General features: G+C 36.9%; 11 protein-coding genes, 1 non-coding gene and 1 pseudogene across 15 annotated transcripts; 8 read left to right on the top strand and 5 right to left on the bottom strand.

Moving 5' to 3' along the window:
* Nucleotides 1-2246: 2246 nt before the first annotated feature.
* LOC143610518 (uncharacterized) lies at nt 2247-6123 on the bottom strand. The gene is made up of 7 exons (XM_077084977.1): nt 5505-6123; nt 3944-4084; nt 3729-3842; nt 3480-3653; nt 3281-3396; nt 3123-3204; nt 2247-2512 (listed from the first exon to the last, which is right to left on the bottom strand). The coding sequence occupies exons 1-7, from the start codon at nt 5934-5936 to the stop codon at nt 2507-2509; spliced, it is 1065 nt and encodes a 354-aa protein (XP_076941092.1). The 5' UTR covers nt 5937-6123; the 3' UTR covers nt 2247-2506.
* Nucleotides 6124-26157: 20034 nt separating this feature from the next.
* Nucleotides 26158-31637, bottom strand: LOC143610525 (uncharacterized). Its single transcript, XM_077084985.1, has 2 exons — nt 28609-31637; nt 26158-26663 (listed from the first exon to the last, which is right to left on the bottom strand). Exon 1 carries the CDS (start codon nt 30184-30186, stop codon nt 29272-29274), a length of 915 nt encoding a protein of 304 aa, XP_076941100.1. The 5' UTR covers nt 30187-31637; the 3' UTR covers nt 26158-26663; nt 28609-29271.
* A 20458-nt stretch (nt 31638-52095) lies between these two features.
* LOC143610530 (putative protein phosphatase 2C 60) lies at nt 52096-61250 on the top strand (annotated as a pseudogene). Its single transcript, XR_013149609.1, has 10 exons — nt 52096-52221; nt 52678-52741; nt 53676-53784; nt 54009-54161; nt 58916-59041; nt 59148-59271; nt 59341-59417; nt 59871-59923; nt 60420-60474; nt 60757-61250. The product of XR_013149609.1 is annotated as a putative protein phosphatase 2C 60 (transcript).
* Nucleotides 61251-62922: 1672 nt separating this feature from the next.
* On the top strand, nt 62923-73755 carry LOC143610532 (magnesium transporter MRS2-1-like). Its single transcript, XM_077084991.1, has 4 exons — nt 62923-63219; nt 72579-72779; nt 72851-72859; nt 73618-73755. Exons 1-4 carry the CDS (start codon nt 62923-62925, stop codon nt 73753-73755), a joined length of 645 nt encoding a protein of 214 aa, XP_076941106.1.
* A 170-nt stretch (nt 73756-73925) lies between these two features.
* On the top strand, nt 73926-75842 carry LOC143610534 (magnesium transporter MRS2-1-like). Its single transcript, XM_077084993.1, has 3 exons — nt 73926-74352; nt 74429-74476; nt 75229-75842. The coding sequence occupies exons 1-3, from the start codon at nt 74032-74034 to the stop codon at nt 75457-75459; spliced, it is 600 nt and encodes a 199-aa protein (XP_076941108.1). The 5' UTR covers nt 73926-74031; the 3' UTR covers nt 75460-75842.
* Nucleotides 75843-76593: 751 nt separating this feature from the next.
* On the bottom strand, nt 76594-80255 carry LOC143610533 (photosynthetic NDH subunit of subcomplex B 1, chloroplastic-like). The gene is made up of 6 exons (XM_077084992.1): nt 79494-80255; nt 78293-78483; nt 77689-77946; nt 77352-77457; nt 77149-77234; nt 76594-76871 (listed from the first exon to the last, which is right to left on the bottom strand). Exons 1-6 carry the CDS (start codon nt 80073-80075, stop codon nt 76706-76708), a joined length of 1389 nt encoding a protein of 462 aa, XP_076941107.1. The 5' UTR covers nt 80076-80255; the 3' UTR covers nt 76594-76705.
* Nucleotides 80256-82286: 2031 nt separating this feature from the next.
* LOC143610528 (uncharacterized) lies at nt 82287-86532 on the top strand. The gene is made up of 5 exons (XM_077084987.1): nt 82287-83063; nt 84744-84801; nt 84894-84977; nt 85077-85218; nt 85872-86532. Exons 1-5 carry the CDS (start codon nt 82568-82570, stop codon nt 86238-86240), a joined length of 1149 nt encoding a protein of 382 aa, XP_076941102.1. The 5' UTR covers nt 82287-82567; the 3' UTR covers nt 86241-86532.
* A 12826-nt stretch (nt 86533-99358) lies between these two features.
* Nucleotides 99359-103456, top strand: LOC143610524 (stromal cell-derived factor 2-like protein). The gene is made up of 6 exons (XM_077084984.1): nt 99359-99806; nt 101544-101684; nt 102148-102288; nt 102515-102564; nt 102660-102789; nt 103251-103456. Exons 1-6 carry the CDS (start codon nt 99705-99707, stop codon nt 103341-103343), a joined length of 657 nt encoding a protein of 218 aa, XP_076941099.1. The 5' UTR covers nt 99359-99704; the 3' UTR covers nt 103344-103456.
* A 1623-nt stretch (nt 103457-105079) lies between these two features.
* On the bottom strand, nt 105080-107011 carry LOC143610521 (small ribosomal subunit protein eS12-like). Its single transcript, XM_077084980.1, has 5 exons — nt 106956-107011; nt 105988-106024; nt 105604-105892; nt 105384-105449; nt 105080-105309 (listed from the first exon to the last, which is right to left on the bottom strand). The coding sequence occupies exons 2-5, from the start codon at nt 105993-105995 to the stop codon at nt 105250-105252; spliced, it is 423 nt and encodes a 140-aa protein (XP_076941095.1). The 5' UTR covers nt 105996-106024; nt 106956-107011; the 3' UTR covers nt 105080-105249.
* A 3600-nt stretch (nt 107012-110611) lies between these two features.
* LOC143610535 (small nucleolar RNA Z122) lies at nt 110612-110707 on the top strand. Its single transcript, XR_013149610.1, has one exon. It is a non-coding gene; the product is annotated as a small nucleolar RNA Z122 (small nucleolar RNA).
* Nucleotides 110708-120806: 10099 nt separating this feature from the next.
* Nucleotides 120807-124919, top strand: LOC143610522 (zinc finger CCCH domain-containing protein 18-like). The gene is made up of 8 exons (XM_077084981.1): nt 120807-120872; nt 121552-122329; nt 122425-122598; nt 123798-123977; nt 124063-124139; nt 124225-124368; nt 124461-124518; nt 124587-124919. Exons 2-8 carry the CDS (start codon nt 121560-121562, stop codon nt 124660-124662), a joined length of 1479 nt encoding a protein of 492 aa, XP_076941096.1. The 5' UTR covers nt 120807-120872; nt 121552-121559; the 3' UTR covers nt 124663-124919.
* Nucleotides 124920-128749: 3830 nt separating this feature from the next.
* LOC143610523 (transcription termination factor MTERF9, chloroplastic-like) lies at nt 128750-132261 on the bottom strand. 3 transcript variants are annotated; one of them, XR_013149606.1, is made up of 7 exons: nt 131974-132261; nt 131636-131720; nt 131486-131553; nt 130709-131398; nt 129503-129902; nt 129321-129418; nt 128750-128845 (listed from the first exon to the last, which is right to left on the bottom strand). XR_013149606.1 is itself a non-coding variant. In XM_077084982.1 (5 exons), exons 1-5 carry the CDS (start codon nt 132205-132207, stop codon nt 129588-129590), a joined length of 1392 nt encoding a protein of 463 aa, XP_076941097.1. In that variant the 5' UTR covers nt 132208-132261; the 3' UTR covers nt 128896-129587. The 3 variants fall into 3 exon arrangements, 1 of the variants encoding a protein (XP_076941097.1); XR_013149605.1 differs by having other exon boundaries at nt 129321-129902; XM_077084982.1 differs by lacking the exon at nt 128750-128845 and having other exon boundaries at nt 128896-129902.
* Nucleotides 132262-137231: 4970 nt separating this feature from the next.
* LOC143610526 (NADH-ubiquinone oxidoreductase 20.9 kDa subunit-like) lies at nt 137232-137860 on the top strand. Its single transcript, XM_077084986.1, has 2 exons — nt 137232-137461; nt 137547-137860. The coding sequence occupies exons 1-2, from the start codon at nt 137308-137310 to the stop codon at nt 137693-137695; spliced, it is 303 nt and encodes a 100-aa protein (XP_076941101.1). The 5' UTR covers nt 137232-137307; the 3' UTR covers nt 137696-137860.
* Nucleotides 137861-143786: the final 5926 nt, after the last annotated feature.

Genomic DNA, 143786 nt, shown 5'->3' with positions numbered 1-143786 from the left:
GAATCATTGGGCTGGTGTGAAACGCATACTACGTTATCTGAAGGGCACCGTTAATCTTGGCTTATTATTTCGTCACGACACAGGGTCTAGGCTACACGCCTTTTCTGACTCTCATTGGGGTACTAATCTCAGAGCATTCTCAGATTCTGATTGGGCTGGTTGCCCTGTCGATCTTCGATCAACGGGGGGATTTGCTATCTATTTGGGTTCCAATCTTATTTCATGGTCCGCTCGTAAACAACGAACTGTCTCTCGGTCTTCAACAGAATCTGAATATAAGGCTATTGCTGATACTGCAGCAGAACTGATTTGGTTAAAATCTCTCCTTCATGAGCTCGGTTTAGTTAGCAAGGCACCAACGCTTTGGTGTGATAATCTTGGTGCAATCTATCTCTCTGCTAATCCACTATTTCATGCACGCACGAAACACGTTGAAGTATATTACCACTTTGTTCGCGAACAGGTTATTCAAGGAAAGCTGAATGTCAAGTTTATCTCCACCGATGATCAAGTCGCTGATGTATTTACAAAGCCCTTGTCTTCACAAAGATTTGAGTTTCTACGGTCCAAGTTGCAGGTCGTTCCCTGCCCTCAACTTGCGGGGGAATGTTAGACTAAGTTATTTTAGATAGACAAGTTTATTATTATTGAGGGTATCAAATTGTAATTAGTTTATCTATATATAGGGCCTTGTATTCACTCTATAATCATCAATAATAAACGTATTCTATTCCCAGATTTAATTATTAATAATCATGCTTTATATCTATCTGCCTCACCTAAAGACTTATACAAACATTAAAAATTCATTTGCAACATAAGGGTTTTCAACCTACTGCTTCTATGTGACTCTTATATTTTACTTACACGGTTATCTTTGTAATTCTTATACTTTACTTGCATGTTTATCAGGCATATATATAAAATAGAATTACCTCACTTAGCAAAGAATAGTTGGCCACCCTCTCAATCCAATATTGATCCTTGCCGTCAACCAAACTATTTAAGTTTCGGGGAGTTTGGACAGGGTTATAAAGTTTGCTTGTGTATGGTATGATGATCGAAACAAATCCGTATCAAAATTGGGTTTATGCAGTCAGGTAGTTTGGGTTTGGTTTGGACATATTTGTTAACTTAAAAAAAGTTTTTGCATGCTACACTTTCGGTCTGAAAGATTCCAATCCTCATCTTGTTTGAAAAGTTAATATAATCCAGGACAAGAATAAAACTCTCATACTATTTGGAAAATTAATGTGTACCTACAAACTCTTGATAACAGGCCGGATATGAAGTTGAACCAGTGTATGTAGTATGGGTTAATCGTGTTATGCTTTTTGATGTTTAAGGGTCTAACCACATCCAGACCCTAAAAGTTCATAAGTTTAATTGGTTTCCACCCGGTACCAAGTTTGTTCAGATCGAGCTAATCAAGTAGACGTGAAAAATTTGGTTAAGACGGTTAATCCATGCGACTAAAATCGACGGGCCTAAAGCACCCCTAGATGCACAAAGCACCCATATGCATGATCATTCCTAGACGCACAAACTTAAAAGATAACAGAACCGCGGTTTAGACGGGGCTTATATGGAAAGTTTTCTAATGACCCATTAATTATAGCTTTCTTTATTACCATAGCTAGAAACTAGATAACATCATAATAATTAATAAGCTATTGATTATTGGAGATGTTATTGTTTCAAAGTCAAAATTTCAACGACTTAGTCAAAGTCAAAATTCAAAAGAAAACCAACCAAGAACAAGTCTTGGCTAACCAAGAATATACCGCTCACCCATCTCTTCCCATTGAAAAATCAAAGCTTTTAAACTTTTAATCAAACCCATAGTTTTCATCACCAAAGCTTAGTAATAACACACATATACCTTTCTTCCTCAACTAATAATCACATATATGATCATCAAGAAAGAGACCACCACCAACGCCAGCAGGCGGCACCACCCTTCTCCACCAAAAGGGTCACCGCTTTCCCTCAAAAACTATCAAGATTTGTTCAACAACTCCGCCCCATCACCGCAAGCAAAGATGATCACCCTTACCCACAAGACGGCGGCTTACAAGCGCCACCATGCCAGCAAAGAGATGGTGAGGAGGGCGTTGACTCCACCCGCTCGTAGACTTACCTGGCGGTGGTTTGACTTCCGGCCAACACCAAGTCGGCTCTCCGTCATGTCCATGGATATTTAGATCATATCTTTTGTGTATGCACTTCCATTACAAGATTTTCAGTTTATCATAACTATACAAATTGCTAAAAATGTAAGCTTTTACAGTCTTTTCTTGAATTTTCAATACCCTCACTACATATAGTTAAATTCTACCAGAAACGGGAAAAAAATGAACAAGGGAGAGTGCTATATATACATATAATGATATAAACAGATAATAATCTGCTCAAACCATTTTGCCTTCTCTTGCAATGTTTCTAGATCATACACGACCTAAGACTTCGGACACCAATAACGGAGAAATTGTGCGGTTTTGGGTATCTATTCCTGATAATATAAAAAGATCAAGAAAATTGGTTAATGAAATGATTGGTGATATGATTATATGCAGCAATCAAAAAACAGTAAAAGTCATATAAAGAACCAGAAGTGATGATCTAGATCCGTTACTCATGAACGGACCAGTTAGCTAAAAAGAGAACAGGTCAAATGGGTTGAAAAGGTTAAAGTAATCCAAAATGTGATTTAAATGCATACAAACTCTGAATCGTTTAATTAAGTGATTTAGATTATTATTGTGACAATATTATTTGTCTAATCATTTTTAACACATTAGTCATTAATACGTGTTAACAAAAAGTATTCAAAAAGCTTTTCCGAGTGAAGCCCAACCGGCCCATTTCTAGATGTGCACAAAAGAAACCAATTTCTTCAAGAACCGGGTTGGAACCGACCACAACCTATAGGGTTGAAAATGGGTTGTAACACTACAGATTAAAACCGATTTGACCAGGTCAAATCCAGTCCTTCAACCCCCCCCCCCCCCTCCTCTCCTCAAAACCGGTTCCAACCTGACCCAGTTTTGCCAGAACCCGATTTTATTGACCCAACCCGACCTGTTTTAACTTTTATGTGCTTCGTTTTTGTGATGGCATACCTCTGAAGATTCAAAAGTTGAAATTACATTCGGTTCCGTGGGTGCATCTGATATCCTTGCTTCTGATTTCTCATTCGATAAACTGTCAAAAAAACAAGAACATTCACTATCAACACATTAATTATTAATAAAATTTAAAAATTCCACAAGATCCTTACGTTGAAAGTATTGTGACCCAAATCAGCTCAACACAATCGACCCACAGGAGTCTTTGTTCAACAGGTACGACACCATACGTTATAATATGAGCAAATGGCCAAAGCTTCCACCCCGCCTAATAAAAGGTTTTCAAAAATGTTATGCACGATCATATTTGATGTTTCTATGACAAATTATAGGAATTTAATGTCTACTTACAGTTAACATGGGAAAAAATGTCGCCTTTAACTCATTAAAAATAGTCAATGGTGAGTCGAACCGTAAAAGTCCCAGAACAACAAAATAAATGCTGTTCCATACGGCCGACCATGCGGTTTGATCAAAGGCTACTTTAACAGGTACAACCCACCAATCTTGAAAGGGGAAAAGTGCCTGAATAAATAAGAAATTTATTTATTATTTGATTCCAAAATAATCAGATAATAAGCTGAAAATTAAATTATTTACCTCACAGAAATAATAATAGTAATGAGAGAGTGACCCGTGTAGAGTGAAGCCCACAAGACCGGACCTGAACATGCGAGTGCGATCAAACTCCAATAGTGGTTTTCCTTCACAACACTGCAAGTTTGATAATAATTAAATCATTTGTTACTTGAGCTGGTTATCATCATTTATGACAAAATTGAAATAAAAAAGTGGTTTTAAAGAAAAAAACGAACCTGTGCAATCCAATCCCCTATTGAATACACAACTCCACTTATCATCATTTTTGCCAAAAGTGGATTTTGTTTAAGAGCTTCTTCGTATGCACTCCAATTGTGTTGAGGCGCATATCTCAATATTTCATATATGGTCCAACCCTGTGAAATGAAGTATACAATGAATGAGATATATAAATCAAATTATCTAACTTTTCAAATCCATCAACTCTGATCACCGCTCAAACAACATTTAATCTGATCTTCGTGTTACATCACTAATAATGGGGCCTAAAAGTGACTCCAAACTATGTGATAAAGCCTACACATGGTACCCTAGAGTGTATAGATGCACCGTGTGCGTTTGAAATAGACTTTGTAACTAAAACCAACTTGTATAATTAGGTTGTTAAAGCTAGATATCATTACTTAAGTTGACATTTATATCATTAGTTTGTCCATTTTCGTATTATTTGACCCTAAATAATTAAAAAGATTATAATTCTAGAGCCAAAGCAAAGCAGTTTATGATTTAAAAAATCAAACTCACATCAGCCCAAGTAACACAAGTTAACTGGACAATCAACAAAAGCTAATGTAGATGCATCCTCTATGGGGCTCAATATTTGGGCTTAGTTCCGAACCAACCCGACCCATTGAGCTTTGACCCAATACACACAAACAACCAGGTTCATGTGTTCAGGGTCAATTGTCAAGAGTGATAAGAGACACAGATTGTGATGTAGCATAGTGTGTTCAAGCAGGTTGGTGTAAGTGAAGAGCACCTGCTAGAGTAATGACAAGAGATTCCCGACAAGATTAAAGGGGAAATTCTATATGTTGTAGTCCGACCTGCTATGTTATATGAAACCAATTGCTAGGCCATCAAGAAGACACAAACGCGAAAGACGAAAGTAGCAGATATGAGGACGCTGAGGTGGATGTGTGGACACACAAGGTTAGAGCGGATAAAAACAACGTTTTTCAATAAAAGTTGGGGCACCATGTATCTCTAATAAATAAAGAAAAAGGAGGTTGACATGGTTTGCGGTTTGATGTTTGATAGCCTCTTAATGGTTCATAGCCTCTTAATGGTTGAGAAGTAGCCTTAAGTCTGAATGGTTGAGAGGTAGCCTTAAGTCTAGTGCCGAGAAGACAAACGACGGCTCCAATAAGAACCATGAAAACACAATCAATGGATGAGAGGAGGGACAGGGGCAGACCCAAACTCACATAGGATGAACCAATTATAGCTCTGAGCTACAAGAACAGACCCGGTTCCCGTTTCCAAGACTTAAATCACTCTATCATTGTTGCAACAACACCTACAAGCACCTAACTAATAAAAAAAATCCAGACTGTTAACATGAAAAAACAATAAAGCCCCAATTTTTTTTACCACCAAAGCTGAACTTTCTTTCACAAGATTCAACAACCCGAATTCCGGAACCCGAACCCAAATTGTTTCTAAAAATCACTTCTTTCATGTTCAAAACATTAAACAACTAAACCACCTCTACCACAGTCCACATATTTGCATAACTATAAATTAATAAAATCAAGGATTAAAAAACAAACTCACATGCCAATAATCATAATCAATAGTAAGCAACTTGGTAATCCCAAAAGTCCCAGCAGCCAACACAATCGTCGCATTAATACCTCTATCCAACAACTTACTCTCACCTTCCACAGCCTCACTCCCACTACTCGCCGCCGACGAAAACCCACCTTCAAACGACAATCTTCCTTCACTCCCACCAAACCCACCAATCAATTGAACCTCCGTATCACCCCCTTCAATCTCCCTCTCAATCTCACTCACCACCTGATCCGTAATATCATCACTCTTCACCGGTATCACGTCTTGCTCCTTCGCCGCCGCCTTTACAACTCCGCCACCGGAAACAAGCTTCGATTTTAATGAGAGTTTCGGGTTTGGTGCAACGGAAACGGGTGATCGGAGTTTGTGAAGTGGGAGGAAGGCGGTGTTAATGGAAGCAGAAGCAGCCATTAATATTAATTTTTTAAACTGTTCGCCGGAAATTATTAAATTAATGAGTCTGCTTTCTCCGGTTCCGATTTGGGTAGTTGGTGTGGTTTTATAGTAAGGTAGTGGGTGTGATCGTGTGTTTCGCGGGACACGTAGGTTGCTGTACGGACGAGGTGTAAATGTTGACTTTTGGTCAATGGTCGGAATTTGATGAGTGGATATGGATGATGAGTAGATATATCGTGGAATATGCACCTCTAGAGTTTTCGAGTATGGGTTTTATCGGTTAAAGTGTTTAACTAATTAATATTTCGGTTCATTAAGTTATCATAAATAGTTTCATATGTTGAGACTTGTTAAGATAAATATATGTATGATGGTTTAATTAAGTTGATTGAATAATATGTAAGGAGTGGATTGATAACTGATATCAAAAAGCAATGTTTTGAATATCAAATTGGATTAGGTTAGTTTGACAAAAACCTACTAATGATGTGGGTTTGATTATGAGGTGACGGATCGGGAAATGATGTATAGGTCGGGTTTAGGTAAACTGGTCAAAATTTTTAACTTTTGCTTTCTTCATTTGTTGATCAATTGGACTTTGAGATTGGTTAATAATCAAACAAATTTGCATCACTTGCAAAATACTACAGTAATTGGCATGAATAAATTTTAGCAAACTACGTTTAATAACTTGTAAATAATAATAATATAATATTGACATGTCGTCTCTTTGTCATTGACAAGTTGTGTGGCAGGCCAATTGGACGAAACCATGAATCTTTGTTTTACTGGGCCCACAGTATGAGATTGAAATAATTCAGCCAGAAATATCTAGCATCTACAACTATTTTTGTGGTAAAGAAATGATCCACCACAACTTGAAATTAACGAAATAATTGTATGGTTGTGGGACTTGCCTCCGTTAGATAATACACTAATAGTTATATTTATTAAAAAAATTAAAACAACTATATCCAATCATCTATAGACGCACATTGGTCTCGAAGGTTTATTTTTGTACTCATGCTTCAATTTGTCTCCACCACATTAAACAATATATTATCGCAAGTTTAAAGCGATATATTTATTTGAAAATCGTGGAATAAATTTAATAACACGTTGAAAAGATATATGTAATACACGAGCTAAAACTCGTTCATAGTTAGAACTATATCTATTAAGGTTATTAAGGCAAGCAAGTATTACCTTGGTGCAATTTGTGATATATTGATACATGTACAATATTCAACTATCCAGAAACTGAGCTCGTAATCGACTTGACTTCAACTTGAGTTGAGTCGTTTTTCTCTAGTTTGATGATTTTATATGTTTCTTTTTGTAAAGGTCTTGAATAAAAGTTTAATTTTGATGTGTATTTCTTTGATCAAGCGAGCTAAGAGCCACAAGCTAACAAATGTTGGTGATATTAATGTCATGGAGCTATTTTGGTTAATTAGAATTTACTTGTAGACTAAATTAAAAATCATAATATTAGGATGTGTAAGTAGACATGTGTCCAATATTATTGTGGCTTTGGCATCAAGAAACCTTTATGTCTTGGCTATCATAATAATATTTGATTTATCCGGTGGTTTCAGCACAACGTCTAGTAGGATCAAGAGGCAAAGTTCATGGATGGCATATAGTTGTTTGGAAAATTGAAAGTTATCAAAATTAAGTAGCAAGCAACTTGGTTACTTTGGAGTACATGCTAATGACTTAGACAAAAGATCTGTAGCATTTCAGAATGCGATAGCAAGTTAGTTCCGTATGCCATATTTTAAACAACTATCTGTTATGTTTTAAATTGATGACACCTTTTTTTAGAGTTTTCTCTTCCGGCTAATATAGTGTGGGCAAATATCTTATAGATACCGTAACGAATCAAATGAATACCAACATAATTCCAACATTTCTTCCCACATTGTGTAGGTTTGGATTAATGGTTCAAATTAAATATTTCTTATTTGGAAGTTCAAAAATGATTCTATTTATATAAATATTGGTATTTGCATAATTGCAGGCCTACAAGAGAGCATGCTTGGGCTAGGAAATTAAAACTCTGACCAAAAATTGGCAAGGCAACATATCGAATACCTTTAAAATGGAAAAAATAGAGGTACTACCGAGATTTGAACTCAGGTTACTAGATTCAAAGTCCAATGTCCTAACTACTAGACCATAGGACATTTTTGTCTACTTGGCATAGCTAATTATATTTGACCAATATTTATTAAAATAGTATACTCCATAAACTTCTAGCATTTCTATGGTGATAACTGACAAGCCAGCTCACTCTGACATTCTTTATTTCATTTGGGTCAATGGGCTTTTAACTTTTAAGACATTGCTTTTATGAATATAGACTGGTATCAATTTATCATCTCAGTTTTGATGTTCAAGTAACATTTTTATTTTTATTGTTTGGTTATTTTAACTTCAAGACAATTGCACAAGTGACCAATTGCAAAATTGTGTTATTATGTTGTCTACATTTGAAAATTAAAAATTTTGATCATTGACGTAGGTGCTTCCTCTAGAGTTAATTATTTAAAATAGTAATTAAACATTTATACACATATACTATGAAGACTAAAGAATACAAAATCTATAATATATATAAACGGAACATTTAAAAACTCTCTGGTTACTTTCTATATTTTCTCAAGCCACAAAATTGCATTATTTATAAATGAAGGTTTCTCATGCATTTGACCCGAATTCATGGGTATGGGTCTCACCAAATCCATATATTCCTTAAACGGGTTATAACATCGCATTAAATTAAAATTTATTCTCACCAAATATTTGATATGAAAGTCCTATAAAATCGAGATATAGTAAAAATTAATATATGATTACTTTAAAAACAAGATATATATTATTTATAATTAAAAAACAATTTTATAGTAAAAAAATAAGCGGGTCATGGGTCTCACCAAACCCAAATAGCTTTTAAATCGGGTTATAACATGTCGTTTATTTATGAAACTTTTTCATCATCAAACACTAAGTATATTATTAACTTTTGTACAATAAATAAAATTAAAATCCAAAAAATATATAAACATTATAAACGAAGAATGTAAAACAAACTCTGTAATATGGGAGAATAAAAGCTAGTATGTATATAAATTACTCAAACCCTCTTCTATCTGTATTAAAGGGGCATCAAAGGATGCCACCTGACACGTTTTTGTGGTGAACACCAAATACTCGGCACCAGAGAGCACAAAAGAAGAGGCCACCAATCGCCATAGTATTTAAGGTACTTTTAGTTGATGGTTGAATGCAGTGGCGGATCTAAAACATAATTTCAGGGTTAGCGTAATTTTTTTTACCATGCAGACGATAATACATAAAGTTAAACATACCAAGTATGTAGAGCCATGATGTCGTCTTCTGTTACTTTATAAAATATTTCTCTTTTGACCGCACAAACCAAGTATATAACAACCGATAAACAATTAATCATCACATCAGCCATTGTATCCAATTAAAGTTGAGGTAAATAAAAAGTAACATTTGTATCGTAGAAACCGACAATGCTTTAGTCTTTAAAAAGAATTATATATATATATATATACAAAATTTTAGAAAAAATTAAATGAATTTAGTGAAACCAAATGAAAATAAATTAGTATAATTTAATTAAATAAAGTAAAAGTTAAGTTGAATCACTACCAATCAACTTTCTTAAAAAGACATAAAATAAAATTCTTGTTTCTATAAAAGTGAACATAAAATAAAATCATACAAAATAAATTTCCTAGATAATAGATATGTCAAAAACAGGTACAATCCCTTGTAGTTGTAGGTATTGAGCGTCTTACATCAATTCAATCTAAATAAATATTAAAACAAAACTTTACTTTTTATCTTCTTCTTCACCAAACTTCAATGACTAGCATTTCAACGTAAAATTCACCTTCGATCACTGGAAAATGTTGCAAATGTTATTTTGTTTTTCTTTTCTTGTTTGAGTTGCTTTCTTTGATCTCAGAGGTACTAATATAATCTTAGAGGTAACGAAACACATAAAACAGAAGAAAAATTAAAAAAAATCCACTACGCTAGAAAAGTTGAGGGGTAGCGGGTGCTCCCCCTGCCTTTGCCTTCCATCCGCCCCTGGTTGAATGAGCATCATTTTTTATATTATTTTCAAATTTATTAATAGTAATATTCATTTAGGATATAATAATTAGCAAATTAACAACACAAAAACCCTACTTGTCCAAAACATTCATGAAAAAAAAAGGCTTCAAATGATCTTTGACCATTATAAAGAAAAACACCCCTTTGAACTCAAGAAACATATTCAGACTCATAATGGATGCATAACATTTACATAATAACCAGGGCCGGCTCCGAAGATTCAAGTACCCTATACGAGCAAAAAAAAAAGGCCCTTAAGCTCTATAAATGAACTATATAAAGTAATGTTTTTTAACCGGCGATTAATGGAATAGCACTAAACATAACTAAGTCATATTATTAACTTTGAGGTTTCAAAGTTTTATATGTAGGGTCTAATAAACTTCCGGTTATATATATATATATATATATATATATATATATATATAGGGCTGTCACTTTTACCCGAAACCCAACCCGAAAAAACAAGTACCCGAACCAGAACTAACCCGACCCGAAAATTCCGAACCCGAGAAAAGACTAACACGAACCCGAACCGAAGTAATTCGGGTTGGTTCTCGGGTTCAATTTATAAGTTTCGGGTAAACCCGAATAAACCTTTAGTTTTAAATTAAATATATATTTATGTATAATAGGCTTAGTCTATGCCACTAAAGTTATCAAAATCTAGTCATAATCGATTGTTGTCATTACAACTATTATAGATCGATTGTTTATTGTTTATTTATGTTTTCCGTTTATTACTAATAGCAACTATAATCGAACAACCAAATCACGCCCGATTGAAAGCGATTATGTTTCGAGTTAGTTTTACTCTATTTTTGGATTGTTTTATCAAGTTATGTTGATTTATTATTTGATTATTTGTTTACGAGCAAAGAATAATATGTTATTTTAACTTTAGCATTGTAGTTTTTAAAAATTTTTTGTTTTTTGTTTTGTTTTCTAGGATACTCAAAACCCGATTAACCAAACCCGAAAAAACCCGAACCCGAAAAACACGTGAGAGATTCGGGTTGGGTTTCGGGTCAAGATTTAAAACTTTGAAACCCGAAGAATCCAACCCGGAAAACCCGAAACCTGAAAAGCGAACCCGAAGAACACCCCTAGTTTCTAATCTCTTAAATTAGTTTAATAACAACTTGCAATTTTAGGATTAAAGTAAAACAGTCTGAATTAAGCAGTGTGCATGTTTCGGTTAGGAAAAAAAATTCGGAAAATTGAGGTTCAAGGTCGGAACGGGTCAAAGCGGGTTTCGGATCAGTTTTATTTTTTTTGAACCAACGAATCAGCGCGTTTTCAACACGTTGCAACTCGTTTTAACAGCAAAAGCTCGTTTAAGCGATTTTTTTAGTTTATTTCAGCACCTAACAGCCCGTTTAAGCAATTTTTCAGTTCGTTTCAGCACCTAACAGCTCGTTTAAGTGATTTTTCAGTTCATTTCAGCACCTAACAACTCGTTTCAGCACATAATCGCATAAACGAGCTGTTAGGTGCTGAAACGAACGGAAAAATCTTTTAAACGAGCTGTTAAGTGCTTAAACGAACTTAAAAATCGCTTAAACGAGCTGTTAGGTGCTGAAACGAACTGCAAAATCGCTTAAACGAGCTGTTAGTTGCTGAAACAAACTTAAAAATCGCTTAAACGAGCTGTTATGTGCTGAAACGAATCGAATAATCGCTTAAACAAGCTGTTAGGTGCTGAAACGAACTGAAAAATCAATTAAACGAGCTGTTAAGTGCTGAAACGAACTTAAAAATCGCTTAAACGAGCTGTTAGGTGCTGAAACGAACTAAAAATCGCTTAAACGAGCTGTTAGGTACTGAAAAGAACTTAAACCCGATTTGTGCACATGTACCTTAACTCCGTTAAATTAAACCAAAGGTTTTAATTTATAACTACAGTAATAAGTATCATTTATATATTTACGCAGCCCACATTTTACAACCCAATATGATTTTTGAATGATAAGCCCAGCCTCAAAAGACCCTCCCTCACAACGAGACATCGATCAATCACAAACAATTTCTCTCCAATCGGTGACTCATCGCTGACTCGTCGTAATCCTCTTGCGGGACTTTCACCTCCGACAGCAAATTTCCGATATCTCACCGGTTAGTTCCGTTTTTCGTTTTCTGAATTTCACTCTCACCTGAAATTTAGGTCATTTTATTTTAATTTCAGATAATTTTAGGCGCTAAATATTGAATGTATGATGTATTAGTTTCTAATCTCTTAAATTAGTTTAATAACAACTTGCAATTTTATGATTAAAGTAAAACAGTCTGAATTTAGTAGTGTGCAGGGTTTCGGTTAGGGATTACTCCATAGAATAGTAACCAACTTTAAAATTTGTTCCAATCAGGTCACTGATAAAACTTTTGTTCCAATCAGGTCATTGAACTTTATTTATGTTACAATCCTAGATATTTTACCTGAATAACAAGAAATCTAGGTTTTTTTTTAATTTTTCAATGTTTTTACTTTGTATAATAACTTTTAAAGGTTGCGAAAATTAGAAAAAATGCGAAATATAATTTTAAAATTCCGAAAATTAATAAAAAAAATTCGGAAAATTGAGGTTCGGGTTAGAACGGGTCAAGGTCGGAACGGGTCAAAACGGGTTTCGGATCAGTTTTATTTTTTTTGAACCAACGAATCAGCGCGTTTTCAACACGTTACAACTCGTTTTAAAAGAAAAAGCTCGTTTAAGCGATTTTTTTAGTTTGTTTAAGCACCTAACAGCCCTTCAGTTAATTTCAGCACCTAACAGCTCGTTTAAGCGATTTTTCATTTCGTTTAAGCACCTAACAACTCGTTTCAGCACCTAATCGCATAAACGAGCTGTTAGGTGCTGAAACGAACTGAAAAATCATTTAAACGAGCTGTTAAGTGCTGAAACGAACTTAAAAATCGCTTAAACGAGCTGTTAGGTGCTGAAATGAACTGAAAAATCGCTTAAATGAGCTGTTAGTTGCTGAAACAAACTTAAAAATCGCTTACACGAGCTGTTAGGTGCTGAAACGAACCGAAAAATCGCTTAAACGAGCTGTTAGGTGCTGAAACGAACTGAAAAATCAATTAAACGAGCTGTTAAGTGCTTAAACGAACTTAAAAATCGCTTAAACGAGCTGTTAGGTGCTGAAACGAACTAAAAATCGCTTAAACGAGCCTTTTAACTAACTGAGGAAGAATTTGCAAATTAATAAACCCCGGCGGTCGAATTTTGTTAGGTGCTGAAACGAACTAAAAATCGCTTAAACGAGCTGTTAGGTACTGAAACGAACTTAAATCCGATTTGTGCACATGTACCTTAACTCCGTTAAATTAAACCAAAAGTTTAATTTATAACTATAGTAATAAGTATCATTTATATATTTACGTAGCTCACATTTTACAACCAAATATGATTTTTGAATGATAAGCCCAGCCCCAAAAGACCCTCCCTCACAACGAGACATCGATCAATCACAAACAATTTCTCTCCAATCGGTGACTCATCGCTGACTCGTCGTAATCCTTTTGCGGGACTTTCACCTCCGATAACAAATTTCTGATATCTCACCGGTTAGTTCCGTTTTTCGTTTTCTCAATTTCACTCTCACCTGAAATTTAGGTCTTTTTATTTTAATTTCAGATAATTTTAGGCGCTAAATATTGAATGTATGATGTATTAGTTTCTAATCTCTTATATTAGTTTAATAACAACTTGCAATTTTAGGATTAAAGTAAAACAGTCTGAATTTAGCAGTGTGTAGGTTTCGGTTAAGGATTACTCCATAGAATAGTAACCAACTTTAAAATTTGTTCCAATCAGGTCACTGATAAAACTTTTGTTCCAATCAGGTCATTGAACTTTATTTATGTTACAATCCTAGATATTTTACCTGAATAACAAGAAATCTAGTTTTTTTTTTTAATTTTTCAATGTTTTTACTTTGTATAATAACTTTTAAAGGTTGCGAAAATTAGAAAAAATGCGAAATATAATTTTAAAATTCCGAAAATTAATAAAAAAATTCAGAAAGTTGAGGTTCGGGTTAGAACGGGTCAAGGTCGGAACGGGTCAAAACGGGTTTCGGATCAGTTTTATTTTTTTTGAACCAACGAATCAGCGCGTTTTCAACACGTTACAACTCGTTTTAAAAGAAAAAGCTCGTTTAAGCGATTTTTTTAGTTTGTTTAAGCACCTAACAGCCCGTTTAAGCAATTTTTCAGGTCATTTCAGCACCTAACAGCTCGTTTAAGCGATTTTTCATTTCGTTTAAGCACCTAACAACTCGTTTCAGCACCTAATCGCATAAACGAGCTGTTAGGTGCTGAAACGAACTGAAAAATCATTTAAATGAGCTGTTAAGTGCTGAAACGAACTTAAAAATCACTTAAACGAGCTGTTAGGTGCTGAAATGAACTGAAAAATCGCTTAAATGAGCTGTTAGTTGCTGAAACAAACTTAAAAATCGCTTACACGAGCTGTTAGGTGCTGAAACGAACCAAAAAATCGCTTAAACGAGCTGTTAGGTGCTGAAACGAACTGAAAAATCAATTAAACGAGCTGTTAAGTGCTGAAACGAACTTAAACAGCGCTTAAACGAGCTGTTAGGTGCTGAAATGAACTAAAAATCACTTAAATGAGCTGTTAGGTACTGAAACGAACTTAAACCCGATTTGTGCACATGTACCTTAACTCCGTTAATTTAAACCAAAAGTTTTAATTTATAACTACAGATATAAGTATCATTTTTATATTTACGTAGCCCACATTTTACAACCCAATATGATTTTTGAATGATAAGCCCAACCCTAAAAGACCCTCCCTCACAACGAGACATCGATCAATCAAAAACGATTTTTCTCCAATCGGTGACTCATCGCTGACTCGTCGCAATCCTCTTGCCGGACTTTCACCTCCGACAGAAAATTTTCGATATCTCACCGGTTAGTTCCGTTCTTCGGTTTCTCAATTTCAATCTCACCTGAAATTTAGGGCCTTTTATTTTAATTTCAGTTAATTTTAAGCTCTAAATATTGAATGTATGATGTATTAGTTTCTAATTTCTTAAATTAGTTTAATAATAACTTGCAATTGTCAGGTCCCCGATTTTAGCTTGATCTTTACTCAAATAATGCCATAACTCACACAAATAGATGTGTCGACAAGGGAGTTAATAACGGGTTGCTATATTTAGAAAGACTACCGTTTGTTAAAAGCGAAATCAATAACAAACATACGGTTGCTTAATCAATATTCAAGGGTAACCAACACAAACAAGATTCACTCAAAAGATTTCCATTGGTATATATCAAACATACAAACGGGTAATCGATTTAGGATTTCTTGAAAGAAGGTTTCTAAGAACGGCTGTCGCTCAATAAAATATTCTCACTAAGTATCGTATTTAGCCGCTGTCCTTGGTGTGCCCTAATTATTCCTTTTATAGGCCTGACACCTTTGGACAGCTGTCATTCCTTCTAGAAACCCCAAACGTAAATACATATTCAAATTACATAATCAGAAATAGTCTAAGCGTAAAAACAAGTCTTCCGGGTATGCTCTGTAGCATTAAACTTCTCCGGGTAGGCTTGGTAACATTCAAGTGTGCTTGGGAACAGTTCTCCGGGTATGCTTTACTTAGTAAGTTATTTCACAAAGGAAATAACTCACCGGGTAGACTTCAATCTTCTTGATATAATCAGACTTTGCCCGACTATATCCAACGAGCAACCTTGTTCTTCAATGGTCCCTTCAACTCTTTACTAGAGAATAGCTTATTAGCAAAGTGTGCTCGGTTGCACCGTTCCTTGCTTGAGTTGAACCTTGCCCGATGATACTTAAGATATATCATTATTCATCAAGCATGCCTGGACCAATATTATTATTAATACCTTGCCCGGTCTTCCAATTACTTGGCTTCATGAGCTTGGTTAGCCAAAGGTTACTCGGAGATAAACCTTACTTGGCTATGAAGAACTAACTTGCTAGACAAAGTGATCCTTGCCCGAGTATATACTAACTAGTAAACCTTACTCGGTAATACACTGATTAGTGAACCCTGCTCGGATAAACACGTAAGAAGAATTCTAAAAGATAACCTTGCCCGATAGGCAAAATATCGTACCCAGATAAGTAAAAGCTTGCTCGGATGTCTTAAGTGTGCCCGGTTCCATACTTAGCGAATTCTGAAGGAGGTTGAGAAGATTCCAATCTTCCATATGTCTTCCTTAGGTCAAATCTTGACTCAACAATCTCCCCCTAGATTGGAACACCTCAGCTGTCCCAAAACATCTCTAAGGTTACATACACTTAGCCAAAATACACATCAAATCAAAATCAAAGTTACATATTCATAACATAAACAAATTACATAATCAAAATTCTGTCCGAAGACATTACAAAACAAAGCCTAATCAAGAAATCTTCATTTTAGCCAGAGGTGCTTGTTTAGGCATGGAAAGTTCAACTTTTCTTGTTCTTCCAAGAATCTTAACAATTCAGATTGCTTAGCACTTGTAGGTTTTTGCCTTTCTTAATCAGAGTAATGCAGTGCTGCAATCACTGTCAATTGCCATAGATTGAATTTTCTAAAGTCATTTTTAGAAAAGATTTTCACAATCTTTCCATTTTCCATCATAACATTTAGATGTTCAGTCCTGGAGTCATAAAATACTCCACTTGGTAGTATCTTGTAGTTGACAGAAGGGTTTTTGGCTTTTACTGCAGCCTTGACAAAAGGTTTATCCATCTTCAAGTGCATCTGCTTTGGTTTCTCATGAGAAGTTTCAGACATTTTCCTTTTCTTTGAGATGTTCTGTTCTGAGACCAAGGATGTTGTCTTTTTGCAGAATTCATTTACTTTGGATTTTCCTTTGCTCTTATCAACTAGAGACTGAGCATCTTTTCTTTTCTTGTTCAACTGTTGTCCCTTCAGTACTTGAAATTGCTCAAAATCTCCTTCCTTGTCATGATTTTTACAGATTCAATGGGAATTCCATTATTTATAAAAAATTTTGGTTTTCCACCATACTTGCACAAGAACTTTTGAAATTTCATTTCTTCCTCCAATTCATCTTTCCTTTTCAAAAGTTCATTGTTTTTGACAATATTTTCTTCACATAATACTGTAGAGATTTTGTCAATTACAGTGTCTAGCTTTTCCTTTACCTCTGTCTCTGGTTCTTCCTTTTTAATTAGCTTGAGAAGAGATACTAGCACTCTTGTTGGAATTTCTTCATCATTTAAGCATTTTTGAGTCACTTCTTGTAGGGCTTCCTTCTGATCTTCATTTTTTGAGTCATCCCTTGTTTTCTTCACCTTTTCAAATAGTTTCATAAAGAATTTTTGTTCTTCAAACTCTTTATCAGACATCATTTGATTAAGAAATTCTCTGTCATTAATTTCTGTCATTCTTTGCACATAGACTCTTTCTGCTTCTAATTCAGATTCATTTATATCTGAGTCCATTGCATTTTCTTGAAGATTGAGAGTCTGAACTTTATCATCCTCCAGAGCAATTTCTTTCCCTTTTTGTTTCCTTATCTTCTCGAGTTCTTTCTTTTCAACTTCAGTTTCATCATCTGAACTGTTCTCTTCATAAGTTGAAAGAAGGTTCAGCGAATTCTCCCCCTGAATCAGTAATTTGTCCCCCTGTTTTGGGGCAGCTGAGATCTTCTCAACCTCAGACATTAGGGTTTGAACTCTCTGTAGAGCCTTTTTCAGTTCTTCCGAAAGATGATGTTTGTAGGAATTGGAATCACTTGGAGTTGGATCCGTTGCTGATTATCTGTTAAATAATGAACACACAAATGTCAGTTAGATCTATAAGAAAGAGTAAACAAGAGAAGAATAAAGATTAAAGCAGAATGAATATTTCGATTCAAACCGTCGCCTTGAATGATATTGAAATCTGCACAAAACAGAAATGTGAGTTACTCTTGAAGAGTGAAGTTTCAATTTTGAATAACATATACAGGTCTCCTTTTAATGAGAGTTAAGACAAATGTTAAGTACATTTTGCAAATTTTGGCAGAAAAGTTGTAGATAAAGTTCTTTTGATTCTACCTTTTTCTTTTGCATGCCAGGTAAAGTGAGAAACTTAAAAAGTATTTTGTCTTTTAGCTCATAAATTCCTTATCTATTTAAGGAATGGTTACTTTGGAATATGTCCAGAAATGGTAAAGTATTTAAAGATAAGGAAAAGTATATATATATATATATATATATATATATATATATATATATATTTTGGAATTAGACTTAGTTACAATGAAGGAAGCTTACCTGATATACATGATTGCTTAAGAACTAAATCACAAGTTTAAAATAATCACATATAAAGCATCAAATAAGTAACTTTACTGGGAATCAACTAAGATGCCCATAAAGATTTTATCTAATTATCATACCAGATAACTCATTCAATCACTAACTTTACCCATAAATATAAATATTCACAATAATCAGTCAAGTATACTTTGGAACAAAGTATACCCGACAAACTTTCAAGGTACAAGGTGTACTTGGAAAGTATATTTGAAATTACCAAGTAGACTTGGGAAACATTTGAGAAACTCAAGTGTACCCGAAATCTATAGTGTGCCCGGAGACAAAGTCTGCCCGGAGACACTTGTAATTTCACACATATTCAACAAAATTTATCAAGTATACTCAGAAAGAAGAGTGTACTCGAAAGTACAAAGTGTACCCGGAAAACAAGGTTTGCCCGGAAACACTTGCAACTTTTAAAGAGAACATATTCACATAAATCACAAAGCTTACTCGGTGTACTATCCTAAGTTCACAAAGTTTTCTTGGTATAACAATCAGCATATAAAATGCAAAGCTTGTTCGAAACAAGAAATATTAGACACAAGTGTGCCCCAAAGTATTTACTTGTTCAAACTTGCTCGAAAAACATATTCACATGTATAGACATGAAGTCTGCTCGGAAAACTAAGATGTGAGTGTACTATACCCGGAGAGTTCAAAAACTTCAAAGCTTACCCGATAGACATGAACTTAGTGCAAAATGACTAAGTTTGCTCGAAAAGGTAATAAAACACTAAACCTTACCCGAAAATACGTATTCAAATGATTTGTACTCGGAAAGGTTTGAGAATATCAAACCTTGCCCGAAAATCATAAACTTTGTATAAAATGACTAAGTCTACTCGGATAAGTTGTAAAACATCAAACCTTACCCGAATTACTTATTCAACCCATTTTAGGCAAAATGCAACTCTTTTTGACTTAAACTACTTGACAAACACTTGTCAAAGTATATTTTTCATTAAAGAACTTAGTTTAAGAGCAAATGGTGCATTTAGAGATCAAATTTCAGTTGTATTTCCTTTCAAAACACTTTCTTTCTTTTAACTGAAAAGATCTCAAGAATGAGATCATATTGACTAAATTGCTTCTCAATACTTCATTCTTAGCTTTATTATGTCATGATAGACAGGTTAACAGCAGGTGTAAACTTTCCATGAATTTCATTGTTTAGGTGATATTCTTAAGGTTCATTTAGTAGCATAATGCATTAATGGTCAACACTGTTCTATGATGCCTCATATCTCTTCTCAAAGCTTATTTGGTTTTCCCCTGATCACCCCAATTTGACTCCAACCTCCTGTATTTGGTCAAAAATTGTTTTTGTATGACAGAACTTATTGGATCTTTTTGGAATTTTTAATTTCAAACATATATAGAGGTTGAACGTTGGACTTACTGTTAAATAACAAGCCTTTCATTCGAGACATGACATGACTTATTTGAGTGCCCCCATCTCTGTAGTTCTTGTTTAAACCCTCTTGTTTGATATAATATTTAAAAAATACTTATCAACTTTTGGTTGATTTATTCATTCTTCCCATTGTTTTTGATATTTTCTCAAATTTTCTTAAAGCATGTTCTTTGTCATATTTAAAAATGTATCTTTTTTGATTGACCAAATAACAACAGGCTTGTGTATGACTGGGTAGTCACTTTTCTGCCTATCATTTGAAAAGATTTATCTTGAGACATGCAAAGACAACTATGTATCTCCACATAAAGATTAGCATATTCATTATGTTTATATCACCTTTACTTTTACATCATCATGAAGAGCAACCATACATGCTAATGACTGTACTAAAAGTCCTTTTAGCTTTATAAATCCATATGATTAGCATAATCAGTCAATGTACTATCATTTCCCAATAAAATTCAGTTTGATATTCAATCACCCCAATTTCTCTTCATTGGCAGGTAAATGGCTATCCTGTTTGACCACAAGTGGTCAACAGGACCAAACATACATGTGAATATATGTCCTTTAAATTCAGAGTTATTGACATAGTTTTAAGTGAAGGAATAAGAAACAAGTCATAATTTCCCTAAATGCATTCAGTTTTCAGGTCAATGGCTATCCTTTGAATCTGTAGAGATTTAAGGACCAAACATACACAAGTGCATGTCCTTCCAACTGGGCAAATGACATAATTTTCAACAAAAACAACTACTTGAGACTTTTCATTAAAAGTCCTTCTTTTAAGCTTCTTTAAAGCTTGAACTGAATAATCTTATCATATCTCCACACCATCAATAACATGATCATGTTTTGACCAAAATAATGTAATTATGCAAAATTCATTAGAAAATTCATTTGATCACTTAATTTTGACATAAGTCTCATTTTGACGTAAGCAGTTGTCACACATAATCAAATCTCAATCAAACATAATATTATCAAGATAAGTAGACATTACTAACATTCAAGATCTATCCTATCTTAACAACATCAGAAGATCAGATAAAACACATATTCAAGCAATTAAGCAGTTATGTCAGATAAGTTTACGTTAACAAGTAATTCATAGCAAGAATACTTATCCTAACATCACAAATACACATTCACATATAAACATGCAAAAACATCAATCATGTCACAACTTTGCACATAGTATCAGTTAACTCACATAATCAAGTAGCATAATCAAGCATATTCACTCAACATTCATCATGTGTGACCTCTTAAAATTTAATCAGTTAGCACATAGAGGGACACAACTAGGCACACATCCTTAATCAGATTTCATCAGAGTTGATCATTCCCAGGGCTTTCAAAAGAAAGTTAAACCTGGTTCTATCAAGTGGTTTGGTGAATAGGTCTGCCAAATTGTCACTTGTATCAACTCTTTGCATTTCAATCAAAACTTTTTCACTACAATCTCTTATGAAGTGATGTCTGATTTCAATGTGCTTAGTCTTAGAATGTTGAACTGGATTCTTAACAGTAAAATATGCAGCAGTGTTATCAATAAGAATAGGGGTTTTCAGAAAATTCAAACCATAGTCCAGCATCTGGTTTTGAATCCAAAGAACTTGTGTACAGCAGGCAGATGTAGCAATGTATTCAGCTTCTGCAGTTGACATTGAGACAGTAGTCTGCTTCTTGCATTGCCATGACACCAGTCTGCCACCCAAAAATTGACATCCACCTGAGGTTGACTTTCTGCTCATGTTGCAGCCATCATAATCACTGTCTGTGTAAGAAATCAGATCAAAAGACTGATTATTTGGATACCAAATTCCTAAGTCTGGTTTTCCCATCAAATATCTGAAAATTCTTTTCACAGCATTCATATGTGAGACTTTGGGATTAGATTGGAATCTTGCACACACACATACAACAAACATAATATCTGGTCTTGTTGCAGTAAGGTACATCAGAGATCCAATTTTGGCTCTATATTCATGCTCATCCACAGACTCCCCCTTTTCATCAGCAATCATCTTTTCTTTTGTGTCCATTGGAGTTAAAGCAGTTTTGAACTCATGACAATTGAACTTTGTCAAGATGTCCTGCACATATTTGGTCTGTTAAATGAAAATCCCTTCAGCTTTCTGTTGAACTTGCAGTCCAAGAAATAAGTTCATTTCTCTCATAGAGCTCATGCTGTATTTGGATTTCATTACCCCCTCAAACTCCATACACATTTTCTCATTTGTAGAACCAAAGATGATATCATCTATATAAACTTGTACTAGAAGCAAGTCTGACCCTTTTCTTTTGTAGAAGAGTGTCTTGTCAATGGCTCCTTTTTGAAAACCATTTTCAAGAAGATGATTTGACAGCTCATCATACCAAGCTCTAGGAGCTTGATGCAATCCATATAGGGCTTTATTTAACTTATACACCCTGTTTGGATACATTGGATCCTCAAAACCTGGAGGTTGAGCAACATACACCTCTTCATAAATCTTTCCATTTAGGAATGCAGACTTAACATTAAGCTGGTAAATCTTAATGTTCTTTGAGGCAGCATATGCAAGAAAAATCCTGATAGACTCAAGTCTTGCAACAGGTGAAAAGACTTCCTCAAAGTCTATTCCTTCTTCTTGAAGGCATCCCAGTGCTACAAGCCTTGCTTTGTTCTTAATCACCAAACCCCTCTCATCCCTTTTGTTCCTAAAAACCCATTTTGTGCCTATTGCATATCTATTGTTTGGCCTGTCAACAAGATCCCATACATGTAAATCTCTGAACTGTGCCAATTCCTCCTGCATTGCTTCTACCCAACTATTGTCTTTCAGTGCTTGAGCAATGTTCTTAGGTTCTATTTGGGATAGAAAGCAGGAGTACAAACAGATATTTGCAATCTCAGAGTGGCTTCTAGTGACTCTTTCATGTATGTTTCCAATGATGTTTTCAGAGGGATGATTTTTCTCAACATAAGGAGTTTGTATTATCATATTTGAAGACATATTTGTGTCAAGATTTGATTCATTGAGATCTGGTTCTTCAATGATCAAATATTTCTGCATCATGAAATTCTGGTGCTTCTTCATCATTCTGTCTTGAAGTGGATGCACCATTGTTTTCTAGATTTAGTCTTTCAAACAGATCTTGAAATCTTGCAGTAGATATCGTTTCTTTTTCATTTGCTTGGTTGCTTATGTTTCCCTCATTCTGATTTTGATCATTCTGCACTTCTTGGTTATCTTGATTGATATCAGAATGATCTTGTTCAGGATTGTGATTGTTTTCTTGATTATCTTCTTGAGCTTGTTAAACAATATCACTTGACGAATTCTTCACAAAAGTATATTCCTTTTCTTTTTCTAGCAACCTTTTTCCACAACTCTTCCAAGTCCAATGATTTCTTCTTTTTCTCTTCAAATACACTGGTCTTATAGAGTGAGTCATCAAAATCTTCAGGGTAAATCTTGAAAGTCTTTATCAACTTTTCATGATCAAACAGCCATGCTGCACCATCAACTGTGTTGAACTGATTTTCATTAAAGATAATGTCAGATGATTCTATAACACTCAAATGGTCTTTTACATATACTCTGTATGCTTTTGAATGTGTAGAATATCCAACAAAGAAGCAGTCTAGAGATTTTGTTTGAAACTTGTTCAAATAATCTCTAGTGTTTAGAAGAAAGCATTGGCATCCAAAGGGTTTGAAAAACTTGATATAAGGCTTTATATTGTGAAATATTTCATATGGTGTCTTGTTATGTCTTTTGTTGACAAGTACTCTATTCTGAACATAGCAGGCTGTGTTGATGGCTTCTGCCCAAAATGTAATTGATAAATTAGCATCTGCTAACATGGTTCTTGCAGCTTCAATTAATGTTCTGTTCCTTCTTTCTGCAACACCATTTTGTTCAGGAGTTCTAGGAGCTTAGAATTGTTGAATAATTCCTTTACTTACACAGAATTCTTCCATGACTCCATTTTTGAACTCAGTACCATTGTCACTTCTCATCATTTTAACCTTCTTACTCAACTTATTCTCAATCATTGTAACACAGCCCTTACTCAACTCTGCAGTCTCATCTTTGGTACTTAGGAAATAAACCCAAGTATATCTTGAATAGTCATCAATGATCACAAGACAATATCTTTTCTTTCCTATACTTGGTACACTCACAGGACCAAAGAGATCCATGTGAAGTAATTCAAGTACTTGATCAATTGAATTTATGAGCTTTGTCTTATAAGAGGATTTGTGTTGTTTGCCTTTTTGGCATGAGCTACAATGATCTTCCAATTTGAACTCTCTTGTAGGTAAGCTGTAACAACTCGGACTCTTAAACCCGACCCACTCTTACGTTCGGGCTATTTATATCGCGTTTATCAAAAAGATTTAATTATTATTATATATTTAATTAATTATATAAAACATATTTATAACTTTCATAATTTGGCAAATATTAACCTTAACTTATACTTTTACCCAATTATGTTTCCAGTTTAAATCCTCAGGGTCCAAAATGAAAATATTGTATATATTATTATTTTAACTTAATAACCCATTAACCCAATTCGAAAAACCGTTTATAAATCAATAACTTGGACCTTAATTGTCGGAATTGATTTTGGAAATCACTTATTATCATTGAAATCGGCCTAACCGACCTCACCAATATGTTAATCGAATCCAATGAAATCTGCAATTCGTATTAAGGCTAGCCGAACCTAACCCTAACCTAATATGCGTATAAACGATTGTCTAAATTCAATTAAACTGGCAGAAACTATCAATCAACCCTAACCATTATTTACCCTCTACTTAATTAAACTATAGTGGCCGTTTGGTAGCCCGTTCGTCATCAACTCAGCCGTCCCCTGTCGTGCACAATTAACCATTCGTATATCATCGTTTGAGGTAATTAATACTATTGTTATGGTCGTCGTTTATTCCTCATTAATAACCCTAACGTAAATCGAATCCTAGATTGACGAATTGATCGATTTGAATTATTAGGGTTCTGTGGGTTCTGGCTAGTTTGTTCGTCTATTTATATATTTTCGTTCACGAGTTATAACCAACTGTCTTGGTAGATCAGATGGTTTAGATTTGTGTTTCTTGGAAACAGGCTGCCGGTGGCGCGGGTTCGAGTCCCGGCAGCCCGTTTTTTGGTGTATTTTCTTTTGTATTTTAGTTTTAAACTATTCTTTTAATCACTTAGATTATATTATAAATATTATAACACTTATAGTTAATTTGTATTTTCATAAAAACCGTCATGATTACTAGTCACGTTTCCAAACTTTTGTAAAAAAATCACACACACACACACACACACACACACACACATATATATATATATATGAATACATTTAACGTTTTTTTAGATTGGAATCCCATTATATAAACTATAAAGTTTTATAAGTATTTGGTTAAATATTTCCATGTATTTTATATAAGTAAAATCGTATTAGTTATGATAAAGCTTTAATAAATAAAGTGATATTAAAATAATAAAGTTAATTATAAATTAAAGCAATAAATGTTTTCGTCAAGAACACCCGATCATCATCGTCGAATCCCGAACACCTATCTAGTTTTAGCTTCGTTACTCTATCCATATTTATTTCCTCAATTATTGTAATTAGGATTTTCGTTGGTAAATCCCGAAGACTTGACTTACCGCTTTCTTATCTATTCGTTTATCTCTTGCTTATTGTTAAGGTGAGTACCACATTCCCATATTTTACTTGTTTTCCACGTTTTGGGGACATATGCGTAAATTTACTTTTCATATATACTTATACACAAAACTGCAACTTTGTCTTATGTGTTAACAACTTATACCTTACTTGTTTATGTGCTTATTTGCTTTGTATGCTTCCGCATTCGGAGAGGTCCAACATAATCTCAGTCTAGTATGATCATACGCCAGTCGTTATAGACTTTGTGCTTCTCAACATCTTAGTTATACTTGCTCATTTGGTTATTTTGTTATTTTCATATGACTTGTTGCAGCTACATATTTTTGTTATATATACTATATGTACAACAAAACTGGTGTGTTGCTCACTCAACATGTGTTGTTGACAAAACTTTATTTTATACGCATATGCAGGTTTGTGAAGACTTAGTGAAGAATTAAGCTAGAAGAATATTTTAATCAAGAAATATAAAATTTGTATTGTTGATGTACTTGTTTGTATTTGATTTATTTAATAATAGAATTTAATTAATAGATATTGTCATTCAAATATTGTGCATGATAGTAACTTGAGAGCTGTGACAATCAGTTCGCGGCCCGGCATTTCCGCCGTAGGTTGGGGTGTGACATAAGCCTATTACATGCTCACATTTGACAAGTCTATTCATGTTCTTCAAATTCACATGACACAATTTCCTATGCCACAATTTTGACTTATTTTCAGTGGCTTTGGAAACAAAACATGCACCTCCCCTTGAAACCGCTTCTTTCATATTCAATTCATATAGGTTTCCATTTCTTGGTGCCATCATCATAATCATTTCAGGTGGGATTACAAACTCAGGTTTTAGAATGAAATAGTGTGAATCATCAAACTGACTTTGTACCCCTTATCACACATTTGTGATATACTCAACATATTATACTATAGACCTTCAACATGAAACACATTATAAAATGAGACTTTTTCATTTGTTAAAATTCCATTCCCAACAATCTTTCCACCATTCTCATCACTTCCAAATGCTACAGGACCTTCAAATTTTTCTTCATAATTGACAAGTGATCTTTTGTCACAAGTCATGTGCCTAGAACAACCACTATCCATACACCATATTTCATTCAGAGAAGTGGATTGTTCCTGCACAAAAGAAAGAATTTGATCAGTTGAGTGATGAAGTGCAAGCTTGATCAACTTGCAGCTCATCAGATTCAGTTTCAGTGGCAGCTTGGGAAGTGAGTATTGTGGGTTCAAGATCTTCATGAGTGACTTCAATATTGTCTGAATTGTCAGTTTCATATCCAAACTCTCTTGGGGTTTTAACAAATGAGATTGAGCTTAGTCCTTCTTCTGATGCAGTTTCACACTCTTTCACCACATAATCTTTCTTTTCTGAGTAGTCTCTTACATCAGCAACTGTGTCAACCTTAGTTTCAGCCTTAGGTTTCCAAAGGAATCCTTCAGGTTCATAACCATGTTTCATCAGAAACTTCTCATCACCAGTAAGTTCAGTTTGTTTCTTTATAGAAAAGACCCCTTTGATTCTTGTCTTTTCACTGCTTGGTGATCCTTGAGAGCTATCAGATTTGACTGATTGTGTTATCCTTCTTAGGAATGATTCTCAAGGGTTGAGAATTCTTCTTAACAGTTTTCTCATTCTTTTTTGGTGATTTACTTCTCCTAGCTTGTTCAGTTAAATGTTTCTTGGCTTTCATTGATGGTTTCAGGCTATCTTCTTTCATTGCTTCTTTCTCAAACACTTTTGCTACTCCCAAATATTCTTCATACTTCTGCTTGTAAGCCACAAAGTCTTGTCCAAACTTTGTTTCATTTGGGACATGAAAAGGTTTGAAGCTGAGTCTATCACCACAAGAATCAGTGTGATGTCCATATTCATCACATTTTTTACACCAAACTTTTCCTTTGAATTTCTCATGATTAGCACATTTCTTGAATCTCTCACTTGGTCTTGGGGGATCAACTCCAAGTGTCTTTTGGGTCTTTAGACTATCATAATTAATTGAAAAAGGTACAAATTCAGCTATTCTTATATCACTTCTCTCCACCTTTCCTTTCACAAAAACAATCTTCTTTATAATCAGAGGTTCCTCATCTGCACCTTCTCTATGTCTTGATTTTTTCCTTTCATATTCTTCCATAGTTTCCACTTCTCCAACATCAAAGTCTTCAACACTTGAGAAAACTGGATAAACTGGAATGAAGTTTTCACTTTCCACAGTTTCAGACACCTTCATCTTGTTGTTTTCTTTAATTCTTTTCAATAGTGCCTTGCTTGGAGGTCTCACTGCATTATAACTTTGTATTGATATTTCGCAAATGTCAAACCTCACATGCTCTCGTTTCATTATTTCATTATGTTTCTTCATTCTTGGTGTGACAGGTGGATATAGTGGAAGTTTGTCAATGGATTCTGGTTTCTTGTATTTTCTTCCTTTCTCAATAGTCTTAATCTCTTCATCAGTGATCTGATCACTCAAATCATCCATATTCGGATCTTCAGAATCAAAGTCATCTTCAGAGACTTGAACTCCAATTGACTTGTCTTCTTTCTTTTCTTCTTTTACCACAAATTCACCTTCTTCACTCACTTCAACATTTTTATACAAATATACAAGCTCATTCTTGTCTTGAAAAACATCTTTGAATTGTTGTAGATATGCATTTCTTTTCTCTTTATCAACTTTTGGCATAAAGTTGTTGTTGAAAGGTGGTGGTACTGCTTTGTATTTATCTTCTTCCTTTACTTGGTTTAGAATTCCACAGATGTTTCCAGTGGAGACCAAGTTCTTCAAGAATTCATTCTCAACTTGCAGCTTTGTGGTTTGTATCTTCTCTTCTATGATCATTTTCTTCAACCCTTCAATTTCAGTTGTGAACCTTTTCTGAGCTCTGTAACTACTCACACAATCATCTTCTAGAATTTTCATTCTTTCTTCACTAATCATCTCACTTGCCTCATACCCATTGATAATACTTTGTTTCTTGAAACACTCACTTTCCAGCTTGCCTACTTTTGTTCTCAATTCATTCATAATTTTATTTTGACAGTAGGAGCAGAGTGTACCTTAGATGATGATCCAGTTTCTTTCTCAATTATGGCCATGAATGCCACATTTGCTTTCTTGATATCATCTGCTATGTCTTCTTCATGATTGCTCCAATCAAAACTACCCTCATGTTGTGTTGTTACAGCAACATTTCCTTGATTTCTGATCTGATTTTGGTTGTTTGGAACAGGATTGTTTGGAACATTCTGAAGGTTTTGGTTGTGATTTCTTTGAAACCCTTGATTATGTGGCAAAGCTTGATGATTGTTTAAGTTGGGATTGTAGTTGTTGAAGTTGTTGTTGTTGGGATTGTAGTTTCTTTGCTGGTTTTGTTGATATTGGTTCTGTTGACCTCTTGATTGGTTTTGGAATTGGTTTGTCTGAAAATTTCTTGGCATGTTGCATTCTCTGGCAAAGTGACCAGGCTGTTGGCAGTTATAGAAAATGGCTTTTGACTTGTCAAAACCAATTCTTTCATTAGGTCCTGATAAAAGTGATCTACCAGTCCTGTTGTATAACATCTTGCTTCTAAGAGCCAACATGGCTGCTTGCCATTTCAAGTCCATGTCCTCCAAGTCATCAGCATCTATCTGTTCAAGATCATCCTGGATTACACTTGTATGAATTAGATTCTTTGCAACAAATTCATTATATGACTCTGTGAACATTGAGAACAAAGCCTATGTTTCACTTCCTTGACCATTTCCACTACCAGTGTGAGGTATCTGCCCACTTGCCATTGAGGCAGTATCAGTATCATCAATCAACTGCACATTGAACCTTTGTTGGTTTCCATGACTACTAGTGCTACCACCAACAAAAGATTTGGGTGTATCATTACTATGCTCAACTGGTTCTTCAATAATGGGAATCTGCTGTTGATTCTTGGTGGTCAGATTTCCCATTGGTGCAATTAGAGCATTAGACAGATTAAAACAGGGCTTCTCTTCTTTAATCATTTCATTTTCAATCATCTCAATCTCTGCAGCTTGAAGAAAGCATACTACATCATCCAATTTCAAGTCATTGAAATTTGGCTTCTGTAGGATAAATTTGCATGTTGTGTACCACTCTTTTGGCATAGAATTTAGCAATTTAGTGTTCAAGTCAAAGTCTGTCATTACATAATCAGTGGTTCGAAGATCATTCACAATAGCAAGAAATCTTTCAAGGATCGATTTCAGTCTTTCTCCATCCTTATACTTGAATCTTTCAAGTTGTTGCTTGAGTCGTTGTTTCTTGATATTCTTGAGCTCTGTGTTCCCTTCAAACATCTCAAGTATTGCATCATACATTTTCTTTGCAGTTGTATGATGAGCAACCTTAGTGAGAATCTCCCAAGACAGAGCTAACTTTAACATTGCTAAAGCCTTGTCATCAACTTTTCTCATTCTTTCTCTCACAGCAGCAGTTGCAGTTGGATTTGCACCATCTTCCTCAATCCCTTGTGGACCTTCCTTAATTGATTTCCACATGTCTACATCATTATAGCAAACGGCTGCTTCAAACAAGACTTTCCATTTTGTGAAATTTTCCTGTCCATACAATCTAGGAATATTGTTAGTAGACACTTCTTGTTCTTCGTAACCAGACATTTTAAAAGAAAAATCAAAGACAGTTTCTTTGTGAAAACAGGGTTTTAATTAAAATTATCATATCTGAAAACCGGTTGTTCAGATCTGACTTATCTGATGCCGTTAGAACAAGATTTAGAAATAAAGATTAAAACTTTAAAGATAATAAGGAAGAGAAAACACCAAATGATTGTAGATCTAGAAGAAAAATGAAGAACAGAGCTGCTGACGTCACTTTTCAATGTAACAGTGGTCTGCTTACGTCATCTTTCTTCAAATCTTCAATCAGCAACAAGAATCTTTCTAAAATAGCAGCAACAAGCTCTGATACCACTTGTCAGGTCCTCGATTTTAGCTGGATCTTTACTCAAATTATGCCAAAAATCACACAAATAGATGTGTCGATAAGGAAGTTAATGACGGGTTGCTATATTTAGAAAGACTACCGTTTGTTAAAGGCGGAATCAATAACAAACATACGGTTGCTTAATCAATATTCAAGGGTAACCAACACAAACAAGATTCACTCAAAAGATTTCCATTGGTATATGGGTAATCGATTTAGGGTTTCTTGAAGGAAGGTTTCTAAGAACGGTTGTCGCTCAATAAAATATTTTCACTAAGTATCGTATTCAGCCGCTGTCCTAGGTGTGTCCTAATTATTCCTTTTATAGGCCTGACACCTTTGGACAACTGTCATTCCTTCTAGAAACCCCAAACGTAAATACATATTCAAATTACATAATCAGAAATACTCTAAGTGTAAAAACAAGTCTTCTGGGTATGCTCTGTAGCATTAAACTTCTCCGGGTAGGCTTGGTAACATTCAAGTGTGCTTGGGAACAGTTCTCCGGGTATGCTTTACTTAGTAAGTTATTTCACAAAGGAAATAACTCACCGGGTATACTTCAATCTTCTTGATATAATCAGAATTTGACCGACTATATCCAACGAGCAACCTTGTTCTTCAATGGTCCCTTCAACTCTTTACTAGAGAATAGCTTATTAGCAAAGTGTGCTCGGTTGCACTGTTCCTTGCTTGAGTTGAACCTTGCCCGATGATACTTAAGATATATCATTATTCATCAAGCATGCCTGGACCAATATTATTATTAATACCTTGCCCGGTCTTCCAATTACTCAGCTTCATGAGCTTGTTTAGCCAAAGGTTACTCGGAGATAAACCTTACTTGGCTATGAAGAACTAACTTGCTAGACAAAGTGATCCTTGCCCGGGTATATATTAACTAGTAAACCTTACTCGGTAATACACTGATTAGTGAAACCTGCTCGGATAAACACTTAAGAAGAATTCTAAAAGATAACCTTGCCCGATAGGCAAAATATCGTACCCGGCTAAGTAAAAGCTTGCTCGGATGTCTTAAGTGTGCCCGGTTCCATACTTAGCGAATTCTGAAGGAGGTTGAGAAGATTCCAATCTTCCATATGTCTTCCTTAGGCCAAATCTTGACTCAACAGCAATTTTAGGATTAAAGTAAAACAGTCTGAATTAAGCAGTGTGCAGGTTTCGGTTAGGGATTACTCCATAGAATAGTAACCAACTTTAAAATTTGTTCCAATCAGGTCACTGATAAAAACTTTTGTTCCAACTAGGTCATTAAACTTTCATTTTTGTTCCAATTCTAGATATTTTACCTGGATAGCAGGAAATCTAGGTTTTTTTTAACTTTTCAATGTTTTTACTTTGCATAATAATTTTTAAAGATTGCGAAAATTAGAAAAAATGTGAAATATAATTTTAATTTTTGAAAATTTTTAAAAAAAATTCAGAAAATTGAGGTTCGGGTTAAAACGGGTCAAGGTCGGAACGGGTCAAAACGTGTTTCGGATCAGTTTTATTGTTTTTTAAACCAACGAATCAGCGTGTTTTCAACACGTTACATCTCGTTTTAACAACAAAAGCTCGTTTAGGCGATTTTTCAGTTCGTTTCTGCACCTAACAACTCGTTTCAGCACCTAATCACTTAAACGAGTTGTTAGGTGCTGAAACGAATGGAAAAATAATTTAAACGAGCTGTTAAGTGCTTAAACGAACTTAAAAAATCACTTAAACGAGCTATTAGGTGCTGAAAGGAACTGAAAAATCGCTTAGCCGAGCTTTTAGGTGCTGAAACGAACTGCAAAATTGCTTAAACGAGCTGTTAGGTGCTGAAACGAACTGAAAAATCTCTTAAGCAAGTTGTTAGGTGCTGAAACGAACTGAAAAATCTCTTAAACGAGTTGTTAGGTGCTGCAACAAACTAAAAAATCGCTTAAATGAGCTGTAACGTGCTGAAATGAACAGAAAAATCCCTTAAACGAGTTGTTAGGTGCTGAAACAAACAGAAAAATTTCTTAAACGAGCTGTATGGTGCTGAAACGAACTGAAAAATTGCTTAAACGAGCTGTTAAGTGCTGAAACGAACTACAAAATCGCTTAAATGTGCTGTTAGGTGCTGAAAAGATCTGAAAAATCGCTTAAACGAGTTGTTATGTGCTGAAACGAACTTAAAATTCGTTTAAACGAGCTGTTAGGTGCTGATGAAACAAACTTAGAAATTGCTTAAACGAGCTGTTAGGTGCTGAAACGAACCAAAAAATAATCTAAACGAGCTGTTATGTGTTGAAACGAACTGAAATATCGTTTAAACGAGCTGTTAAGTGTTGAAACGAACTTAAAAATCGCTTAAACGAGCTGTTAGGTGCTGAAATGAACTAAAAATCGCTTAAACGAGCTGTTAGGTGCTGAAACGAACTTAAACCCGATTTGTGCACATGTACCTTAACTCCGTTAAATTAAACCAAAAGTTTTAATTTATAACTAAAGTAATAAGTATCTTTTGGGCCAAGGTTTTGTGGTTTGTACTTAATATAGTGACGTTGGGCTTGGGGTGCGGGTTACATGTAAACCGAGAACACAAGTGTGTTCTCAGTGGCCTTTTCTATGTTTTGGGCCGTGTTGGTTCTCCTATATATAGGCATGTTATGTATAGGGTTAAAGGTTGTTCATTCCTGATATTGGTGATTAGTATTGTAAGTGCTTAAGCACCCGACGTATTAAGCACCCGACGTATTTGAAGCAATCTTGTGTTATTTACTTGTTCTTCTTTGTGTTCTTGAATCACCGAGTCTTGGTATTCCGCACCAATACTCGTTTGGTTGATATAACATTGTGGTGATCCAGATTCAGGACTTACAATTGGTATCAGAGCCTTCGACGAATTCATGCTCGTTATTGTGATATCAACAAGATTCAAGATCTTGATTTATTGGTGGTTGCGCTTGTTTTTCCGGTGAAAAGGTGATCGGAGAAGAAAAAGCTATTTAGGAAGAATATTGGTTTTGTTTTGGAAATCAAATCAAATTCCTGAGTTCTCGAAAGTTTGTTGCTGCCAAAATCCAGAAGGTTTAGAGATTTCGGCCAGGATTAGATCTTGGCTAAATGTAGTTCTCGGCTCACATTGGTTTTCGGCTGCACTAAGTTTTCTGTTCAACACCCTTCTCGGTCAAGTCTTGTTTCAGTCAAGATTTGATCAAACTTCTTAGTTCTCGATCAAGATTGGTCATCGCATAGTGTTTTCGGTCAACGCCTGGTCAAACACTGTGTTCTCGGTCAAAGATTGGTCAACGCTCAGTGTTTTCGGTCAAAGCCTGGTCAAACACTGTGTGATTGGTCATCGTTCTCGGTCCAGTCTGCTGTGTTGGGCTTGTTTGTTTTAGATTTGGACTTTTAAACTAGACGGAATTTTAGTTGGACCTAAATCTCTTAATTGGACTTAACTCTACTTAATCAAACTGAAATGGATCAGTTAACAACAGTAACAACTCAACAAATTCATCATTTCATCAAGAACCGGACTCTGTTATGGGAACTACCACTCGTATACCCCGTCTCCTATCCCATGAGGGTTTTAGTGAATGGAAGTTTCGATTTGAAAAATATGTTAAGATAAAGGACCCCAAAGTATGGAGAAGTATTGTTAGGGGGACCTCAAAGAATCACCTATCAAAGGGAGAACTCAACTGAAGTCATCGTGAAGCCTCTTGATTAATACAACGATGATGATTTTGCTAAAGTTGAGGAAGATGATAAGGCTCTATCTACTCTAACCATGGCAATTTCACCCGAAATTGCCCTACAATTCTGAGAGCTTCAGTCTGCTAAAGAACTATGGGAGGCACTGATTGAGGTGTATGAGGGAAATGAGGACATGAAAAGAAGTCGCCAAGACTTACTGCGTCAAAAGTTTAACATGTTTAATCACATTCTGGGAGAGACATTGGAGACTCAGATTCAGAGGTTTATATCACTGGTGACTGAAATGAGATCAGCAAGTATCTATCTTCAAACTTCTGAAATAAACAACAAACTAGTAAATTTACTACCAAAGAATTGGGATATGAATGTTGCTGTCATCATGAAGACCAAAGACTTAAACAGAATGTCTACGACAGAGATGATATCTACTATTAAGGCATGTGACATGGATGACAAGCAGCGTGCTATAAACCATGCCAGTTCTTACAGTGTTGTTGGATACAACGTCGCTTCCAATAGTGCTCTCATTTCTCAAGACAGTTTCTCTCTATTTAAGGCTACCCAGCAACCACCTCAGGGTAACTTTCATATGTTCTCATCAACTCGTGGTCAATCATCATCATCTAATTCACCCTAACATGCTCCAGTTTTCTTCACCAAGTCTGGAAATTCGTCAACCGATACTGGAAAAACTATTCAAACTTCCAGTCAGACTCCTACTATAACAAAAAAGACTCAAGAGAACATCGCTCTAATGGCGGGATTCATGAATTGCTATAACGCATTTTTGGCTGGAGATTTGGTTCAACCAGTGGTTGCTACTGATTTTGATCAGATTCATCCGGACGACATTGAAGAAATGGTCATCTCGTGGCAAATCACCATGGCAGTTTTTCATGCGAAGAAATTCACTAAGAGGACGGGTAGAAACAATTGGAACATGCCAAATAATCAAAAGGTGGGTTTCAACAAGGATACTATTAGGTGCTACAACTGTCACGAGCCGGGTCACTTTTCCTGGGAATGTACCAATCCAACGAAAGATGAAAATCCGGAAAGGGCTTTGGTTCCTGTTGGGAACGTCAGAGGTGAGGTTGGAAGAAATTCTGGTAATGGTGAAAGGGGCATGGTCGCACAACAGTTTTCTTGGGAAGATCAGATGACTGCACTCAACATTGTAAATCAGACTGCTAACTTTGCCAATGTTGAAGACACTGGAGAAGCGGATGCTACTGAGGAGAAAGTCGAGGAGCTTCAGTTTGCATATATGGCGTTCACTTCACCAAACTCATCTGAGGTAAGTTTCAACCCTTGTTCGTTAAATTGCATTGAAAATTTAGATCTGTATAAGCTTCACATTGAAAACTTGACTAGAGATATGGAAAGAATAAAATCAGAAAATTTTCAACTTAAGAAAAACGAGAAAAATTTTCTAGATAAAATAGAATCACAAAAGAAAGATATTTCTCAGCTTAAATCTGATTTTAGTATAAAAAGTTGTCATCATCTTGATGCCAAACAAGAAATTGTTGAGTTGACTGCAAAACTGGAAGCCTCCAAATTAGAAATTTTGAATCTAAATAATAAGTTTGAAAGAGCCGAGCTTGATTTTAAAAAATTCGATGGTTCCAGTAAGGTAGTTAATTCAATGATTGAGAATCAACTGTGGTGGAAAGAGAATGAGGGTGAGGGGAATAAGATACAGTCTTGTTCCCCCACCTTACAATCATAACTATGTTCCTACTCCTGTCACCAAAGAACAGGAAGAAAAGATAAAGGATATGAAGTATGGTAAACAACATAAGGGTGACGAAACCAGTTATGTGAACATTGGTTCAACCACCTTAAAGATGAACGATTCTAATGTATCTACTTCATGTGCAGAAAAAGTGATAGTGAAGGATTGGACTGATGAGGATGACGACCCCTGTTTCGAATTTAATAATGACATTGTTTCTTATGTTTCTTTAAAAACTTCTGTTTTGAATTCTGTTATTCCGACTGTTTGTGTGGGCTCTGTTTTAAAGAACAAGGATTCTTGTGTGGTTGATTCGGTTAAAACTTTGAACTCTAATAATGTGGTTTTTGATAAAGCAAAAAATAAAAAAACATTCAATAAGTATGGTGTGCCCAAGTTTGTCAAAGAGGGATGCTCTATTGACTAACAAGGTCAGAAACTCAAACACGAGAACAGAATTTCTCGCAACTCTAAACAAACTGGTCCACGCAATTAGTCACGACAAGGAGCTGCCCAAATTTTTTTTTTACATAAAACGTCAAACGTGTTTCAACTGTAGCACTCCAAGTCATTTGCCAGAAATTGTCCACATCGTCTATATGTTCACTATTATGGATTTTATCAGAGGAATATGCCTTACATGCCTTTTAACTCATACAAGCAAAGATTTTGGCACAATCAGGTTAGTTCCTCTGACGATGATTGGAATCGAAACAAAACTGGCAGGTCTAGCTCTCATCAGACCAAGCCTAACATGTCTCACGACAGGGTTAGAAAAGGTGTTTCAAATTCAAAATTAAAAAACAATTCGAAACCAAAGAAGGTGGAAAAGGAAAGTACGTCCTCTTCCAAACTCAAAACATCGGAGGTTACAACAACCATTCACACTTATAATGAAAAATCTCACAGACACAAATGGTTGCCTAAATCTCCGGCAAATGATTCAACAAAATTTATCTTTGACGATCAAAAGGATATGTCTTGGCAATCCGTGACAACTATAGATGAATCAGGGTCACCCAGTGTAAGTATGGACTGGGTACCAAAAACTAACTAATCCCGTGTTTCGTGCAGGGACAGCTATGGAGGAATATCATCATACCTTGGTATGTTGATAATGGCTGTTCCAGGCACATGACGGGAGACATTACCCAGCTACACGACATTCAAACATTCAATGGTGGGTATGTGTCCTTTGCGGGAGGAGAGAAAGGAAAGATTACTCAAAAGGGTACTGTAAGTAACGGTGTTTTAAAGTTTGAGAATGTTAATTTTGTTCCAGAATTAAAGCATATTCTTTTGAGCGTGTCGCAAATTTGTGACAAAGATTATTCAACTCATTTTACTAAAAAGGAGTGCTTAATTCTGAAACCCGGTATAATCATACCAAAAGAATGGATTATTGTTTGATCACAACGAAAAGATAATGCTTATGTGATCGACATGAACAAAAATGTTCCTGACAAAATAACCTGCTTGTTTTCAAAAGTATCAGAACATAATGTGATGCTTTGGCATCGTCGGCTTGGTCATGCTAATACAAAAAATCTAAATCGTCTTGCTAAAAACAACTTAGTGCGTGGCTTACCAATCAAGGATTTTGTGACTGTTGAAAAATGTGTTGCTTGTGCTTTGGGTTAACATCATCGAAAATCTCATAAGCCTAAGTTAATTAATACCATCTCGTCAGTTTTTCAGTTACTTCATATGGACCTTTTTGGGCCGGTTCATGTCTTAAGTTTGTCTCGTAGCTCTTACTGTCTTGTTATTATTGATGACTACTCACGTTTTACATGGGTATTTTTTTTGTCAAATAAGAGTGAAACTGCAGATCTGAGCAAGAAGTTTGTGGTGTTAATGGAGAATCAACTGAACCTAAAGTTGAAAGGAATACGGTGTGATAATGGAACGAAATTCAATAATGCAGTTCTGAATCACTTTTGCTCAGAAAAGTGGGTGCTTCGTCAGTACAGCGCTCCACGGACACCTCAACAAAATGGTGTCGCTGAAAGAAGAAATAGAACTCTAATCGAGGCAGCAAGAACAATGTTATGTGAAGCAAGAACAATGTTATGTGACTCTAAAGTGCCACTGTTTTTCTGGGCAGAAGCCATTAATACAGCCTGTTATGTTCAGAATCGGGTGATAATCAACAAGTCCAAGATGAAGACTCCGTATGAGATTGTTTATGGTCATCAACCCACTGTCGCACATTTCAGAGCTTTCGGGTGTTCGTGCACCTTACTAAATCTAGAAACCACTCCAAAGTTTGGGGCCGCGGCAGATGAGTGTTACTTCGTTGGATATGCAGGAAATACAACATATAGGGTCTACAACAAGTCAACCAAACAGATTCTAGAGTCTTATGAAGTTCGTTGGTTAGAAGAAAATGAGACTGACGCACGTGTTGGTCCCGATTGGTTATTCGACTACAATGAATTTTTCAGACATTTCAATGTACTTCCAGTCATCAACACAGACTCTCAAAGTGGTCCCACAGTGGAAGTTGCACAAGACAGTTTTCAGTCACTGTCTCATATTTCTCCGTTATTGGATGATGATAATACTGAGCTGACCAGTTTTACGACCACAACCGGCAATCAGCCTAAACAATCTTCAGAGACTGATTGTTCACCACACTCGTCTGAGAATACTACAAATGTTGAGGGGGAGAGTTCCGTTCGTCAGATATTCGGGAGCACACTGTTTCCCGATGCCATTCCAGATGAATACGTTGCAGGCACCTCGTACTCTCACAGTACAGCAACATCTAATTGGAAAAATCCCCTTACTGATTGCGGGGAGAACGTGACAAATCCTCAACCTAACAGTGATGTTTTTGATCATTTAATTCCATCAAGAATCCAGAAGAATCATCCGATTGAAAACATCATAGGTCCCATTGAAGCAGGTGTGTCCACCAGAAGTCAGACCGGACACATAAACAGTTGTATGTTTTCCTGTTTCATATCTCAAATCGAGCCAAAGAATGTTGAGATGGCCCTTCAAGAACCTAGTTGGGTTGATGCTATGCATGAAGAACTGAATCAGTTTGATAAGTTGAAGGTATGGAGATTGGTTAAACTGCCAGAAGGAAAGAAAGCTCTTGATACAAGATGGGTTTTTAGGAATAAGCAAGATGACACTGGGGTGATTGTTTGTAATAAGGCACGACTGGTAGTTCGCGGGTTTCGTCAGGTGGAAGGGTTAGATTACACAGAGGTCTATGCTCCAGTAGCTAGACTTGAGGCAATTACAATTTTTCTGGCCTATGCATCGTATATGGGGTTCACAGTATATCAGATGGATGTTAAAACATCATTTTTTGTATGGTGAGGTCAAAGAGGAGATTTATGTTGATCAACCGCCGGGTTTCGTTGATTCCAAGAAACCAGATCATGTCTACAAGTTAGACAAGGCATTGTACGGGATACATCAGGCTCCACGGGCGTGGTATGCTACACTGACCACGCATCTTCTTGACCATGGTTACAAGCGTGGAACGATTGATCAAACCTTTTTCCGGAAAACTGTCGGAAAAGACTTGATTCTGGTCCAGATCTATGTTGATGACATCATCTTCGGATCCACCAGTGCTGATTTGTGCAAAGAATTTGAGGGTGTTATGAAGAAAAGATTTGAAATGAGTTCGTTGGGTGAAATGACAACATTTCTGGGTTTACAAGTTCGCCAAAGTCCAACAGGAATTTTGTTGCATCAGGGAAAGTATGTTGAAGATATGCTAGCTAAGTTTGAACTTCAAGACTCCAAGAGTGCTAACACTCCAATGGCAGAACGACCGCTATTGTCCTCTGATTCCGAAGGGAGTCCCGTAGATCAAACATACTATCGATCGATGATTGGGTCTCTGATGTATCTCACAGCTAGCCGTCCTGACATAATGTTCGCAGTCTGTCAATGTGCTCGATTCCAGGCTAATCCTAAACTCTCTCATCTAATTGCTGTTAAACATATTTTTAGATCTCTGAAGGGATAACCGAAGTTAGGTCTTTGGTATCCCAAACAATCATAATTTGATATTTATGCTTTTGCTGATAGCAATTATGGTGGAGATGACATTGACAGAAAATCCACGTCAGCCGGTTTCCAGTTTCTCGGAGATCGACTAATTTCATGGCAGTGCAAGAAACAACAAACGGTGTCCACCTCGACAGCCGAAGCAGAGTATGTTTCCGCATCCGCTTGCTGTTCTCAGGTTATCTGGATGCAAAACCAGTTGCTGGATTATGGTTTGGAATTTCTTGACACTCCTATTTTCTGTGATAATGATGCGGCCATTGCTATTGTGAAAAACATTGTCCAACATTCTAAAACCAAGCACATCGATATTAAAATTCATTTTATTCGTGACTGTTTCAATCGGAAATTGATTCATCTTGAACAAGTCCACACTGACAACAACGGGGCGGACTTATTTACAAAACCGGTCGGAACAGCAAAATTTAATGTGCTTGTGAGTTTTCTTAAAATGCTTCGTTTCGATGATTGAGTCCTTTATGGGGATAAATTTGTACATATTAATTTTTGCACAAATTTAGGGGGGGGAATCAAAATAATAATAATAATAATAATAATAATAATAGTGTGTGTGCGTTGAAAATTCAAAATATCAAAAATAGTGTGTGTGCGTTGTCTTTAACTTAAAAAAAAATTGCTTTTCAAGATTCATTTTCGCTTAAAATTATGTCGGTGGCTCAAGTTTGAAGGACATATACTTGTATATGGTTGGTCCGGTGTTCTACTTGTAGTTTTACAGGATAGCCATTTACCTAACGACTGAAAGCACCCGGGGCGATTATGATGTGTTTTGTGTTTCGTATTCTTTCACTTAAAATTATGTCAGTAACTCTGAGCTGGAAGGACATGTGTTTTCATGCATGTTTGGTCCGGTTAACCACTTGTCGTTAGAATGGATAGCCATTTACTTGAAGGCTTAAAGTGACCGGGGTGACTGAATTCTTAACACGTATGTTTTTCTTAACTCCCTGGGAAGTGATATTACTATTCAGTTAACGGCATTTTAGAAGCTTTAAATTATTTTCAAATGAAAATTGATCCAACATTTGGAAAGTGATAGATAAATTGTTTCTGTGTGCCTAACGGGTGAAGTTATTAAGCTTAAAAGGCTCTAGAACAGTCATTGATGTGTATGGTAGCGTTTCATGATACGTAAAAGTTAAAGTGATACAAACTAAATTTGCTAAACTTAATGTGGAGAGTCATTTTGAAGACATGTGCATGTCTCCAGATACATCTCTCCGAATGATAGGAAGAAAAGCAATTACCCAGTCATACACGAGCCCGTTAGTGTCTTGATCACCAAAAATATTGTATCGTCAAGCTATTACTATTATTATTATTATTATTGTAAAAAAAATTGTTATGATTGTATTTAGTTATTTCTATTAAAGATTATTTCATAATCAAGGCTTAAAGGGTCAAACTAGAACTACAGAGATGGGGGCACTCAAGTAAGTCCTGTCATGTCTCGAATGAAAGGCTTGTCAGTTTACTGGCACTAAGTCCAACGTTCAACCTTAAACCTAAGCCTGCTTTGTATATATTTTGATCAAGCACTAGGGGGTTGGAGTCAAATTGGGGTGATCTGGGGAAAGCCAAATATGTTTTGAGAAGAGATAGGAGGCATCACAGGTCCATGAGTGATGCCCATCTAAGCTTTATGCCTAACTGAACCTTAATCATATCACTGATGCGATGAAAAATCATGCTAAGTATGAGATGCACGCTATCAATCTGTCTCTTAATGTCATAATAACGCTGAACATGAATCTTTGTGACAGTACCTTAAACAATATGATTCCATGTTCGGATCTTTTCATATAAAAGGCGGCAGTTTTACTAAGAACTGAAATTTGATCCCGACTTTAAATTTTAAAGGGAGTTGTCTTATATTTGTGTGGATTTATTTTTCTTGTTTTAGTTTATTTTATTTTATTTTATTTTGTTTTGTTTTGTCAAATTTTATTTTTTCCTCGAAATTACTCTCCTCGAAACTTTCGCGTAAATTAAATTTTCTTAATTTTGGGCTTGGAAAGATTTGGGTCATTTTTGTTAGATTATACCCTAATTGGGCTGCCATTAATTTTCGGCCTGCTTTGAGCCCATTAAGGGTCTTCGGCCTGCTTGATTTTGGTATAAGTATCCTAAATTGGTCTTTTTCACTTTTATTACTTTACAAAATCCAATATCTCTAATCATCTTAACCGAGATCATCTTTCTAAACCTTCTTTGCCGAGATCAATACCCTCATTACTAATCACTACTTAGAGTGCTCTTCTTTGATTACCAGGTACTGGACAAGGATCAACAAGATTTATGTGCCACCGAGGACTATCTTAGTGTTACCATGAACTGATTTCATGGGTGGCTTGAATTCTAAATTGGATTTATGAGTAACTAGGGTTTTTGATGGGAATATTAGTGTTGTTTTGAGGTTTTCGGCTAATGTTTTAACAAGTTAATGCAGGTTTAATGGAGGTTTTTTTAGGGATCTCGGTGGGTTGAAGATGATTACACGAATTCCAAGGTGGAATTCAAAAGGGTTCTCTGTCCACAGCTGGCAGGGAGTTTTCGGTTTGACTTTCGTTGACCGAGAACCCCCCTCTCTTGACAGATAACTCCGTTCTCGGTCTAATCTTGACCGAGAACCCCTATTCTCGGTCAATTGTTGACTGAGAACCTCAGTTCTCGGTCATCCTTCATTGATCCTTGTTGATCGATAACAAACTTGTTGACCGAGAACTCACATGTTGACCGAAATCTCTCCTTTTGGGCCTAACTCTCAATGTTTGGGCCCAAACCCATTCTATGCTGTGAACTTGGGCCATAAACTGATCTGGGCCCAAAGAAAATTCTTATGAAAATTGTTAAACACATTCAAGCCAATCTATTTGATATCTAACTTGATACGTTTGGTGCAGATATGGCTGATCAGAACCCGTTAAAGTTTGTTGATACTCACAATATAGCTGGCCACTTATATAATCCACCAATGGCTCACAAGGAATTCAAATCGATGATAGCCGGACTCAATACCTGTAGGATCTCTCATGCTCTTTGGGAGAACCCTGCCATTTGCAAGAAGATGGTTACCGACTTTTGGAATAATGCAAAGATTAATCCACAAGGGCCAGATGGAGTTATTTCAATCGACTCCAAAATACAGAAGAAGTCGGTCGTTGTTACTGAAGCCATCATCAGAGAGGTGCTTTTGTTTGGGGATCAACCCGACTACCCAACAGAGTACTCTGCAGCTGAAGTTACTGAAGTTCTTACTAGAATGGGTTATGAAGGTACTTATCCACTGGCAATCAAGAAGTTGTTTCACCCTTACTGGAGATACCTACTACACACGTTCTTTACATGTATCTCGGGAAGAAAGGGAGGATCATATGAGATCATTCACACCCAAATGTCTGTCGTTGCTGCTCTGATCATGGATTGGAATTACAACTATTCCAAATTCGTTTTCAATGAAATGATGAGCAATCTAAGGGCAAAGAAGAAGGAGATGTTTCTAATGTATCCAAGGTTCTTGCAGATGATTTTTGATTCTCATTACACCAACCTGATTAAATCTGTTGAAACCTTGGACATGAAGTATGTGGGACCCAATTCCTTTGGGTTAATGAAGCAGTCAAGGAAGGGAGCGAAAGTGGTGTATAGGGGCTTAAAACCTCTGGTAAAATTCGGTCGATTTGTTGAGACCGAAGCTGAGCCTGTTATGGCCCAGGTTGCTGACAAGCATGTGGCACACGCTCAACCACATGCTGCTACATTTGAGATTTCTGATGATGAGAAAGATGAAGAAGAACACCGTCAGTCGAGTACTCTTACAGATTATGAAAATTGAAAGCCCTCGAAGCTGCAAAAGTCTTATTTCAGTCAACTGCTCTGAAGCCTCCTCAGACAGTTACTGAAAACACTGAGGAAGACTATGTTGAAGAACCAGCTGCTGATCTCATCCATCGTAAACGAAAAAGGGATGATTCGAGATCTAGCGAGTTGGACAATGAAGTCGAAACAACCATTGTTACACCAACACCAACACCCACACCAGCACCAGAATCAACCATCAGCCCTCAACAACACACCGATCAACCAAAATCGCATGCTCCAGAAATGCAAACTGAACCAGTTACACCTGCTACTGAGCCATCATTTATGGATTTGTTGTCCAGCGATTTTGGTGATGATTTTGATTTTGAAACAGATATTTCATACACTGATACTGCTGATATTCCCTCTGGGTCATCCGGTCAAAATGATCAAGGTCAGTCAAGCTCAGGAACATCAGACAAAGTTGCTCAAATTCTTGCTCTACAAGAAACCTACTTTCAGAATAAAGGTAAGGGTGTAGTTCTTGAAAGTGCTCCAGTGGACGTGCATGCAATACAACGTCGAGTCTTTGAACTCGAACAAGATTCGGTGGTTAAAGATGTCCGTATTCAGGAACTCGAGGCAAGCAACTCTGACAAAGTCTCCAAGATTAAAGAGCTGCATTCTGGATTGGGAGGGTTAACTGCAATGTATCTTGATTTACATCAAAAGCTGTTTCAAAAGTTTGGATATGAGTTCAAAAGCAATGATGATGTTGCTCGTCAAACTTCTCCTGTTGATCAAGACAAGGGCATTTCTGCTCGTTAAGTAGAAAATATTCATGAATTAGAGTCTTTGAGGCAATACATGGAAGCACCACTTATCTCCAAAGACAAGTCAGACAGAATTCAGAAGAAACTACTTGAAAAAGGAAAGAAGAAGCTGTTGGTGATGAAGAATTCAGATCAAAATGTTGTATCATCGGATCATCCAGACAGGTACATCATCAATTTTCAAAAGGGTTTCTCTGACAAGTATGGTGATCGATCGGGAGTTCTGTCTTGGGGCTTCGATGCGGATAAGAACATGTGGTGGGTGAAAAGAAAGTCAGGAACCACCGAATATTATAAGAAAATGAAAGATTTCGGTTCCTGGACCAAAGTGGATCTGAGTGACTTAATAAATTCCCCATTCACCAATCCAACGAATGACAAGTGAGGTACAAACTTCTGGGAATTTCTGAAAAGACAAGTTGATAGAGGTTTCCCGAATATGAAGACTGCAGAGTCATTTTTAAAGAAAGCAAAAGGTATTTTGGATCCAAGGACTGGGAAAACAATGATGAATGTGATATGGCCTCCCACAAAGAAAGCTACTTACATTCCCGTACCAGATGCCATTCCCGATGGTACGTTGGATAACATGAGATTATGGTTCTATGATTCTTTTACTGCCACAGCCGTTATCAAACTACAAAAGGGGAAAGGTCAATACCGTTTTGTTGATCCAAAGGATTTGTTGAAATTCCATGAGAAAGATATCAAGACGCTAAGCACGTTTCAGATTGTTGCTGATGGTCTTTTTGAAACGGCCGCCAAAGAATACACAAGCATGGTCGCGTCTATCATAAACAACAAATTTTGGGCTGGAGGGTTGAAGGATGCTGATATTGAATCATGGCGCAAGATTGAAGATAAAGCTACAAACCAAGGGGGAGATTGTTGGGCCAAGGTTTTGTGGTTTGTACTTAATATAGTGACGTTGGGCTTGGGGTGCGGGTTACATGTAAACCGAGAACACAAGTGTGTTCTCGGTGGCCTTTTCTATGTTTTGGGCCGTGTTGGTTCTCCTATATATAGGCATGTTATGTATAGGGTTAAAGGTTGTTCATTCCTGATATTGGTGATTAGTATTGTAAGTGCTTAAGCACCTGACGTATTTATAATATACGTGTGTTTTGAAGCAATCTTGTGTTATTTACTTGTTCTTCTTTGTGTTCTTGAATCACAGAGTCTTGGTATTCCGCACCAATACTCGTTTGGTTGATATCACATTGTGGTGATCCAGATTCAGGACTTACAGTATCATTTATATATTTACGTAGCCCACATTTTACAACCCAATATGGTTTTTGAATAATAAGCCCAGCCCCAAAAGACCCTCTCTCACAACGAGACATCGATCAATCACAAAAGATTTCTCTCCAATCGGTGACTCATCGCTGACTCGTTGTAAGCCTCTTGCCGGACTTTCACCTCCGTCAGCAAATTTCCGATATCTCACCGGTTAGTTCCGTTCTTCGTTTTCTCAATTTCACTCTCACCTGAAATTTAGGGCTTTTTATTTTAATTTCAGTTAATTTTAGGCTATAAATATTGAATGTATGATGTATTAGTTTCTAATCTCTTAAATTAGTTTAATAACAGCTTGCAATTTTAGGATTAAAGTAAAACAGTCTGAATTAAGCAGTTTGCAGGTTTCGATTAAGAATTACTCCATAGAATAGTAACCAACTTTGAAATTTGTTCCAATCAGGTCACTGATAAAAACTTTTGTTCCAATCAGGTCATTAAACTTTCATTTTTGTTCCAATTCTAGATATTTTACCTAGATAGCAGGAAATCTAGGTTTTTTTTTTTAATTTTTCAATGTTTTACTTTGCATAATAACTTTTAAAGGTTGCGAAAATTAGAAAAAATGCGAAATATAATTTTAAAATTCCGAAAATTTGTAAAAAAAATCGGAAAATTGAGGTTCGGGTTAGAACGGGTCAAGGTCGGAACGAGTCAAAACGGGTTTCGGATCAGTTTTATTTTTTTTGAACCAACGAATCAGCGCGTTTTCAACACGTTACAACTCGTTTTGACAGCAAAAGCTCGTTTAAGAATTTTTTTTTAGTTTGTTTCAGCACCTAACAACCCGTTTAAGCAATTTTCCAGTTTGTTTCAGCACCCAACAGCTCGTTTAAGCGATTTTTCAGTTCGTTTCATCACCTAACAACTCGTTTCAGCACCTAATCGCATAAACGAGCTGTTAGGTGCTGAAACGAACTGAAAAATCTTTTAAACGAGCTGTTAAGTGCTTAAACGAACTTAAAAGTCGCTTAAACGAGTTGTTAGGTGCTGAAACGAACTGAAAAATCGCTTAAACGAGCTGTTAGGCGCTGAAACGAACTGAAAAATTGCTTAAATGAGCTGCTAGCTGCTGAAGCGAACAGAAAAATCATTTAAACGAGCTGTTAAGAGCTTAAACTAACTTAAAAATCGCTTAAACGAGCTGTTAGGTGCTGAAACGAACTAAATATCGCATAAACGAGCTGTTAGGTGCTGAAACGAACTTAAACCCGATTTGTGCACATGTACCTTAACTCTGTTAAATTAAACCAAAAGTATTAATTTATAACTATAGTAATAAGTATCATTTATATATTTACGTAGGCCACATTTTACAACCCAATATGATTTTTGAATGATAAGCCCAGCCCCAAAAGACCCTCCCTTACAACGAGACATCGATCAATCACAAACGATTTCTCTCCAATCGGGGACTCATCGCTGACTCATCGTAATCCTCTTGCCGGACTTTCACCTCCGACTGCAAACATCTGATATCACATCGGTTAGTTTCGTTATTCGGTTTCTCAATTTCACTCTCACCTGAAATTTAGGGCTTTTTATTTTAATTTCAGTTAATTTTAGGCTCTAAATATTGAATGTATGATGTATTAGTTTCTAATCTCTTAAATTAGTTTAATAACAACTTGCAATTTTAGGATTAAAATAAAACAGTCTGAATTAAGCAGTGTGCAGGTTTCGGTTAAGGATTACGCCATAGAATAGTAACCAACTTTTGTTCCAATCAAGTCATTGAACTTTCATTTTTTTTCAAATCCTATATATTTTACCTGGATAGCAGATAATCTAGGTTTTTTTTTTTAATTTTTCAATGTTTTTACTTTACATAATAACTTTTAAAAATTGCGAAAATTATTAAAAATTCGAAAAATATATTTAAAATTACGAAAATTTGTAAAAAAAATTCGGAAAATTGGGGTTCGGGTTAGAACGGGTCAAGGTCGGAACGGATCAAAACGGGTTTCAGATCAGTTTTATTGTTTTTTGAACCAACGAATCAGCGCGTTTTCAACACGTTACAACTCCTTTTAACAGCAAAAGTTCGTTTAAGCGGGTTTTTTAGTTTGTTTCAGCACCTAACAGCCCGTTTAAGCAATTTTTCAGTTCATCTCAGCACCTAACAGCTCGTTTAAGGGATTTTTCAGTTCGTTTCAGCACCTAACAGCTCCTTTCAGCAACTAATCACTTAAATGAGCTGTTAGGTGTTGAAACGAATGGAAAATTATTTAAAACGAGCTGTTAAGTGCTGAAACGAACTTAAAAATCCCTTAAACAAACTGTTAGGTGCTGAAACGAACTGTAAAATCGCTTAAACGAGCTGTTAGGTGCTGAAATGAACTGCAAAATCCCTTAAACGAGCTGGTAGGTGCTGAAATGAACTGAAAAATCGCTTAAACGAGTTGTTAGGTGCTGAAACGAACTGAAAAATCGCTTAAACGAGCTGTTAGGTGCTGAAACGAGCTGTAAACTCGCTTAAACGAGATGTTAGGTGCTGGAACGAACTGAAAAATCGCTTAAACGAGCTGTTAGGTGCTGAAACGAACTGAAAAATCGCTTAAACGAGCTGTTAGGTGCTGAAACGAACTGCAAAATCGCTTAAACGAGCTGGTAGGTGCTGAAACAAACTGAAAAATCGCTTAAACGAGCTATTAGGTGCTGAAACGAACTGAAAAATCTCTTAAACGAGCTGTTAGGTGCTGATGAAACAAATTTAAAAATCGCTTAAACGAGCTGTTAGGTGCTGAAACGAACCGAAAATCGCTTAAACGAGCTGTTATGTGCTGAAACGAACTTAAATATCGTTTAAACGAGCTGTTAAGTGCTGAAACGAACTAAAAATCGCTTAAACGAGCTGTTAGGTGCTGAATCGAACTAAAAAAATCGTTTTAAACGAGCTGTTAGGTGCTGCAACGAACTAAAATATCGCTTAAACAAATTGTTAGGTGCTGAAACAAATTGTAAAATCGCTTAAACTAGCTGTTAGGTGCTGAAACGAACTAAAAAATCGTTTTAAACGAGCTGTTAGGTGCTGAAACGAGCTGAAAACTCGCTTAAACGAGCTGTTAGCTGCTGCAACGAACTGAAAAATCGCTTAAACGAGCTGTTAGGTGCTGGAACGAACTGAAAAATTGCTTAAACGAGCTGTTAGGTGCTGCAACAAACTGAAATATCGCTTAAACAAGCTGTTAGTTGCTGAAACGAACTGAAAAATCACTTAAACGCGCTGTTAGGTGCTGAAACAAACTGAAGAATCCCTTAAATGAGCTGTTAGATGCTGAAACGAACTTAAAAATCGCTTAAACGAGCTGTTAAGTGCTGAAACGATCTTAAAAATCGCTTAAACGAGCTGTTAGGTGCTGCAACGAACTGAAATATCGCTTAAACAACCTGTTAGGTGCTGAAAAAAACTGCAAAATCGCTTAAACGAGCTGTTAGGTGCTGAAACGAGCTGAAAACTCGCTCAAACGAGCTGTTACGTGCTGAAACGAACTGAAAAATCGCTTAAACGAGTTGTTAGGTGCTGAAACGAGCTGAAAACTTGCTCAAACGAGCTGTTAGGTGTTGAAACGAACTGAAAAATCGCTTAAACGAGCTGTTACGTGCTGAAACGAACTGAAAAATCGCTTAAACAAGCTGTTAGGTGCTGAAACGAGCTGAAAACTCGCTTAAACGCGCTGTTAGGTGCTTAAACAAACTGAAGAATCCCTTAAACGAGCTGTTACGTGCTGAAACGAACTTAAAAATCGCTTAAACGAGCTGTTAAGTGCTGAAACGAACTGCAAAATCGCTTAAATGAGCTGTTAAGTGCTGAAACAAACTAAAAATCGTTTAAACGAGCTGTTAGGTGATGAAAAAATCTTAAAAATCGCTTAAACGAGCTGTTAGTTGCTGAAACGAACTTAAAAATTTTTTAAACGAGCTGTTAGGAGATGAAACGAACTAAAAAATTGCTTAAACGAGCTGTTAGGTGCTGAAATGATCTTAAAAATCGCTTAAACGAGCTGTTAGGTGCTGCAACGAACTGAAATATCGCTTAAACAAGCTGTTAGGTGCTGAAACAAACTGCAAAATCGCTTAAACGAGCTGTTAGGTGCTGAAACGAACTGAAAAATCGCTTAAACGAGCTGTTACGTGCTGAAACGAACTGAAAAATCGCTTAAACGAGTTGTTAGGTGCTGAAACAAGCTGAAAACTCGCTCAAACGAGCTGTTAGGTGTTGGAACGAACTGAAAAATCGCTTAAACGAGCTGTTAGGTGCTGCAACGAACTGAAATATCGCTTAAACAAGCTGTTAGGTGCTGAAACGAACTGTAAAATCGCTTAAACGCGCTGTTAGATGCTTAAACAAACTAAAGAATCCCTTAAACGAGCTGTTAGATGCTGAAACGAACTTAAAAATCGCTTAAACGAGCTGTTAAGTGCTGAAACGAACTGCAAAATCGCTTAAACGAGTTGTTAAGTGCTGAAACGAACTAAAAAATCTCTTAAACGAGCTGTTAGGTGCTGAAACGAACTTAAAAATCGCTTAAACGAGTTGTTAGTTGCTGAAACGAACTTAAAAATTGTTTAAACGAGCTGTTAGGAGCTGAAACGAACTAAAAAATTGCTTAAACGAGCTGTTAGGTGCTGAAACGAATTGAAAAATCGGTTAAACGAGCTGTTAAGTGCTGCAACGAACTGAAAAATCGCTTAAACGAGCTGTTAGGTGCTGCAACCAACTGAAAAATCGCTTAAACGAGCTGTTAGGTGCTGAAACGAACTGAAAAATCGCTTAAACGAGCTGTTAGGTGCTGAGACGAACTTAAAAATCGCTTAAACGAGCTGTTAGATCCTAAAACGAACTTAAAAATCGCTTAAACGAGCTGTTAGGTGCTGAAACGAACTGAAGAATCGCTTAAACGAGCTGTTAGGTGCTGAAACGAACTGAAGAATCGCTTAAACGAGCTGTTAGGTGCTGAAACAAACTAAAAAAATCGCTTAAAAGAGCTTTTTCTGTTAAAATGAGTTGTAATGTGTTGAAAACGCGCTGATTCGTTTGTTCAAAATAAAACTGACCCGAAACCCGTTCCGAACTTGACCGTTCTAACCCGAACCTCAATTTTCCGAATTTTTTTTACAAATTTTTGGAATTTTAAAATTATATTTTCGCAACATTTAAAAGTTATTATGTAAAGTAAAAACATTGAAAAATTTAAAAAAATCTAGATTACTTGTTTCAGGTAAAATATCTAAAATTGGAAAAAAAATAAAAGTTCAATGACTTGATTGAAATAAAAGATTATATCACTTACGGAATTAAAACAAATTTCAAAGTTGATTAAAAAGTTTTTATAAAGGAACTTATTAACAAATTTGAAAGTTTGTTCCACATGGTCGGTCAATCATCAATCAATACACCATCCCATCCCAACACACTTACAACTCCACTATCCAAATCTATCTATTTCTATTGCAAGTATGTCTCCTTCATTTGAATCTTTCATTTATTATTCATTTAGATCTCATTTTTCATGTATTACACTTCAATTTAATTTTGATAACTACTTATACAACCACACATGTTCACTCAGGATCTTCATGTTTTAGTCTCTCTTGAATTGTTATTATTATTATTATTATTATTATTATTATTATGTGTTTTGCTACAATACAATTTTATCGCTGTTTGAAGTGAAATTGTTATTAAACGGACGGATTGCTGATATAAATATTACATTAGATTTGAAGTTGACGTCATAATCATTAATTTGTTGAAATTTCAGTTACATGGAGGAGCCTTTTGGTTATGCTTTGAAGTCATTTCGGTTCAAACCTCTTTGGTGAAAAAAAGTCATGATCGGTTTCGGTTCGGGTTGAAACCAGTGTTTGACTGGTTTACGATCAGTTTCGGTTACTGTTACGATCGTTTTTTGACCGGTTTCAGTATAGAGAATTAGAAACCAGTTCCAAACCTATGGTTATAATCGGTTCCAAACCGGTTTCAACATAATAGGTTTGAAACCTGTATTTCGGTTTTGGTTTGATTTTTGGGTCAGTTCGGTTAACCAGTTTTTAAGGTCTACCTCTAGCCAGATATTTAGTATGATTTTTTTTAATGGAAATTTATCTAGTGAGTAATAATATTAGGTGGTTTTGGAATGAACATTGATCCAGGTTAATGAGTAGATATGGGGATTTATCTAAGCACACCTAAAACTGATAATACCTCTGAAGATGGTGAGAATGAGAAGCTAAGATATGGAGTGTCTTCGATGCAAGGGTGGCGCACGTCAATGGAAGATGTTGTAAGTACCTCTTCTGTTCTTGTTCACTGCATTTTCCTAATGTGTACAAATTTCAGTATACTTTTGTATGTGACAAGTTGGATAAACTTGAATTTTGAAGAATACAATATGTTTAAGTTCAAAACAGAACTTTGATCATTTTTTAGCAATCACAATACCTTAAACGCACATCCAAAACCTCCTTGGTAGAAATGATCTTAGTTTCATCCATCAAGAAAGTAACATTATTATTATTAATATTATTGCTAATTGCTATGGTATTTATGTGGCAATCTGGAATAATTCTCTGTATAAGATTAGATTTTTATAAATATATAACTATTACTTTAAAATGAAATCTATTTGTGCATGTGCCAAAATGGGTGTGTATTTGATGCGGTTTCTTTTGTTCCCGTATTTTATTTTGGGCATATTACTTACCAAACCTTGTTTCTGTCTATGTGAGGTGTTTTATAGCATGCTGCTTTACTTGATTTGGACAACTCCACATCATTCTTTGGTGTATATGATGGCCATGGAGGTAACCACATGAATATATATGACATATATGCTTTTATATGATTATATCTTCATATAGATTGGAATTTTTGCTTCATTTAAAGTTGTTTGATATTTCTAGTGAACAAAATTAACTTCTATTACTCATGTTTACTTGACAATATGCTTGCTGCTATTATTGCACTTTTTCTTGTTATATCTGAGTATTTCTCCAATATCTGATCAATCTTCCAGTCTTTATGTTCGGATGAACTCCCATGCTGTAACTCTTTGTAAGCAGGAATTTTGAGTTAGTAGTATATTACACAATAACAGTAGCATTCATTTTTAATAAAATATCTACGCATCAAAACTTTTTAGAAAATTTCTTTAAAATCATATGCAAATAGAAAACGTCCAAACCTCAACATAAAGAAAACCATTTAAACACCCCAAACACGTAATGCAATGAACCGCCATTTGAGTCACCAGATTGAGTGTTCAACTCTTACTAGGTGGCGGTCCATTTGACTAGGGCAGGTTTTTAAACATTGAGAATTACTCTTTTAGTAGCACAGGAAGAGTTGGTCAGTTCTATTTCTAAACGATAAATCATTTAATAAGAAAAACAACATATGGTTGATGTATCTAAGTTTGATGGATAAGATGTTAATTGTAACAGATGAAGCCAAAATAAAAACTATGTAAGGATAACTTTCAGCCAGCAATGATTAGGCTGTGAGTTTAGATTTCAGGCGTTCAAGACACATTTCATGGCTGCAAAAAGAATGCAAATACAATTATAAAATCTCTTTATTTACACCTGTGCATGTTCTGCACTTATTAGTTATGTGTTTTTTTAAACAAACAAAACCAGTTAAAAATTTATGTGATTTTGAAAATGAAGGGACATGTAAATGTTGATAAATACCTGTAGTAATGATTCTACTGTCATCACTTAGCTTTTCAGCTTGCAGGTCAGGCAGTCTCTAAGTTCTGTGCCAAGTTTCTTCACCAACAAGTGCTTAAACATGAAGCTTATTCTGCGGGTGATATTGGCACTGCTGCCCAGAAATCTTTTCTTAGGTCATTATTTAATTTCATTTATACAGTCAGCAGTTTATATTATATTGAGTAATCAAAATTCACACTGTGGGTTAAATTGCCACCTCCGGTTTTTGCTTTATTATACCATGAATGTATAGGTTCAGAAGCTGTACCTTTTTTGGGGAGGATGAGAAATTATTTAACTGTCTGTAAGTGACTTCCATTTTGATGTATTATCTGAACAAATTTGTATACTTATGTAGAATGGATGAGATGATGTGTGGACAACGTGGCTGGAGAGAGTTGGCTATTTTGGGAAATAAAATGGATCAATTAAGTGGGATGATAGAAGGATTAATTTGGTCACCAAGGAGTGGCAAATTAAAACCTCTAGAGGTAATTGGTCTACTGAGGAGGTACTTAAAAAACTAATATGTACTCTTTTATCGCAACAGTTAATCTAATAAATGTGCATATGCTGATACACACATTAATTAGTTTTTTACATACTTAGTTTAACTTATGAGTATAATTAATTTAGTTATATCAATAACATAAACTACTTTTATTAAGTTAACATGTATTTGATTTTCTAAATAAAATCAAATTTTGTTATTAATTAGTATTGTATTTGTATATAAAATGGTGTAAAGAATAAGATGGTTGTAATGAAAGTAATGTTTATTACTTGAAGGTGTGAATAATACAATGGAGGAACCACCTATATATACACAAGTAAAACCCTAACTACAACCCATAAAGGGCCCGTAGGCTTTAGCAAACTACATGGGCTAAAACCCTAATTAAAACAACTAGTAATAAATTTAACACTCCTCCTCAAGTTGGAGCGTAGATGTTAATCATGCCCAACTTGTTACAAATGAAATCTATCTGAGCTTTCCGGAGCGGTTTAGTTAGAATGTCTGCAAGCTGAAAGTTTGTCTTCACATGAACCGGTTGAATGGATGGAGGATCCGTTTGTGTGCCTACTACTCGATCTCTGATAAGGTGGCAGTCGACCTCAATATGTTTTGTCCTTTCATGAAATACTTGATTCTTGGCTATGTGAATGGCTGATTGACTATCACAGTAAAACCTCATCAAGTCATTAGAAACAACCCCGAGCTCTATGAGAAGACGACGAACCCATGTCATCTCTGATGCCATGGCTCTATACTCCGATTCGGCACTCGACCGGGAAACCGTGTGTTGCTTCTTACTCTTCCATGATACAAGATTTCCTCCAACAAACACACAATATCCGGTGGTAGATCGTCGAGAAATCGGACAACCCGCCCAATCTGCATCTGAGAACCCTGATATCCGACCATCTCCTTCTTCCGTGAAGCCACCCACACGACAATGACCCTGATCGGAGTATAATATACCCAAACCAGGTGAGGTCTTAAGATATCTTAAGACACGAAGGGCAGCATCCCAGTGACCGGTGTATGGTGCAGCCATAAATTGGCTCTGAACACTGACAGTAAAGTAGATATCCGGTCGTGTGACGGTTAAATAATTAAGTTTACCAACCAACCGTCTGTATCGCTCAGGATCTTTTATTGGATCTCCTTCCTTTGGGAGGAGTTTCTTTGTAGGAAGCATTGGGGTATCAACAGGTTTACAACCCAGTAAGCCACATTCAGTTAACATATCAAGGACATACTTTCGTTGGGAGAGAAGTATTCCTTGTGGAGAGCGAGATACTTCTATGCCAAGGAAATACCTCAATCGATCTAAGTCGCTGACCTGAAACTGGGACTGAAGAAACTGCTTGAGTTCGGTGATCCCGACCTCGTCATCACCTATGATTATAATGTCATCCACATAAACAACTACGATAATCCTCTTTCCTTTCTGGTGTCTAAAGAAGACAGAGTGATCGTAGGCACTCCGAGTCATCCCAAACTGTCCCATAACACTAGAGAATCGACCAAACCATGCCCTGGGAGACTGTTTAAGACCATATAGAGAACGACGTAGTCTGCAAACTTTCGAGGCCTCCTCCTCAACAACGAACCCTGGTGGCTGCTCCATATATACCTCCTCCTCAAGAACACCATTAAGAAAGGCGTTCTTGACATCAAGCTGGTGGAGCGGCCAATGATTAATGGCAGCAAGAGCGATACAAATACGGACAGATGGCATTTTAGCAACTGGCGAGAATGTTTCATCATAATCAATGCCATATGCCTGAGAATACTCTTTTGCGACCAACCGAGCCTTTAAGCGGTGTAAGGAGCCGTCTTGGTGTAGTTTAACCGTAAACACCCAACGACAACCAACAATACGCTTCCCTTTAGGAAGTGTTTCAAGATCCCATGTATGATTGGACTTTAGAGCCCCAATTTCATCTTCCATAGCCTGTCGCAATCCTGGGTGAGCGAGAGCGCTCATCACATTTTTGGGAATCGGGTAGGAATCAAGGGTAGTGGTGTACGCATGAGACTCAGAAGATAGGTGGGTGTAGGCAACATAGTCCTGAATCGGGTAACGAGTGCATTTCCGGGGTTCTTTGCGAAAAGAAATAGGTATATCGGGTAGTGGTGCACCAGGAGGATCATAAACGGGTGTATAAGGGGTAGGGTAGTGTCTGGTAACGGTGTCGGATCAGGTAAGGATGTATCAGTGAGAGGTGTAGATTGTTCGGATGCAGACGGAAGATCTGAGGGTATTTCGGGGTTGCGGCCTGGATGTGAATCAAGTGTCTCTGATATTTGACCCTTACCTCGCCTAGCATATGTGAAAAGTAGTGGCGGAGGTTCTGTCGGTGGGTCAGAATCAGAATCAGCAGAGATTGGATCGGTAGAGGGAATCGACACAGGAATGGTGGGGAGGTAGGGAGATGTGGGTATATCGAGGTCGGGAAACGGGTCAAAAACAGGAGTGGAACACTAGGGAAAGTAAGGATACTCATGAAAAGTGACATCGGCACAAGTAAAGTATCGGTGAAGTGATCGATAGCCTTTTGAACCCGTGAGTAACCAAGAAAGACACAACGAATGGCTCGGGGATCAAGTTTGATGGTTTTCGGACTATGGTCATGAACATAGGCGACGCAACCAAATACTTTAGGTGCGAGAGGAAATGGGTCACCGTTGGGAAATAGTACAGAAAAAGGTGTTTTACCATGAAGGACGGGTGTGGGCATGCGGTTGATCAGATATGTGGCAGTGAGAACGACATCTCCCCAAAAACGATGAGGAACACGTGATTGGATCATGATTGTGCGAGCAACATCCAATATGTGACGATTTTTACGTTCGGACACACCATTTTGTTGAGATGTATACGCACACGATGATTCATGAATAATGCCGTTGGTTTTTAAGTATGAAGAAAAATCGGTGGAAAAGTATTCTTTAGCGTTATCAGATCGTAAAGTTTTAATGGTGGTTTTAAATTGGTTTTGAGCATAAGCATTAAATTCTCGAAATATGGAAAATACCTCGCTACGAGATTTCAACAAATAAACCCAAGTAGTGCGAGAATAGTCATCAATAAAGGTAATAAAATATTCAAAACCCAACGTAGATTTGGTAGGGCAAGGACCCCATATATCAGAATGCACAAGTTCAAAACAACAACTGACCCGATTAGACACTCTAGGGGGATAGGGACGCCTGGTATGTTTACCAAGTTGACACGACTCACAATGAAAATTAAAAGACGAAAGCGGAAAATGTGGTCGCATTTGCCGCAGAACCGCTGTGGAGGGATGACCTAACCGACAGTGGTCCTCCTTGACTGAAGCACAAGCATTCACTGTAGGACACGTTGTAGGACGTGACGGGAAGGTTAAGCGGTAGAGGCCTCCCGATTCAAAACATGTGCCAATTACCCGGTTTGTTCCTAGTTCATGAAAAACGCAGTGAGTTGGGTAAAAGGTCACAGAACAGTTGTTTTGTTTGGTAATCTGACTTACTGAACAAAGACTGGTAGGAAATTTAGGAACAAATAGGATAGAAGACAGTTTTAGGTTTTCCTAATTGCTGATGGATCCTATGCCGAGAACGGGACATGAAGATCCATCGGCAAGACGTACCGGTGCATGGGAAACATTTTGAAGACTAGAGAAAATACCCCGATTCCCAGACATGTGATGTGTGGCTCCAGAATCAATCACCCATGATGAGTCAAGACTAGAAGATTTACCTGGATGTGCCGAGTTGGTTTGAGGATGAGGCAGTTGCGAGGCAAGAAACCGTTGAATAAGATCATGCTCCTCCTTGGTAAATGTATACGTGTATTTATTGTCGCCCATAGTAATACACCGAACTGAAAATGGTAATCTTCAGATTGTGAACAGTAACTCTGAGATAAGAATGTGTTTAACCAGAAAACGAGTGCAGGTAGTGGCTGGAAACAGATTTTGGCAGCGGCAGACCGACAACGGTAGACAACAGCAAACAGAAAGTCGTCGGTTCGAAAAACTAACAGCACGGGGAGCTTCAGACAAGAAAAATAATAAATCTGGAAAAAAAGGACGGTGGCCGGAAACAGGGTCACGCGCCGTCACGCGTGGGCGGCGGCGGCGGCTGGCGACAGATTTTTGACAGATGATATTTCGGGGGTTTCTGGTTACGATGGTGGCGGCGATGATGGTAGGGGGTGTCTGGAAAAAAGATTCCGTGATAGGGCAGCAGGTTCAACGAGACCGGAGCTCGTTTCAGATCTGATGGCTGTTGATCAGATTCAGGTTCGGGTCAGACGGCTAGGGTTTGGGTCGAGAGCCGTAGCTCTGATACCATGTAAAGAATAAGATGGTTGTAATGAAAGTAATGTTTATTACTTGAAGGTGTAAATAATACAATGGAGGAACCACCTATATATACACAAGTAAAACCCTAACTACAACCCATAAAGGGCCCATGGGCTTTAGCAAACTACATGGGCTAAAACCCTAATTAAAACAACTAGTAATACATTTAACAAATAGTATTACTGAAACAAGTATAAATATTAATAATCTTTCTACATCAAATTTGGTGTAACTTAAGTTATTACTAGCTCATACACTAAAAGTCCAAAAGCATCTTGTTAATACATGAAACTTATACTCTGAAACCGTTTGATCATACTAGAAGTTGAACTAATTCCGACTATCATATTATTGATATAATGTTGCATTTTAAATCTCTTAAACTTCATTTTGTTATTGACTTAGGGTCCACACTCTAATTATGAAGGACCAGCATGTGGTAGCACAGCTTGCATTGCTATCATCCGTAACAACCAACTCATTGTTGCAAATGCTGGTGATTCACGGTGTGTGATATCGCGAAAGGGTCAGGTATTGTTTTTTAATTTGTATTAAACGTTTAATAAAGTTAATTACATTTTCTATGTATAGAAATAAACATAGTAAAAGCTCATGAATATCCATTTTATTATTACAGGCATATAATACTTCAAAGGATCATAAGCCCGATCTTGAGGTTGAGAAAGAAAGGATATATAAAGCTGGTGGCTTTATTCATCTCGGTCGAGTTAATGGAAGTCTAAACTTGGCCAGAGCTATTGGTACATCACACTAAAAAAATTCAATCATTATTTAGCAGTCACTAATTCTATTTTTTATGCTATTTTCAGGTGACATGGAGCTCAAAAAAAATAAAACACTTCCTCCTGAAAAGCAAATTCTAACTGCCAATCCTGATATAAACATGGTATGTAGCATCATAAGTTTTTTTTCTTCCTTGTATAGATGGCGAAATGGCAGTTTGAGTCAGCATGGGTAGAGCCAAAACAATTAATTTTTATTTTATAATTAGTGCCAATATGATGACTGATTTATATTATTCTTGTAATAATCGAAATCTTTGAATAAACTGATTTAGAATGTTTTATGCTTAAAAAACTATAATTTGAGTGAATTTTGACCTATTTCCTTCTAATTTACCCATTTGATATGTTCTAAAAATTTATTTTATAATTAATTAGTGTCTAATATGATCATAAAAGAATTTAATATCTAAGTAAAATCATCCATTAGGCTTTATGCAATAAAGTATGATTTTTGTGAATTTTGACCCGTTTTCTTTTGAGCGTTCTTTTTTTATTTATTTAGCTTGTTAAACATAAAACATAGATTTGATATCTGTTTTTCTTCCTCAAATTAGGTTGAGCTTTGCGAGGATGACGATTTTCTTGTTCTTGCTTGCGACGGGATATGGTATATTAAATTTAATATTATATACAAGATATGGTTTAATTTTTATTTTACCTAACCTACTTTTTAGTATCCAAAAAACCATCGAAGATTTGAACTTTTTGATCTAATGTATCGTACTTTCAAAATTTTCAGTTCAATGGCGTGCCACTAAATTTATTATCTTTTTATAGAATTTTCCTTTAGTTATATACAAGCTAAATCCGAATTAATACAGTTATGCTGGAATTTGGATATATGGTCTCATTTTCCATTGAAATACAACATGTCTTTTAATTCTTTTGATTTAATGCTTCCGTGGTTAAAACTTTCAGCAATGGGTCAAATGGGTCGATTAACTGAAGCTTTAGACATACATTTTTGGTCCAGTATGACATTTTATTTTAAAATAAAAGAAGACAATTTTAAAAATTTTGTTCAATAATCATTGTTACATTATCAAAGGCATCATGGACCTTGAAAATACATGTAGTGCTTATACCTTTTCTTATTATTACAGGGACTGCATGTCTAGCCAACAACTTGTTGACTTTGTTCGCGAACAATTAAAAACGGTAAGTCCATTAACACTTCATTATAGGTTTTTGGATTTCTCTACACTTTAAACCCAAACCGAAACAAGTCAGCTGGTTTGAGATCCGAATGGTTCCGTTTTGGCGGTTTTAAAGGTTCGATCAGTTTTGAACTTGAAAGTGGCTCTGTAAACCGAACTGTCCGTTTGACCATTATTGTTCATATATATTTTTATATTTGGCATGTGTAGTTATGTATATATATATATAAGTTTATAACCATCTTTATCATATAAAATTTTTTTATATAAATTATTGTTGCAGGAAAGTAAGCTTTCTACAATATGTGAGAAGGTATTTGATCGGTGTTTGGCTCCTGTATCTGGCGGGGAAGGGTGTGACAATATGACCATGATCTTGGTTCAGTTCAAGAAACCAAAATCTGGTCCATCCGCATCCACTTCACAGCCACTGGATTCATTCAACGGTCAAGAAGTATCCGAATCAAATCAGCAGTGAACATATCTTAACATGTTTATTATTTGCATGAACTGTTGAAGTTCTTTTGTGATCATGGCTGTTTGGGTGGCGTATAGATGAATCTTGGTTGCTATGGTGCGGGATTCAACCATTCAAATACAGTCTTGCTACTATGACTTGTATATTGTGCATTGAAAGTTGTGCATTGGATTTGGTCATCTTGATGTTGGAAATCATAGTTAGCCCTGATATGGGTTTTGTCAAATTTGGTGAACAGCCATACAATGATTTACTTTGATAGGTGACAATTGTTTGTATACAAAACATTTTGTTCTTCAGTTCCTTCGTTTTTCTACAGCATTTGTAGTGGTTTTTCCCATGGACCACGTGTCATGTATAAGATTGTATAACTTTACTGAAAATGACTGATGTAACAGTGGCTCGTCTAACTCTTCATAGATAATTTTAAATATGATTATAAGGTTAATTTATTTTAATAAATCTATGTAAGATTATAGCATTCAAATACAATGAAAATTAATAAAAGCCCACAAAAATGACCATAAAGTCAAATTCCAAGCTTTCAAAATGACGAAAGAATGAACGATATTTCTTTGTATTACGTATCTCCTCAAGATAACGCTGTGATCGACTCCTCCACACCACAAATGTGTTGCATCACCGCCAACTCCTACATGCCACCCACCACACTGCCAGCCATAGCTTGCGTTTACTTCTCGTCGAGTACCCACTACCCATTACCCATTTGATATATAGGTATCAGATATACCTATTTACGATCTTATGTTGCTAAAAATTACCTTTGGAATGCCTATTACTTGAAAACTAATCTTAAATCCACCTCAAACAAATTACATTAAATATTAAATGCACAACTAAGTTTTATAAACTCTATAATTATATTAATTTTAAGCTTCTAACCGTATCGACATTCTATTTATTATATTTTAATATTTTTTGTTTTGTATGTTAACAGAAAAAAACGAGTTTGGAGAATAAGTCGTGCATTAGCTACCCGATACTAATTTCATAGCTGATCATACCGTAACAAATATTTCAGAGTTCGGTTTTCTAATGAAATACATAAATGGTTTAAAGTTTAAACTTTAAAACAAACCTAAGTGCCTAACGTTATGCGGTCAACCTGTAATGTATTTGTGTAATGTATTTGGAATTAAAACAATAATTAATTCGCTATCATTTCATTTCGTAATATGATTCTTCTAAATTCCTGTTGCAGGTCGCACCTTTAAACGCTGCTGTTGATTCAAACCCTAATGTATTCGTCCATTTCGGATGAACCAAATAAGTAAGTCATTGTAAATAGTTTTATTCTCAATTCTCACAATTATAATAATAATAATACATTTCTGCAAATTAAACGAAATGATGCATCCTGCATTGCAATAAACAACATGCATTCATCTTCCAATCAGGTGCATAATCAATTCATTATGAAGACAAGACATAGGCATGTATGTTAACGAATAACGACACACACTTGAATGACTATATGAATAATGCAATAGTATCAGTATCCCTAAATCTTGTAGCACTTCATTGATACAATTGTTTGACTCATACATTATTGACCATTAATATACACTCAAGTAATATGAAACTCAACTTAAACTCGATCGATATGAAAAGTTGCAATGATACAATATTAGGAAAACAGAAATGAAGAATAACTGAAATGGTGGTAACAAACTAACAGCGTAACTGAAAACTAAAACAGCTATTTAAAGCTTCATTGCGTATGTGATCTCGTGTTGATATTAGTTGTCTTCATATACAGGTACCTGTAATAACCAATCCATTTCTTTATGATGACGTATCATACATTACAAATCAAACACTTTTAAGAATCAAAGTCCTATTTTCGTGTCTGTATCACATCTTCTTATCTTATAACCACAGAATATGAATTTAATTCCTTTCAAAACTGTTACCTATAATAACTTATGTTTCTGCAGTTAGACCTCACTAATGAAAGACCTAAAAGAACGTTTTCTTCCATCAAAACCCACGCCCGTTATAAACCGCAGAGATGTTTTAGGTCTAAAAAAGCGTGGTCAAGGTCTTCGATCATGGATCAGTGTGGATGCTGCAACAGGGGAGTCACAAGTTATTGAAGTTGACAAATTAACAATGATGAGACGTTGTGATCTTCCTGCACGTGATCTTCGCCTACTTGATCCGTTATTTGTGTACCCGTCAACAATTCTTGGGAGAGAGAAGGCTATAGTTGTAAATTTGGAACAAATTCGGTGCATTATTGAAGAGGTAGGTCCCAGTAGAGCCCATTTGGTCCCGCAAGACTCACCTTAAACAGGGACGTCTGCGCAAAAACCAACTGGATCCGCAGGACCAACCATGCTCAGAGACGTGACGTCCTTACGCGCAGTACGCAAGCTGTTCCCGCAGGAAATGCCTCCCATGGTGAAGGACTCCGCCTGTTCCCGCAGCCTCGGATACAAGCCATGAGGGAAGGCCACCCGCGCAGCATGGCTACACGCACTAGGTACTTAGCTCTCGATCATTCAGTGTCACCTGAAGGAATGAGCAAAGCCGGGAGCAATCCCGCACAGGGGCGGGAGGGGGAATACTCCCGCCCAAATAAGCCAGTCTGTATACTGAAGGACCTTTTACTGTACCTGACGAGGTATGGGCGAAAGATCTGATCAGAGATACGACAGCTCACTGATACAGCATGGCGAGCAGCATGCTCCTGTACTGTATCACTATTAGCCGCTGCCTACTCACCAACTACTGTCATACCACGTGCGTAGCCGGCAGTTGGTGGAAAGGGAACAGTATACAGCAGGCCTGGTCACTATCAGCCGCTGCCTACCCACCAACTACCAGCAGGGCACGTGCGTAGGCTACTGTTGATGAACAGGAACACTGTTGCAGCCGGCCATACCTCCTTGGAAACCTACCTTCGGCTATAAATACCCCAAATGGTATGATCATCGACACACATTACATTATCATATTATCATCATAATATACCTGATATCTGCTCTAGCAATCTCTTAATATACTTTTATATTTAAAGAGCAATCTAGTCTGATTCTCACGCCGGAGGGTGGTCACAAGGAGGAACCCCCCCCTTCTCAGTGACGAGCTCACGGTGTCTGTTTTGCAGGTTATCAGAAGAACCATCTTCCAAGGGTCTAACCCCTCGTGGGAAACAGCTATCCAACCCCCAGGTTACCAGTAATCTGCCCGGGGTCAGGTTAGTGTTTCTTCATTGGCGCCATCCGTGCATAAAGCTAGAACTTTATTTTTCTCCAGTTTTTTCAAACTTCTACAAAGATGGTTAGAGAAATTCCGGTAACCACAACCCCAGCTACTGGGATGAACACCGGCAACACAGTTTTTACGAACACTACCCCGGCTACCGAAGCCGGGGCAAGTGAAGTAAATTTTACGAACACTACCCCACTTACCAAAGCTGGGGCAAGTGCAGTAAATGATCACCTATTGGGATCCACCGATATCCAGTTTGAGAAACGAAGACTCCCCCGCCAGACTCTCGATGAAGTTAAGGCATGGGCGGAGGCACGACAAAAGGAATTCCAGGCTGAGTTGGACGAACGCTTGCGTTCCGTGCAACAGGCCGACGAATTCGAATACTGGGAGGATGACTCGGAGGAATCCGACTCCGACGCGAACCCTCGCCATAGGGCAAAAGGGAAGCGTAAGGAAACGGAATCCCAACCGAAAAGGCATTTTGGACAAGCCTTCAAACCAAAAAGCACAGGTGGAAGTCCACGGGACTTCTCTAAAACGTTCAGACCAAACGTTGCAAATGCAGGAACGTCCAAATTTGCAAGGGACATTGCTGAAGCAATCGCCCCAAAGAGTGCCAAACAAATGCCTAACATAGGCACATATGACGGTATATCTGATCCAGACGATCATTTGAACAGGTTCATAGCGGGGGCAACCGTCAGTAATTGGACGGAACCCACGTGGTGTTACATGTTCCAAATGACGCTGGTGGGGGCTGCTAGAGCATGGTTCGATCGTCTACCGGTCAACCACATCTACGACTGGGCAGACTTCCAACAGAAGTTTAGCCAACACTTCAGCCAGCAACGAAAGTATACCGAGGAGCAATGGACAATCCTCAAATGCATACGAGAGGAAGATGAATCTCTGCCAAACTTCATCACTCGCTTCAACTCAAAGAAGCTAAGTTTGGGCAATATCAGCGAAGATCTCGTTCGCGCTGCCTTCATCCAGGGCGCACATGACCCAGAGCTCATCCGCACCCTAACGGGTAAAGATGGCATGCCATCCACATGGGATGGCATCATCACAGCAGCAAAACGCTATGCGGAAACAGAGAAGCAACTGGGTAGAGATCTCCCACAGAGCACAAACCTCTACACCCAGAGGACGAGAGAAGACAACGTCCTCACCGCCCGACTAAATAAAAAACGAAAGCTAGGCATTTGGCAGTCAAGGGTAAACTTTGACACCTCATCCGGCTTGCAACATCGGTTGGACGGAAGGGATAATGTACAGTCGCACCGGAACTCCAGATGGACGCCACTCACCAAAAGCGTCACTGAGATATTCGCCACTGAAGAGCTCCCATGGCCAAAGCCTCCAATAATCCGACATCGTCACGATGCTGATCGGAGCAAATACTGTGACTTTCACAAGACAAAGGGCCACAACACTGAAGAATGCATAGATGTAAAAGATATGGTCGAAGCATTTGTCAGAGATGGGACGCTCGCGCACCTCGTGGCGTAATAAAGGCTGAGCAGGCGAGTGCGTATAGAACCCCAGCTGGGGAAAACACGAATCAATTCCAGCTTCAAAATCGAGACTACATGCTGCGTAAAGAACGAGATCCCGAACCAGGTGCGTATCGGCTCGATGGCACTCCCATCCCAACATGGAAGGGAGCTCATTTACACAGTCTGCATGTAAATCAATTCCAATTTGTAAAGAAAAGGCCAAGAGCCACTTCTAATGGAAATGATTCTCTTTAAGAACACCGAAGCTGATGATTTTACATTTATACTTTTCTGAACTAATATGCCGGTTTTCACCGCATAATTACGTCGTCATTGCATGGGAAGGCGGTCCTACCCGCACGAACCCAGCAACGTGACAAACCTTCACGCAGGTCAGTTGAAGGGGAAAAAGTTCAGCACCCAAAAATGAAAGTGTCGGTCTATCCGCATGAATCATTAAGAAAACTGAATAATAACCTATCGACAACCGCGCGTCGAACGGTTCAAAACAAAATTCTTAAAAATGATAAGAAAAACCTACACGCAGGTCAGATAAGGGTAAAGTTTTGCCATCCTACTAAGTGCAAGTGACGGTTCTATCCGCACAATCACAAAAGAGGAAGCAAAACTTCACACCTATTATCAACCACGTTCAAAGGTTAACTTATCCTCAAAAGGTAAGAAAAACCTACACGCAGGTCAGATAAGGGTAAAGTTTTGCCATCCTACTAAGTGCAAGTGACGGTTCTACCCGCACAATCACGAAAGAGGAAGCAAAACTTCACACCTATTATCAACCACGTTCAAAGGTTAACTTATCCTCAAAAGGTAAGAAAAACCTACACGCAGGTCAGATAAGGGTAAAGTTTTGCCATCCTACTAAGTGCAAGTGATGGTTCTACCCGCACAATCACGAAAGAGGAAGCAAAACTTCACACCTATTATCAACCACGTTCAAAGGTTAACTTATCCTCAAAAGGTAAGAAAAACCTACACGCAGGTCAGATAAGGGTAAAGTTTTGCCATCCTACTAAGTGCAAGTGACGGTTCTACCCGCACAATCACGAAAGAGGAAGCAAGACTTCCTGTTATCAACCACGTTCAAAGGTCAACTTATCTTAATGCCTTAGAAATTTCGAAAAGGAAAACCTACACGCAGGTCAGATATAAGTTAAAGTTTAGCCATCCTACCAAGTGCAAGTGACGGTTCCACCCGCACAATCACGAAGGAGGAAGCGAAACTTTAACCCACTATCAACCACGTTCAAAGGTTCTTATTCTAAACACTTGGAAAATTGCTAATTTAAACTAAGTATGCAAGTCATAAGTTTATAAAGCAAGGAACCCAAAGAAGGAAATAACAATCTTATATGCAAAAAGATTAACATTTCAAGAATATATTACAAGAATGGCCGGGAAACTACCCGCCTAAAAGAAAAAAAAAAAAAACTATACAAGTCTTAGCAATGGGAAGGGATCTTCAGGATCAAGCTTCAGGGACGCTTCCACTTGGACCCGCTCCGTCAGAAGAACGGGGTGGTTCGAGGAACGCTTTGAGGACAGCTAACCCATCATCAGCAGCAGCTACTTCGTCCACCTTCTCCACCACTGGATGCGGGAAGGCGGCGTATTGGTTCAATGCTTGGTCATAAATGGCTTCGGTATCCACATTGAACAAAGGGAAGTTGGAAGGCGGGACGCCTTTCTCAACAAACCCTAGACCAAGCAAGAAGCCGGCCTTTTCCCCATCCTCATGAGAAGCGTTGAGGGCTGCGGTCATAGCATCATCGTAAGAGGTCTCTGAAAAGACCCGACGTACAACCTACAAAGAAAACACAAGTATTAGAACCTTTTCTTACAAAAGAAAAGCGTGAAGATAAAACTAAACATACCTGAGGCAACGCTTCTCGAAGAAGCCATTGGAGGGCAGCTTGAGCTTCGTTATGGGCGCGTTCGGCTTCGCTCTTGTTAAGGTTGGCAAGTAAAACTTCCTTTGCGGCAGCCTCTTCGACGCCCTTAAGCTTCCGCTGGGTCTGGTCAAGCACCCCCCTCTGGTCCAGGATTTCCTGGAGTTTCTTGGCATCTTCCATTGCCAAGGCATCATGAGCGCGTTGGAGAGCCTCTAATTTGCCTTTCAGCTCCTCATTCTCCACACGCAAAGGCTCAGCAACGGCTTCAGCCTTGGCAGCCCTCTCGGTTGCGTTTCGCGCAGTCTCCCTGGCCAGCCGAAGCTGTTCATTCACAGCTTGGGCAGCCTTGGAGCGGGCCTCGAGTCGCGCCTGAACTTCAACCTCGAGGGCCTTGAAGGCCTTCTCCTTGTCGGCGGCAGCTGCCGCCAGCTGTTGGTTCTCCTCCCAAAGAGCACGCGCCTCAGATATGTCCTTGGCGCGAGCTGCTTTCAACTTGTCGTTTTCACGACAAAGCAGCTCGACGCGCGGCTGCATCCGGGCCTGGAGAACCCGAAGCTCATTAGTTAGCCTACCCTCCTGGTAGCTAACCATGGCTTCCCCCAACGCACCCGGAGGAGCAGCGTGGCGAGCCCAGTCCACGCACTCCACAGGTGTGCGAAGGGTTGTTCCTCGGCGTATGTTCCATCGAGGAACATACACTTCATTGGAATCCGACACTGCAAAAGAAACAAAAGCAGTAAGGAAAAGATGATAAAAAACATAAGGGAAAAAGAAAGGAACCCTACGCACCTGTAGGGTCAATGACAGGCCGATAGCCGCCAAACCCATCACCTGAACCTAAAGGAAATCCATCCAACAGGTCAGGCAGACGGGAAGGTGGCAAAAATCGACGGGAAGCCCTGCGCGTACCTGATGGCCCGGCCATCGGTGCCGGTGGCGCGGGCATGGCGGCAGCCGCCGTGGTCGCCGTTGTGGTCGCCGCCGTGGTCGCCGCCTTGTAAGCAGCAGCAGTAACCGCCGGCTCTGTGAAGGATGCTGTAAAAATCGCACTCACAGCCGGCGGTGACGTCATCTCTGCCGGAACAGTTGGCTCAAAGGAATGAGCAACTGGACCAGCGGATGCAGGCGCAGGCGCCTGGGTCGACGCCTCAGGAAGGCTGACCGAGCCTACCGTCATTGGCGGGGGGATACTCCCCTGCGCTTCACCCCAGAATGCGTCAACACCCACGCCTGCACAAAGAAGAAAGTGTTAAATTTATAGTGATAAATCTGCAGACATTACGATTGTACTTACGGGTTTTCTTGACCCTGAACGTACGGACGGGCGGGGAGGAACCCGATGGAGCCGGCCTCTTGGTACCGGTCACCGTCGTCTTCGTTGGTTCTCCGGAGGTAACGGTCGTAGCCTCCGGAGTAGTGGTCTCCTCACCACCGGGCTTCCCCGCCACCTCTTCACTATCTGACTCCGAGTCAGAGAGAACCACTGGATCAGCTGTGGAGGCCTTCTCCTTCCCCTTCACGCCGGCAGCAGCCTTCTTCTTCCGCACAAGGGGAGGACCATCTGCGGATTCCTCAGAAGAAGACAGGATGTAAGGATTTCCAGCAACGGGTACAGCATTGAGGGGTTCAGGATAGAATATCTCCTTACCTGGCCGCCGGTGGCTCAGGATCTCTTGGCCCGGCGGATAGACCTCCACAAACCTATCCGCCGTTTGCTCCAGGATGGGCAACTCATTGTCGTCCAGAGCACGAGTGCCCACCCGCACGGGACTGTCAGCTTCCCGCGGGAACAGGAGCGACTCCAAATTATTCCCCTCTGAAAGAAAAAGAAACAGTTAGAAAATTAACTAATATCAGCAAGAAAGACAAGACATACCATAAGGAATAGAGTTCAAACCATATTTAAGAAGGATGGGAAACCGGGACGCATCCTTCCATACCCGGCTCATCCCCAGCAGCACCATCCCGGACTCCGCAAACCGGTAAACCGGAGATTGGACCCGGGATATCTTCGCGAACCATTCCGCCTCCTGGTAGCTGGAAGCGTGAAGGCTCGGAAGCGCTTGACCCTTCTTGAACTTCATAGCAATGGGGATGGCGCGGGCAGAGATGTAGAAGAACTCCCGCTTCCACGATCGGAGACTGCGCTCGGTCACGCAGATCTTCAAACCCTTAATACGGGTTGTCAGGGTGTACCACCCCTGGACGCACCTCCAAGTATAAAAGGTCATCAGGCGGTCCACGTAGGGCTCAATACCCAGAATCCGACACACCCACTCGAAGTGCCGGACCTTGGCAATCGCCATCGGATGCACCTCGGTCAGGTGCACCCCGTGCCTCTCCAGGACACGGTACACAAACTTGTCAATGGGAACCTAAGGTTCCCACAAACAAAGAATGCAGCATATACCCCGATCTTGCCACTGGGGGCATCGTACACAGTCTGGTGGGATTCAGGAAACTCAGGCTCGAGAGACTCGAGCATGAACTTCCTGACGATGTACTGGTACTGATCGACAGGTAGAGCACACTGGCACTCGCCAGCAGTACTCCTATCGTCGGCTACAGCTTCAGCATCATGAGAAGACATTTTTGCAGAAAGAAGAGTGATTTCGGGAAAATGCTTGCCTGAAAAAGGGGAGTATTTGCCGGAAATCACTAAGAAGAAGAAGAAGAGAGGTGAAAGTGTGGATTACAAAGAGGCCTCTCCCCCTTTATATACTAATCGCAATTAATGCGGTGAATTTAATGCGGAGGAGAGAGAAATCGAAGGTGCAATGAAACTATGACACATGGCAAAAAGCAGGCTGGCAACAGCTGTTGACAGGACGTGTGCCAGTAATTTCGCGGCCACGCGCCCGAAAAATCGTGCCCACGCGCCAGGAAAAGCGTCTGGAATGACCATGTTCTGTCACGTCACCATAACTTCCTGCACGTCCTGACACAGTCAGAAGAAACCGTCGCACGACGTTTCAGAGGTTTGGACTGTTCTTATCTTTTCACGAACTCTTCGAATTTCAAAATTCAAAAAATTTGAAAATATTAAAGGGTAAGCGGGAAAATACCCCTTACCCCTTGGCAAACAAGTAACCGTAAGACGGATGCGGGTACAGTGTAAAGGCAAAACCCTTCACATACCTAGCACCCGCAGGGAATTGAAGCCAAATAAACCTTGGCAAACAAGTAACCGTAAGACGGATGCGGGTACAGTGTAAAGGCAAAACCCTTCACATACCTAGCACCCGCAGGGAATTGAAGCCAAATAAACCTTGGCAAACAAGTAACCGTAAGACGGCCGCGGGTACAGTGTTAAGGCAAAACCCTTCACATACCTAGCACCCGCAGGGAATTGAAGCCAAGTATTCCTCGGCAACCAAGTAACTACAAGACGGGTGCGGGTACAGTGTAAAGGCAAAACCCTCCACATACCTAGCACCCGCAGGGAATTGACGCAAGGAATACCTTGGAAGTAAAGTAACCGTAAGACGAGCGCAGGTACAGTGTCAAGGCAAAACCCTTCACATACCTAGCGCTCCGCTGGGAATTGAAACCAAGAAGGATCTTCTGGGCAATGCTAGCGGAAACGGAAATAACATCCCCGCATAGCGGGAACGTCGAGAACTACGTTGTTTGAAGCTCCAGGATGGAATTGGTGGTCTTAACATAATTGATCACTATGTTCAAAACTACCAAAACCTCATGGAAAATCCATACAACTGGGACTCAATGCTCCTGACTTGCGAGGAGGTTACAGACCTACCCGCATCATACCCAAAGACCAAGCAGGAAACTCGGGCATTTCTGCAAGTGACAAGGACTTCCGCGGAAAGAATCCCCATGGAAAACCTTACAAAACCCTTTTCAAAACCCTTTGCTCAAAGTCCAAAAGTTCACCTCACTTTATTAAACACGCATGAGAAGAACATTGGACTGGGGGGACTTGAAGAGGTAGGTCCCAGTAGAGCCCATTTGGTCCCGCAAGACTCACCTTAAACAGGGACGTCTGCGCAAAAACCAACTGGATCCGCAGGACCAACCATGCTCAGAGACGTGACGTCCTTACGCGCAGTACGCAAGCTGTTCCCGCAGGAAATGCCTCCCATGGTGAAGGACTCCGCCTGTTCCCGCAGCCTCGGATACAAGCCATGAGGGAAGGCCACCCGCGCAGCATGGCTACACGCACTAGGTACTTAGCTCTCGATCATTCAGTGTCACCTGAAGGAATGAGCAAAGCCGGGAGCAATCCCGCACAGGGGCGGGAGGGGGAATACTCCCGCCCAAATAAGCCAGTCTGTATACTGAAGGACCTTTTACTGTACCTGACGAGGTATGGGCGAAAGATCTGATCAGAGATACGACAGCTCACTGATACAGCATGGCGAGCAGCATGCTCCTGTACTGTATCACTATTAGCCGCTGCCTACTCACCAACTACTGTCATACCACGTGCGTAGCCGGCAGTTGGTGGAAAGGGAACAGTATACAGCAGGCCTGGTCACTATCAGCCGCTGCCTACCCACCAACTACCAGCAGGGCACGTGCGTAGGCTACTGTTGATGAACAGGAACACTGTTGCAGCCGGCCATACCTCCTTGGAAACCTACCTTCGGCTATAAATACCCCAAATGGTATGATCATCGACACACATTACATTATCATATTATCATCATAATATACCTGATATCTGCTCTAGCAATCTCTTAATATACTTTTATATTTAAAGAGCAATCTAGTCTGATTCTCACGCCGGAGGGTGGTCACAAGGAGGAACCCCCCCCTTCTCAGTGACGAGCTCACGGTGTCTGTTTTGCAGGTTATCAGAAGAACCATCTTCCAAGGGTCTAACCCCTCGTGGGAAACAGCTATCCAACCCCCAGGTTACCAGTAATCTGCCCGGGGTCAGGTTAGTGTTTCTTCAATTATAACATCAGATGAAGTTTTACTCTTGAATTCTCTTGATAACTATGTTTTACAGTATGTGGTGGAGTTACAAAGGCGGTTAAAACCTGCAGGTGATGGTGATTCTTGGCAATCAGAAAGCTCTGATTGTGATAGATCGAAAGGAGGTAGGAGATTTGAGGGGGTGTTTGAATGCACATTACCTGATTATTTGCCCTTTGAATTTAAGGCTTTGGAAGTTGCTCTTGAGGTTGCTTGTACTTCTTTAGACACACAGGTTTGTTGTTTATTATTTTTATATAAAATTAGATGACCTTTAAGCATAACTTGTTTTATGTTGTTTATCAGGTTATTATGGTATAAGATCATTGGATCTAGGAGTGTAAACAAGCCAGGCCTAGCCTAGCCGATCCTGAGCCTGATTAGGCTCTATCTAAGCTTGTTTAACTTACGAGAGCTCCGCTCGTGAGTAGTTTTTCAAGCTTGAGCTTGGCTCGGGCTCGACTTGTTTATTTTTTATTAATTAATATATATACATTTGTTTTTATTATATATGTGTGTGTGTGAATTTACTTATATTTCATATATAACATATTATATAATGCATATATAACGTATTAAATAAAAAATTATATATATAATAGGCGCGCGAGCCAGCTCAAGCTTGATAAATGAAGCTCGGACTTGTTTAACTTACGAGAGCTGAAGTTTGAGCTTGGCTCGTTTCGAGCTCGAGTTTTGCTCAACTCGTTTATTATTTATCAATTAATTTATACACATATTATGTAGATTTATATATAATATATCAATTACAAATTATAAATTATATGATAGGCTTGTGTGCTAGCTCAAGCTCAATAAGTGAAGCTTGGGCTCAGGCTCATTATTGAACAAACTTGTTTTTTGACTCGAGCTTGTTTTAGCTTGCTTGATTCGAGCTTTTAACGAGTCGATATTGAGTAGCTCACGAGCGGCTTGGCTCGTTTACACCCCTGGATGGATAATGTAATGTTTTCATCAAATCTAGTTATATGTGCTTCACTTGCCACATCTTTTCTCTAAAAGCAAACAATGGGTTTCAGTTTTAGATGAATAATCTTGTTTAATTTCATCAGGCTGCGGAATTAGAAATTGAAGCATATCCATTGCTGGATGAGCTTACATCTAAAATCAGCACTTCAAACTTGGAACATGTTCGTCGATTAAAAAGCAGACTTGTCGCATTGACGCGAAAAGTTCAAAAGGTCATATAGCCCGTCTCCTGATTACTCTGTCAAATATGATTACAAGATTACAATATTCAGATAGTAAATTGATAATATATTTTTTCAAATAATATAATTCTAATCTTTATATGCGTCAAGATACGCTTTGATCCTTATCGATCCGTTTGAACCGTTTCATTTTAGCTTACTTTTTTTTAACTTCAAACCCGTTATAGATACAAGTAAACTGGTCGAAATTGTCCTTAATATTTATTTTGATTTATGATTATGTTAATATAGGTAAGAGATGAGATAGAGCAACTGATGGATGATGATGGAGATATGGTTGAAATGTATCTGACTGAGAAGAAAAGGCGTATGGAGGCATTATTCTATGGTGGAGATCAGTCTGTGGCGGAACCCAGATCAACGGATGGGATTCAATCTGTTTCCGCTCCAATTTCTCCTGTTTCTTCACCTCCAAATGTTAAAGGATTCGACAGGAATTTGAGCCTTGCAAGAAGCAGACATGAGGGTACAACTACAAGTAGTTCAGAGAGTGTTGCTGAAAACATTGATGAGCTGGAAATGCTGCTGGAGGCTTATTTTATTGTCACTGATAATACTCTTAATAAGCTTACAACGGTATATTTATTTAATTATTAAACTACTTAGAGCTTTAACAACCTTGTTGAAGATTTGTTTTTTGTTTGTGTGGTAGCTGAAGGAATACATTGACGATACTGAAGATTTCATCAATATTCAACTGGTATGTTTTTGTTATATGTTGCTAGAGTTGTTAATATTATTAATTAATAATTAAATACCATCTGTTTTATAGAATGCTTACTTTGACCTTTTATGGTGAAGTAACGAGGTGGTTTAATTATGAATGGGTCAATCTGAGTTTTTAACCTGCCCCAGAACTGATATTGAAACAGATTTGATAGGAAGCTGGTTAGGAACCGACCCGAACCGTAGGGTTGAAATTGGGTTGTAGCCCTACACGTTGAAACCAGCTCCAACCCTGTCAAACCTGACCTGAACCGGTCAAAACTTGGTTTCAAGCTGGTCAAACCTGATTCTTTAATCTTTTCAAACTGGTCAAACCCGATTCTTTGACTTTTTTAGACCTGTTTCAACCTGAACATGTTTCGCCCCAAAACAATTTTGACTTTTGTTGACCCAAAGTTTCACCTCAAACCAATTTTGACTTTTGTTGACCCAAACCGGAAGTGGTATCAACATGGACAGGTTTCACCTCCAACCGGTTTTGACTTTTTTTTTTACCCAAGCCGGAACTGGTTCCAACTCAAACCAGTTTTAACTTGACCTAACCGAACCGGTTGGGGGAAAACCGAAAATATGCACCTGTAACTCGAATGACCCATTTCTACATGAACCTGTTTTGACTCATTACGCGACCCGACTAGACCAGACCATCTTGCTACGTGTAATGGTGGTCAAAACACGATTGACTGAATTGAAATCTTGTTTATTAAATGAAGATTTGATGTGCAGGATAACGTTAGAAACCAGCTTATACAGTTTGAACTGCTACTAACAACCGCAACGTTTGTTGTGACGGTATTCGGTGTCGTAGGAGCAATATTTGGGATGAATTTTGATATATCATTGTTTAGTTACTCGTCAGCATTCAAATGGGTAATGCTGATTACAGGGATTTGTGGGGTCATTTTATTCTCTTCATTTTTATGGTTTTTCAAGTACAAAAGATTGATGCCAATGTAGATTATCAATTAACTCCAGATGTGACTGAAGTTATTGATGCAAATAAAAGTATCAGTGTGAATATCATTTTGATTGATGGATTCTCTTGACTTATTGTATGATGAATGAAGAAACAAAGTCGGTTACAAAATTGTCAAAACACTAAGCCTTGCAAAACGGGTGGGTCAGGTAACTAGTCAACGGGCCGTTTTAAAAAGGCATCATTTTGGTCGAGTTCGAATCATGTTATAATCAAAATGGGGTTGCATTGAAATGGTTCGTTCTAGCGAAAAGAATGTATCAGAATGAGTTGAACGGCTATATTTGCTTTCTCCAAATAGTCTTGATGTGATTAGTGTTTTGTACCTCGAAATCTTGAATAAACACTTAGATGTGTTGCCGAATATTTTAACTATATACCCCCTTTGTTATATACCCCCTTTGTTTACAAAATGTTATATAGGTAACCGGTCAAATACGTAAACGAGTTAAAATGTATACGTCAGGGATCTGCATATTACTTTTTGGTTTTGGCAAAGATTATTAACATATAAAAAACTGAAAAAATAAAAATTAGAAAAACTAGTGTAATTGGTTTTCATGAGTTTTCAAGTTACATGTGGTTTCGTTGGAACTCTCCCCTGCGTTTCAATTAGTTTATGTTCACCAGCATATATTCGTTAATTAGATTTATAATCTTGCTTAATCACATAGCCTAATTCTTCCGCTATTTGATCCATTCGATAATAGAGAATTCATCATCAATGTCTACAAGGTCTATGTCCGTAAACATTCGTGTTTCTTCTAAGCACAATGAGAAAAAATCATCATTGTAAACCTTCTTCGTACAATGAAATATTTTTATTTTATATGTTTAGCAAGTTAAAGATAAAACATGAATCAATCAATTCACAAGTAAATAGGTCGAAATGGTCTCCTTAACATTCATGAAGCAAAACGTTTAAAAGAGAGATATGTCCCCACTTTTGCATAAGCCTCGCATTAACGATAAGTCGTTAAGTATATTGAAAATTAACCAATTTGCTAGTTATTATAATTGTACATTCTATTTTCATTTATTATGCAACACCCCCTGATTATTCTGTATTTAGCATGAAGTTGAATTTGTTTTTAGTTTGGCTGAACAAAAATCTGTAACTGCAACTGCATCATGTGAAGCTGAATTTTATTTTTTAACAACAATTCGAATCGTTAAATGTACAGTAGAATGACATAAACATCGTACAAAACAAATACGATGTTCATTCTAGGCAATAGCCAGTGGCATCTCAAATATCTGGACCGCATTTTTGACAGCGTTTATGTCAATATCTACCAACTTCCCAGTTTTTGATGAAGCTATGATGAATTTTCTGTTTTCTATGTTTGGAAGAAACAGTTTTGCTTTCTCTTCAGACCCAAACAATGCCACACTGAGACAAAGTGAAAAACCAGTAAGTCAAGTATTTAGTCATGATACCAAAATTATATTATTACAGTAATACTCTTAGTAGAACATTTTATGAGGTGTAAACGAGCACAGCTACTTGAGACCAGCTTGCTAAAAGTTTGAATCGAGTTAGGTTTAAACGAGCTTGAGCCTGAGTTTCACATATCGAGCTTAACTAGGCTCATGAGCTATTATTTATATAATTTCTATATAATATATTAAATATGTGTTTACATTATAATACGTATTAAGAAACTCACCAGGGTTTTTCACGTGCGTGTGCTAGTTGTACAGCTGCTGTGTTAGTCGATATGACACCAACAGAGTCATTAATAAGAGCAGCCAACTGCAGCATAGATTAACAAAATATGAACATTAGATTACCTTCAATTTTAATACAAATAGCAGATTTAGTAACATTTAACTAAATTTAATAACTATTAATATTAATTTGAATTCCAACCTGGCCTGGTGTGGTGATGAATATAATATTGGTATCATCTCCTACAATTTCCTCCACATTCTCTCTTTCCTTCTCATGAGGAATCACATACAGTGGTTTCACTCCCCTGTATAACATTACTATCAAATAAAAAATTTAATAAATATATAAATAAAAATAATTAATTTTAAATAAGTCGGTCGACAGTAACTTTGTTAGATTTTTTCGGTTACTTCCTCAAAATATCAGATTTGTGTAAAAGTTATTACAACTTGAAACATCAAAACACTATGTTACATATGTATTACAGTTGATTATCTCATTTTAGAAAATTTGTTATATATAAAAGTTTGTTCACCTTATTGAATTTGTAATATCTGCCCATAGATTTAGGGGCAGTAAGCTGTCAGGATCCCCCCTAGATTGCATTGAAGCTTTTGAATCCGACTGTATACCGTGTATAACAATATATTTTCCTTTTTCAACACCAGCTTTTTTATATTTTTCAGCTACAACGTCTTTCAGCTTTCGGGATATTGATACTTTAAGTGGTGGAATCTCTTGCCTCGGGACCCCTCTACCTGGTCTTGCTAGCCAATCTGTCATTTGCTTGTACCTGTTTTACAAAATTCCTTAAAATATTGTCTTTATTATAATGTGACGTGATTAAAGATTAAGGTGGTGTTTGATTTATGTTTTGAAAGTCTTGATAATCAGTTTTTAATACCAAGTAATTAGAATTTTCCATACACTCAAGCAAGTGATTATTTTAACTTCAAATAGCATAACAAAATCTAGTTTTTTTTTTTACAGAATTTTTCAAAAGAATTTTAAAAGTATATGTAAACTTATATTGGTTTTCTCTCTTCCATTTGAAACTGAAATGTTTTCTTTTCTTTTCTCAATTTCAGTAACATAGAACTTGGTTTTCCTTTAATAATTTACAATATAATTTAACTCACATGTGATATCCACCTTCTGACAGGTTCAGGCGATCGGGTGTGAATGTTTGTGATAGAAGTAATCCTGCACCTGCTGCATTCACATTCGGGTAGATGTAACTGGCTCTCTCAGTAGCCATTGACAAGAACAAAAACGAGGCGTGCCCTAGACCAGCCAGTTTGGTTGATAACATCATATCATAGTACCTATTCTGCAAATACCAAATAAACTTATTCTTAGTTATAACAAACAAACCCGAAACAGTAACGGAACTATGTATCGGGTTAGTTGTAAAAGAGACTATGAGTATGGGACGGGTATGCTATAATTAGGTGATACCCTTTACATACATACTCATTCACCCGAACCATGCTCGTAAACCTTTTTTTATTCTGTTCTTGGGTAATAGAATAATATACTAACTCACTAATTTTTACTTTTCATAGTTTTAATTTCCTTGGATAATTAAATTTTATAAAAAACTAAAATATTAATAAATTAACGAGTAATTTTTAACAAACTAACAGCTATGCCCGATATACCTAACGGACGATTTTATAATCGGGTAAGGGAGTTAGGGCTGTTGACAAGCCGAGCCACACTGGGTTTGGGCTTGAAGTTAAACAAGTTGTTTATTTTCAACGAGCTGAAAAGTATAGCTTGAGATAGGCTTGTGAAAAGGTCGTACCAACTTAACTTAAAAAATATATATATAATCAAACTTTTTTTACACATATTGATATATAGAAGACTAAAAAAACTTTATTAACATACAAATAATGTAAAATTTATAAACTAGAGAAGTTATAATAATATATGTATTATCTTGTTCTTTTTCTCAACATTCTAAAAATCGAGAGACAGATTCAAAATACAATATATATTAATTTTGGATTTTTTTTCCAATATATTATAGATTATTAATATTATTATATATTAATTTTTGGGATTAAATTTAAAAAGAGCGAACCAATGATCCAGTTAACGAGGGAGCCACGAGCCAAGCCGACCCTGGCTCAGGCTCGGCTTGTTTACAAACTGATCCGTTATGTTTTTGTCAAGCAAGCTGCGAGCTTTTTGGGCAACCCTACGTGGAACTAGAATTACCAATAGTCCAATGCCCGTCCAATTGTCATCTCTGCTTATTTTCAGTTCATTAATGACTTTAATCTAACACACCGACAAATCAACAATCTTAACTTTCTTTAATGTGGTACAAACCTTAATAATTCCAAGAAAATCAAGATAATCCGCAGGCTCCGGGTAATCATCATCCGGGTCAAGAACATCAGCCCACCTCACATTCTTATTCATCTCATAAGTCTGCTTCCCTCTCGCCGAGCTCAACACATCCACCTGAACACCCGGGTACCGATCCTTAATCAACTGAATCGTCGGAAAAAACAGCAAGTTCTCATAAACCCCACCCGCAACCACAACACAACACCTCCTAACATCCCCCCTAATTTTCAACCCTAATGACGCAACTTCCGGCATAAACCCCATCGGAAACTTGAGAAACCCGTATGGATTGTCGGGGTTCTCGGGTGGCCTAGGGTCCTCGGACTGCTTACCTTCGGAATACTGTGTTCCGTACTCCATGTCTGGGTCCTCGCCAGTGTCAAAGGGGTCGAGCCACTCGTTTTTCTTTTTGGCATTTGGTCGAACAGTTGGTGTGCATACGGGTTGGCGATCGGATTGGTGGGCCAAGAATGAGATGTTAGTGAATCTGGTTGAGGGTATTGAAGTTGGGTTAGTGAGAAATGGTGGGATTGATTTGGGTAGGAGAGATGTTGTAGCCATTGATGAGAATTTGAGTTTTAGGATTTGTGAATGTCATGTGTTAATGGCTACATTTGGATTTGAATGTGTGGACTGTGGAAGATGATTGGATATGGTAAATGTGGCGCTCTATCCATAGATAGAGACTCCAATAACTGAAATTTAAATAAGTTGTTAGTTGTTCAAATATTGTTATATATATGTATAGGTTTAAGTCCAGTGTGGCGATGCCACTTCACCTACACAGGGCGTGGAACACCGCCCCTGAGGCGTTTTGTGTAAGGAGATGGGGCGGGTATCGAACATGGGACAATGTTTCATAATATACGTGCATTCTTTATTTCATGAATTCATACAATATACATAGCTCATTCTTCAAACTTGTCAATTCAACCAAAACCACTAAAGTAACATTGATGGCCCAACCTATTTAACCCAAACTCTTACTCCCCTCACCTGGCTTACCGCCTTCAATTTGAAACCGACTCAAACGAATTGTGGCAACTTTATTGCCATTATTAATCGAATTCTCTTAAATATTGTTGTTTTCAAGGTTCTAAACTAACGACAAACTAAAACGACGATTGACACTAAAACTTTTGGGTGGCTAATTTATATCTTTAAATCAGTTTCGCATCCACTGAAACATTGTGTTATGGTGTTTACATAAACCCAATTAATAACATTACAAGAAAGTAGCATGCAATATTCCTTATTAATATTGCACAATTGGTGATATGTCAACTAGATACTCGGGTTTGCAAAGGTATATATATACAATACGAATGTATAACGATCTAAGTTATAATGGATATGAATATGTGTAAAAGGTAAGTTTCTAGTGGTATAAACATGTGAGATTTCAATTATTATATATTTTTTAAAGAACACAAAATGAGGAGCTTTTATTACACCAACAAGACTCGGATGGGTGGTTTCGTAACACATGTGACAATAGTCACAAGGAAATACTATGTTGATTGTTTAATTTGTCAATAATGATTACGTCCCCATATGTTACTCTAACATTCACCAAATCGGTTGTGCCCCAAAGGAACAATGGTCACACGAGCGGGTACAACTCCCATAGTTACCTTGTCTATCTAACTAACAGCAAAGAAATATTGTTATTTAACCAACAAAATATATATCTTAACCTACATAGAACACGCTAAGATATTATGTTACTTTATGCTCTTATCCAATCAAAAGGTGATGATCTAAAATTTATTTAAATATATAAAGTGTAAATAAAGCTAGTTTCTATTTTTGTTTTGAAATACCAACAAACAAAGAATTGCATAGAATACAAATTTGTACAAGGTGACACAATGGCAAAAGGCCAACGCCGGTTGGCACAACCCAGCTGTACATAGCCCTTAAGCGTCTTCAAGTTATCTTCAGTTACGGGAAAATTCGCCCGCCCGAAAGCCCACTGGTGGCAAACTCCGAACGCCCTCAGAATCGAACCGGAAATCACAAAGATTTTGGTCTTCCTTCATTGAGTCACTCATACCCTCCCCAAAATGTTGTAAATGAGAATCGAATCTGAGTCTCCATTAAAAAACCTAAATTTCCTACCACTACACCATATTGAGAATGACAAGCTAGTTTCTATCTAAATTGCTATATAAAAACACAACTAGCATGTATCAAGCGTTAAGTTGAAGTATATAAAACGTAACAAAACAGTATAATTGCTATTATAAAATAAATAAATTTAAAAAGGCAAATTGTAAATAAATAACCCCATATTTTGTGTATTGGCCAATAACAATTTCATCTTTTAAAATCACTACCAACGGTTCAACATTTCAACTATTTTTGTCTAATGGATCTCTGTTATAAACTACTTAACGTTGTTAAATTTTTTCTCGAGTTTCAAACTGATGTTTTAGGGCTTTTGATCGGAAGTAGGACACAAGTCGACTGATATAAAACTTATCTCGAAAATCCAAATGACGAAATAGTGTTTCAATCCGAATGTTTTAATTTTCAATTAAAAAAATCAAACCATTTGAACCAATGTTTCCAAATAAGCTTTACATCAGTCGACTCGTATTATTCTTTTAATCAAAAACCTTAAAACATCAGTTTTAAACTCGGAAAAAACTTAGCTATATTAAGTGTTATTTAACGCATATCCATTAAGAAAGAAATAGTGATATTATTTTTTTTCATTTGGCAATTTGAAAAAAAGAAAAAACAAAGGCTCTCGACAGTATAACAAATTTAAATGCCAAAATTAATTATTCTAAATTTTAATAATCAAAGTCTAATTTGGACTTTACTGAGCAGACCTCATTACTCCAACTCTTCTAGAAGCATCTCAGCCGTCCGTCCACTGAGCTATCTATCTCTCCATCGCCGGAGATAATAATCGCCGATCTGCACTCACTCCGTCGGTACATTTCACTAATTTTCCAATCTATGTGATAATTTCCAACTCCTCGGTTTCTGTGCCCCAGAATATTATTATTATTATTTTGTTTTTTAAAATTCAAATACTGTTAATGTCGGAGCCTCCGAGAGTTACGGCGGATGCACCGATGGATGTTGCTGACGTGGAATCACGGCCGGTGTTAGGGCCGGCGGGAAACAAGGCGACGGAATTGCGTAAGCCGGCTGCGAAGCCGAAGAGTAAAGTAGGTAAACGAGATGAGGTTAAGAAGTCATCTTCATCGGTCAATTTGTCGGTGAATTCGAAGTCGGTTACGTCTCCGATTCTGCCGCCGCAGTCGAGTTTGAGGCGGAAGGATTCGAAGCTCTTGAAGTCGAATTTGTCGATGAGCGCTTCGTGCTCGTCGGATGCTTCTTCGGATTCGTCGCACAGTCGAGTGTCTACGGGGAGGATTAGTAGGCGGAGTGTGACGCCTAAGGCGGTTAGTGGTAAGCAGTCTAGTGGTTTGAAAACTGGAAAAGTTGTTGTGGAGAGTGATAGTTTGTTGGAGGCTTCGGGTGATGGTTCGGCTGGACGGAAGAGATGTGCTTGGGTGACTACGAATACTGGTATAATTTTCAATCTGAAACTGAGTTCTTATGATATGTTCATTTTACTTTGATTCTCTAGAAAACAGTAGTTCAAATATTGCTTTGAAATGTGACAATTGACTAACTTGAATGTTCTGTCTGAGTTTGTCACTTTATGATGGATAACTGTATTTCTGATGACTCTTAAATATATCTTAGGCTGCTAGGGTTACAGGCTATGATATGCGTGTAGGTGTTTCTTGCACCATTGGATATGGAGGATCCTATATTAAGTCATAGATACCTCTGATTTGAGCTCTATAAACTTTCTGAAAGCGAACAATGAGGGCTTACATATTTACATGCCGGGTCAGATTGTCACTGTTATTGGTTATTGATGTGTTCTTCTCCCATAAGTCAAAAGGTTTATGAGGCGTAAATGGAATTTGCTGGTGTAAAGATTTAACCTATGCTATCTTATATAGTTCATATTTACCATACCTTTGTTTAATCAATTTAGTTATAGGCTGTAGATTACTTTCTGCTTATTAGGAGATTGGAGAACTTTAAATTGCTATGATCAGCACATCATTAAATTTGCTTCATTTACTGATCTAAGAGTTCTTGGTAACCGGTATAATAAAAGGCTATGAATAATACAAAGTATTACTTAACTGTGCTTTCTTGTTTCTACAAGTTCTGAATGTATTTGAATTGGCATTAATCATATCCTAGATCTATGTCAATAATTGTTATTTCCATAATAGGAAGTATTTCAGCGTAGAATTTTATAATATATACTGTTATACTAATACAGATGGCGATGCCATTCTTTCTGATTTTGAGTTATTTACACATTTTTATATCATGATAACCCCTTCTCTTTAGTTGGTCCTTTGTTTTCTGTTTTGTAAAGCATTTGAGAGTGCCTGCATGCTCAGTTGTTTGTTATCTTGTTCCTAGCTGTGATAATGACATTTTTTTTACTTTATTCTGAAACAATAATGAAGCCGTATGTGGTATATAGATACACGGTCACTTAAATACGGTGATCCACTCTTAGAAACTCATACAATTCTAGCACTGTTTTTAACATTTTCACGATAATACCAGCTATAATGTTGTCATTCAAGAAATTTTTATTTAAATCCCTGTTTTCATTGCGGGCTTTTTGTTCAGCATGTAATTCGAGAAAAAAACATGGAGGAAAATATGTATATTTTTTTTTTGTTTCTAGGGTTTTATAGACACAGTGGTCGTATTCACTTAAAAGATTGCCATTTATAAAACCTAGCAGTAGTCATCTGTTTCAGTTTTATAAAATATATGGCCATTCTTTTTTCAGTTATCAATGTTTTACCCTAATTGTTAAATCATTTTAATATTGTGTCGATTAAGTAACGAATCTAATGAAGTTGCCATTTGCAACTTAGAATATACCTAATGCTTCATAAAAACCAGGAAGATGAATGATGATCAAAGGTTCTTAAATCCATGATTAAAATATAATGTAATTTATTTAATTATTTTTGCATATTCCATTAAATCTCTAAAGTTAACGTTTAGCTTCTTTCAGAGATAGCAAGCTTTAAAGTCTTTCCCCATTATGTTTCGAGCCTGCTTAGTAAACATTTGGTTTTGTATTCTAATGCCTCCTTTTTAAATCCTTATTTATTTCTTGTTATTCACTGCTTAACAACTTTTTTTTCGGTTTTGAAGATCCTGTTTATGCTGTTTTCCATGATGAAGAATGGGGAGTCCCAGTTCACGACGACAAGTATGCGCTTGAAAATTTTGCAACTTGTAATCCTTTTTCAATAAAATACTGAAGTATAATCCTGAAAATAATATTTATATTATTCATTTCAGGAAACTGTTTGAACTGCTCAGTTTATCAGCTGCTTTGGCTGAACTGACCTGGCCCGCTATTCTCAACAAAAGGCTTTTGTTTAGGTAAACTAAACACTATCTTTGCAAGAAGATATTTTAACCATATAATATTATTCCTTTTTAGCCTAAGCTAATTCAAAATTAAATGTGACATATACGCAGGGAAGTGTTTCTTGGATTCGACCCCGTTGCTGTCTCAAAATTGAACGATAAGAAGTTAATGACACCTGGCAACCCCGCAACTTCTCTTCTTTCAGAGGTGAAGTTAAGAGGAATTATTGAAAATGCTCGCCAAGTTTGCAAGGTAATTAATTATATATAATAATAATAATAATATGTACGTATGCAACTATATATTATATTATACAGGCATTGCTATAATATTCCACATATTCCACAAGTCAATTTGGTTTTGTATTCTAATAGTAGAAAACATTACTATAGAGGGGAGAAGGGGTAGAGGACGACCTAAATTGACTTGGGATGAGAGGATTAGGCATGATTTGATAGACCTAAACCTCTCCGAGGACATGGTTGAGGATAGGAATTCGTGGAGAAGTAGAATTAAAGTTAAGGATTTTTAGAGAGAATTGAATAACTTAGGGCTTCGACTTAACTTATTTAGGTCACATACCATAATGGTATTTCCCTTACATATATTATTATTATTATTATTATTATTATTAGCTTTTATATTGCTGTTAAACTGTGACCTTATTATTAATATTATTATAATTAGTAGTAGTTTTTATATAACGGTTAAACTTTGATTTCCTTTATTTTGCTTCATACACATGTACTTAGAGCCGAGGGTCTCTCTGGAAGCCACCTCTTTATTCCTTTGGATAGAGGTACGGTGTGCCTACATCCCACCCTCCCCAGACCCTACCTATAGCTTTGCTGTCGGTGGGATTTTACTGGGTATGATTGATTGATGATGATATTTTGATGTTGCAGATAACTGATGAGTTTGGGTCTTTTGACAAGTACATATGGGGTTTCATAAACCACAAGCCAGTAGTTAACAAATTCCGTTACCCCCGTCAAGTACCAATCAAAACATCAAAAGCAGATGCAATAAGCAAAGATCTTGTGAAACGAGGTTTCCGAGGCGTTGGCCCCACAGCTGTTTACTCGTTTTTACAAGTAGCCGGGCTTACTAACGACCATCTTATTAGTTGCTTCAGGTTCAATGAGTGTGTAGATGTGAGACCCACAAAGGACGGGTCAGAAGGTCAAAATGGTAAATCTGAAGGGAGAAGATCCGATGATGGAAATGGGTTGGGGTTAGCAAGGGTTATTGATGAGTTGCGTTTTGTCAGATGAGTAATCGGTGATGGTAGTGTCTTGTAGTGTTATATGGAATATGGGGACAAGAGTTTTGTGTACAAATGTTGTGTTAATGATGTTTTTAGGTTGTAGATTAAAAGGGCATATACATGAAAAATGATGATGATGGTGATGATGATTGTTAGATGTTATTCTTTGCATCATTTTGCATGTGTTTGCTCATTTTGTATGTTATAGTTTTTTACTAGATTCTATGAGATTAGTTTTTAACTACAGGCGTTTACCGTTCAAACAATTTTAACAAAAAATTTGTATCGAACTACTAACCATAGTTTATAGAAGCAGTGGTTTGTTTAATTCGATATGGTTGTTCATACATTGTTATTTTGTGTTGGATTTTTAGAAATGATCAAAATAGTATGTCTTCATAAAAAAAATAATCATATCTAGTAAATCTTACAAATAGCAAAAGCCATTGGTAGAGTTCGAAAAGAATGCGATGTAGGCAAACATTACCTCTACCCATGAGGATAGAAAGGTCACATTTTCAAAAAGAGACCTCGGACTCCATAGCAGACAACATAGAAACACACATGTACCAAATAGAAATACAAACAAAAGAACGATCACATGCAAAGTTCTTCAAAAATGTAGGATTCTTAGCCTTAAGCTAAAGTTAACACACGTAAGTGACATTCCCTACAAGTCATTAACCTTAATCCTACGTCTCCATGAACTCTAGCAAATTCCTGCCTAATCTGCTCCTCCTAAGTTAATTTGGGTCTGCCTCTACTCCTCTCCTTCCAGGAGCGGACCTAACGCTATAATGTGGGGTCGGTTAATGTCACACCCCGGTCGTAATTGGCGGAAAAACCGAGGCGTGGCGACGGGGTCGTGATTGATTGAGCACAATAGATTTAAAAGTGTAAATGCATAAACTTAAAACATGTCAACATTTCAACAATTCAACAGGTAGCAAATTCGTTCCATTACAACGGATAATGCTAACATCAATCCTAAATGTCTTCCATCTAAGGCCTCTATCAGCTATTTGCTACTTCCTGCTTCATTTCCTGAAAACATGTAACAAAAACGTCAACTACATAAAGTAGATGAGTGAATTCATAGGTTTAAGGAAAAAGGGATTATACACAAGCATACTAGACTAAGTTGTAGGGGTTTATATATAGGGTGTACCATCGGCTAACCCACCACTCCTACAACTTATCCTACCATGCTTGGGTATAAAGCCCGGTTTTGAAAAGGTTTGTAAGACAAGACAAGCGTACCAGACTAGGTTGTAGGGGTTTATATATAGGGTGTACCATCGGCTAACCCTCCACTCCTACAACCTACTCTGCTAAGCTTGTTTATATTTGTAAATCCAAGGTATAAAGATAGGTCAACTAATAATGTAGTGATAAGCCCTACACAAGCATACTAGGCTAAGTTGTAGGGGTTTATTTATAGGGTGTACCATCGGCTAACCCACCACTCCTACAACATATCCTACTATGCTTGGGTATGCTTATCAACTCAACCAAGACTGCAAGAGTTATGTATAATGATCCCATGTATTGTTCCCATGCATACAGGTGTAATGATATCAAGGATATATGTATAAAGATACCAAAGAATCATATGTAACCATGTCTTGATGATAATGATGATAATGCATAATGATCACACGAGACCTGACATCAACCCACACAAGACCACACGATGCTACTTGATTTCCATGATGGTAACCCAAATCGATCACTTTGGATACCATGAGAGAATTCTAAAGCGTCCACTTTAGTATCTCTTGGATTCCTAATCGATCACTTAGGAAATCCTTCGGATTCTTAATCGAACACTTTAAGAACCCCATAGGTCACGTGTATTCTAAATCGAACACTTTTAGAATCCCACATCTAGTGACGGCCTGTCTACCAATCGACCACTTGGAGACCAAACATATGCACTAGTGTGACCTATACTGCCTATGTTCACGCGACCACTAGACTGTCCAATGAATGATGTGTTTTCATGATAATGTATAACGGGCACATGACTTTGATTTCCAAACGTCCATTGTTCCCTAAGCGATCAATGATTCCCATGTTTACTCCTGAATAACTGATTAGACATACACAACTTCCGAGAAAGTTAAGGTATGAGTAACCTGCCATGATTACTTGTTTCCCCAATGTTCATTGTTTGCAAAAGATTTGCCAAGAATTTCTATGATAAAGAATGTTTGAATAAATGAGTTTTGTCAAAACGTGTACAGTTACCATGTTTCCACCCCAATGATTTGAAAAGCTTAAAAGAAAAAGGGGGCTATGAACTCACCTTGTTGGCTAAGTATGGTTGCTAGGGTGGTCGAGTGCTGCCAAACGTCGATCCTCTAAGTCTAGACAAGGACATAATAGGTTAACAACACGCTTTAAGTCTAAGAGTATAAGCCTACGCGACCTCGAGCAAAAACCAAGTTTTAAAGTTGAAAACAAGCTGATTCTGGCACATTCGGTCGAATAAGGGCAGGTTCGATCGAATCAGCTACTTGTTCGGTCGAATATGGTACTGGTTCGGTCAAAGGGGCTGGGAAGAACACATTCAGTCGATTGAGGACTCGTTCGGTCGAGTAGGATGTACATTCGGTCGAATACAATCGTATTCGGTCGAATGTGTATTCTGATTCGGTTAGTCTGTTCGTTTGCCCACTGGTTCGACCGAATGGTCTCTTGTTCGACCGAATAGGAGATGGTTCGACCGAATAGGGGTCAGGTTCGATTGGTCTATTCGACCGAATAGGGCCTATTCGACTCCTTCAAGCCGGATGACGGAGAAACCTACGGGATTTTGACGATTTTCATGATTTTTCGCCCAAAATCAATGTTTTATACATGGAAATGCTCGGAATCCATAGGGCTATTGATTCCTAACGTTTATAACAACAAAAGTATGCTTTTTGACACCAAAAATGACGATTTTTGACCAAGAACACACTTGAAACATAAGTTGGGGTTTTTGCTCGATTCGGGGCCGGATTTGATGATAAAAAAACGTATGATTTTCAAGAAGATCTTACCAAAAACAACAATAAACAGATTGGTGAACTCGAATTTTGGATTGAACAACTTTCTCTCACTACTCTCTCTCTAGAATTGGGGTGTTTGGGTGTGGGTGTGGAAGAGATGAAAGAAAATGGTGGAGTTTGTTCTTGCACTACGCTTATATACTCGGTTCTATCGGGTTCGGGTTTCGGTTACCTACGGGTCAAGGCTAGCTGAGTTCATAAGTTTTAACGAGCTAGAACTTTTCAGTAAAAATTTTATAAAAATCATTTTTCAAGTAATCGCTTGAAATCTTTTTAAATAAAAACCTTTTATTTTTCGAAAACACAAAATTAATATTTTTCAAACATAAAAGTTCTTTTTATGAAATAAACATTTTTAGCTGAAATAAACAGATTTTCCAATGATATGGATTCCGAACTTATCGTCCAGAACCCAAAGTGTATAGTTTCCGATGATTTCTTGATTTTAGTTTACCAGTCAAATTCCAGGGCGTTACATCCTCCCCAACTTAGAGGAATTTCGTCCCGAAATTTAGATTTTTAGTATACTTGATGCAACGATGATTAAGATTACATGATCCCATGATGACCACTATGCGCCACTACTTCTAATATTCGTCTCAGATACCACCCAAATCAAGCTGAAGGGGCTTATATATAGGGTGTACCGGCGGCTAACCCACCACTCCTTCAACCTTACTTGAGTGTTTCCTTCGACTCCTATTAGGTCAATGACACACAGGACGACACACTATTTTCCACTACAAGGCATCACCCTCAAGCTTTACATCAGACATATTCATTTCGGATTGAAGGGGTTTATATATAGGGTGTACCAGCGGCTAACCCACCACTCCTTCAATCTTCTGTGAATAATTCCCTCAATAATTCTTGAATTTAATGTCTCACAGCTGCCACGCTAACTATAAGTCCCTAATTCCAAGTTTCGCTTCAGACATATTCAACTCGTGCTGAAGGGGTTTATATATAGGGTGTACCAGCGGCTAACTCACCACTCCTTCAACCTTTGTCGAATAATTCCCTACACGAACCTTGAGTTCACGACTCCTAGTTGCACAATAGCATATTGCTTATACACGTATACACCTGTGACCTTGATGCAATTATATTCCGGACTATAATTACGAGCTCACCTTGTATCAATGTATAAACTCTATTGCGTGCGGCTAGAAAATTTGACACGACACCACACACATACACACAACCATGCTCCATGAATGCTAGAATGATGACAAATTTTGGCTTAAATGATGTATAAATTCCCCAAGGTTTATATGATTGAGTAGATATGACTTGTGCTTTCCAGCATGAGCCCTGAGTAGCCAAAATTTGTGGATGCAAATAAAAGAATACTTATAAGCATAACAAGGCAACATGATATTCATTGAATAACACAGTTATTTGATACATGCTGCAGATTTATATTGACTTCTAGACAATTAGATTACAAGAATATAGACTAAGAGAACAGATGAGGGTATTTCTCCTTCATCTGATCTTCGCGTTCCCATGTAAACTCGGGTCCGCGTTTGTTATTCCATCGAACTTTCACAAGCGGTATGCGGCTACGCTTGGTCTTCTTGACCTCGCGATCCATGATCTCGACGGGTTCTTCAACGAAAAGCAGATTGTCGCTAATTCGAACCTCGTCGACGGGAATGTGAAGGGCCTCGTCAACAAGACACTTCTTTAATTGCGAAACATGAAAAACGTTGTGAACTCTACTGAGTTCCGGTGGCAGCTCAAGACGATAGGCAACTGGTCCGATCCTTTCAAGGATTTTGAATGGTCCAACATACCTAGGAGCGAACTTTCCCTTCTTCCCGAAACGGACTATGCCCTTCCAGGGGGAAACTTTCAGCATGACACGGTCACCAACTTGAAACTCGAGTGGCTTGCGTCGTTTGTCGGCGTAGTACTTATGCCGGCAACGAGCGTCTTTGAGTCGCTGTTGAATGAAAGCAATTTGATCGGTTGTCTCCTGTATTAGTTCGAGGCCGATGATCTGTGAATCCCCGGTCTCGGACCAACACAAGGGAGAGCGACACTTGCGGCCGTAAAGAGCTTCAAACGGCGCGCATTTAATGGTAGCGTGGTAACTATTGTTGTAAGAAAATTCTGCCAGTGGCAGATGAGCTTCCCAACTACTACCGAAATCTAGGATACAAGCTCTCAACATGTCTTCTAGGGTTTGTATGGTCTTCTCGCTCTGCCCATCAGTTTCTGGATGATAGGAAGAGCTAAGCTTCACACTTGTCCCAAAGGCCTTTTGCAAAGATTTCCAGAACCTGGAAGAAAAACTGCTGTCACGATCAGACGTGATGCCCTTAGGCACACCGTGACGGGAAACGATCTCACGAATGTATACCCGCGCCAACTTTTTCGTAGTGTAGTCTTCACGAACCGGGATAAAGTGGGCGGATTTTGTTAGAATGTCCACAATAACCCAAATTGAGTCATGACCGCTAGGCGTCCGTGGTAGCTTGGTGATGAAATCCATAGCTAACTCTTCCCACTTCCACTGAGGAATAATAGGTTGTTGAAGTAGCCCAGACGGCCTTTGATGCTCTGTCTTGACTCGCGAATAAGTCAAACATCTCATCACGTACGAAGCGATATCTTTCTTCATCCCGGGCCACCAATAATGGGGTTTAAGATCTTGATACATCTTGTTGCTGCCTGGATGAATCGAGTATCTGGACTTGTGGGCTTCATTTAGAATAACCGTCCGAAGAGGCTCAGAGTTCGGGATCCACGCTCGGTCAAGAAAATAGAGGATGCCGTCTGACTTGGTTTCGAATTTCTGCTCGGCTCCACATGACAAAACGCCCTTGAGATCACCATTCACAAGCGCTTGATTCTGAGCTTCACGAATTAAGGAAGGAAGGTTGGATTGAATCCGAATAGAGTACAGCTGGGTCCTTTCTTTACGACTCAATGCGTCAGCCACCACATTAGCCTTTCCCGGGTGGTAGCGAATTTCACAATCGTAATCGCTGAGAAGTTCGACCCAGCGTCGCTGCCTCATGTTCAACTCTTTCTGATTGAGGATGTGTTGTAAGCTCTTGTGATCGGTAAAAATGACACACTTTGTACCGTACAGGTAATGTCTCCAGATTTTTAGGGCGAACACCACTGCACCCAGCTCCAGGTCATGTGTGGCGTAGTTCTTCTCGTGCACCTTGAGTTGTCGAGAAGCGTAAGCGATGACCTTCCCTCGTTGCATTAAAACGCAACCGAGGCCCTGATTCGAAGCATCGCAATAAACGGTAAAGTCATCGTCACCTTCCGGAAGTGATAGAATCGGTGCATGGCAAAGCTTATTCTTCAGAGTTTGGAAAGCTTCCTCTTGATCTTGTCCCCACACGAAAGGTTCCCCTTTCTGGGTCAAAGTGGTTAAAGGCAAGGCAATCCTGGAGAAGTTTGAGATAAATCGGCGGTAGTAACCGGCCAGACCAAGAAATGAACGGATTTCGGTAGGTGTTTTAGGCGCTACCCAATTTCTGATGGCTTCTATCTTGGAAGGGTCGACGTGAATGCCGTCGACATTGATGACATGTCCCAAGAATTGAACTTCCCTTAGCCAAAATTCACACTTGGAGAACTTGGCATATAGTTGCTCTTTCCTGAGAAGCTCCAAAATAAGCCTGAGATGAAGCTCATGATCGGTCCTCGAACGAGAATAAATGAGAATATCGTCTATGAAAACAATGACAAACTGATCAAGATATGGACGGCAGACGCGATTCATCAGATCCATGAAGATGGCGGGAGCATTGGTCATTCCAAAAGGCATAACCATGAACTCGTAATGACCATAACGAGTTCGGAACGCAGTTTTCGGGATATCCTCTTCCAGAACACGCAACTGATGGTAACCAGAACGTAGATCGATCTTAGAGAAAAACGTAACACCCTGGAGCTGATCAAAGAGATCATCAATTCTCGGTAACGGGTACCGATTTTTGATGGTGAGTTTATTAAGCTCCCGGTAGTCAATGCACATACGGAAAGTCCCGTCCTTCTTTTTGACGAAGAGTACTGGGGCTCCCCATGGAGACGAGCTAGGGCGAATGAATCCCTTGCTAAGAAGTTCTTGAAGCTGATTTGATAATTCTTGAAGTTCCGACGGAGCTAGACGATACGGTGCCTTAGCAATAGGGAGAACACCAGGAATAAGATCGATACGAAATTCCACCTGCCTGCTAGGAGGAAGTCCAGGCAGATCTTCGGGAAAAACATCAGAAAATTCACGCACAACTGGAATGTCCTGCAGTCTCTTGTCTTCGGATTCCTTGAGAGTAACATGAGCTAGAAATGCGGGATACTTCTTTCGAAGGTACCGACTGGCCTTTAAGCAAGAGACGATCCTTAGGCATCCACCCGATTTTTTGCCTTGAATAGTTAGAATTTCGCCAGAAGGTAAAGGGATACGAATAAGTTTCTCGGCGCAGATTACTTCCGCGTGATTGCTGGACAGCCAGTCCATTCCCACAACTAGATCGAAGCTTCCAAGACGAAAAGGTAAAAGGTCAATACTGAACGATGTGGTGACAAGAGTAAGGGTGCAATTTCGGATGACAGACTTCACTTGTTTGGACTCTCCACTAGCAAGTTCAACAGAAAAGGCAGGGTCCAACTCGGAAATTTTTAATTTCAGCAAAGGAACCAATTCGCAAGAAACAAAGCTCCTATCAGCTCCTGTATCAAATAGGACAGACATCCAGTTGTTGTTAAGAATAAACGTACCAGTAATAACATCGGGGTTTTGGCGTGCTTCGGCAGCTCCAATGGTAAAAGCCCTCCCGCGAGCCGGAGGGATGTTGGTGACGCGGGGGCATCGATTTCTGTAATGGTCCATAGCGCCACACTCGAAGCAGCCTCGAGCAGGGTTAGGCTGAGGGTTAGCATTCCCCACAGCCAGTTGGTTGCCAGGACTCCTGCATCGCTCCACCAGGTGCCCGAATCGTCCACAATTCGTGCACTTGCGGCACGACTCTCTAGTTGGGTGATGATAAGAACATAAGTTGCACTTGGGATATAGCCCAGTATATTCCTTTCTTGGTCTTCCCTGAGCTGTTGTGGCTGGAGCGGGGGCTATGGAGTTGATAGGCGTAGCATCAGTGATTGCAGCTAAGTTGGTCGCTTTCCGCTTCCTATTGCTCCCCTTTTTCGCTTTCCCCTCGGAGGATTTGCCCTTATCCTGTTGCAGAACACCAGACTTGAGCTGTTCCCTGGTCAGACGGGCAGTGAGATCGATCGCTGCCTTAAGTGTAGTGGGGTCAACTCCAACCGCAATGCCCCTCATGGAGTCCGGAAGACCGCTGATGTATTGCTCGACAGCGCGAGAAGCTGGGGTAACCATATGGGGCACCAATAAGGAGAGTTCATGAAATCTCTCCGTGTACTTCATGTGATCCGCGCCCTTCATCATGTGCGCCCTAAACTCAGCCTCCAGTTTCTGGATCTCGGTTCTCGGAACGAACTCCTGCGTGACTAGCTCAACAAACTCAGCCCAGGGTAGGGCTAGGGCCGCGTCTCGTCCCCTGGTTCTTATCTCGTTATTCCACCACGTGAGAGCCCGTTTGTGGAACATACTCGCCGCGAATTTGACCCTGAGTTCATCCGGGCAGGAGCACATGTTGAATGAAGCTTCGACTTTCTCGAACCACTGGAGAAGACCAGCGGCTCCCTCGGTTCCACTAAAACTTGTAGGCCTAGTGTTGGTAAAAGCCTTATAGAGCTTATCGGCCTGAAGAGTGGGATTCGGTTCTGGGGCTTGTGGTGCACCCGAGGTTCCTTCTTGCCTCATGTTATTTGCCAGACCCGGGAGAACTGCTGCAATTTGCTGCGCTATGAGGGCAGCGAGGTCAGCGGGGTCTGCATTGACGGATGAGCGACGAGGAGGCATTCTATAAAAGAATAAGAATGCGCATTAGTTAAATTGAGAATAAAGAATAACTGGATAAGGAATTGCCAAAGAGTACATCGCTACTAGATTCACAGTTAATGATGCAACACATAAGCACATAGCAAGCATATAAGTGTGGGCATGTGATAGTGATGCATGAATTATCTAGAGTCAAGGGTCCTAGGTTATAGTCTAGGTCGGTTTCCTAATTCCCTATAACCATTGGCTCTGATACCAATCTGTCACACCCCGGTCGTAATTGGCGGAAAAACCGAGGCGTGGCGACGGGGTCGTGATTGATTGAGCACAATAGATTTAAAAGTGTAAATGCATAAACTTAAAACATGTCAACATTTTAACAATTCAACAGGTAGCAAATTCGTTCCATTACAACGGATAATGCTAACATCAATCCTAAATGTCTTCCATCTAAGGCCTCTATCAGCTATTTGCTACTTCCTGCTTCATTTCCTGAAAACATGTAACAAAAACGTCAACTACATAAAGTAGATGAGTGAATTCATAGGTTTAAGGAAAAAGGGATTATACACAAGCATACTAGACTAAGTTGTAGGGGTTTATATATAGGGTGTACCATCGGCTAACCCACCACTCCTACAACTTATCCTACCATGCTTGGGTATAAAGCCCGGTTTTGAAAAGGTTTGTAAGACAAGACAAGCGTACCAGACTAGGTTGTAGGGGTTTATATATAGGGTGTACCATCGGCTAACCCTCCACTCCTACAACCTACTCTGCTAAGCTTGTTTATATTTGTAAATCCAAGGTATAAAGATAGGTCAACTAATAATGTAGTGATAAGCCCTACACAAGCATACTAGGCTAAGTTGTAGGGGTTTATGTATAGGGTGTACCATCGGCTAACCCACCACTCCTACAACATATCCTACTATGCTTGGGTATGCTTATCAACTCAACCAAGACTGCAAGAGTTATGTATAATGATCCCATGTATTGTTCCCATGCATACAGGTGTAATGATATCAAGGATATATGTATAAAGATACCAAAGAATCATATGTAACCATGTCTTGATGATAATGATGATAATGCATAATGATCACACGAGACCTGACATCAACCCACACAAGACCACACGATGCTACTTGATTTCCATGATGGTAACCCAAATCGATCACTTTGGATACCATGAGAGAATTCTAAAGCGTCCACTTTAGTATCTCTTGGATTCCTAATCGATCACTTAGGAAATCCTTTGGATTCTTAATCGAACACTTTAAGAACCCCATAGGTCACGTGTATTCTAAATCGAACACTTTTAGAATCCCACATCTAGTGACGGCCTGTCTACCAATCGACCACTTGGAGACCAAACATATGCACTAGTGTGACCTATACTGCCTATGTTCACACGACCACTAGACTGTCCAATGAATGATGTGTTTTCATGATAATGTATAACGGGCACATGACTTTGATTTCCAAACGTCCATTGTTCCCTAAGCGATCAATGATTCCCATGTTTACTCCTGAATAACTGATTAGACATACACAACTTCCGAGAAAGTTAAGGTATGAGTAACCTGCCATGATTACTTGTTTCCCCAATGTTCATTGTTTGCAAAAGATTTGCCAAGAATTTCTATGATAAAGAATGTTTGAATAAATGAGTTTTGTCAAAACGTGTACAGTTACCATGTTTCCACCCCAATGATTTGAAAAGCTTAAAAGAAAAAGGGGGCTATGAACTCACCTTGTTGGCTAAGTATGGTTGCTAGGGTGGTCGAGTGCTGCCAAACGTCGATCCTCTAAGTCTAGACAAGGACATAATAGGTTAACAACACGCTTTAAGTCTAAGAGTATAAGCCTACGCGACCTCGAGCAAAAACCAAGTTTTAAAGTTGAAAACAAGCTGATTCTGGCACATTCGGTCGAATAAGGGCAGGTTCGATCGAATCAGCTACTTGTTCGGTCGAATATGGTACTGGTTCGGTCAAAGGGGCTGGGAAGAACACGTTCAGTCGATTGAGGACTCGTTCGGTCGAGTAGGATGTACATTCGGTCGAATACAATCGTATTCGGTCGAATGTGTATTCTGATTCGGTTAGTCTGTTCGTTTGCCCACTGGTTCGACCGAATGGTCTCTTGTTCGACCGAATAGGGGTCAGGTTCGATTGGTCTATTCGACCGAATAGGGCCTATTCGACTCCTTCAAGCCGGATGACGGAGAAACCTACGGGATTTTGACGATTTTCATGATTTTTCGCCCAAAATCAATGTTTTATACATGGAAATGCTCGGAATCCATAGGGCTATTGATTCCTAACGTTTATAACAACAAAAGTATGCTTTTTGACACCAAAAATGACGATTTTTGACCAAGAACACACTTGAAACATAAGTTGGGGTTTTTGCTCGATTCGGGGCCGGATTTGATGATAAAAAAAACGTATGATTTTCAAGAAGATCTTACCAAAAACAACAATAAACAGATTGGTGAACTCGAATTTTGGATTGAACAACTTTCTCTCACTACTCTCTCTCTAGAATTGGGGTGTTTGGGTGTGGGTGTGGAAGAGATGAAAGAAAATGGTGGAGTTTGTTCTTGCACTACGCTTATATACTCGGTTCTATCGGGTTCGGGTTTCGGTTACCTACGGGTCAAGGCTAGCTGAGTTCATAAGTTTTAATGAGCTAGAACTTTTCAGTAAAAATTTTATAAAAATCATTTTTCAAGTAATCGCTTGAAATCTTTTTAAATAAAAACCTTTTATTTTTCGAAAACACAAAATTAATATTTTTCAAACATAAAAGTTCTTTTTATGAAATAAACATTTTTAGCTGAAATAAACAGATTTTCCAATGATATGGATTCCGAACTTATCGTCCAGAACCCAAAGTGTATAGTTTCCGATGATTTCTTGATTTTAGTTTACCAGTCAAATTCCAGGGCGTTACAGTTAACCCCTGTGAAAAATTAAGATTTAGTTGCATATATATGTTAAAATCCTAACTGACCCTTGTGAATTTAGACACCAACCCTTGTAAGATATTGAAAAAGGTAAAAAAACATAGCTGAAAAAAGTGAGAAAAGAGAAGTATGATCGTCGAAATTTTTCCGGCCAACATTACCGGAGGATAAACAGTAAAGAGTAAAAGAAGATTAAGGATATAAGGGCTTTTATTATTATTCTTTTTCTGTGGTTGACAATGAAGAAAGTACAACCACTTTCTACTACCTTATGCCCTAGCGAGTTGGAGTCCAGTTTTTTCAATCCCTATTATATGAAATATTGTTTATAGTATAATGATTTAATTATTATATAAAATAACACTCTCGATTATTTACTTTATTTGAGTTATAAATATATTTGTATTTTAAGAACAATTTATTTATTGTTTATATAATCATGATTTTGACCCGACTCGAACTGGACTGAAAAGAATTAATATACCAATTTGACTTGCCCCGGATGATTAAACTGGACCAAAAAAATTTATATACCGATCTTAGCTTAGTACTAATAAAAAAAATTTCGACCCTCTGGGTTCACCACTGTCTCCTTCTACATTTAGGTTTTTCACTGCTCTAATTGATGTTATTTGTCTCCTCTGCACATACCCAAACCATCTCAAGTCAACATGCCTTCATACATGCATTATAAAAAATAATTAATATTAATAACTATGAATGCAAAGGTAGATGACGGGTTCCAAGTTAACAACACAGTTGAACTTGATTTTTTAAATCGTAAAACCGTAAACCGAACTTAGTTGCTTTGGTTTGAACAACTTGGCAGATGTAATGGGTCATGAACACCCGTGGTATTAACAAATATGTGTATGATCATTGATACATCCAATCAACTACAAAGATTATTCAAAAAAGAACAATTAAACAGTGATGAATCAAATGAACAACTTTTTAGTTTTAGGATCATATTTTCGCCGAATCTATAAACAAAAAAGGCTATTTGATTACCAAGTTTCTTGCATTCTTTTTAACTCCATCTCTTTATATCCAAACCAAAGTTTTAAGAAATCAAATTTGAACTTGGTATTTGAAGAAAAATAACCTACTTGTCAAAAGTTTTTGATAACACGGGTCAAACAGTAAATTCGCAAATCGTAGTATGCTAACAAAGACATATTATTAAAGTATAGGGGGGCAACTGTAACTTCCGTTCAGACTAAAGTTACGAAAGTGCCCTTGAACTATGTCATCCAAACAACACTCCAGGTGTCGTACTATTTGCCACGTGGAACAACTTCATTGGCTAATCACCTGTAACTGACGTGGAACCACAAAATCACAAAGCATACGTCACTTGTTCGTCCTTGAAGCAAATCACACACAGCAATTGAACAGCAACACCGCATCGGATACCTCACCGTCATTACGTCCATTGAAACCTACACGAATCATATATACAGAGAAACCCTAGGTCTACCGTCATTGTTTGAATCGGATCGTCAATTGCGGATTTGGCAACTGTATTAATTCATCGTGCTGTTATTCGCCATGGCGTCGTGTTTCTTCGGTCTCGCTGTTTTACTCTTTCTAACTCTACACTCGGTTTACACCTCATCTACTGTCTATGCTGCCAATTCTGAAGGTGTTGAGGTAATTAGTTTATTTATTGGAAGATATAGTTACGAATTTAGTTCATCAGTTTGTCAATGTTTAATGATTTATTAGAATATATTAGGTTAACTGTTTTACGTGTGATTGAAATTATTTTGCTATATGATACTAGATCTAGTTTCAGGTTGGAATAAGTAGATTTCAGGAAAATGCTGCAATGATATTGATCTTTATATTAAAAAAAATATAATAAGCCTTTTCTCATTCCATTGTTAAATTTGATTTAGAGTTCATACACTGCTATTGTATTGCTAGGCACTTCAGATATAAGTTATATAGTTCAATCTGTGGGCTCTGTTTTGTTCTTTAAGAAGAAAAGATGAAGTTATTGGGGGGTTAAATGGCCAAAATCAAGTTCTAAAACTGATGCTAATACTTTCAAGATGTTGAAAAGATGTGTACACTAAGTTTTTGGTGATTTTAGATATAAGGAACAATCTATGATGAATTTGTATAAGCAAGCGGTATCCGTTTGTGTTCGTGTTTGTTTCGCGGAATTGGCCGGAATTCGATGGAATGGGATTTTAAATGAATAGTTATCAAAAGCGCTCGCCTGGTGCGCCCAGGCGCAATTTTCAGGCGAGGCGCAGCCATAGCGCCTGGCACCATCAAAGGCCCTCTTCTGGTAAGTTTCCGGCTAAAAATGGTTTTCCGGTGATTTTTCCGGCCACGTTTCGGCAACTTCTGCAAATTATTGCCAAAATTCGTCTGGGACAGATATGTGGTTGCATCACCGGAGAGCAGAATGAAGAAGAGAGAAAGAAGATGTAACAGAATTCAATAGACAAAAGTATTTAAAAAGCTGTAGAAAGGAAAAGCTGCAGAATGAAGAAGAGAGAAAGAAACTGTTTCAATAGTTAACAAAAGCTGCAGAAACTGTTTCCCTTAACAAAATTCATAATTTTTTTCAAAATATTTTGAATTATTGTAGTATGTGTTATTATTTATTTTTTTAACAGCTAATTTTTGTTATTATTTCTTTTTACACAGATTATCTTAAAAGATATTATTTTATTTTGAAACTATATCTTTAATATAGATACATTTGTTATTTTTCAACCATTTGTTAGAAAGCATATTAGTTCTATAATATATATTTAGAGAGTAATATTAATTTTATATACTTACAAGATATATTTGTTATTTTTTTCAATGCATAACATATTTTATTTTATTTTTCATTTAAGTGCGTTTTTTTTTCTCAGGCCCTCGCTTTTTTTGCGCCTTGCGCCTAGGCCCCAAGCGAGGTCTATGCGCCTTGAGTGCGCCTAACGCCTTTGATAACTATGTTTAAATCCCACAAAACTGTGTGTTCGTTTCAATTAAGAAAGGAATTGGAATTGAAACTAAATCCCATCAAATGCCACATTTCAATAAAAAATATGTGAACTGAATGCCCCCTTACAGTGCTTGAGATAAGGCGTTGTGTATCTTCTTAGTGGTGTTTGTTTGGATACTAATAGAAATATCACTGAATATGTTGCACACTTATACGCAGATCTTTCCTTTGTTGCTCATGGTACTATGTTTTCATGCTTTCTTGTTGTAACTTGATATATTGCATTTAAGCTCATTTTTTGGAACTCGGTTTGTGATATCTATGAACAGTATTTGATGCATCAAGATTCAAGATTAGCCTACTACGTTTTCGTGCTTACTTGTTGGAACTTAATATACTGCATTTAGTCTCATTTGTTGTAAATTATTTTGTTATAGATTACTTATGGGTCAGTGATCAAGTTGATGCATGAAAAGACAAAGTTCCGACTACACTCGCACGATGTGCCATATGGATCTGGCAGTGGGCAGCAGTCGGTTACTGGTTTTCCAAATGTAAACGATGCCAATAGCTACTGGGTATGTTTATGTTCTAATTCTTATTTTTTTTATACTAGTTTGTGGGCAACCTCAATGAAACTTTCATTTAAACACTTGAATTATCATATAGGCATTTTGAATTTTTGAGAAGTACTCATAATTCAACAGCTTGGAGACATTGCCATTTTAATTACATATTATGGTTTCGTTATGTGTTTTACATAGTGTTGATACAACTTCTTAAATCTTAAATAAATATAAAGGATCGTATTGAAACTAAATTATGAATTTATTAACTCTATTGAATTAAGTGCTATATTTTTTGTGGTGTCGTGGTGAAGTTAAAACCAATGTGAACGTCGCTAATGTTTCAATACTGGTTCATTATGTATGTATTGATAAGATCTTTTTAATTATGTACTTTGTTAAATGTATTACATTATTATGTTTAGAGTTTAATATATTTCTGATTCTTTACTTCAAATGGTGTCTTACATGCCAGATTGTTAGACCTGAGTCCCAGACTTCCTACAAACTTGGAGACAACATTAAAAGTGGGACCATCATTCGGTTGCAACACATGAAAACCAGAAGATGGCTTCATAGTCACTTACATGCTTCACCAATATCAGGCAACCTTGAGGTGAGTGAACCCACTAACTTTTAAATCCATATTTAAAAATTAGTTGTGGATGGCATCTGAATTAATTTATTAATTATAATTAGGAAAACGAGAATTTGACAACATTAATCAAAATTTTTGAATAAAATGATTTAGATGGCTGCATGCATTAAAATAGATTTTAGGCTGTTCATTTCACTTAAGATTGTTTAAAGGCTGCAATTCAACTAATTGAGGTTATATGCAGGTGAGTTGCTTTGGAGATGATGGTAATTCAGATACAGGAGATTATTGGAGGTGAGACTGAGGCTCACCTGTATTATTTTACTTTACTTGTTAAATTATGTTGTAAGTTATTACAGAACATCTGAAATTTGTTTTATGTTGTCAAGACTTGAAATTGAGGGAAGCAGGAAAACATGGAGACAAGATCAAAGAATAAGGCTTCGCCATGTCGACACAAGTGGATATTTACACAGCCATGATAAAAAGTACAACCGCATTGCTGGCGGTCAACAAGAGGTCAGAAACATTCCGAGTATTTTATATCATATTTTTTAAAGGGATATAATCATGAATTAGTAATCAAACTTCTTAATTATTTGTGAATTCTTTTCACAATTTTCTAAATTCAATAACCAAAATGGAAGATATATGAAACCTGGTTATTCTTCATTGATTTTATTTTTCTGCACACTTACCTCCTACTTTAGGTTAAACTTTGAATAGAATAATCATTAATAGTTTCATATATGTGTGATTACTCAGTTTTTAGTTTTAACGATTCTAAAATATTTCACAATGATAGAATCTCGAAAGAGTTTAATGGAACAATAAAGGTACTGTTAGATGAATTATTCCTTTGTTATCTATAAATAAACTAGACTGTTGTCTGCTCATCTTTTTTACTTTTACATTATTTTCAAACATAATCCATTAATAATGCACTAAATATCATCATAAAAACAATATAATTTTTGCAGGTTTGCGGTGTGCGGGAGAAAAAGGCAGATAATGTTTGGTTGGCAGCAGAAGGTGTATATCTTCCAACAATTGAAACCAAAGCATCGATGTAGTTAATTACATTTTCTGTTTTTTGTTTTTGCAAGCCATGATACTCATTTAATGTTATGGACAAAAGTCAATTTTAAGGCCTTGGGGTTATATAGCAGGTTCAAAAATGAACTACACTTTTCAAACATATGTCATCTATAAGGTTTGATCACAAGTAATGCATTTTCATTGCTTTTGGCGATTTGGTGTTTTGGAGGTGTAGGTAAGTAAAACGTAAATAATGTTAACATAAGTTTACCATTTCAACCTCCCACGATAGAGGAAATTTTCCGCTCGAGCGATCTCCATACGCATTGGCATCATCGTCTTGTTTCAAAAACGCCCATTCTATTTGAAGATGAACCATTTCTTGTCTCACGCCATCGGTTTGTCGTTTCTGTATTAAGAGAGGCAAACTATTTTGAAGAGAATGGTAAAAAAAGGGGACGGAAATAAATAGCATTTATGAAGTATTTATAAAGCAAAATGCAGAATTCACCATAGTTTTATTTGTTTGGTCAATACATCGAAATTAAATAACATAGCAACTAACACATTTTGAAACAATCCCAATTTCTAAAAATGTGCTGAACTAAATGACCGAGTAATTATTTAATTTTATTAATATAGGTCCGTACATTGAAATAAAACATCACAAAATGGTATACTAGGTGCCACATGGAGGAGGCTTTCTGGCGTTAGCACACTGGGTTTTTCTAAATTGTCGTGGCCGTTTTCGGCTGTTGTTCCCCTCCCAAAGACATGTTCTTATGCAGTTATGCGTTACGGAGCCTCTGAGGCACTATCCTCGGGTTCCCACCTTGATTTAGGTCGAAAATTATGTTTCTCCCTCCCGAGGAATGTGGTTCCCCTACTTCACATGTTCTTGGTACCAGGTCATGAATAAACCCGGGACTAGTGAAATGATCCAGGTTGGCAATTGGGAATTGGACAATAGGAGTAATAAAATTTGGTTGGGGTGGTTGGTTTAAGTGTGTTGAAGAAACACTCATCTCACCTCACAGTGTTGATTGTCTGAAAATAACACTCCTTTAAAAACAAGGCCGTTGGTTTTACCCGTACCCAATTAACAAGCCCGGCCATATCTCATCCATAACCGAATTTACCCATATGCGGGTTTTGATTAAATCGATGTAGATCAGTTTAGCCTTTGAATGGAGTTTTTAGAAAATGGGTTAGCCCGAACTACCCTAATAGGCTGACACTACCATGGGTGAACAATAACCGAATCTAACCAAAATTAACCAAAAAACGAATTCTCTACAAAAGGGGTTTTTGGTTATTCTTTAGTATATTTGGTTAACTGAACCGAATCATTCATATTTTCATATATTTCTAGCTTTTATACCTTCATTCTTGATTTATAGCACTATTGTATTTATACATCTATTTCATATACATATATCTCTCCATTTCATGAACTTACATCTTCATTTCATGTATTTATTAAGCTTCATGCCATGTGTTTATGCATCTATATTAACCAAACTAAAAACCAAAAAAACTAACTAAATAAACCAAACTGATTAACCGAAAACCCATTAGTTAATTTAGTTGAGGCTAATAACCAAACCAAACTGTGCACACCCCTAAATTACCAATAACCATCGACCCTCAATTCCCAACTTCGTCTATTACTTATGAAAAATCGTATTATTTGATGCCCGAAACCCAACCGGATCAACCGGTTAAACACCCTTATCAAATAGACTTTCAAGCACATAAAACCCAAATACCATTAACCAAAAGAAAAACCATATCTCCATTATCAGAATCTAATGATCTTTGAATACAACTTCTGCTAAAACCATTCAAAAATTCCTAAAACAAAGTCCCCAAACCAACAAAAAGAAAGTAACAAAAAATGTTTGAATTCCCACAAACTTTTTCGACAAAACGCCGACGTATTTAGTGAGATTTCACATACTCCTGAACAATGTGAAGACCTTCAGATTCCTCTCCATAATCCTGTAACTAACGAATTATTAACAAAAGATATTCACTATCCACTAAATACAATGATCTCGGGATTATGAATGTACCTTAACAACGAGGCATGAGCAACCCACAACCTTTCTTGCCTTGCCTTCTGAATCAATCTTGCACAACTGTATTTAACAATTTAACCAAACATTGATAACCACATACTAGTATAATTATATAATCATATAATGTAAATACTAAGTAACAACTTCAACCCATTAACAAGTGACCTTGATAATAAAAACTGACTAGGTGAACAGCGTATAATCAAAGACTTACACCAGCCCACTCGCCAAGAGTCTTTGCAGCTGGAACCGTTACTAAGCTCACATTATGGTCAGCACAAAGAGCTTTGACCAACTTTAGATAATCTGGCTGGTTGCAATCCTCTGCCAATACACAAAGTAAAGCCGCGTGTTTTTCAATCACTTTTGCAGCCTCATGCAAACCCCTCACAAGACCTCCATGAGCGAGCGACTTTCTTAGCACTAGTTGCAAAGCGGTCATGATATCCATTGGCTCCCCAAGTGCCTGGGCTGGCGCCTCAACTGGAACAACAGCTTCTTCACTGCAACAAACAAATAAACAATTTAAGCAACAAAAGTCATAATAATCTAAACTTATAACATTAAACAAAATAGAAGAATCTTGTAGTTAACATACCCTGCCATGTTTTCTGTTGACTGAATCTTCTCAAAAACTGTCTCGATAAAAAAATCAGGTAGATATTAGTCATACATAATTTATACATAGATATGGTCACAAGAATATGAATGATAAACTTTAAACTAGAAAACACCCATAACCAAAACTTATACAGATTATATAAAAAGCTCGAAACGAGCCAACATTTTCTATCTCTAGCCAAGCCCAAGCCTCAAATAAAGCTCGTTTACTTATTGAGCCCGAGCCCCAGCCTTTTATGGGAAGCTCATTCAGGATCGCCAAGCCTTAACGAGCCTAGTGCATTTTTAAGTTTACTGCCTCTGAAATTTTATATATTAACTTCGCACGCACAGTCGCACACCGAGCTCGCTTTGGCTCGTTTAAGATTCTACACAAGCTAAAGCCAAGATTTGGCTTGTTTAAGGTACTACAGAAGCTCGAGCCAATCTTAGGCTCATTTAAGATTTTCTCAAAATATATAAAAATAAGTTTAAAAAAATTATAAATTAATTAATAAATAATAAACAAGCCGAGCTCAAGTTTGAAAAAACAACTCACGAGCTGAGCTTAAGCTCTAGTAAGTCAAAACGAGCCAAGCTCGAGCGTAGTCGACTAGTGATCGGCTCGTTTACACCCCTTAGTTGCAATCACTAATCTAAATCACATAAATGAGCATGAAATTGAAATAGATATAATGATATATCATCTACTAACTAACACCTTCGTGTTATTAATCTAACCTAAAAACTGCTTAATCAAAATATAATCAGTCCAATAATCCTAATAAAACTATAAATTAAATAAATGTAACACCACTGATCACATAAAACATTTTACCCAAATTTATAAGCTTTTAGACTCAAAACCATTGGTACTAGAAATTAACAAATAATTATATATGTATAATAATCTAACGCATCAATCATCAATTACATAATCGATAGAGATGAGATCGACGTGAGTACCTGCAGCTGCCGCTAATCGGAATATCCAAAGAGTTGATTGTATGTGTGTGTATTATCATTAAACCCTAGATCATTCATTATCTAGTCATCTGAGTTTTATAGCTCGTCTCTCATGATGTATAAATGAAGTCTTGTTCAGCCTTGTTCCTTACCTCTTCCTGATACACATATGCATACACATATTTATTAGCTCATCGTGTCGTCTTTGGGCATATGACTTGCTCCCACTAGAACTTATATAAGATTGTTTTGATCTATTATTCCACGCATGCTGGAATTTGTGAATTGTTGCCGCGGGGGGGGGGGGGGGGGGGGTATTTTTGCAGTTTCAACATTATCATAACCTCCATATTGATCAGTTTTTTTTTCTTAAAGAACAGTGGCGCAGGTTGTTGCCTGCTTGCCCTAATCTATTTCGATCGATTCACTGCTTTGATATTTTTTAAAAAAAATGATGTTAAATGATAAAAGAAAAAAAATAAATATGTTTTTCGGTCCTGATATCTTCATGCGTAATCCTTATTAATTCCCACTTTATTCCCTCTATTGATTCCCACTATGGTCTAAGGGTGGATTAATGTACGAGCTTCTTTATGGAATTGAGATGATCGGTTGCGTCAGTGTGACCCGCCAATGATCCAAATCGCCATTAAAAACAATCTCTCTAGATTAAACCAACTGAACATTTGTGAGCATACTTGTGGCCATTTCCATGTGTCTTATATAGCAGCCCATGTACAAAAGAATCATTGAATATCCATGTATACCTTTAACGACGGCAAAGCCCCGACAGTCACCACATAATATTGTCCTTACCGTCGACCACTATGCTGTCCAAATGCAACATAGTTGACACGATAATATCAAAGCCATCAAGTTAGGCCACTAACAAGAATAAAACCACCACCAATATCTTTACAAACAACAAAACAATTATGGGCATAGGAAGCTGGCTCTACACTAATAGCACCAAGAATTTACGTGTCAAGATCGTGCACCCGGGTGGGCACGCTGAGCTTCACGAACGGCCCATTTTGGCGTCAGAGATAATTCGTCGAAATCCTAAATGTTGTGTGGCCCACCCGAACGTGTTCAAGCAGCCGTGGGCCATCGTGCAGCCCGATACTATGTTAATGCCGGGCCAAAAAGTTTATGTGGTCCCGGTTTCAACCATCAGAAAGCTACAAAAACAGTCGATAAAAAGGTCGGGTTTGCCAGTGCACGAGGATCGAGACGGTCAGAGTTTTAAGGAAAGCGGCGGGGAAGAAGGTGGGGACAGTGATACGAGTTGTTGTTCGTTGGATGATACCACTGACGGGGTTTGTATTAAGTCGTTTAATGGGGGGGACGAGTCAGAGCGTAAAAGTTGTTTCACTTGTGTGTTTTCGGGGTCCAAGCATAAAGGGGGGCCGGTTAAAGAAACCGCAACTTCTAGTAATGGTGATCAACGAAACGGGAAGAAGGTAGGATCACCGGGTAAGCTTATATCGCCACTTGATTATTGGCAACCGAATCTTAATAGTATTGTTGAAGAAAAAAGTGTTAGTAATGTTGAAGAAGAAAGAAACATACAACATTGATGTTTGTTTGGTTGTTTATAAAAGTAGATCTTTGAACATGGAAATAAAACCATTTGGGGAATTATAGAATTGATGGATTTTGTGTTATTTGTGACAGATTAGTTGTAAAGGATAGGAGATGATAATGTAAGTGTTATGTTAACCAAAAAGTTACAAGCAACAATTTACTATATACTAATCTACATATAATACACATGTTACACTCGTTGGTTATATAAAAACGAGTGTTTTACCCGGCATGTTGCGCCGGGACATGTCGGTAACCAAGACGATGGTAAAATCAAAGCAGGTGGTAACTTGACGCGAACTTGTCAGTTTTGGTTACGTTCGTTATGGTATCGGAACCGAAACCAAAAATAAAACAAAACAATATAAAACGCATGTAGACCAATAAAACTCGGGCGTTTAGGTGATGAGTCTACGCAAGTTTGGTCAGTCTCCGTCACCTTCGTTACGATACCGAAACTAAAACAAAAACAAAATTGGCATTCTGTCGGTTTTTGTTAAGTTCGTTATGGTACCGAAACTAAAACAAAATGTGGTGATTCTACGCGAATTCGGTCGGTTTCACTTAACAACCCAACCATCCGGCCTACACCAAAGTTAATGTTGAAAAACAACCATTCTCACGTATACATTAACATAAATAACACACTTAAATAAAATAACCAAAACCATAAACAATTTGAAAAAAGTAACAATAAAGAACACATTTGATTAAAAAAAACAATTTTGCATTTGAGTGGATTTGAACCCTGGTTGCAAGCCGGCATATATATGTTACATTATTGTTACGCAATCAAGACAACCATCCAACCAACCCCAACGTTCATGCTCAAACATAAAACCAATATTACATATACAAAAATAAAAGGAACCTATTTTGTGACACCAAACTTCTTGATTATATTATAGTAATAATTTACTAGTAACTAGTTAGATATATATTTTTTTTTACAAAAAGTAAAGTCCTTTACATTGTCGGACTGTCGGGTCAGAACCAGATCGGCTTGAGTTCGAAACCGAATAATCTGGAAAATGAAATTTGAGGATGGTCATTCGTCTTGGATTACACCAGTTAGGCAGATCGGATTGGGCATCCGTCTCAACTAGGACTAAATTTCGAATATCATGAGAGACAAAACATATATAAAACACCAACATTTTATTTCTTCATTGTTCTAACGGGACCCTATCATGTGTACCCTTTTCAAGTAAGTCCAAAGTGTCCATTTGAAAGTGTCCCAAATGGTATGTAAACAAATCGAATATGAATAAGGGCATATTTGTATTTGTTCATTTAGATTTAAATGAACATGAACATGAACATGAACATGAACATGAACATGAACACGCACATGAACACGCACACGTACACTTAATTGGACATATTCTTTATTTCATGTTCGTTCATACAAAAAATGCACATGTTCATTTATGTTACTTCATTTAAAATCTAAATGAGCATAATTAAATAAAAGCAAATGAACATATGAACACACGTAAACGAACACAAACGAATATAAATAAACACAAACGATCAAACGTACAACATTAAGTTAACGACTTATCCAAAATGAACATAAAATACATAAATAAAGAAACATAAATGAGTCAATAAAACATGTGCTAATGTTTGTTCATTTAATTAAATGAACATAATATTTTTGTCCATGCTTATTCGTTTAAAACAAACTCCCCGTCAAACGATTCACTAAACGTTCCATCCGTTTACATTCTAGTGAAACCAAACAAATTTAGAAAACATTAGCAAACTTTGTTAAAATCAATGAACGCTTCTAAATTAAAAATCGAAGGACTTTTATTGTAAATAAGCCATGTATAGGGACCACTTTGTAAGCTCGTATCTCGTATGTTACCCTTCACCGGTCTATAAAACCTAACATAAAATTAGGGTTCTCATACAATCAAGCTTCAATCCATCCAACTGCATCGCCGCCAATACATAATTAGGCTTCAATCCGTTACATCTCTAACTAGTGGATTTGTTTTGTTGTTCTCTTCTCTTTTAATTTCATTCTTGATACAATCATTTTAAACAAGTGTTAAACGGAGTTTGGGAAATGATGCTAAAGATATCGATTTATGTTTCATAGGTGCTAATGCACGCTGCTGAACAAAATATTATTTGCACGTCAGTCTGATCCCATACTCCATTGTTACCAGATCTAATGTCTCTGTTTCTTGTTTCTATTTAATTTGCTACAAGTTCGTTGTTTTCAGTTTGTTTGTTAATTTGGCTATTTAAATTTTTTTAGTTAAATGAAACAACATAAAGTTTGATTAAAAAAAAGCTTAAACCTAAATCAGTCAAAACTGATGGTTTTTTTAACCCAATTTTCTTATTGGCTCATTTTATATTTCTTAGAAACATCCAAACGATTATAATGACGTGGCAGCTAAGCGGGCAACAAGCTGCGGGTGAAGGGGGATAAACACGTGTTGATTCTCCAAACAAGCTCTCACGTGTTTAGCAACGTTGCCCGATGCCGCCTTCAATGCTGCCTGGCCTGTTACAAATCCAGTGTTCCTAATCCCAACAAGAGGGGACACTCCTGTGAGGTCGACGCAAGCGTCTTTTTCCCCCTACCCACCCAAAAACAAGTATATCGGCTGGTCGTAATGTAGATCTTCCTTCTTGAGGATCCTTAAGAAAGATTACGGGGGGCTTCCTTTTTAGTCGAAATTCCGGCTCGTTTAAGAACATCGCATAGAACTTGCATAAGCTGTAGCGAAACATTGGTTTCGTTTGCCAGACAGCTCTTACAAAATACAATCTTCATTTTTTAAAGTTATCTGTTCATTTTATAACTAACGTAATTTAAAAAACATAGATATTTTCGTTCATTTGCAACATGTATTGTGCCTTAGAGTAAATAAATTTGTTTAAACATCTACGCACGGTTTATTTTTTGCTCTAGATTTTTATCTATGATTGACTTGTATTGAAGCAAAAGAGGTCCTGTCCTGTGAAAGAATTTTAAATCGTTCGTTGTAGGGTAATTGAATCTGAATCAAACAAAAAAAATTATATGTATAATTTAACAAGTTAACATAATATTAAAACAAAAATCTATTGATTTTTCTTATTATGAGCAAACACAACTCTGGGTCAGTGCAACGAGTTGGACGTTACTGTTGGTTTGGTATAAACTTGGGCTTTGTGGGTTGAATTGATGTGAGTTGGTTCGGCATTGACAAAATCGACACAAAATTGTATGCATAGAATTAAATCGTTTTTTATGGATACGTAGTTTAAAGTATTAAGATTCAAAAACAAAATAAAAATTCTAAAGTGTGAACATACGAATGAAAATCGTAGGCTAATCAAAAGTGCCGCGACACCCACCCATGCTTCTTATTGTATGATATGTCATACTGTAAAATAAGTTACACGGTGTATATATATATATACGATAAAAAGAACATGTTTATTTAAATTTTCTTTTATATCCAACATTCTTTGGAGAAGAATTAGTGGAGGCTACTTAATCCTCAAGGTTTATCCTGTAGTGAAAAAAATGGGTCCTTTTTCGTGTTTATTTACCCCTAGAAAAATATTGTTACCTCTAATTATTTTAAGCCCAATCAATTTAAAAGAACATGTTGTAAAAGTTTATAGTGTTTATAATAAATTGATGCAAAAATGTGGTAATCATTTGAGTTAAAAACTTGAAATTGTGTCTTATATATACTTGAAAAATGTTTAGATGTAACGGAAAGTTATGGTAATCAAAAAAACCGTAATACTGTCATTACTAATCGAAATCATTTTGAGGTTGAAGGTTTTAATACGTTTTGGATATGTAAATTCAAAAACTTGGAAATAGATTTAGTGAGGTCTCAACTAGTTTGTTAGAAAATATGTCGGGTTTAAATCCTTGTGATTCGTTTTTTAAGTTTCACATATCTAAGATGGTGACTTTTTCATAGATGTGATTTTACTAAAGAAGAAAGAGGGTGTAATTTGGGTGATCTTACAGCCTTTTATTATACTTTAAATGAGGTTGATAAATTTGCAAAACTAGATGAAATGGTTAATCTTACTAGTGTAACGGTGGAAATCAGAAAGGACAGAACCTTTCATTTGATTTATCGAATATTGAAGTTAGCACTGTCTAACTAGTTTTACCGGTTGCAACTGCAACCGTTGAAAAAAATGTTTTTCCTAAAATGAAGTTTATCGAGACGGATTTGTGAAATTGAATGGGTGATAAGTATTTGAACAATGCTTTAATTTGTGCGCTCGAAAGAGAATTGTTTAATAAAGTAAATGAAGAAGATTTAATGACTTAATTTCAAGCTTTCACAAACTGAAGAGGAGAAATTTATAGCCTATGTGTTTAAATTTATTTGTTGCCGTGTTTTCTATATTTGTTTCGTTAGCATTGTATGAAATATGGGATTTTACTTAGCGCTACCCGTATGTTTCAAGTTTAGATCCGCCATTGTATGAAACTGCCGGTTTTTCCCGGTTAGACCGTGCACCTCTACATGTGAATAATAGAAAACTTTCTAGGCCTACATTTTTAAATAAATATACTCAGGCCCAAATGTGTTGGGCCTGAATTAATGCTAGATGGTAGAGGTGCATAAAAATCCGTACTCGGAACCGGATCTGAAAAAAATACCCAGAACCTGTTTTTTATACTCGGGTATTGTATACCTGAAACCGGAATTGACCCTACCCGTAGGGTATGGATATGGTATGCTTTTTGAGCTCAATACTCGTACCCGGAACGTACCTGATTTATACCCGTAAATACCCGAAACCGGTCATACCTCATACCCATACCCGGTTATACCCGATACCCGATAACAATTTTTTAATACCCGAAATAATACATGAGTTTTTATAGTATATTTTTATGTTTACTTCACATCTTTTATGTTTAAGTTTTTTTTTTTAATAAAATTTCATTTTATATAACACAAACCGAGCTATATTTGGATAACGGGTAAGCGAGCAACAAGCTGCGTCGCTGTCCCCTTTTGAATCGCAAAGCCTATTCTACTGAATATAAATCCTTGGTTTCTCGGGCTCTGCGTGTCACTGTGGACCACCTTCTGCACCCACTCCAATAAGCGAACCGCCTTGGGAGCTAGGGATCCAAATGTGTCGAAGGCAAATTGAATGAACACGTGCTGATTCTCCAAACACGCTGCCTCATGCTTAGCAACCTTCCTAGATTCTGCCCTCAAAACCGCATGTCCCGGTACGAAACCACTGTCTCTCAGCCCCACCAATGGGGACACCCCTGTGAGGTCAACACACGCATGCTTACCCCCTGCCCAACCAAACACAAGAACGTCCACAGGACGCAGGGTAGATCTGTATTCAACTGCCGACATTCGTTGCCCAAGACCTTCAATTGGCACAACAGTCAAAAAATCCTGGGCATAAGCCCCATTGAGACAAGCAAAAACTGTCTTTTGTCTCGGGGTCATATCGAATCGCTCCCCCAAATCATGTACGTGTTTACCATAAAGAGCACTCGCGAAGGTTTGTGAGGTTTCTTGGGGGCGGTCTCCTTATCAGTAAAACCGCCTATATCAATGTCCGGGAGAGTTGTTCCATTATTACCAAGTGCAAAAGAGCAATCAGGATCTACCCTCATAACACCAGCGCTTCGGAAAATGTGGTCCTGCAATTTCCACGACTGGGACCTGGAAGCCACAAAGGCATATGCGGAGACATCCTCCGCCGAGAAAATTCCTAAGCCTCCGCAACGCATAGGGAAGGAAGCCAACCTCCACTGGAGGTCCCCAAAATGCGGTCCTCCATCTTCAATTGTCCCACGGAGGCCCGCATCAAAGATGGACACAACCACTTTGACATGTTCAGGTTGACAGGTCCGGAGCCCAAATACTAACTTAGCAACCCCCATGCACGAGCGCAACAAAAGGAGCTCACTTTGGGGGTCCCTCAAGTCCGGCAGGCGTTTCATAAGTTCAACCACCCTCAAAGCTCTTTTAATTGCCAAAGACTGAATAAACCCTGCATCCCGACTAACCGCTTCCCCGGGAGTTTAACCCCCGTCACAGGCCTGCTAATCTCGCTAGGGAATAAACCCGACACTTTCTTCGAATCATCACATGACGGTTAAAAAATCTCTGTTTTTCGAATATTAAGTCTAAGCCCTAGAGACGCCCCTCTGGGCGAATAATGCCCAACACTCTAGCAACTTCCTCAGCCTTACCAATGATAGTGCTATCGTCTAAATACCAAACATGAAAGAACAAGGAACAGGTCCCTGCACCCTAAGGATGAGCGGATGAAGGACCAACGCAAAAAGAAGAGGGCCAAGGGGGTCCCCTTGCTGCACCCTCGTAAACGCCCCAATATGAGTATCCCCCACATATAAACGGGCGGGGCGAGCATATAAAAACTGGACCCATTGGAAGATGGATGGACATATGCAGCTAACTTCCCTGAAGAGGGTCGTCCGATCCACCTCGTTGAAGGCGTTAGAAAAATCAACAGTGATCATAGCCATGGACCCGTCAGAATAAAACGCGCTCAAAAACCTGTTAGCACTATGCAGTACCCCCTCTGCCCCATTAGGGATCCCAACCCCGAATTGAAAATCCCCTAGATAAGCAGATTTAAATTTTAAATTGGATTTATGGTTTTTAGAAATCCCATATTGTTAAGTAAATAATTTGTACTTAATTGGATTTATGGTTTTTGTAATATAGTTTAATTATTTTATAATTACAAAGCAAATTTAAATTTTAAACAAATTTAAAAGTGAATAAATAATTTACAAATTCAAAACCGGATATTAATGCCCGGTCGTACCTGATTCCAATACCCGAACCCGATTATACCCTACCCGGGTACATAGGGTTGAGTTTTTCTCCTCAATACCCTACCCGAACCCTACCCGATTTCTCTCAATACACGGTTTTCCAATACCCGATCATACCCGAAACCGGTTCATACCCGAACCCGAGTATTAGAAAAACCCGATTTATACACCTCTACTAGATGGTGTTATCGTGAGGTGATTACTGATTAGGAGTTGATGACTTGATATCCTCATTCTGGACCGAGCCTATGGTATTGAGGATTTCACATGATTTTTTCTGTTTTTTTATTAACAGAAGCCCAACCAAAGTTTAACAATATGGGTATTAGATTATAACTATACTAGTTTTAGATCCCGTGTAACACACGAGATGATCCAAATTATAAAATTACAAGTAAAACAAATAATTACATAGCGTATATGAAAAAAATGTATTACATTTATGTTTGTATCTATATTATGTATTATGTGTGCATAAATTGATTTTTTATATCACATAATGATTTTTTTAAATTAACTTAAATAAAAATGCACATACAAAAACACATCCAAGAACGCCCCTTCTACTGAAAATTTCATTCTCAATATCATATATATATAATTGAAAGAATTTTGGTTATGAACTAATTTCGAAAAAGAAGCCTTCCCATGCAATAGTAATTTTGACCACTCAACTTAAATACAGATGGAAAGTTACCTTTATTAATATATTTATCAACTTACCACCCATAGAAGGTAATGGGAACATTAAACTGTAACGACTGATGTTTTTCAAGAACTATATTTTTCTGAGCTACAACATGAGAAAGATTTTGATAAGTTAGGGGACTCTCGACTTTGTCATAATGACATCATAACAAATAACATGCTAACTCATTCAATTTTGTGAATATTTTGTTTCATTTGAGCATAATTTTGCATAACATGCATCTTATATAACGTTCTGATCACCAATGAAGAAAACGTTAATGTTGACACACATGTTTCATATTTGGTAAAAGTTAGAAGCATTGATAGATCTAGATGGCATGCCGAAAGTGTTCGATATCTTTTCTTTAATTCTAATAGTCGAGAGAAAAATAATCAATTTGCCAAATCCCGGACGTTTTATTTTATTTTCATCTTTTCTTTAATTCTAGTAGTCGGGAGAAAATAGTTATTTGCCAAATCCCGGACTTTTTATTTATTTCCAAAAATGCCATTGAAAATATTTGAAACCCGAATCATGTTTAAAATTTTAATTTTCATCCGTTTGACATTTTAAAAGTCAACACTTTGAACTTGTAACAAATTTGATGAACAATCTATTGGTATTCTCAAACTTTTAAAAATTCTCAAAGCTTTTAGAATATATATTAAATAATAAGTTAATATTTATTTTTATAAAAATATATAGAGATAATATAAATAGAGTGTAAATGGAAAATAAATAATTATTTATTTATGACATATATTAGGTCAATTAAGATTTTAATTTTAGAGGGAAAAAAATTGTAAGGTTAAACCACAAAGTGACGCGTGTAACAATTATTTTCTTTTATTAAAAGAGTAAAATTCTAAAATTTCAAAATTCTGTAAGGCTGTCCAAATATCACTTTCTCTAGTCCTTGTGAAATGGGAAAGATCGGGTGAGCAATTCTTGTTGTCCTACTATAATCACTTAAGATATTTCTTATTTTAAACCTTTTGTATGTTTTAAGCGAACTTAAAGCAAAACTTGTGAGCTTCTCACTGGTTGTCTTAAATAGTAAAATCCAATGATTTTCAAGGACAAATTGATAATTTACCGAAAGGTAAACACACAATAATTAATATTAAATAGCTCTCAATATTATATAGAGAAAATATAACTTAAAACCCCTATTACATATAGGTTGTGCTTCTCTAAACCCTAACTCGGTTGCATCTCGTGTGTATCTCTAATGTCTAACCATAACTCAATTTATATAGATTAACCTAAACTGCTAACCAATACATTACCAAATATAATAAAAACCTAATTGCAATCCCATAAACTAATCACATATTAACAAATCTCACGGGCCCAATTAATCCAACCTGGTCACCTACACGTGACGGACCTGTTAAGTTATAAATTACGTCCAACATATTTTGCTATATTTGAAAAATTCATGTAAATACTTTTATGGACCAACATGAAAAAGAAAGATTTATCTTTTGAGGTTTCAACACATTGAGGTTTTGAACAATGACAAATGCGGTATTCTTTTATAAAAAGAATTTATGTATAAATACTAAATAGTACGACAAATAATTTTTTTTACAAAAAAGACTAGTGACACCAAAAAGGCAGTTGTTTTATAAGTTTAATATTTTTTTAATGGTATCAAGTACTAAAACACATAATTTTCTTTTTATTGTTGCCATTTGACACTTGCTTACTATGTGGGTTCGTCCAAAAGTGAATGTGTGCATATACAATATACATCCATAGAAAATTGCGAGTATAACTGATTTTTGTGTATACTTGCATGTCAGTTTTCATGCTAAGCGTGTATGATATTTATCTTTGATGAAATATCTAAATCATTTCGTCTATTCATGAATTCATTTCATGAATAGTATGATAAGAAAATGTTACTTAAAAAAATACTTTTTTATTTATACCTTAATCTTTTAATTTATACATATTTTTGCAGGTATCTACTCTCTATTTTGTTTTCTTAAATTTAGGTCAATTTTACAAGACTTTTTTATTATATACAAATTTAGGAAAACACAATAATTAATTTGTCACATATTTTATGGCCATATAGATATCTATACTATATATAATGCATGAGTGAAGGACCTATTAAATTTTAAGAGGTATAAACACTATTGTATAAATTACAATCTTTAATGCATACAAATTTGAAAATTTAGGGGTAATATAGTATTTTAGACATGTAAGAATATTTAGTTTTGAAAATATTTACAATTATGATCCTTTAACTTCAACAATACTTTGTTAATTTATCAAGTAGTTACAAATAAACTCCTTAACTTTACCCATTTATTTGACATATTCATTTAAAATTTTTATTTCTTCTATATCTTTTAATATATTATGTTTTAAAAAAACCCGACTTTACCATTGCAACGTGCTTAATTTTGTCGACGTTTCTATGTAAATTTTATTTTATTTTGAGGTGTTTATGATAATGTACAAGTCAATTAAGCATAAGAGTACAACTCAAATATGCATTATAAACCTCAAATATAATTACAAATTTAACCCCTCAATTATATTCAACTTTTGTAAGTTTAATTAGTAATTATCCTTTCATCCCCTTAAGTTTACCCATATATTCATCTATATTTTTTTTTGTTTTTCTTTTATATCTTTGAATATATAAATTTTAATAAATTTCAACCTTACAATCACGACGCATTTATTTTTGTTGATGTTCCGATGTAAGATTTACCATTATGTGCATGGAATAAAATAAATTGCTTTCGTGTCACTTTAAAAAGAAGTGTAAATTTTGGTGAGTTTCGATCATTTTTTAAAAATACTTTTTGTTGATTTTGGTCAACGATCAAGGACTTTGATAAGTCAAAACGCGTTCGAGTTATCATGGGTTGTAAGCCAAACGGGTTGCATATGAGTGGACATTAAATCTTTGCTTGTTTATGAAGATTGCAAACACGAGTCTTGGGAAAGTTGATTTTAGGGGCTGATCTGGATCTACGACGTAAGTAGTGGGGTTGCGGGACCCCCCCCCCCTGCGGGAACAGTGAAACCCATTAGAAAAAAATATCTTGAGGTTGATGTTTCATATACACACACAATGAAGGTTATGAAACAATTTTTTCCAAGTGTTATGGTCTACTATATACTTAAGAGAGTATTTTATACTATCTCATTAAAAGGGTTTTTGAGAATTCAACTTATTTTCATATTTATTTACAGAAGTCAACACAATGGCTAAGCCTCACTCAATTGGTTTAGAAAAAAAAGGTACGTTTAATTATATGTTAAAAATGAATACGTTTTTTTAATCATTTATTAATATTTGTTTGCTATTTGTTATCTTTATGATCGGATCATTACATGTCTTGTAACTACTAAAAATCGTTTAAACATATTTTCATCTCCGCAGCATCGCGCGAGTTTACCGCTAGTATATTATTATGTGTGAGAAATAAGAACGTGTTATTAAAATTAATGAATGATTTTTTATATAAATAAATATATGATGAGTTGTACCTTGGGCATAATGTATTGTACATTGGAAGGTTAAATGGTCAAATTGTCTTGGCGGGAAAAGGGGGGAAATGCGGTTAACTGAAACCTAGCTTTTAACGAAGAGGTGGACTGGACTCTCCCTTTGATTATGCCGATAGAACCGCTCATCATTTTCTTCTCTAATTCCTAAATTACCCCTTATCCATCACTTTCCAACCCTATTTTTTTTAATTTATTATTTTACTCCTTTAAAATTATAAGTTTTTTATGTTACTGATGTGGACCCCGGTAAAAACAAGTGGATTTGTCTCAAGATATAAAAACTGAAAGTAATTATTAATACAGCTTCCATTTATAGTCTATAAATTATTATTTTTAAAATACATAGATCTTTTAATGAAAATATTACAAATATAACAATTATAATTTAACTCGGTTATGACTATTAATCTGCCCTTAATTTTCACTTACTAGTTATTTAGTTAGCTTAACAAATTAACTAATTATTTTGGTGATTTGTAATTTTTTAACATCGAATATAATTTATAAACTTAGCATCTACCTCATTGAGTTGCATCCCACACCTAAATCATAATCATATAACATTTGATATGTTATAACAATGAATATTTTCTAAAGTTAAACATCAATGACTATTTACTCTATCCAGTAACGGATATATGTATATTAAACTGGTGTCATGCTAGTAAACTTTTTATACGTTATATTATATCACTTACTCGTTTTTTAATATGCAACATACATATTCTAACACTTGAATAGCTATTCATAAACATAATTTAAGAGTCCACTATTTTATTATACAACATTACATGATGTGATTTAGTGGATAGTCCAATAATTAACTAGCGGAATCTTTATCCTCCCTCACTTTAATTTAATTAACTATAATTGTCAATGTCAATTGGGTTTATTTAAACTAAAAAAAATGATAATTAATTTGAAAATAAAAAAATAATATAAAGGGCAAAAAGGTAAATAGAACATGCACGTCTCCCAGCTGTAGTGGGCTGTGTAGCAAAAACAAAATTGTGGGGGCATTTCAAAACACCACCACCATTCTCACTCTGTGTGTGTTTTTAAGTGAACTTCTTTTACTAGAAAAGAAGAAAATATTATGCCCCACTACTTCTTGTAACTGTGTGTTTTTTCACACACTAGTTCAAATTCAACACACACAAATCATAAATGCAAAAAGAAAGATTTGAAAGAAGGGTAATGATGAAAAGAATGGTGTTCTTGTGCATTTGATTTTGAAAAAACTACTCATTTTTCAAGATTCTGTTATTTGGTAAGTTTGAATGGTATATGCATACAGATATATGTTTATGTGTGTATGTTGTTTTGTATGACTTGTTTCATTATTTTAACGTATGGGTTTGGTTAAAAATGCAATCTTGATCTGTTTTTCAATAAATTGTTTAAAGAATCTTGAAAATAAACACCATAGACACAAGGGTTTTATGAAGTTTTGAATTTGGATAATTTATAAAGAAAACCCTTTAATTTCTCTTGGTTTTGTTTATGTTTTGGTGTAAGAATCAAGATTTTATGTTCAGTTCATATGTAATTGTTTATTTGATTCACACACACATGCTAAGTTAGGGTTTTCTCTGTATGTTGTTAATTTAGGCTTCCTTAATTGAATAAAAATGCAAATGAATTAAAATACATTTTTGAATAATTTCTCATATGATTATGTTTTATTTATATAATTAACCTTTCTTTATTCTTGAATTATGTTCTCAAGTATACACTTTTGAATAACTTCTCATATGGGTTTTTCTGTATGTTTATGTATGTTAATGATTACAAATTATTGATATGATTAAACTGTCACTCATTCATAAATTCATTTCCTTAATTGGATAAAAATGGATAAAATTCATTTTTGAACAATCTCTCACATTGGTTTTCTGTATATTAATGGTAATAAATATTTAATATGATCAAACTGTTACATTGGGCAGGTGTCAAAATGGAAGCTTTTGAGGCTGCAAAAATTGTATACAATAGAATACTAGAAACCGAATCAGAAACTAACACCCGAAAAGTAATTGGTTACATATACTTATCAGACAATGCTGACAGAGAAATGATCCGACTCGCTTTTGGCCCGGATAATCTAATTCAAAACACCATACAAAAAGCCAAAACCGATCTAAATTTAGACCCAAAACCTGTCCCTCTGCCCCCTATTTCACCAACACTTCAACCCGGGCCCGTTTTCCATCACCATGTTCCATTTTCACCCACATTTTCATCACACTATCAAAATCATTTCATAGGTTTGACCGATGAATCTGACTCATTTAACCGAGAAATCACGAATTTTTCAGAAAATTGTTACTCCCCGGATGGTAATTTTAGTGTTAGAGGACGAAAAGACGGGTTCCCGTTAAAGATTTGCATTTATTTCAGTAAAGGGTATTGCAAACATGGCAGTAATTGTAAATTCTTTCATGAAAAGTCAACGTTTGACTATAATTCGAGTGAGTTTCATGATGATCAAGCTGCGTTTTCACCCGGGTCACTTGAAAGGCTCGAGCTTGAAATAACCGAAATCTTGAAATCAAGAAGGGGTAATCCAATATCAATTGCTTCTTTGCCTATGATTTATTATGACAAATATGGTAGGACTTTGCAAGCCGAAGGGTATTTGACCGAAAGTCAAAGACACGGTAAGGCAGGTTATAGTTTGACCAAGCTTCTTGCGCGCTTGAAGAACAGTATTCGGCTTATTGACAGGTCTGCTTTAATAGTTGAATCTTTATTTTGTTAATTTTTTTATTTTTGTGATTTATTATTATTTTGAGTAAAATTTGTGTTTTTTTAAGTTGCAGACCTCATGGTCAACATTCAGTAGTTTTGGCTGATGATGTATCAAGATACACGGAGAACCGTTATGACCGTGGTTTTCCGAACCCGGGCCCAATTGTTAGTGGGTCAAAGCATATTTATTTGACTTTTCCAGCTGAAAGCACTTTCACCGAAGATGATGTTGCCAGTTACTTTAGGTAAGAACTTGTAAGGCTGAGGGGTGTGGGGGGCGCGAGAGGGGGCGTGAGTGGGGGCGCCATCCAATAATATTGTGACGTGTGGCAGAGAGAGAAACTTGATAAGATGGGTATTGGTAGTGGTGATAGCGCCCCGGGGCATGGTGTGGAGGGGCGCGAGAGGGGGCGCGAGCGGTTTATTTTTTTATTTTTTTATAAATGTATTAAAAAAACGTATTATTAAAAAAACAAGTAATTATTTAAACAAACACACATTAATTAAAAAAACACATTAATATATAAAAAAAATTAAAGTACTAAAAAATTAAAAAAACTGACAATGAAGGTTTCGAAGATAGGGTGATTTTGGGTTTTGGGTGTGGTGTGTGATATTCGTTTTGGTTGTAGTATGTGAGAATGGTTGTGTTTGATATGTATTGTGATATATGTATTGTGATATATATAGATGATTTTGTTAAAAAAAAAAAAATATTTTTATTCATTATTAAAGCCTTCCAACGGCTCTTTCCCATTTCCCACAGCCACTCACGCGCGCGAGCCTCCTGGCGCCTGCCTCGTTTTCCGCTCTCGCGCCCCTCTCGCGCCCCTCTCGCGCCCCGGTGGTGTGGCTCTCGCGCCCCGGGGCGCTATCGAAGTCCCTCACGCGCCCTGACTAGCGCTCCACACCCCTCAGCCTAAATTGAGGTGAAAAAATTGGGCGTGTCAAACTGGTTAGGTGAGCGAATAGTGAGTCAAAATGGACGAGTTAGGTTGACCCAAAACATTGTTTTTTCCAAAAGTTAATTTTTTATAATGAATTATTCTGTCAAGTATGATTAAAAATTTATATCATTTAAATAATAATCAAGATTTTTCAAAAAAAATATTTTGGAGGCTTTGTGTATTAAAAATACACCTTAGGAGACTGTTTATCTATCCTTTTTTAAGCCAATTCTTTTATGTGGTTGACCCGTTAGAGACGAAATAAATAACCATTCGATTAAGTATTGATTACAAAAATATGTTACTTCAATAATAGCCTAATATTTTGAAAAATATATATTTAAAAGGCTCTATGCATTAAAAATACACTTTTGGGGACTTTGAATATGTTTGACACTTTGACCTTTAAAAAAGCTACTTATTTTAAGCGTTTGACCCGTTAGAGATGAAACTTTAATGGTTTTTATTTAACTTTTCTCCGTGGTTATATTTTGTAGTAACTTTGGCCCGGTTAATGATGTGAGAATTCCTTGCCAACAAAAACGGATGTTTGGATTTGTAACGTTTCATAAATCTGAAACGGTGCAAATGGTTTTATCAAAAGGGAACCCACATTATGTATGTGGGGCCCGTGTTCTTGTGAAACCGTACAGAGAAAAAGTGAAACTATTTGACAGGTAACCATTACGCCTTAAAAACTGTCAATGTTTTCACTTCAACTTTAAATGTAAATATAACTTTGTTTATTTTATTGTTACTTAGAAAGCACTTTGAGAAGTTTGAGGCTCCAATGTGTTACCATTCACACCATGTGGATATGGATCATGATATTCAAGCTAGTAAGATCTTCTATCTTTAAAGTTTCTAATATTTTACATAATATAGCTAAATGATGTTATCGTTTTTGGGTATGTGCGGTTTTAGGAATAGAACATTCTAGATTGTTCGGTAGACAAGTGGTAGAAGAACATGAACTGGCGGCACAATTAGAGATGATGCGCCTTTCACAACTACCCCAGGCGCGAGGACCTCCATATGTTGACTACACATATGATGATCAAAACAAAGGTAAGTGAACAACGATTTTATTATTAATTAATCACTGTTTTTATTTAGTTTTATGTGTTTATTTCCTTAAAAAAATTTCGTTTATCATCTAGATCAAGTCCGTGATGACTCCAAGTTTCAAGAAGGCATCAGTTACAATGTTCAAGAGAAGTATGATCTTTTGTCTTAATTGTTGTTCTTAGTGAAATATTTAAACTTGGCCTGCTTTCTTTATGTAGCGAAAGCGGTCAAGGTGTAAGTCTTCCGGATAGCCCTTTCGCGTGCAACAAAGGTTCTAACAAGCTAATGTGTTGAAGTAGCAATGAAAGCAAAGCTTTTAGAGTGATTAAGTGGGAGGTAAATAATAACAGAGAATGGAAGAAGGAAATGAAAAAAGAAATGACTAAATAGAAAGTGTAAGGAGGGTTTTATAGTTTTGATTTTTGACAATCAATGCACAAATTATAGTGTTGGTTGGTTACATGAAGTCTTGAAGAAGATTGGATGAAATTAAATTGTGTTTTTATTAATTCTAACTTCATTGGTAGATAAATATTAAGCACAAAAAAGAACTATTAATATAGATGCATTTAATTCCTTATTTTATGTATGGAATTTTTATACCTTACCTTTTGTTATATAAGATTATTATGGTTTTGACATCATTTTTGTAAGGTACTGTTATATGTGTTAAAAAAAGTTATGTGTTACTTAGAAAAGAATTTTGGAATTCTGCAACACAAAATAACAATTTATGTAGTGTTTGATACAATAAAATCTTGAGCTTATTAATTTAATTAACCCATGTGGCACTTTGCTAGTAATATAAATATTTAATTATGGTTACAAATTTAAGAGTGTGACATTGGTGTATGAGAGAAGTTAGAGAAATGAGTTTGACTGACTTGGTTAATGAGTGTCGCAGTCACAGAGGGATCAAAATGAACATTCCAAAGTTTCCTTAATATACTATATATATATCGTTACTGTTACGTTGATGTTTGTATTATTTTTAATCATTTTATTGTTATTATAATAATTCTAATAAACAAAAAAACATAAAAGAGAAAAGTCACCATATATATCTTGTACATGTTCTAGTTTAAAACAATCAGTTGTGATAGCTCATTACCTAGGCTAAAACCCGTTGATGAAGGCGCATCAATTTATCTACAAGTTTGAATTTGCGGATTGGTTTTATCATTTATTATTTAAATTTCGTATACGAATTAATGGTTTATCTTTAATTATATGTTTTGTTAGTTTTCTATGAAATTAAAGGCAAACTAACTCAAAATGGAACCAATTGTATCAATCATGGTTAGTTCTGCCATCCTCAAAGCCCTGATCGCTTTTGCATTCAAAAGCTACTTTCGCAAGCGAAAAACAAAGACTCTTGTTGGTGTATTTTGTGATCGTCGCTATGCAATTCTGACCAGCGGAGACGCCAGAGGCGAAGTTAGAACAACTTCGCCACCAGAGGCGAAGTTAGAACAACTTCGCCATATGCGAAGTTATAACAACTTCGCCTACTGGCCCAAGCCCAAGCCCACGAAGTTGTTTTGTCTATATATATATGTGTCTTGTTTAGGTTTTTTAATTCAGAAAGTTAGCATTTTGTGTGTTCAGTTCAATTGTCTAGAGAGAAACCCAGAGGGAGAGTCGTGTGGGACGGCCCGAGGTAGAGCTCACCTCGGGTCGGACGTGTTTTGGTTTATGTTCGGTTTGTAACGTGGTTTGATTATTATATAAAAGATCTGCAGATTCGTTTATCCCATTCGTGTGTTTGTTCGTGTGTAATCGTGTTCTTCGTCTTCTACACCATAAACGAGTCTAGGAGGATTCCGCACTCCTAGACCTCGTGCGGATCTCGTATCGATCAGCGACGCCCCGGGGGGGCTTACAAGTGGTATCAGAGCCTTAGGCTCTTATGCTATGGTTCGAAATATGCGTTTTGGTGTTTCTGGCACGTTTCTGATGCGTTTTTGGCCGAACAGCCGCCGTAGGCGAAGTTATTGGGGTTCAGGCGAAGTTGTCGCTTAAATTTTAGGGTTTAGGTGAAGTTAGCAGCCAGGCGAAGTTATAGCCAGGCGAAGTTAATGAGGGGCGAAGTTGACTTTTAGGCGAAGTTGACTTTTGGGCGAAGTTGACTTTAGGCGAAGTTAAAAAAAAAATTGTTTGGAGTCTTCGTCTGTATGGCCAGGTGTACACGATTATTGTGAGACCGAAAGTGTTGTTCCGACAACGAGTGAAACTTGTTATCTCTTGGTCTTACGTGTGAACAAATACGGGTCAACTCTGGATATGGAGTTGAGGTTGTGAATGGGATATTGATTGAAACTGGATGTTGACACATATTTGGGTGTTTTTGGGCAAAGAAATTGTTGTTGTTCGAGGTTGACCAACTGAAGAAAGTCAAATTGAACTGAAGGTTTTCGTCATTACTGGATTGCGGTCAGAGCATATTATTTATGTTATTTTCAAGGCGTTTGAGAATTGGATCCTGTTACAATTTTGGAACAAGTTGGATTTAATCGGGAATTAAAGTGTTAATGTTCTTGATCGTTATCCCTGGTGATCGAAGATGCTTCGGATTAATTAATGGTCATGTGTGTTAGATTCTGTCAAGGTGGTTTTGTGATGAAATTGATCACTTGATGTTGAGTAGTTGAAGATTGAACCTTATCTTACTATACAATTCCGACGTGTTGGTGAAGTTGTGGAGGGAGCACAACTTCACGAGTTGGTGAAGTTAGAAGAACTTCACGTGTTGGTGAAGTTAGAAGTACTTCACGTGATTGGTTGAGATGATCAATTAGGCACGGGGATGCATGCATGTCAAAGACCTCAATCATTATAGTCGGAGAAGCTTACACTGAAGGGGAGATCTGATATGGAAGACGCCGGATGATTGGTAGATTTGTGACGCTACAAGACAGTTTCAGATACAGCTGGTTGAAGACAGGATGGATGTTGCATGTATGTGTGAAGTTCAAGTTTGAAGATCACAGTGCAATCGAGTCCTACAAGAAGAAGCAAACAGAAGATCATCAGTTAAGAGGGAGTCTGTTGGTGCATGTTTTGTAACATATGATCTTTTGTGTTTGTTAGAATTGAGAGCAACGATCAAAGGGGAGTCTGTTGGTGCATTTTGTGACCGTCGCTATGCAATTCTGACCAGCGGAGACGCCATAGGCGAAGTTAGAACAACTTCGCCACCAGAGGCGAAGTTAGAACAACTTCGCCATAGGCGAAGTTATAACAGCTTCGCCTACTGGCCCAAGCCCAAGCCCGCGAAGTTGTTTTGTCTATATATATATGTGTATTGTTTAGGTTTTTTAATCCAGAAAGTTAGCATTTTGTGTGTTCAGTTCAATTGTCTAGAGAGAAACCCAGAGGGAGAGTCGTGTGGGACGGCCCGAGGTAGAGCTCACCTCGGGTCGGACGTGTTTTGGTTTATGTTCGGTTTGTAACGTGGTTTGATTATTATATAAAAGATCTGCAGATTCGTTTATCCAATTCGTGTGTTTGTTCGTGTGTAATCGTGTTTTTCGTCTTCTACACCATAAACGAGTCTAGGAGGATTCCGCACTCCTAGACCTCGTGCGGATCTCGTATCGATCAGCGACGCTCCGGGGGGACTTACAACTCTTTAACACCTAAAGAATTGTTGTTTTTGTTGGTTGATTGTTTATAAATTTTATTTTTGAAGACCATTTGATTCCTTCAGTAACCAGCATCATTCCATCTTAAACTCACTCCAAAATTTAACTATTTTCTAAGATTATAGTGAACATTTATATACTCGGGTAAATAGTTTCAAGTAATAGATTAGGAATCACGTAATCCCACACGCGCCCAAAACCCGTGAAAGTTTCTAAAACCTCGTACCCAAAACCTGTTAGTTTAGGTATCCCATCATGGCTTTTTTACCACCACAAGGAACCCGATTAATCATAAAACCCACTTGTGAGAGTTTTGTGTGTACCAATTAAAATTGTCTGGATTCAACCTTTTAATTATTCATCAATTCTCACCAAAACTAATTTGAAAAACATATAAAAAAAAGTTCAATTAATGATGCAAGAGGAAGGAATGGACCACCATTACATTCCATACAACCCAAGTGTGGCTCTTCATACTACCAATAGCCATTTTTTCAAAATATACACACATCAAATCATATATAAACCTCACAAAAACCATGTTTGATACAATTTGTATTTTCGAAAAGTGCCAACAAAATAAAGATGAAAATAAATAATTGTTTTCATACATATATAATGTAACATTACGTATCAGAACCAGAAAACTATATGAATGCCCCATTAACAATCCTAACTATACCTTTCTACTTGCATTTCATGTCTTCCAAGAGTAACAAATAATATTATAATACATATTTGTGTGTTCATACGTATGCAAAATAATCACACCTGGGCTAGTACCAGTATTCCTTTGGTAAAAGATTTCCAATGTCTCAAGGGGCCGGATTAACCTGTATTAATATGAGAACATAAAATGATAAAGGTGCCAAATTCAATTTGTTGAAAATTGTCTATTTAGTAATTGTGAAAAGGTTTCTTTGTTATAACAATCAATAAAAGTATTTCCAACATAAAGATCATGATCATATGTAGGGGTGGGAATTATCAGGTTCTGGATCATCATATCTAACCCTTTTAATAAACCAGACGTGTTCGGGTTGACATGTTAAGTACTGTAACTCGTATAAACGGGTCACACTTAGGTTGACCCGTTTAATTAAATAAGTCAACGCCCCAACCTGTTTACGACGTCTTTAACCCATTTACTACAACCCACCAACCCGTTTACCACTTAATTACAACACATGCCATATCAAAATGAAAATGACTGTTGATATTTTATGTAAAAAGAAAACCTTTTTACTTATTTTAATTACATTTTACACATTCAAGTATCAAAATATAAAATGAATACCAACTACTGACCTTAAAAGCGTCATTTTGACGGCAATCTTGGTTCATCACTAATTGATTAACATGCGCTACAGCTTATCTCAACTATTTAACAAAAACCAGATCACTACCTGCATCGACACTAAAACAGGATCACAAAACCATACAAAAAAACTAAATAAAATTCCACATAAAAAAAATATAAGATCAATTACCATTTACCAAAGTGATATTCGATAACGCATAAGCTATACTCTACTGAGAATAAAGTATCAAAATTTTTGGCGGGAAAAGCACGGGTCATGGTCTTTCATACTTTTTTGCTAAATCTTTGAGTAACAACCTTTGACGGAACGCTAAATATTTATCTAAACTCGTTCCTGCCCACTGTTGACAAAAACTTTCATCATTTGGAACGAATGAACTCAAAGGAAACGGTCCATTGGGGGCTTTTTTTAACGCGACCAAGAATTTATGGCGGGGACGGATTCTCTGGTCCAGGGATAAGCTTAGGTATGTCGGGTATTTGGTCAAAGATTTGACCTCGTTTTGAAGTTCATTGACCAAATATAAGTATTTTGGCTTCAAGTTTCCCTCAAGAGATAGTGAAAACACCTGCGTATTTGCCAAAACACATTAGAATAAAAAGTAATATAAACAAATGACTTTAACTGAACATGTTTGTATTCTTGCGTTTGACTTTAACCGAACAAATGATCAAACACGAACAAGTAAACGAAACAAAATTTCTTGAATGTTTGTGTTTGTGTTCGTGTTCGTTTATGTTTGTTCGTTAACTGTATAATCGAATGGTTAACGCACGTAAACGAACAAACCTAACTAAGCTAAAACTAGTTAAAAGTAATGTGAAAAACAATGTGATGGCCTTAAAAAGTTATTAAAAACAGACCAAGTATTAATGGCCAAAAGTTTTTTAGTAAATATACTAACAAACGTAAATGAACGAACTTAAACAAACGTAAACTAACAAACATAAACGAATTTAAATGAATGATTGTAAACGAACCTTCGCGAACATAAATGAATAAACAAGACATATTTGTTCGTTTAACTAAATGAACAAAACTTTTTTGTTAATGTTTTGTTTAATTAAATGTACAAACCTGGTCTGACATTAAACCTAGTTGTTCAAATGAATATATTAACAAATGTAAATGAAATAACTTAAACAAACGTAAACTAACGAACATAAATGAATGCAAACGAACAAACACAAGAAAATTTAAAATTTTTGTTCATGTTCGTTCATTTATTACATAAACGAACATCCTGCCAAATGGTTCACAGGCCGTTTGGTTTGTTTACAGGCTATATGTTGTAAATTTACCTCTTTGACCAATAGTAACGAGTACAAAAACAAACACTAATCCTTATTTTAATTAAAAAAAACAAAATCACACCTGCGTGAGGCTAGTGGACACTTTCAATATCTCCGAATTATGCATACCGATACTTCTTAGAAAATTAATTCTTGGTAATAAACCGTCTTCAATACTATAATGAAGAAGTTGAGGATGTTTTGTGACCATTTTTACAATACTGTCCCTCGGTGCTCCAAGTTCTTTGGAAAGAAATCTATAGCGCGCATTCCAAGAATTATCAATCCGTTGAACCAAAATTTGCGGGCTCAACTGTACAACTTTACTCAAATCGCTTCGTTTTATACCAACTTCTTCAACTAAATACCTAACCGTAGGTTTTAACGAGTTTTCAACACTATACGAGAATATAGACGGTGTAGCAGTTATTACCTGCCCAATTCTTGAATCTTGAATGCCCAAACCGACCAAAAACGCCACGTGGGATTTGAGATTGCTTTCTACTGTGTATTGTAGGATTTGCGGTTGTCTCAAGAGTATTTTTTTTATATCTTTGGTTTTCACACCGACACTCATTAAGTAATCGAGTCTTTCTTTTGCTGCGGTAACGTTTACTTGAAGCGACGGCATGTGTCGTGAGTACATTTGTAAAAAGTGGGAATCTTTAAGGCCAAATGTAGTGAGGTAGTCGAGTAACGGAAACCATTTTTCATCAACGTCTATTTCGCCTTGTAAATGCCTATATTTGTTCTTTGAAGATTTCCCTGTTTCCTGTTGGTAACTAGATAAATTAAACGACTTTTTTATACTAAACAAAACATAAATATATCGTGTAACAAAATATCAGTAAAAACCAACCTTATCTAACTTGCCGTTTCTATTTCCATTGATCTTCTGTTTTCTACCCGTTCTTGAGTACATGCTACCTAAATGATCAATCCAGTATAACAAACATAAATATATTGTAACAAGATGGTATCAAATTTTTAGTTTTTTTTTTTAAATTACCTCCATTGACATTGCCATTGCCATTGATTGTAGTTTGTGACCTGTGGTTGCGTTTATCGTCATCATCAAAACCTGGTCCTGGATCCTGTATAAAACATTAACAAGTCAAAGAATTATTTAATATATATATATATCAAATTTCTTAAATTGTGTAAAATTGTAATAAAATTTCTTAAAGTTGGAATAATTTTTGAGTGTTAGATAGATTGTGAATGTAAATCTGTGTGTTGTGGTTATTGAAGACCAAATTAACCCCCGTATAATTAGGTTAAATAATAAGAATGAATATTGTTAATCGAGGTTCAAAATGTAAAATTGGATGATAAAGGGTAACTCACATCGGAGAGCCAATCATCAATAGGTTCTTCGTGTTCGTAAGGTGAGAGTCTTTGACCGAACCTAGACCTGCGATTTGACTTGAGGATTTTGGGGTTTGAATGCGATGACGAGACAGAAAATCTGCTACAGCTGCTGCGTTTTCTTCTTGGTGAATTGAATCCATAGAGTTCGAAATAGGAAACAGAAACAGAGTGATTTGATAAGAGAGAATGAACAACAGAGGAAACTGCCATTGGCTGGTTTTAGAGATAAGATAAAACCCTAAACAGTTTTAGTTGTAGAGGAATATCTGCTGCTGCTGCTGTCGCTGCTGCTGTCGTATCTTCAGTCACACATTCAGTAACCACTGGTTTAATTCCTTAAACCCACGTTCCTCAACCTAATTTTCTCTTGGTGATGTAAGTTACAAAAACATTTCATTAACTAATTTTAAATAAAAACTTAATTAATCACAAACGTTGATTATAATAGTTGTAAACTATTATTAAAGTAGCCGAATTTTGTAACTGTGATGATCTTTACCAACTTATACCGTTAAAATTTTCAATTATCCGTGTAAATTGACCAAACTACCATGGGGGGCACTGCGTGAGGAGCTCCCATCACGCGTGATGGGTTCACTGCACACCGCCATGTTTTCAATATATAGATTATTCAGACAGTAAACAAAGCACCACACTTGAAATCCCAACTACTCGTTAATTGTCACGATGGACTTCACAATACAATTCAATTCAATTCACCCTCAAGTCTATTGTTTCCATATAGGGTTCGTTTACGATTTCTCCTTCTTCCCTGTTTTTTCCGGTGGCCCATCAATTCCGGCGACGGAGGCTACCTCCGACAGCCCATAACGGTCAACCCTCCCCCCTCAACAGCTACCTGATGGTCGGTTATTTTGTATATGTTTTAGTTTGTTTATTGTTTAGTTTTAACTGTTTATTCTAGAACTATCGATACTTCATACGTGTATTATTGGATTTCAGGTCACAGGCGTTAAAGTATTCAATATGGAAATGTTGTAGCACGGAATAAAGACCCGGGATGTCCAGCGCGCGAAACGAGAAGCTTAATGATATTTGCTGGTGAGGAGACCCATCGCAATACGCGATGGGCTCCCTTGAAGATACGCTATGGATTTAAAATTAAGTTGACTTTCTGGTCCATCGCGATACGCGATGGACCATTGAAGACCCCATCACGTATCACGATGGGGTGTGCAGACGGGATTTTTGGTTTATATCGTATTTTTCATATTGGAAAACCCTAACTCCGTTTTTACAACCAAGAGGCGATTTCTAGCAGTCATATAGGCGATTTCCAGCAGTCATATAGGCGATTTCCACCATCCTAGCTCGTGTCAAGACCATATCTATGATCCATATCATTCGTATTGAAGATTCGATGATGTCGCGGCTCGGCTAATCTCCTATAATCGCACCCGGGATGTATAGTTTGTAACCATTTACAGTTTTTCTCATCTTATTAAGAATACTTGTCTATTGTTATTGAAGATTGATATATGATTATTGATGTTTAGTATTTCTATGTGTTCGGTTGGTTTAGGTTTACGTTGGTCTGAACGATCTGTTACCAGTTGGTAGATAATTAGTCATATAACTGTTTGATTAGATCGAATACGATAAAACGTACACTTACCCTTAACTGAGTCACACTGGCAAGGACTGTTTGATAACCAGTGCCGTGTGTAAAGTAATTGTTGACATCTAAGGTTTTGTCTCGTTGATCAGTTTTCAGTTAATCGTTAATAATAAATCTATTAGGTTGCATGAGATACTGTTTGGTTGCTTACTTGAATTCCCGGGTGTGATTTGCTTTGTTAACTGTATGAAATTCGTTTACCTGTTCATTGCGTAGTTCTCTACATTCACTAAAAATTGCTTGTGTGATCAGCACTAAAACCAGTCATTTCATAATTAGAATCTGTTACACGAATTCATTAACCACATACTCCTTGTGATACGATACCTTACTTATCCTATCTATATAGTTTAACTAAGTTTTTGATTGACTCAAACGACAGTCATCACTACCTCCATCCATAACGGTCCTCCATCCAACGGCTCCATCCTCGATTTCCACCCCATCACTTGCGTGATGGCTATCACGCAACCAACCCCCGTCACGCGTGAGTGATGACCGGCGGCGGTGTGCGGTGAACCCATAACGCGTGATGGGAGCTCCTCACGCAGTGCCCCGCCCCCTAATAATAATAATAATAATAGGCTCTCCAAATATATGTAGGTTAATTTGATTTAATATTTTAGTCAAAACCACATGTAACCATAAAAAATGTCCGGTCGTGTGTGTATATACACACAAGTATACAACAAACAGATAGAATTATTGTAAAAATACATAGTTTTCTAAGTAATCTAAAAATAGATCTGTGCATTTAAATCAAGGTAGTTGATGATTTAGATCCATAGTGTACTAAGAAAGGGGTTAGGTTAAACGTACATCCTTGTGTATTTGTCATACCCCATCTCCTATACTTTCATTTCCTTCAACAATTTTATTTGACATATTACATCCTTGTGTATTTGTCATACCCCATCTCCTATACTTTCATTTCCTTCAACAATTTTATTTGACATATTACTATACTATAATATTTTTAGTCATTTCAAGTCTCCCTTTAAAATATCAAATCAAATACTATAAAGTTTTTTTTTCTCCATTTGTGTTTATTGTTCTTTATAATAATAATAACATTTATTATCATTATAAAATGTATTTAAAGAATGATGATATAACGTCTTTATAAAAAAACGATAAAAACGTTTTGTTTATATTTATATTATCATATGCATAACACCCGACAAAAAGATCATTTTAATATCTTTTGGTAAGTTCAAAAGCATGAAATTAATGTCACGTGAAATAAAGAACCAACTTGTTGATCAAGTCGTAAGTTGTTTAATCTGTTTTATTGATGAAAAAAAATGTGTTTCTTTTTTAAAGTAAACTATCTCTAAAATTATTTAAAAAGAAAAACACACCCTTAAAGTATTAATACACTTGTAGAAAAAAATGTTACTTTTTAATTTTAAAAAACATTTTTTACATAAACAATTTTTTTGTTATTTAAAAAAACAAAAACAAAAAAATTTATAATATACAAAAAAAAATTAAAAAGGAAGGAAAAGAAAAACTATTTAAATAACAGAAAAAACTTTTTTTAATTAATAATGATAATAAAATATGACAAAATGACAAAGAATAAAAATAAAGATTTAAATTGTATTAATGTAAAACTTGGGGAGGGAGTATGTTTAGTAAAAATGAAGGAAAGAGGGTACGTTTAACAACACTCAAGTGTATAATAACGTATTTTGTAATATGTTTTATTTTAAGGCTTCCTAGTTCCTACACTTCTTAAAAACAATTATTTCTTACTTAAATCATCCTCAACAACAAACTATGTATATTTTTATAAAGTGTTGTGTAGCTTTAAAATCAAAAGGGTTATTATTATATAATATAAATAAAAAGTTTGGCGACACAAAACTATTATTGGTTCATTTGTCATTGTGAGATTGGCTAAATAATTCATTTTAAATTTTAATAACTAAATGGTTATTCGTGTCGAATCCCGCCGTAATACACGAGACCGAAAATGTTCAGCTTTTACCAACTCATCGTCGCAACGCTTGGTATCGACTACACACGGGTTTTACCAACACTTGGGTTTAACCAGATTTTTTTGTTTTACTTCCAGTACCGTAAATAATGTAATCGAAATCAATAGAATTTGCGTCAACTGGCCGTCGCAACGCCCAGGACTGAAAATGTTATGGTTTTGCCGACTCACCGCAGCGATACCCGGTACCTACAACACTTGGGTTTTACCAACAATTGGGTTTTAGTTTCGTTACCATAACGAATGTAACAAAAAATGACCAAATTCGCGCTAACACCACTTCATGACCGGGACCGACAAAGCTCCTATTTTACAGATCTAGGGTTTTACTGATCCACCACCATCGTAACGAACATAATAATAACCAACTGAATATCGATTTTGTTATTAATCGTTCGATGTCTGCTCGTTCTCCCCTCTACAACTCCCAACAAACAACATGATCTCGACCTATCATTTGTTCAATTTGGCCGATCTGATACTTAGTTAATTCTTTTATCTTTATGTTCCCACTGATACCTAATCAATAACGAACCATAATGGCTTTTTTAGGCCCAATTCCATCTATTTTTGTTTAGGAATTCTTGCTTGTTAATCGGCAATTGATCTAACTCCTAAAATATATAACATTCTTGATCTTTCCTTTTACTAGTTTTCTCGGCTGGAATAAAAAAAGATTATCCGCTCTGCTCCTACTCCTTCTTCTCCTTTAGGATAGGGTCGTCGTTGGTCCTTTTTTGCACTAAAAAACTAGCTAGATCGACTAATTGCTTTTTTATATTTTAATTTTGGTACCGAAAAGAACGTGTCGGAAACCAACCGAACGTGCGTAGACCCACCACCTCAACTCCCGGGATTAACAACGATCGGGTTTTACCAACACTCGAGTTATACCGGCCGACATCACCCCATTGGTCCACCTCAGTTTTATAATATTTTTGTTTTAGTTCCGATACAATAACACACTTAACCAAAACCAACTGAATTTGCGTCGACTTACCATATCAACGCTTAGGACCGACAACACTTGAGTTTTACCACCCCTGGGTTTTACCGGCATGTCTTAACGCAATGCGTCGGTAAAAATACTAGTTTATAGTAAAAGTGATGAAATTAATTGTCATCATACATGCCATTTTAGATAGCAAAAACATGAGTCAACAAAGTTTATGGTAGCTTGATCAAAATAAAGGTGCACAAATCGGTTTAAAAATCCAAATTGGTTTGGCCTGAAACTGGTTCGGTTTGGTTAACAAAAGTTAAAACTGGTTTCTGATCGGTTTCGATTCGGGTTGAAATCGGTTTATTCACCATGTTATGATCGGTTTTGGTTTGGGTTTTGACCGGTTTCGGTTCAGTTAACCGGTTTTAACGGAGAAAATTACAAAACGGTTTCAAACCTACAATTTTAATTGGTTCCAAACCAATTTCTACATAATCAGTTTCAAACAGTTCAGTTTCAATTTGATTTTCAAGTTGGTTCAGTTTACCGGTTTTTTTTACCACCTCTAAATCAAAGTACTAAAGTAACAATGAACTTTAGACCCATGGGCCTTCTTGGTTCCTCGGCCCAATAAAAGATACTAATCATCACTACAGTAAAAAAGGAAACCACATCTAAAACCACCGATCAATCAACACACACCGCCGGCAGCCGTTGAACTCAACCATGAACACCGACATCACCGCATCAGCAAAACCCGAGTACCCAGTCATCGACCGCAACCCACCATTCACCAAGACCGTCGGCAACTTCAACACCCTCGATTACCTCCGTTTCACCACCATCACCGGCATCTCCGTCACCGTCGGATATCTTTCCGGTACCATTTTTATTTCTCATCCAATACCCCTGTACCATATACCTTTAATTGCAGTATAACCCAACAATCTGGTTCAATTTTGCAGGGATTAAGCCGGGTATCAGAGGCCCGTCGATGGTGACCGGAGGTTTGATCGGACTCATGGGTGGGTTTATGTACGCCTATCAGAACTCTGCTGGACGGCTCATGGGGTTCTTTCCTAACGACGGTGAGGTGGAACGTTACAAGAAGTGATTTATTAATTAGGGTTTTGTTATTGTGTGCTGTGAATTGCGCGCTTTATATGAATAATAACTGGATTGATTTTGAAGCTTTGTTGTTATTGTTACTTTCGATTGCGGAAAATGGACAACCGTTGGGAGTAATTAACGTTTTCGGTAATAAGCTCTGTTTGTTTTAATATTTATGATGAATGTGTTGATGATATTATCGGAAGTTCAGTTGCAGACTGTGGTTTGGGTTGCTTTTGATACATTTTAATTTGCTGGTGTTCATGAATCAATCGGTTATTCGGTGTTGAAATGGTCAGCTGTTTTATAAGTTTTATTTAAGTTCAAGATTTTAGTTTAAGCACATAGATTAATCTGTGTTTTGCGGTTCATGTGTAGTTCAGTAGTGCTTGATATGATATTGTCTTTGAATGTCAGCTAGAGTTTATCCATGAATCTTTCTGCATCATGTGCCATACTTTTCTCTTAAATTGATCTATGTGCATGAATATCTTGTGACCCTTTTTGGCAAATCTGAGCCATGATATTAAACATAAGTTGTGTAGAATAGTAGAATAACCTTCAGTTTTGGTGATCGACATCTATAAGGCAGATAGATTTATTTTTTTACAGGAGAGGGTGTTCTTGATTTTGACTTTCAAGCCTACAAAATCGCCATTCTTTCAAGTAGTTTTTAGGATTTTACATATCTATCTTTATATCAGGCAAACCTTTCATAATTTCTGTATCCCTTTGGTTATTTACATATTAGTCACCCATAAATCCTTATGCTGAGTCGGAAGTACATACGATGACCCTGAGGTGGTTTCTTGATCGCCTCATGCCTTCTTTAAACCACTATAATTTTGTAGGATTATATATATATAAAAGAAATTAAAAGATACACTAGGATGATAAACATGCATCTTACTTCTTTTTTTCGGGGTGGTATGTTCATTAACACAGGTTAAAGGTTTTAGGGTTATTTTTGGTTTGTTAATAAGATTGAAATTATATTTGGGTTTACAAGCAAAATCATAGGAAATGCTTGATCTTGCTGCTTTGAATGTTATTGTTGCTTTCAGTTGCGAAAACTGAAGAACCATTGGCACATACTATTTTTTGCCAGTAATTTATGTTTCGTTCAACATTTTAGATGAATGCATTAATATTATCATCAGAACTTCTTTGATGCATGTTATTTGCCAGTATTCATGAATCAGTCTGCTTGCTGTTCTGCGGTATTGAAATGATCGCCTGTCCATAAATTTCATTCAGGATTCTAGTTTAACCTCATAGATCAATCTCCTCCTGCAGCACATGTGTAGCACATTAGTTCTTGATTTGATATGGTCTTTGAACCAATATGCTGACAGACAATTGGAGAATGTGTGTTCTTAACTTACGTGAATTGTTAGATTCATGATTATTAAGTTATGCACTATGATGATATATAAAAAATCAAATGATACACTAGGATACTAAACTGGTATCTCTTTATAAGATTGTATTAACTTTTTTTCCCCCAGGTGGTATGCACATATGAATCATGATAAACTGGTATCTTAATAAGATCTCATGGGTTTATGTCAAATGTTAGGCTAGCTTTTAAGATATATATAATTTTTAAATTTATTATTTTAATGTTACAAAGGAAAGATGTAGATGGAGAATAGGCTTGCATATTTTATCTTAAAATTTTCCATTATTTAGAAAACACTTTTTATTTTTTAGATATAGTATCTATTTTCAAAATGAAATATTACTTGGTTAGCTTTTTTCATAAATATAAGATATCCTAAATCTTATGTCTTCTTATTTCCTATTTGGTAATTGGTATAATTGTTTTTCTTTTAAATATAAATTTTGTGATTGCTGCTTTTATGTAAATAGTAATTAATATAACATTTTTATACAAATTTTGCATTAGGTATATGTTTTGTAATTCGGTGTTTGTCGAGCCAATAGATTCTTGCAACATCCGATTGTTAGTGTAGAAGATAATTGCTAAATGGAATACAAGCAATGTTAATCACTTGGTAAGATTACACATGAATTTAGAGCTTCAATTTGTGGTTAGAATCGTGATTTCTATTTTTGTGTTCAAATCATCATAATGGATGAGTCTAATCTGTTTTGACATGATAGTCACCATACAAATCCACAGATTTTAAACTTGGACCCTAACATCCAAGAACAAGTTGAATTTTTTAATGAAGAAAGCTTACCAAGATATATGATGTTGGTTCTAACCACTAAGATTAGTTGAGCTGTTTGCTACTAATTTGGATGATTGATCTAGTTTACTAATCTCTAATTCTTAGGGTATGTTTGGTTAGAAGTAATGGAATGAAGAGAAAATGGAATGAAGAGAAAATGGAATGAGAGAAGGAATGGAATAAACAAGAGAATGAAATTGATCATTACCATTCATTTGTCTTGTTTGGTTAACCTATGTGAATGAAATAAATAATTACTTTATGTTGTTTGGTATCAAAAAAAAATTATATGAATGAAATAGAAATAATAAAAATATTCCTATCCCTAAATACATTTTTTTTACAAAAAAAAAAAAAATGAAATGGCGATGGTGGTGGTAGCTCCGACGATGAAAATGGTGGTGGTGGTGGTTAGGCAGGGTGGTTGTGGTGGTGGGAGTAGGGGTGGGGATGGTAGCATTGGTAGTAATGGCGATGGTAGGGTGGCGGCGACGGTGGTGGTGGTCAGGCAGCGACAATGGTGTTGGTGGCTACGGTCAGGTGGCGGTGGTGGTGGTGGCGGAGGTGGTGGCGACGGTGACGGTCGGGTAGTGGCGATGGTAGTGGTGTTGAGAAAATAGGGTGAGGGAGGAATGAAATGAAAAAAAAGAAGGGGGTGGGAATGAATGGTTTTGATGAAACGAGATTTCATGTGTAATGGATGATTCTATTCCATTGAGTAACCAAACACCACTTTCTGTCTTTCTTTATTCCCACGTAAGAAATCATTCAATTCCCTCTGTCATTCTTGCATACCAAACACTACCTTATAGTTTAGATTTTAGAATGTTTGAGTCTCTAGTTTATAGAAAGTTTAAAACTTTTAACACCATAACTCAATATTGTATTAATTTTGGTATATTATTTGACAGATTATTGTAAACATTTGTGACACATCAATTGCATAAACATTATATCGTATACACACGTGTAATAATGTAATATACACACGTGTGAAAAATATATAAAACGTCAAATATGCATATATGAATTACATATGAATATAATTTTATAAATTATAAGATATTATTACATAATGAATATTAATGAATGGGTAATTGCATAGTCTGAAACTAAGAAAATACAGCTTTAACATTGTTGTTATTATTAAAACAAAATAACGTGTAAGGATAAAACTAAGTAAATTACACATTCAAACATCTTTACTATTTAAACCATCAAACAAAAAAAAACATATTAATAAAAAACTTCATCTATTAGGTTTTAGGTGATGAAATCATCTATTAGGGGTGTGTTTTTTATCTGTACCCGAATAAGGAACCCGAACCAAAGCGGTTCGGGAACCAAATAACCCGATCCGAATTCACTCGAACCGATTAAACTCCTAACCCGAATCCGAGATAAAATATTCGGGTCGGCATTTGGGTTGAAATACCCTTATTCGGGTTGACCCGAATAACCCGAAGTATGATACATCGATGTATGTATCCTGATTTTTATAGGGTAGTTTAGAGGTGAAGTAACATAGTGACCATACGTATTCTTGTTCGGCTGTTTTCAATATTCCAATTAATATTTAAAGCTATCACATTGGATCCCAATATATTAATTACCGTAAAGCATGTTGAGAATGTATCTTCAATTCAAAAACTTAAATAGTATAGTATTTAAACCAATATGTATTGGGCATGTTTCTTCAATCTATACAAGCATGATCCACATGCTACAACACTTCATCTCGTCTAATGCATACTTGTATTCAGGTTTGGCTAAATATTATAATTCATAGTTTAATATGGTTGTATACCGGCTTAGAATATGGTTTTTTATATTGTTAAAGGTGGATAAATTTTTTTAATTTGTTAAACCCGAAACCCGACCCGAATTAACCCGAACAAACCGAACTTATTTGGGTCGGTTCTTGGGTCAATTTGTTTTGAGCTCAAACCCGAACAACCCGACCCAAACAAATCGAAACCCGAATAAATAACCCGAAGAACACCCCTACCAAAGACTATGCAATATTCAACCAAATTTCTTCAAAACAATCTCGTATCATTGGATAAGCTTGAACCAACCGATTTTGTGAATCTAACATTATCTTCAGATAATTAATTATTTTGTTATCTTGGGTATCTGGCATTGATACGTAACTAAAAAAGTTAATAAAATATCAAGTTGAATCGTTCATATCCAAAAAACAGTGTCGAATTGAAATTTCGTATTCAGTGTCATAGATGTAGAGAAAACTGAGGTTTAACAGTTATGTAGCTGACTAGTTGTGTGATTAACAGTAAAAAAAAAATATGCCTGTGACCTTTTTAAATATTGGCTGGTAAAAAAAAAATAAAAATGCATGGGGTATATTTGAAAGTGACTAGGGCCACGTGGCTTTTAATTGGGCCGACCCGTTTTATTAACATTTTTGCGATTTCCTGCTTGGGTCTACCCATGTGGGACTTGTCTAAGCTCGATTGTGAAACGTCAAGTGTGAACCGAGTTTTTGTAGGTAGGCTCAACTCTATTGCTCAAATATTCATATAACCTCACATCAAACCGTAACTGGACTAGGTTTTTTGTGTTTTAAATTGATTGTTTTGTTTTTTAATTATATAATACTTCCATATTAATATCGAAGAATCAGTAAGTGAACTCAATACTATCAAGTTAGCATTTCGTCCGGGTAGGGATGCGTAATCAAATGATTCAAGGTTACCACCAATTTATCCTGTAAAACAGAACACCATGAAAAAGAACTGAGAAATTGGGGGGGGGGGGGGGAGGTTCTTCTCGTAATCACCCTACAACGTGAGAATAAGTATTGAGTATTGTGAGCAACAATGGAGAAAACTTGATGCCTTTACTGTTGGTTTAACACCCTTTTTACTGTTGGTTTAGCACCAGACTGTCATCGTCAATCGAACCTTCTATTCCCTGTGGGCGAGCACGTATGTGGTCTATGATTGGTCGCGCAAATAGGCAAGTAGGACGGTTGTCACTAGAAGGTATAGTGTTGGCTGGCGTCTCTTGATAGGCTCGTCGTGCACTTCATGTCCTTTTTGTACTGCATGTCCCCTGGAAGGATTTATGCACTGTGATTGGCAATAAGACTAGCCGTTATGTGTTGTGCTCCTTCCACGGGTGACTGTCCTTTAGATTGTGTTGTATTTAGGGATTGGTTCGTGGGAGTGAGAGAATGTCACGGGTAATTATCGCCTTCAATGGTTGAGTATAGGATCCTACCTCTACTGATATAATTGTAATATTTCTACACTTTATATAGGGTATTCTAAACGCTAAAAAATAAATAAATAAATTACAAGGTATACTAAACATGTTGATTTTATTAGCAATACAACCTAATGAGTTTAAACACTTAAATAATAATAAATATAAGTTTTATAAAATTTTCTAAAAAATACTAAAAAAGATAGAAAAGCTTTCTCTAATATAAACTAGTTTTACTGTGGATTTGAACCTCCTAGTTTTATCCAAATGTTTCAAGTCTACTATTTGAGTTAGTCTCTAACAACTGTTCCTACATATATCTAACCTTTAAGTGATATTATGGCACATACTATGTTTTCTTATCCAATTTGTCTTCTATAAGACTATATATGTGTGTGTTCATAGATGTAACTACAAACAGGAAAGCTCAAATGCACTTTGTTAACTATTATCTACAACATCATAAATATGAATACAGACTTCACCGAATATAATTTGTGCATTGACTTTTGATAGTCAAATTCTTACATTGCAATCCTTTTTAATTATATATTAATGGATAAACAGAAAATAAAAGCATGAATAGCAAAGGGGAACTCCATGACTTTCTATTTCTAGTCTCAATCAAGTGGGTGCCACTTTTGGACCTAATTGTCAACTTGAGGGGAA

The sequence above is a fragment of the Bidens hawaiensis genome, unplaced genomic scaffold (genome assembly GCF_021521415.1).
Source record: "Bidens hawaiensis isolate Kalapana, Puna unplaced genomic scaffold, B.hawaiensis_p1.1 tig00026621_1, whole genome shotgun sequence".
NCBI classification, from domain to species: domain Eukaryota; kingdom Viridiplantae; phylum Streptophyta; class Magnoliopsida; order Asterales; family Asteraceae; genus Bidens; species Bidens hawaiensis.
The sequence above is the reverse complement of the archived record's forward strand: the minus strand, read 5'-3'. Positions and strand labels throughout refer to the sequence as shown.

What these genes read in the sequence shown, in the direction of transcription:
- LOC143610525 (XM_077084985.1), bottom strand. Translation starts at nt 30,186, where the DNA reads ATGTCTGGTTACGAAGAACAAGAAGTGTCTACTAACAATATTCCTAGA.
- LOC143610526 (XM_077084986.1), top strand. Translation starts at nt 137,308, where the DNA reads ATGAACACCGACATCACCGCATCAGCAAAACCCGAGTACCCAGTCATC. An exon ending in CACCGTCGGATATCTTTCCG is followed by an intron (nt 137,462 to 137,546) that starts GTACCATTTTTA and finishes TCAATTTTGCAG; the next exon opens with GGATTAAGCCGGGTATCAGA.
- LOC143610534 (XM_077084993.1), top strand. Translation starts at nt 74,032, where the DNA reads ATGGATGATGATGGAGATATGGTTGAAATGTATCTGACTGAGAAGAAA. An exon ending in CTCTTAATAAGCTTACAACG is followed by an intron (nt 74,353 to 74,428) that starts GTATATTTATTT and finishes TTTGTGTGGTAG; the next exon opens with CTGAAGGAATACATTGACGA. An exon ending in ATTTCATCAATATTCAACTG is followed by an intron (nt 74,477 to 75,228) that starts GTATGTTTTTGT and finishes TTTGATGTGCAG; the next exon opens with GATAACGTTAGAAACCAGCT.
- LOC143610522 (XM_077084981.1), top strand. Translation starts at nt 121,560, where the DNA reads ATGGAAGCTTTTGAGGCTGCAAAAATTGTATACAATAGAATACTAGAA. An exon ending in AGTATTCGGCTTATTGACAG is followed by an intron (nt 122,330 to 122,424) that starts GTCTGCTTTAAT and finishes TTTAAGTTGCAG; the next exon opens with ACCTCATGGTCAACATTCAG. An exon ending in ATATGATGATCAAAACAAAG is followed by an intron (nt 124,369 to 124,460) that starts GTAAGTGAACAA and finishes TTTATCATCTAG; the next exon opens with ATCAAGTCCGTGATGACTCC.
- LOC143610532 (XM_077084991.1), top strand. Translation starts at nt 62,923, where the DNA reads ATGAAAGACCTAAAAGAACGTTTTCTTCCATCAAAACCCACGCCCGTT. An exon ending in TTCGGTGCATTATTGAAGAG is followed by an intron (nt 63,220 to 72,578) that starts GTAGGTCCCAGT and finishes TATGTTTTACAG; the next exon opens with TATGTGGTGGAGTTACAAAG.
- LOC143610521 (XM_077084980.1), bottom strand. An exon ending in CTCTTGGCGAGTGGGCTGGT is followed by an intron (nt 105,450 to 105,603) that starts GTAAGTCTTTGA and finishes TGTTAAATACAG; the next exon opens with TTGTGCAAGATTGATTCAGA. An exon ending in GCTCATGCCTCGTTGTTAAG is followed by an intron (nt 105,310 to 105,383) that starts GTACATTCATAA and finishes CGTTAGTTACAG; the next exon opens with GATTATGGAGAGGAATCTGA.
- LOC143610518 (XM_077084977.1), bottom strand. Translation starts at nt 5,936, where the DNA reads ATGGCTGCTTCTGCTTCCATTAACACCGCCTTCCTCCCACTTCACAAA. An exon ending in TTGATTATGATTATTGGCAT is followed by an intron (nt 4,085 to 5,504) that starts GTGAGTTTGTTT and finishes TTCATTTCACAG; the next exon opens with GGTTGGACCATATATGAAAT. An exon ending in CATTTTTTCCCATGTTAACT is followed by an intron (nt 3,397 to 3,479) that starts GTAAGTAGACAT and finishes ACCTTTTATTAG; the next exon opens with GCGGGGTGGAAGCTTTGGCC.
- LOC143610528 (XM_077084987.1), top strand. Translation starts at nt 82,568, where the DNA reads ATGTCGGAGCCTCCGAGAGTTACGGCGGATGCACCGATGGATGTTGCT. An exon ending in GTCCCAGTTCACGACGACAA is followed by an intron (nt 84,802 to 84,893) that starts GTATGCGCTTGA and finishes TATTCATTTCAG; the next exon opens with GAAACTGTTTGAACTGCTCA. An exon ending in ATGCTCGCCAAGTTTGCAAG is followed by an intron (nt 85,219 to 85,871) that starts GTAATTAATTAT and finishes TTGATGTTGCAG; the next exon opens with ATAACTGATGAGTTTGGGTC.
- LOC143610523 (XM_077084982.1), bottom strand. Translation starts at nt 132,207, where the DNA reads ATGGCAGTTTCCTCTGTTGTTCATTCTCTCTTATCAAATCACTCTGTT. An exon ending in TTGATGATTGGCTCTCCGAT is followed by an intron (nt 131,721 to 131,973) that starts GTGAGTTACCCT and finishes TGTTTTATACAG; the next exon opens with GATCCAGGACCAGGTTTTGA. An exon ending in CAATGGCAATGTCAATGGAG is followed by an intron (nt 131,554 to 131,635) that starts GTAATTTAAAAA and finishes TTGATCATTTAG; the next exon opens with GTAGCATGTACTCAAGAACG.
- LOC143610524 (XM_077084984.1), top strand. Translation starts at nt 99,705, where the DNA reads ATGGCGTCGTGTTTCTTCGGTCTCGCTGTTTTACTCTTTCTAACTCTA. An exon ending in ACGATGCCAATAGCTACTGG is followed by an intron (nt 101,685 to 102,147) that starts GTATGTTTATGT and finishes CTTACATGCCAG; the next exon opens with ATTGTTAGACCTGAGTCCCA. An exon ending in CAATATCAGGCAACCTTGAG is followed by an intron (nt 102,289 to 102,514) that starts GTGAGTGAACCC and finishes GGTTATATGCAG; the next exon opens with GTGAGTTGCTTTGGAGATGA.
- LOC143610533 (XM_077084992.1), bottom strand. Translation starts at nt 80,075, where the DNA reads ATGGCTACAACATCTCTCCTACCCAAATCAATCCCACCATTTCTCACT. An exon ending in ATTTTCTTGGAATTATTAAG is followed by an intron (nt 78,484 to 79,493) that starts GTTTGTACCACA and finishes TGGTATTTGCAG; the next exon opens with AATAGGTACTATGATATGAT. An exon ending in TCAGAAGGTGGATATCACAT is followed by an intron (nt 77,947 to 78,292) that starts GTGAGTTAAATT and finishes TTTGTAAAACAG; the next exon opens with GTACAAGCAAATGACAGATT.